We start from the raw sequence: 144,179 nt of genomic DNA on the forward strand, positions 1-144,179 counted from the left end.
GTCTGACCCTATTTTCACAGTAAGACTCAGGGGCACCTGGGTGGCTCGGTTGGGCATCTACCTTTGGCTCAGGTCATGATCTTGGGGTCCTGGGATCAAGCCCCGAGTCGGGCGTCTTGCTCTGCAGGAGTCTGCTCTCCCTCTGCCCCTCCCCCCACCCCCGTTCGTGTGCGCTCTCTCTTTCATATAAAATTTTTTTAAAAAATAAATAATAAACAACAAAACTCAGATTCTGTTAGGACCACACAGGGGAGTTCTCTGGAAATTATATGGCATGTGACACTGCAACAGACATTAAAAGAGATGGGCAAAAATGAATAATGCTCCTCTTTTCCTTAAATACTCTGGAAAATATCACTGGTTTCCATTAACAAATATGGGTTTGTGGGTTTATTATTTCTATTTTTAAATGAGTTAATAAATAATTCTGCATGTGTTCAGTGTTAATTTATAATACAATAAATATCGATTGCTCTTCTGTAATAGGGATTTTGTAACAAAAGCTCTTCAGGGTTCTCCATCATTTTTAAGGGTGTCGAAGAGTCCCGAGGCCAGACTGCTAATACAAGTAAAGCGCTCACCTAATGTAATCAGTCTGCGTGGTGCTTCCTACTGTCCCTTTACAGAAGGGGAAACTGAGGCACAGAGAGGCCTCCAAGCCAGACAGAGGTTCAGAGCAGAGGCACACTCTAGCCCGGGTTGGTGTGTTTGGCCAGATGCTGAGCTTATTCTCATCCAATCCTCTGTGCTCTCTAGTGACTGGTTGGCCATGGCTCTGCACACGGTAGGCTCCGGACAGGCGTGCTGAATGAATGAATCTAGGACCAAGCCTTGCGGCTTACACAGTACCACCAAGCACGTCTTGTTTTGAACCCACCACATGCCAGCCATGTACTGGGGCTAAGACAGGTTTCCCCAGAGCAGGAACAAGCCTGTCCTGATCTCTGAGTCTTCGATGGCCCACACCGGTGGGCCTCCAGTAGCTATTTGCTGTGCAAATCGGCCAGCCCAGGTGAATGTTGGGGGGGTCTATTCTCCATGGAAGCAAAAGACTTTCTTGTTAAAGGAAACCGGTGTCCATACTAACAATGAACCAAAACCTTGTCTTTTGTTTGAATACCAGAGGAAAACTCCAGAAGCTTAACAGAAGAGGGCCTTCTAAACTTGGATGCTAATTCAGAAAAGCCTTCCTGTCTGTCCCTCGTTTTATCTCGACATTAGTGAACTCCTGAGATATCACTGGAAGTCAGACACAATCTGCCTTTTGTCTCTCTGACTTTCAGAGTAGAAAGTGGCTGAATGCATCCAGAGGTATTTCTTATTCAAGACATCTGAAATCTGTTCAGGCCAGGGTCATTGCAAGGGCTTTGTAGGAAAGAAACTAACACATGCTTCAGCAGAGGGCTGGCAAGGTGTGGCCCTTACAGATTGGGGCTCTACACCCCCACAGTGCTCACCCCCAATACTCTAATTGCATCATTTTATGGGGTGGCGTGGTTCTGCTCAAATGCATACCCACATGGGTTGCAGTGCCCCATCCACGTGAATCCCCCTCTCTGATACACCAGGTAGTCATATGAAATTCATATGTATGTAATTGAAAGCTACATTTCCTCCTGCAGCGCAGGAAACCACCAAGCAGTGACCACAGTGGTGATTAATAATATAGCCTCCCCCACCCCACCCCCCAGCTCCTAGATTTAGAGTAGAAGTCAATTAGATTTCCACCTTTAAGTTCCCTGCTGCTCCAAAGCATATTATTTTATTCAATCTGTCAGTAATTTCCAACAATCTGGTTATAAAATCAAAGTACAATCTGTAGGGCTTTTTTTCCCTCCATCCATCCTCCTATAGGTTCTTTCTCCCCCAGATGAAATGGTGATGAAACCTGCACAATGAGGCTCTGATCCTTGGTCGTGCGTGGCCCTCGCATGTTCCCGAGGCTGCGGGCTTCTCCTGGCAGAGGGCTCTTACTTCTCCAGCCCTGTTCATGTTTTGTGGCAGACATGTCCCCCGGGAGGGGACTGAAGCTTTACTTTCTTGGCCACTTGTGGACACTGAGTTGTCCCAGCGTGAGGAGCCTACCGTGGTTCTAATCCCCTCTGCTGGGCGGCACTTAATTTGGGTCAGCGGCACAGGCCAAGGCAGGTACCGGGACAGCTGGGACAAGCAGCCCATCTTTGTGACCTAGGGGCTCCACGCCACCTTTAAGCCCCCGGTGGTTTAAGAAGTTAGATGTTCTTCATTCTCAACAGTTTCCTTAATTTAAGACCAATATGCACCGTCAGTTCCCAGGCTCCCAGCCCTGACGTGGGGCCTTCCGACACTGAAGGCCACGCATTCTGAAGTGCTTTTCCCTGATGCGCTCGTTGGCGGATGTGGACCACCTTTGTGAGTGCCGAGTAAAAGAGGGCTCATCTACACTGACCCAGGAATTGGTTTTTTAATTGGATGATCTCTATGGGGGAGAGCTCAGCTACTAATTGAAAAGGTTAAGCTTTTCAAACTTTATGTTAAATAAGGACTCAGCCTGCTGAAAGCAATAAATCAGCCCCTGTGGGGGGGTGGGGGGCGCGCTGGAGAGAACCCTGAGCAAGACCACAATCCTCACAGCCCGTTCTTCCTCAAGCCCAAAATAGGCTTGTTTTTCAAATGCTTCTTCACCATTCTCTGTGAATGAAGAGAGAACGAGGGACAGAGACTCCAAACAGGAGTCCCTTCTGGAATTTTATCAGATTGTAATTGATTCTGATTCTGTTCCGACATGAAGCCAGAAGAGAAACTTCCTACTCCATGAGTCCCACAAGACACAACACTGGATGGCAGACATCTGGAATCTTCTGGATGTTAAAGTGACCTTCTTCTTTCATCTTTTCAACCAGATGAACACAAAAATTGCAAGGCAATTCAAGCCACCTACTCCTTAATTACAAGGTTTACGGACTGCAGTTCTCAAATCCCGTGGTTGACTGATCCTTTAAGTACTTCGTTTTATAGCTTAGAGGATCCCATGTAGATGGTCTGTTGTGGAAATTACAGTGGCCAGCTTCAACAGGATGACGGAAACCTAAACAGGTCTGTACGGAATTTTGCACAGCTCTGCACAGTGCCCCCTTGGGCCACACTGAAAGAAGCTAATTTAATCTTAGGTACCTCCTATTCTCAAAAACAATACCAACTTTCTCGGCAGGACTGCCATTCACATTTTAAACCAATTTCCAGCTTTCCAGTCCTAGAAGAACTTTCCTAGATCCCCAAGCATGGTGTGAAATTTTAGGTCATACTGTTCAGGATAAAAGCACACTGCTTAACTCTGCCCATGGAATCCTCCAGATTCAGCCTTGTCTCACAGTTTCATTCCTGCTTCCCTGTGGCCCACGTGCCACACCTGTCATCTCCTCCTCCAGCTGAGAGCTCCTTCACTGGGAGCACCGCTACCCTCATCCCAGATCAGCTTTCTGGGTTCAGCCCAAAGGCTCCCTGATTCTGTTGATCCCCCCAGATTATTCTCTTTTCTCACCTGGCATCGTCCCTTGTTAGCATTTGTTAAGTTGTAAGTAAATAATATAGAATATTTTGTTTAATGACATCTTCTCTACCAGGCTGTGCTGGGCAGATGGCAGATGCTCAGTACATATTTGTTGGATAGGAAGGAAGGGAGGAAGGAAGAAAGGGAGGAAGGGAGGAAAGGAGGAAGAAAGGAAGGAAGGAAAGAAAGGAGGGGAGGGGGTGAGGGGGGGAGGAAGGAAGGGAGGAGAGCGGGAAGGGAAGGGAATGAGGGAGGATGGGCCAGCAGGGAAGCTTACTGGAGCAGACACCACGGTGTGCCACCCCAATCCCCCTAATGAAGGGCTGCTGCCCCAGCTGCTGGAGCGCTGTCTGCAGGCAGCCTTTAGCTGCTGGTCCCTCCAAGGCCTGCCTGGGCCACAGACAGCCACCTCCCCCAGGGTCACAGCCCTTCTCCAATGCACCCCATGGATTGGCCTTGACTTCTTTGTATTAGAGCTCAGCCCCTCCCTCTGCCTTTTCTGCTCTCTATGCTACTTTACACAGGTTTCGGTCATCCCAAGGGCCCTCTCAAACCAACCTCTAACACTAAACTCTGTTTCAGAGTCTGCTTCCAGGGAAAGCCAGTCTGAAACTCTCATAAACCTCTCTTTGCAAATGGATGCTCTTCAAAGCCTAGGAAGAGCCAGCCCCTCAAACTCAGGTTCCAGTGAGGAAAATCCGGGTGATATTTCCCAGCTGCTCCTCTAAGTTGAACCGTAACAGTTCTGGCAAAATCCTTAGAAGAAACAGCCTTTCTGGAACCACCACTGGATCAGCAATGAGGCATCTAGAAGTTTCTTTCACCTGATTGAAAGTAATTTTAAAAGTAGAAAAAGTCACAGAAAGTGTAGCCTGGTGCCTGGCAACATACCAAATACCCAATAAATGTTTGTTGAAACAATGAAAGCTTCTTTATTTCCTTGTTCTCTGTTTCTCCCCTAAGAATTTAAAACCAGAAAAAGATAATAAGACTAACACATTCAGCCCCATGCAGTTATTTTCTTCAAATCACTTGTTTTTAGCACAAAAGGGATAACTACTTGTGATGTATTTTTCCATTATTTTCTTTGTGCAGGAGGTTTTTAAATTAATTTATTCTCTCTCTGCATCAGGTTGTCTTATAATTGAAGATGTGAAGTGTTTGTCTTCCACAGGCTTTCTGGTGATGTCTTTCTGCTGTTAGCATCTTCTTTGTCTACGCTTGTGATCCCTGCCAAACTGCCCACGGAACAGCAACTCAAGTGCATAAATTATAAGACCACATAGGCGCTGCTCACATCTCTGAGTCTAAATGTCTTAGGACAGAAGTTTTCTTTTTGCAAAACAAACACAATCAAACCTTGATTAACCAGAACATTTGGGGAATGGGATAGTCAGGATAATTTAATTTTCTGGGTAATTTCCAGTTAACCAGAAATTCATCAGTATTTTAAAACCCTGATGCAGAGAATCTTTATAAAATGTATTGTTCTTCTTTGTACTTTTAGTAAGGACGGTAGAACATAATGGAACATTTCAGAGGCAGAAGGTGATCGCGTCATGGCAAGAATGCTGGATTTCAGGACTGAAGCCCAGGTGTGGTCACAGCTAACTCTGACTCAAACTAGGACAAAATCCTCTGGTTCTCAGTTTTCCCTAAAAAGACGAAAGCACAAGCCAACAAACCGGCTCAGCTTAGCCAAATCCGAAAGCTTCCTGGTGCCTACATCAGTATCCATTCCCTTTCCTTCTTTTTGGCTCTGGAGGTCCAAGAAGACTGTATGAGAGTTTGGGTTGCATTCACCCTCACAGTAAAATCCGAGCTTTTGATCTAGAAATATTTCCTGAATGTCTACTCAATACTCAAACACCTGTGCACATGGCTTTACCTTCCCACGTCCTGGTTCTTTCTCCTCAAGGTGGAATGAAGAGTAGAAAAAGCAAATGAGATTCAGGGTAAACCGAACCGTAACCAACAGATGGCCTACTGTGTGCAGACTCTGTAAGCACGTCCTCGTGCACCGTGATGCTGTGGCAAGTGTGCTGGCCTGGGACATGGAGCCTGGACTCTACTTCAGGTCCAGTGTCATCACCAGTATGAGGAGCGAGCTGTCCTTGGGTCTCTCGTGGACTGTAACCTCACGTCCTGAACCCTGGGCTCTCGACCTCAGGACTAGCTTGGTGGACTGGACTTTTTTTTTTTTTTTTTTTTAAAGATTTTATTTATTTATGTGACAGAGAGACAGCCAGCGAGAGAGGGAACACAGCAGGGGGAGTGGGAGAGGAAGAAGCAGGCTCACAGTGGAAGAGCCTGATGTGGGACTCGATCCCGGATCGCCAGGATCACGCCCTGAGCCGAAGGCAGACGCTTTAACGACTGCGCCACCCAGGCGCCCCGGACTGGACGTTTTTGTATGGGGCCAGCCTGTGCACACCACAGGACAGAGGCCAGCAGCACCCCTTGCCCCAAGCCAAGAAATCAGAACTGTCTTTAGAAACTGTCCAATGTTCCCCTTTCATCCAATCGCCCTCTTTGGAGAACCACTGTCTTTAAGGGTGATCGCTTAACCTCAGCTGAGAAAAAGAATCCAGGACTGAGATCATCAAGGCATCAAATATTTGATGGCTTCTGTCAAAGGAATGAGTCTAAAACAGTGCCCACCTGCTACTGATCCAAGAGGCATTCACCCCTAAGTGTTGGGTACTTATAAATCAGCATGAAGTCACCATCCTTGGGTCAGGATATACCACTGACACTTACTGAAGCGACCAAGAAAGTAAGGAAATGTACAAACACAAGACTCATGAGATCACTCTGCAACATTCTCTGCTTCGTGTGAGAAGGACTGAGGGGGCTGGCACGAAGTGGGATAGATCCTAATACAGAAATGATTTCTCCTGCTTTACTGAGGACAGTAAGAGAAAAATGTTTATTTGCATTAAACGTTTTGAATTAGGGTGAGACAGATCCTCTCTAATATCCCCGTTAGTACCATCTGATATCACATGGTTTACATACTCATCTGTCTGCTTGGTTAATGAACGGACGCTCCCTCATCCCAAGTAAAAGCTCCATAGACCCTGCCTTCAATCCCATAGCCGCCGATGCCTACTACATGCTTAAGCACTCAGTAAACATCGGTTGAACAAACAGGATGGAGAAGATAATGGGAAAGTGTTGATACATTCTGAAATTGGTGGACAGAAACTTCACTATATGCTTTTGTTCATCTCTGATAATAAGGAACGGGGCTGGGCCAAATCACTCATCTTAGAGTCTTTCTTTCCTCTCCTTGACTAGCAGTGAGCCACTTCATCCGCTTACTTAACAAATGTGCATTAATATCTGCTGGGAGCCAGGCACTGTTTCAGCTGCTGAGAACACCCAGCTCCAAGGAGATCCCTCCTGGGCAACATATGTGGCCATCTCATTTCCTAGCTCACTGGCCCCGCTCCACTCAGTTCTCGAACAAAAAGAAGACTTTTTGTGTAGGTCCTCAATGTATGGCCTCTACGTGTGTGCAGAAATCCTTAGAGCAAATGTGTCTGACTTGAACACTAGCATATAGAAAAAACAAGCCTAGATATCCAGCCTTTCATTTATAATGGAGTCAAGGCCTCATTTCTGCCAAATTATATCCCATTTCACACTACGTACACACAGAAGACAACCAGATCTCTACTGTGGCCAGAGACAGGCCTGGGTTACTCTGCTCCAGATGCTAAACATATAAAACCACCAACTTCTTATAGGAATCCATTCACTCATGCATTTACACAGAAAAACAATTCACTTACTTCTGGGCAGAAGTCACCAAATGCTCAATCATAAAGGGTGTTGAATCTGCCTTTGGAGGGAGACTGAAAGCAGATGTCTGTCACAGCTGGAGACCAAGGTCCTAGGCGCCACAGAGCAAGTCCTTCTGCATTCACAGCCCCGAAGACCAACAGGCTGTCACCAAGCAGGAGACTGGAAAGCTGCTCTCCATGGTTCTTGGTGCAGCCAAATCCATTCGCTTCAAATCCGAAAGTATGGAAGCAGGTCCTGCAGCAGAATTGATGGTAGTCCTTGCAGTTGGGCACAAATCCCTAACTGTGCCTTCCTGTATATCATCTGGTACTCACCAACCAACCAACCGATCAACCAACCAAACACCAAAACAATAAAAAAAATATGTTTTTATCACAAGATATTATGTAACTATTCCTTTGCAACTGAAAGATGGGATAATCCTTTGATTTAGAATGTTAATTACTCATCTATAAAGTTTGACTGATGAAACTTAACTGATAAACCTACAATTCTACTTCTGGTCACCAGTTCTTTTGGCTTGGAGAAAAAATGGGGAGAGAGCTGTGCTTACCAGGAACTAGAATAATTAAAGACACTAACAATGCATGTACCTTTCAGATTCACTCAATGCTTCTGCAAGTGTGAGGGATATACCACTGGTAGTGTAAATTTGATATTTAACTGGTACATGGGTGAGTCATTTTTAATAGCTAAGTTTACTGCGGATCAGAAAATAAGCAAAACTATCAAATTCAGGCTGAGATTTCGCCGATATTATTATTTAGGTCAATAGTCACTTCTTGAAGACAAGGAATAATAAAGAAGACGTAGTATATATACACAGTGGAATATTACTCGGTCATAAAAAAAGAATGAAATCTTGCCATCTGTGACAACATGGATGAACCCAGAGGATATAATGCTAAGTGAAATAAGTCAAACACAGAAAGACAAACACCATATGATTTCACTTACATACAAAATCGAAAAAACAAAAACAAACAGATACTCTAAAATACAGAGAACAAACTGGGTGGTCGCCATAGGGTAAGTGGGTAGGGGGATGGGAGAAATAAGGGGATTGGGAGGTACAAACTTCCAGTTATAAAAGAGTAAGTCACAGAGATAAAAAGCACAGCATAGGGAATACAGTCAATAACATTATAATAATGTTGTATAGTGACAGATGGTGACTACACTTAACATTGAGAATTGCTTAAAACTGTTGAATCACTATATTGTACACCTAAAACTAATATAACATTTCATGTCAACTATATTTCAACAAAAAAATTTCCTTAAGTAAAAGCATGTGGAAAACAAGATGAGTTAAACAGAAGTATTAAGTAAATAATATACCCACATGTGGACACATGGCAAAAAGCATTAAGATGATTCTCAAATGACTGAAGTTTGGAAATAATGGGTTATTACTAGTAGAGTTTGACTAGTTAGCAAAAAAAAAAACAAAAAAACAAAAAACTCAGATCCATCAATAAGTATATCTGTGCCTTCCGTATTTCCATTCGTACTTTTTCTCCCAATGCATTGTGTCTCCATTGACTTCAAGTGCCTTCCAGAGGTATCGGTGTAGAAGACTAGATTGTATTGGTATGTAAAAGAATTCTACTTATTCTTGTGAAGAATACATGAACTATCTTCATAAGGAGGCATTGTTTTGAATTAAGAATGTTTTTTCTGTTCATGAATAATATTAAATATCCAAGAAACATCAATTCTGAGGGGAAAAGTTTTGGATTATTGCACTGTGGATAGTGCCCTCATGTGGCTTCAAAACTTAGCTACATTTAAGAATTTAAAAACACGTTTTTAAGTTAAGAAGTCTAAAATATGGCAGACAATGACAAATGAGACACGTGGGAAATGGAAACCGCACAAGAAAATGTGGTAATTTGCCATTACCCAATCCTTTTGTTGAGTGGAATGGGATACCAATATGGCGGACTGGATGTCTGGTTAACTACGTGGGAATAATCAGATATTATTCATACAGGATACTACCTGTGATAGTTTCAATTAAAATGTTAACAAATCACACAAGACATTTTTCTTTTCAATTTTATTTTTATCAAAACAAAATAATTTAACCATATAAAGAAGGAGATAAATTTCAACAAACAACCGAGAGGCCAATAGCTTTCCTGATTATGAACAATCAAGAGAGCAGTAAGTTCTGAACAGTTGACTGCATATAGGAGATGTTGAGTCATCCTCTAGGGCTCCAAGTGACAGAGACAGACTACTTTTCCTGGCTCCTTTTCTTCCAATGGTGAAGCTATATGCTCAAATGTTCCTAGACTTCTTCACATCAAATTATACATGTGCCCGCATAAGAACAAAGCATGGGTGAAGAAAACTGTACAGGTGCAAATCTAGCGCACAAACTTTTCTGGGTCCTGACACCTCTATTTACTGAGTTCTGAAAGATAAAGACATAAAACTGTGCTTAAATATCAAGAAATGTAGTGTTTCAAAAGCCAAAGAGAACTCTGGAAATCACAACGGAAGTGAGGAAAAACACACGAGTTCTGTTTGCTGCAGTTGTAGAAATCTGATCACCATGGAGTCGGGCAGACCATTTTCTCCTCACCATATTAAATTATGTCTGGGGAGTTGAGCAGCAGCACATTCCAATAATGATGACAGTTTCCATAACTATAAAAATCTGCTGCACCAGGCAAATTTTGTGCAAAATGCAAATTTCTATGCTAGGGAAAAAATGAATAATGTGATCATTCTAAGTAATGAATGTAAATGCAAGGAAATACTTTTTGGCATAAGGCTGCAACTCGTTCATCTTTCATGCCAAGAACTGTGGTCGCAATGCATTCTTGCAAGGCTACCCTTCCCATCTGAGCCTTAGAAGAGGAATTTTAGGAAGAGAAAGTGTAACTTGCCCTCAGTTACCCATCATGCTGCTGGCAGGGTTTGATTAGAATCCAGAGGCACCTTCACCCATCTTTTTTTAATCTCTCGGCAAATGAACCATAGGCTCTCTCGGGTTGTGAATCAAAGGGATAGTGGCTTCATCCAGAATCTCCAAGGTTATACATAACAGAAGGGATGAGTTGTCCTTCATCATGCCTTACAACAAAGAGGATCCAGGTTGTCTGTTAAACACCATGTGACTTCAAAAGTCATTTAACAGTACAGATTGCCAAGGGGGAAGGTGAAACCTCTTTCCTCCACGCATCTTTAACAAGAGATGTCTGGCCAGGTGTAGGTACAGCTTGAGAGATAAACCAGGTGGTGAGCCTTGAGCATTACGGGCCAGGGCACTTGCATACCTTGCCCTGACAGAACAGCAAAGAATTCAAAGTGCACTTGACTTTAGTCTATGCCAGTGTCCTTGGAGCGGAAGAGGCTGAGCACCATTGGTTAAGACCCTCACCTGAAGGTACAATAAAATTTACAGCCCTAGGGAGAGGGAGGAGTCCCTGATCTATAAACTGTAGTTTGCCTTGTTCTGAAATGAATTTGTTTTTCCTTAACCATGACACAGTGCACACCTGAAGAGTAAAAACTGTAGCAATTTTCAATTGATAATACTGAAATTTTATTTTCAATAACCCAAATTGGGTTCTAGATTGTTGATAAATGTAGCCCTAGGACTGCATTTCTCTTTAAGAAGCCCCACCGGAAAATTAAGATTTATAAAATCAGAGAGTATTTGTTGCTTTATAAAAGGATTCTTCATAAAAAAAATTATACCTTAGGATGATTTCCAATAGCCAACTCCCCTAGAGTCACTCAACATATTTTTTTGTTTTTTTTTTAAATCCATTGGAATATAGCTTTTTACAAATTCATGCTGATATAAAGTAAGGTACCCTTGTAAACACTGCCATCCATTGCTAAATGACCAACTGACAGGATGGCTTGGCAACCTGCTCGCCTTGGTGAGAGACACAGGAAGTCAAAGAGATGGAATCAATGTTCCACCATATTGGATCCAGGATGGGATGTGGCAGCCAGCAATGGTGGCTCTTAAAAGGACAGAGCTCCCACCACCATCTGGAGGTCAGTGCTATTTGGAGCTGTGACTTACAGATTTAGATCAGTGATCCTGCTGACAGCTTAGCAGCCACCAGGGAAGAAGTATCTGGAAGATAGTTTTCTTCTCCTAACCAGTGTGTCCCCAAAGTAGTCAATCCAGCCCACAGCCAATGTCTTCCCCTCACAAGGCAGTGTTCTGGTTTCACTTTCAATTTTTGAATTATGAGCCAAGTGTATAAACTGGATGACTGTACCCCAAATCTGCAACTCCGAGGAAAAAAATCATATGGAGCGTCTCTGGCTCACGTTCTTCATGGCAATACTTGGCTGAAGGTGTTGATGCTTCAGTTCTTCATGGTCCCCCCTGAAATGTCTTGTGTGGGAGGTCCCTCCCCATGGGACCACCTCGGAGCCCCCAAACCTCCACAAGTAAAGGAGAGGGAGCTCACCTGACAAGGATTAGAGCCTGGAGACGCATCCAGCTCATCTGGTCCAACTCTGATTCTCATCTGGAGAAACTGAGGTGTGGAGGATAGGTGTCTTACCCAAGATTTCCCAGCTCAGTAAAGACACAGTCAGGCCTTCAATCTCTCTCCAAGACTCAGCCACTTTCCTAGACCTCCTCTCTCATTACAAGGGCATGGGTCATTCAAAGGTAGATAACCATCACATCACTTTTGTTTGGTTTAAAAGGTACACAATGAAAAAGAAAGTACACAAAGTGAATACCTAGCATCCTTTTACCTCCCTTCTTATGTTTTACTTGGCTGGGCTTGAAATCACTTGAATATTTATGAGCGCATCTCATATATGCTAAGTCACCAGGGGAAGCTGGTCTTGCATTGAAGTTTCCTATGAATAACTCCAAAATTGGAAAACTCACATGATGATACTTGAAACTTGCCCACCTTTAGTCCCAGGCAAGGACGCGTTAGTGTGTTCACGGGTGTGAGATGCTGTGCATTGCTGCTGCTTCTGAAGGTACAAGATGTCATATGAGCATCATCACAACAAAAGCTAAGCCAAAAGAGCTTGGCTATAAATTTCAAATTGTACAAAATCATACCAAAAGCAAGTATAAAATTTTATTGAAATGCAGCAGTGTAAATCTCTAAGTCTTTCCTCTCCCATTTAAGGAGAAGGAGAAGGACCCAGTAAATCTGAGGCTTCGCTCACTGAGCTGGCTGACGTCGATCAGCTATTTTCTTCTGCACAGGGGCGCACTGGCTTGGAATACGGGGGAATTTTATCTGTACTGTTCTGACTTGCACAATACAGAGGCTGATTTAATTTGACAGCAAAGTAACACCAAGCCCCCAAAATAAAATTACTGAGATGTAAAACAGCGTCAAAACTCCAATTAGTTTTGTATCCTTGAAGCTTCTGGAGGAAATCTAAAAGGCTCCCGTCACGATGAGCAGGCATCAATTTAAGCTGTAGAGATTACTAAAATGTAACCCTCTAATTGAAATTGCTCAGAGCACAATATGACAGAAAGAATCAGAGAAAAATAAGCGAATTTTTCCCCCTCGAAAAATGACTCATTACAGAGACTGTTCTATTAACTTTTAACACAGCGTTCCTTTGCAAGAGCTAAAAAAACTGAGGGTTTCAGAGGTCTCAACAGAAAAGGCACTGGGCCCAAGAGCAGTACATGCTTGTGTCACTGGATCATACGTAAGCATTGACCACTGGTGTAACATTTAAAGATAATCAGCATTTTACTAGATCATAGGCATTTTGAAGTGTATTTACAACTTCCACTAAGGACTCAAGTTTTTCTAACCAAACTGTAGTTTTTAATGAATCTGGATTTTGTTTCCAGAATGAACTGATGTATCTTGATGCCCCATTCATACCCCATTTCCTCTACAAGCTACCCCAATTACCCAAGCGTGCTTACCACCTTTGAAGCAAACCCTCAGCTTACTGATGGAGGAAGTTGGTCGACTTGACTCTATGGGTTCCCTTGCACATAAGTATGCCGGTGGTGGCTGTCCTGGTTAATGTCATCTTATGGGATGAGGCCATGGGGGCTGATGCAGAGGACGTGGCTGGGAGGCGAGTGCAGTCATTGTGCGCCAAGCATTCTTAGACTGGGCTCTGTTGCTACCTTTGCCCTGCCTGGCACCTGGTATACTGCAAGGGCTTCTGGGGATTAGGGGCTGGAGTTGGCTGGGGATGCCTTGGAAAGATCCCCAGATGGCTTTCCTCGGATGTAGGTGCTTGGTAAAAGAGAGTTCTGCTGTTCAACCAGCCTAACAGCACTTGGTCTCTGACCACAGGCATTGGAAGCTTCACATCTCTATCACTAAGCGGTCTTCATCGTCACTGCTGGTGTCACTGACCTCCACTCGAGTCTGCTTTCTCAGTCCTTCCAGACCCCTCCTCTTGACAGTTTCTGAAGGGGCTTCAGGGGACTCTCTGGGCTGCCCGGGGTTAGAAGGAACCACACGATCCTTCAGAGCAGTTAATCCAGAGCCTTGACATTTCCTACTGTCATTTCCTGAAGGAGGGTAGGGGACTACCATCTCCCCACCCCCGTAGTGTCCCCCAGTAGGAAAAAATGTCTTGTGTTCCCCTTCCTCTTGGTATGAACCAGCTGAGCCTGGTCCTGATGCTGGAATTTCAAGATGAGTTTTTCCAGTTGACCCCCACAGAACCAAACCTGAAATTCTTTGCCCGGATGAAGGTCTCCCTGGCAGGACTGGTGGTGACCTGCCCTCTGCTCTAGCTTTTCTGTCTGGGGAGCTTTGTGTCAGAGCCTCCCCTGCAGGTCTGTGGTCTTGTGGCTCCGCACTGTGAATTCCCAGGGTTGTGTGACCTGCTCTCTCCCGCGGAGCACAAATGGCAGCCACAGAAGGGGCAACATCCCGGCGGGGAGAAGTGTCTTTGGACTCAAAGGCAGAAGGCTCCTGAGCATCTGAGAAAATGTATGGTGTCGGATGTACTGAGCCTTGCTCCTGGGAGGGCAGTGGCTGGGTTTCCAGCAATCCTGGGCCTAGACGTCTGCCTCGAGACAGAAGGCTGTCATCAGCCACAGCCACAGCCACGCAGGAGTCGGAGTGCTCAGACAGGCCTGACCCGGCAGCAGTGTTCTGAGGGCAGCGGTCACCATGCCCACCAGCAGCTGGAGAAACCGCCTACAAGAAAGTGCCAAGGAAAACAAATGGGGGATAAAAGGTTAATTGGTACAAAAACAAAAAAACAAAAAACAACTTGTGGTCAGAAACATGGTCCTCAATGAAACTAGGTCTTGAGTTCTTAACAATTCTTTACCAAGAGTGAACTTCAACAGGATGCCCTCAACCAGCTTCCATTAATAACTAACTGGTGCATTAACTCGAGGAAAACTCCTTGTCGACACAAAATAGGTTGCTGATTACCCCCCCCCTTTATTCCTTTCTTCTACCGATCTTCCTAGTTCTTATGTTCCATAGATGAGAGAAACCATATGATAATCAGAAGGGGGAATGAAGCATGAGAGACTATGGACTCTGAGAAACAAACTGAGGGCTTCAGAGGGGAGGGGGGTGGGGGATTGGGATAGGCTGGTGATGGGTAGTAAGGAGGGCACGTATTGCATGCTGCACTGGGTGTTATGCGCAACTAATGAATCATCGAACTTTACATCAAAATAAAATAAAATAAAATAAATAGGTTGCTGAGATTGCTACATGTTTTTATCTGGCTTTGTGAAAAACCAGATTACTCAATGACCCCCCCCCCCCCAGTTCTGAGCCTCCAATGGTAAGTTACCACCGCTCGTGAGGAAGACACGCTACTTTCTAGTGCCTCGAACTTCAGTTTCTCCAGAGGAGCAGCTTTTGAAGCGTGGTCTGGATCAGCATTTTTGTGCTGTTCGACCCACGCCCCCCCCCCAGTGACGTCATGTCACCGTGGTCCCTGCAGCACGGCCGCATCTCTGTCCTACTCAGGTACGAAGTAAAAGCGTATTGAGGACTTTCAGTGACCATCCCATTCTTTCAGTGCACGATGTCTGGAGGTGTCTGTGCACCTACTGGACTTTGTGTGCTGGGTGGTGGTGTGAGTTCTGCCACCCGGGACGCCAACAACAAGCAAAGGAGAGCCATGAATCTAGACATCCCATGGACAGAGACGGCTCAGAACTGTGGTCTCACCTTCATGGTTACTTGGTCTATTCCACTGCCGGCCCTTGAACTTGTGCTGGGAGAGAAGCTTCCCGAGGTTTGTCTGGAGCCATCCTCCTCCCCCTTCTCTCTGTGCCCACAACCAACAGGAGATTCTGAAGAGGCACGAGATGGCTCCTCTTGCAGATTCAGACCTAAAACGGGGAGGCACACTTACACACACCCAAAGTGATAGTATCAGCAAATGGGGGTTCCCTAGGACTTTGTCTTCCTCCACAGCTCGGGATTCATTAACCCGCATCTCCCACAATGTGCAGGGGAATGCCACTTACCTTGAGCCACTTCACACAGTCCAATAAAATGTCTCCAATTCCACTAAGAAATAGTAAAACCATTTCCCAAGGCAGAAAAATCCCTAAATTACATATTTTTTTTCATGGATGCTTTTCATCAGAGCCATCTTCCTGGCCACCTTTAGACCAGGTTAGTTCATTTCAGGTTGGCATGGATTCTCTGGCCATGCAACCAGGGTGGAGGATGGAAATTTCCGTCCCTATGGAAATGAGGTTTTGTCTCCATTAGAGCACCGGGCAGCAGGAAGCCGGGTTGGTTTTGGTGGTGGTTATTCTTGTGATCTGGGCTGGGAGGGGGCGACAAAGACGGGACCTTGACAGCATCCACCGAACAGCAGTGCCCCCTCAAGGAGGCAGCGGCCTCCCCTCCCACCTCACCGCACTCACTCTCCTTTTATCATAGTGCCTGGGATTCAGGTCAGAAGCACCACCGAATTGTAGAGAGGATGGATTACATCATGAGATGAGATCAGAAAAAGTTCTAGAACGGCTGTGCCACCAGAGAAAAGCATTAGACCCCCTTCAAATTTGCTTTCATGTTGATTAAAGTTACATACGCACAGATTTCAAAAAGTCGAAGCTTTCTACTTATTAAGAAAAAGAGCAACGCTTGCCCACCCACTCGTCTTTTCCCGCTTTGGATTCTTTTGATATTTATCTCCTTCCCTTTTAATAACATGCTTATAGCATCACTTCTTGATTTTTTTTTTTCAGGTGGAGGAGAGCGTGTGACTTCTCATGAGGGGAGAGGAGCGTTCACCTCTTTCTCCAGCACCCCTGGACCAAAAACCTTCACCCCCCACCACCACGCGCCATGTATGCATGCTTCCCACCCTGTCTCCTCTCAACGGTTATGCAGCTATGATGTCATAACTTTGTTTAGAATATTCAGTGTCTATGTGTTCAGGACCACGTCTCTTACTCCTGACCACGTAATGTGCCGTGACTACATGGTCTTTCTGGCCAACACGGTTTTCCCTGGAGTTAACAACCTCCTCGTTTTTAAATTTGGCTTGGTTGTCCACAGACCTAGTACTAAAACCATCCTCCCACCTCCTTCTCAGTTGTCTGAGGTTTTCTTTCTTTTCCTTAGAAAGATCTCTCTTCAAATTCTCTGACCTGCCCTCAGTGGCGTGCTGCTCCCTGGGCCCACGGTGTGGCTGTGCCCCCAGGTCCCCTTCACCCCACTGTGGCTATTCTCACCTCCTTGTTTCCTGGAGACCCCCACTTGTTTCCTTGCTTTCCTAATGCAAAGCTTCCTGCGGCTTCATGAGACAGGGTGCGTGAAATATAATTGTTTGGACTTCAGTCCGCCACTTGTTGGGGTATAACATTCTGAATTAGAATTCATTCGCTTTCAGAACCAAAGACACGGCTCTGTTGAGTTCTAGTTGTTAAGAAGTCTGGAGCCAACATGATTTATGATTCATGATGCTTTGGGCAAAACCTTTTTGTGTTTTGTCTCTCTGGAAACTCCTAGACTCTTCTTTGTTCAGTGTCTCCATGGTCCTGGGTCTATTTTCATTCATTGTCTGGGCATTCAATGTGCCCTTTCAATCTAATCTGAATCATGTCCTTCAGTTTTGGGAAAACATGGTGCTGTTTTCTTTGATATTTATTCTCCTGCTTTATCTTTTTTCTCTTTCCAGAACTCTCTAGGTAAGTTATTGGGTTTCCTTGTCTAATCCTCTTTTTCTTGTCCTTTCTCTCCTATCTCCTACTTGTCTTTTTATTTTACTTTTAGGATTTTCTGTACCAACTCATAATTTCCTATTTCTGCTACCATGTTTTTAATTTCTAAGAGCCTACGACTATTTCCTTCTTTAGAGCACCCTGTTGTTCCTTCATGGCTCCAATATCTTCCATTGCATCTCTGGCAATATTAATAATGATTTGTGGCCACTGTTTTTCTTGCTGAAGTTTGCCTCTCCCTACATGGTCTTTCTTCCAAGTTCCTTTTGTTCTCACTTGTATTCATCTTTCCCTTTCATATTAAAAGACTGTCCTGAGGTATCCAGCAATCTTAAATATCTGCCCACGTTTGGCAAACAGAAACTACGCAATGGACTGGGAGCTCTTTCATGTGCACTTTGTCAACTGGGGGCACCCTGCAGGGTTATCTGCTTGCCGTGTTTAAGTGGGAAGCCCTGAAATAACTCTCTGGGTCTTCGGCAAGGACTGGGAGGCTTCTGTGCGAGGAGTCCTCCAATCTTCTGCCTGGAAAGCACAGACCTACTTCTTATATCTCGAGGGGTAGGTTACTAGATTAGCAAGTGCATTAATCCTGAGCAAATCAACTCTGAAAATCTATAGGAAAGTGCAACGGTTTGGGAAAGGAAGTAGTCATTTTTCCTTTAATACAATTTTCACTTGAGCACCCGCGTATCGACACAGAACCAGGCTTTTGGTATTCCATTCATTTGCTCAACAAACATGACTTGGGCCAGTTCAGTGAAGCAGGCGCCATGCTGCTCTCCCCCCAAAGCACTGGAGAAGACAACGGAGGTGCCCCAGCCCTCGAGAGCCTCTGCTTCAGTGGGGAAGAGAAACGAAGACCAGTCAACTGATAAGATCATTTCCAGTTGTGCCAGGGGTCATGAAGGAAATGAGCACAGGGTGGGGCTGTCTCAGACAGTAAATAGCAATAGGCGGCTATGACAGAGACTGACGGTAAACAGGGAGGGGAGCACGTTCCTGTCACTGTAAACAGGGGCTCTTACAGAGAGTCATGTTCAATGTGGGGCACATGTCAGGGAGTGGTAGGTGGGTGACTGCTGCCCATGATTGAGGAAGGCCTCTCTAAAAAAGCAATGTCTGAAATGAAACTTTCAGGGCAAGAAAGAACCAGCCAGGAAGGCCATTCCGGGTAAAGGGAGAACAGATGCAGAGACCCTGAGGTGGGAAGGAGCCTGGGGGTTGAGGAACCAGTGGGAGGTCATCATGGAGGAAGAGTGGTGGGCAGGGGTGCAGAAGTCACAATGAAGGTGGGGATGCCCGCAGGGGCTCCAATCTTGTAGGGTGCAGGTAGCTGTGGAAAGGGGCTTAGATTTTATTCCACATTCACTGTGAAGAAACCACTGTTTCCAGCAGGGGGTCCCCATCTTCTCAAGATGCATACACGGCTGCTGTCGGGACCAGGGCAATCCAGCAGCCAGATGGGATGGTTAGCAAAGGCCGTGGACATCGAAACAGAGAAAATGGATGGATTCAAGCTATATTTTCATTCCTCCCCCCATGAAAAATCACCAAAAGATCATAATGATGATAAACGTTTCTATAGCCCCCCGGCTTACCAAGCGCTGCACCTCACTCTAAGTGGATTAAGCTGGGTCCCCACAGTGACAAAACAACCAGGCAATTCATTCAATTCAATGAAGAAGGAAAACCAATTAGTATAGAGAAAATAATCAGATTGGCCAAATGTCTTCTCAGCAGGTTGTTTGGGTTTTGAAGCTTAACGGAAAGGCCATGTGCGCATTTGACCAATACTTTCTGACTCATCTGAGAGCGTGAAGGGAGAAAATCCATTGATTTAATTTGCTTTTGACCTACAGTCTACAGAGAAAAGTGAGTTATCTTTAATAATTGTGAAAAATGCCCAAATAATGTCACTGAAGTGTGTTAAACTAATTTGGATTATTGAAGAAGGATGCTAACTCGCTTTTAAATGAATGGCCCTTTTTGAAAAGTAAGTGGCACCCTGGCCGAATGTTAAAGCACAGAATGTGATCCTGTTTAGGGCACAGCATCACTGTGACTCACTTCCTACATCTTCAGAAATGATGGACTCTGCCATCTTCACACAATCTTCAGAAACTCGACCGCTCTCGCACGATTACGTGAATCTTCTTAAGAAAGCACCCCTCGTCTGAGCTCCACATGCTGTTCTGTTCTCCCCCTGATGAAAGGCTGCGCTTTTAATCATTTCCCTCAGAAATAATTGCCAAGCCATGTTGAGAGGAAGAGACTGCTTAAAACGTTGTAGCAAATTTAAATTTAGCCATCTCGAAAAGGCTACCAGAAACTGTAAAATAATTAAAGAGAAAATGAGTGAAGCAGGCTGATGAAACTCACAGAACTGTCGACCTCTTCAGAGACAAGCCTCCTCCCACCATCTCAATTATGGAAACGCTAATAGACATATTACTCAAACGTCATTATTAGAAAATGTAAGTAAATGAATACATTTCCTTTGGTTGCCCCAATACACCAAAAACTCCACTCACCTGGAGACCAGAGACTCTGAACTATATATAAGGAAGGGGTAAAAATGAGTCTAGCATGTTGGCCTTCTAAGCAAGCTCCAACCATAAACAAGAGCACAGGAGTGATCTCCTAGACGATGAACTGCTCTGCGACTACCTTGTTTAAGAGCGTCCCTGCCACTGAAGGATGCATGATATGTTAGCGAGAAAAATTTGCAGTTACTTAAGAAAGGCTGTGAAGAACTCGAAAAGTAGTCACTATATTGGCAGATGTTTGCTCATCTGTTCAAATGTTTGCTGAACCCATTTTTCTGAGTCCCTATTTGTTGAGCCCATTTATGAGCCCATATTTTTAAGCCTAACTATCCACTGAGCCCGTATTTACCGAGTACTGAGTACAGCTAATACTCTGTGCCAAGAGCCATGCTGAACGCAGGCAATGCATTCAGTGGCAAACGAGGCAGACATCCTCATGGAAATTACTATCTAATGGGGGAGAGATGCCGCCCGCAAATAATGACACAGAAAATTCACCAAGCAAACGTGGTAAACACTATGAAGGGAAAAGTGGAAGGAGCCATGAGATGGTGAAAACGGGGCCCTGACCCACCTAGACCTGTGGAGGATAGCAGAAGCATACACACTGCAAGCATGTGTGGACACTGCACCTGTGCAGGCTGGTTCTCTCCACCAAGTCTCAACCATTCACTCATGTTATCATTCAGCCAAAATTTGTAAGGCTCTGTTTCATGCCAGACATTGTACTAAAAGATTTTTGCAAGTAAATTCACCCACTTCCTCTATCCTACTACAAGCTTTGTTGGTAAGGGCTCTGTGGAAGGGTGATGGGAGACAGGACTTCTTCCTCTCAGGCAGAGCCTGGGTGACATCGATCCTAATCAGAAAGTGATCACGAGCCGGCAGGCGGCAGCCAAAGACCTGAGTTCCGCGGACGAGGGGGATGGGAGGGAGGACCACAAGGAAACCTCCATCAGAGTCTCAGCGTCTCTGTGCCACCCCAATGCAGTCTGGTGAGAGTTTGCCTCACAAACAAATCTTTTACTTCAGAAACCACTTTTCCTTGTGGTTTTCATCTCTTGTCTTTATCTTTTTTTTTTTTTGAAGGGGGGAGAGGCACAGGGAGAGGGAAAGAGAGAACCTTAAGCAGACTCCATGCTCCGCGCAAAGCCCAACGCAGGGCTCGATACAACAACCCTGAGATCACGACCTGAGCTGAAATCAAAAGTCGGACGCTTAACCGACTGAGCCATCCAGGCGCACCTCTTGTCTATATATTTGATGAAAGGCAATCAGTCAGGATGAGAATCCTCCCCACATGGAAATTCTTCACTTAAACTATGTTTAGTGCAAAGTGTGGTTTAAAATCTCGCTTTCACAGGGCGCCTGGGTGGCTCAGTGAGTTAAGCAACTGCCTTTGGTTCAGGTCATGATCCTGGAGTCCTGGGATCGAGTTCCACATCTGGCTCCCTGCTGAGTGGGGAGTCTGCTTCTCCCTCTGCCTCTCTCTCTCTGTCTCTCATGAATAAATAAAACCTTAAAAAAAATCTTGCTTTCAGTTAAAAAGTTTTATCGTGTCCAGACAGGAGTGTGACTTTAAGACACACGGCAAAAATAAGATTATGAAATCACAAAAGGAAACAAGAAGATTATAAAAGTAATGCCATTTGGAACATTATAAATGCCAAGGCTGCCCCTAGCCGATCTACGTCATGTATCGTTATTCCAGAATTTTCCTGTTGCTAAATGAGAATTGTCTACGCAAGTCTCTTCCCTAGGACATAACTGATACACCCGCAACATCCTCTCATCTTTTCTCAAGATTTACACCCTAAAATGAAGGAGGAATTATTCTGTTTCAGCAATTTCGGAGCACTAAGACTTAACTAATAGCTTTCGGGAAAGAATTAATACTTCTCTATTAATTCTAATGAGAAAAGATGTAGAGAAGTCATTAGCTCCTGTCAGAGAAGGAGAGCGAAGGCACGGGGGGAGACAGGCCCTGGAGAGACCCCTCTCCAAACCCTCCTGTGTCTTCCTGACACTCGGATCGCATTCCAAGGGGCACCCGGGTGAGAACGGGGAGGGGAGAGGTTAGCTACAGAGGCGCAACCATGAACTCACAAGAGGAAACCACTGCCAAGTGTCCAGTGAACAAAGGCAGCAGCTACGTTTATTCGAGGGACTTATTCAGCCTCTTCATACAGGAGTTAGAAATCGTACCTTTTATGTGTGTGTAATTAGGGAAAGCTTTTACTTCAGAAACCACCTGTAATCACGGCATCTCTACATTTCTGTTCCTGAGATGAAAGGATTGTGTTTTGATCACTTTCTCCTCTCAGATATTTTCTCCAAACTCGGTGCATGGGCTGGTTTGAAACATTTCAGGGACTTTAAAGTTTGGTTGTGTACAGAATTCAACAATGTGCCTTCATAAAGTGAAAGACAGGCCTATGTAATAAAGACACATAATGAAGATGCCTCAGGACCACCCTTTGAAAAGTTCACCTCCAAACTGGCCGAGGAAAATGGGTTTTGTGATCTGTCTGAACCAGTGGTTCTTAACCGGGGGTGATGTGCCGAGACTTTTTGTGGTCATCCTGACTCGAGTGGGGCATGCCCCTGGCGTCTCATACAAGGAGAAGGAGGCCAGGGAGCCAGTGCCCAGGACGGCCCCACAAGGAGGGACCCGGCGCACAGGTCAGCAGTCACAGTGCAGACGCCCCGCTTTAAACCAAAACTCACAAACTCAAACGCTGTAGGGGTCAGGCAAATCACATAAACGAGGGAGGTTGCCTGGGGCTGAGGCCTGTGGTGAGTGGAGGGTACGTCCAGGCTCAAGGGCACAGCTGACCCTCAGCTCCGCCAACTGAGACTGGGAAGGACCAGTGTGCCACACCTGCCCATTTTCCAAGAGAAACCAAAAAACTGGATTCCATGTGTTTGTAAATACTGATAATGAACTAATTTTCAAGCACAACACTAACCAATGTGCTAACCAATGTGCCCATGGCCCAAATTTGGCCAAGGAGGGGAAGCTCAAGTGCACCAACAATGACGGGAAGGCTCTAGGCCTCACCCAGCGTCACTCTTAACGGGAGCAAAGTTTCTTTTAAAAAAATGCTGTTGAAAACTATGGAAGAACAAACGTGGTTTTTGGAAAGTACTTCGGTAGTATCTTATATAGTGAAATATATAGTTATAAAATACAAAACTGAGCCAGGATGTTTCCTGCAGCAATAGTTGTGGTAGAAAAACAAGAGTGATCAACAGGAACGTCCATGGATATGGCCAGGGTTGAATTAAAAAAATATGGTACAGCTATACAGTGGGACTTTATACCATTATTAAAATGAGCAATCAATCTATCTATAATATAGGCCTAGAATTTTATACAAGATAGATGAAGAAGAAAGCAGTTGCAGATTTCTACATATGGGATGACTCTATTTGTGAAAAAAACAAGAAGAGACTGAAATGTCTGTTCTTATTTGTATGTACACAGAAGAAGGTGTGCAAGGAACATGAGCGGAACTCCGGCAGCCTCAGGGGGCCAGGAGGCTGGGGATCGTCACGCTCTCCTCAGGTATTGCTTTGTTGCAACAAGCATGGTACTGCTTTATTCATCTGAAAGAAAAATGAGAGACAAATGATGGCCCTAAAATTCACACTGAACATCACAAGGGAAAGCCCCTGGGTGTGCCCGGCATGTTCGGGCAAAGCTAAGGATCAGGTCAGTTCAGTCAGAACACAACACAACTGCTGATAGAGGGATCGAAAGCCTCACACTCTGGTGTGTGTAACGAAAGTTCTGCTTCTCAGGGACAGAATAGGGAAGACTCACCAAAGAAGAGAAAGATACATTTTTCCATCTCTAACCAAATCTGGAGCATTTCTGCACTATCCTAATTTTTTTTTGAAATTTCGCCTCTTCTGAGTAATCATTTTTCAATCTCTTTTTTTTCAGAAACCACTTTTCTCTATGGTTCGAATTTCACTTCTCTTTCTCTGATGAAAGGCAATCAGTTTGAGAACACTTCACTTACCATTTTCTCCAAAAAAAACATATTTAGTGGGAAAGTATGCTTAAAATCTTTTGGTAGGTTGAAACTTTAATCACACTCAGACAATAAGAGAATGCTCTAAAATGAAGAGAGGACAAATTGTGGGGAAGAAGGAAAACTAAATGGAGAACAAAAAATTGCTAATATTATTTGAATTATTTAGTGCCAAAATTGAGTCAAGAGAATCCACTTTATGGACCATTACTTTCAAAGTTTCTTAACTCTAAATGAAACCGTAGAGAAAAAAGTTCAGGCTTTGGAATATAATTGATGTGTTTAAGCAATTGTCTCATCATTTCTTAAGATTTACACCCTGGAGAAGGAGGTGTTATCCTGTTTCAGCAATTCTGTAAGCAATATTACTTAACTAATGGCTTTAGGAAAAGAATATCTCCCCATTAATTCTGACAGGAAAAATAATGGTACAGAGCCATTAGCTCTCGTCAGAGAGGCGGGGAGGGAGTTCGTGGATTTGGAACCCTGGAGTTCAGGCTGCCATTTTGTTTCTCTTAGGAAAACACTTTGAGGTGATTTGTGACAGAGGGAGCAGAGCACGACCAACACCAAGGGAGCCCTACCTCTCCCATTCCACTCATGGCAGACTAACAAAAGTTTAAAGGCTAAAAAGGGAAAAAAAATTGAACCTGCTTAATTTCAGAGAATTACATCACCATGCTCACATAATATTTAGCTATTCTACCTCTTCAACACGATTAGGTAAACCTTTTATCTCAGAAAGTAGCTGTCAGAGAAGTTCTCTTTACCTTTTCTGTTTTTTCAATGAAAGACAGCTGCTTTGATAATGTTAGCCTCAGAGGCATCTTCCCTAAACTATGCTCGTGGGGGGAAAAAAATCTAGTTAAAATATTTCAGCCACTTAAAAGCTTAGTTATGTGCAGAATTCAAAGGAAGAGATTCCAGTGAGAAAGAAAGTAAATGAGACAAAGAGAAAGAATAGAGTAGCTCCCTCACCCCGGAATTAAATACAGGTTTATTGTCAATGATCGAAGAAGCTCAATTCTACCTAGTTGATGCAGCATACCCGTAGCTGAAGAGAAGAAAATTAGGACATAATTACACAATGATCGGTATTGTGGTAAATGCCACAAAGGAGATGAGTTATGAATCATACCACAAGGACATCTAGACTGGCTTGAGCCTCAGGAGCGACCAGCCTACAGACCCACTAAAATATCACCTCACGAAACCATCCAAGGAGCCAATGTGATAAAGAAGGCTCTTTATCTGGTTCATCAGAGAGAACATGGCTGAAGGACCCATCAGAGGGACAGGAAAATACATTGCCTGAAAACCTCACGACATGTCTGAGTATTTCCCTCTCCTAATGCAATTTTCTGAAAGTTTGTCTCTTCCAAGTAACCATATATTTTATTTCAGAAACTACTTTTCTTAGTGGTACTCATTTCTTTTTTGTTTCTTTGATGAAAGGTAATCAATGTAAGATTTTCCTCTCAGAGAATTTTTCTTTCCCCAAAAGATATTTAGTGGAAAGTCATGTTTAAAATCAATCCTTAAGTTAGAAGTTTATGCCCAAACCATAATCATGTACCTAAAATTTACAGAGCAAATGCAGACAAGGAGGTGAAGGGGGAAAAAATACAATTATTGGAAATACCATTTGAAATCTATAATGCCAAGACTGAAATCAAGAGTATCTACTCTTTGAATTATTATTTTCAATGCTACTCATTACTAAATGAGTCTATACAAGACAGTCCATTTCTCGAAATATAATTGAGGTATTTGAGAGAGCTCATTTTTCTCAAGATTTGCATCCTTAAAAAGAAGAAATTGATCCATTTCAATGATAATAGCTGGGAAGAAAGATCTTCCCTTTTCTACTTCATTAATCCTGATAAGGGGGGGAAATGGACTAATTTCAAACTAGAAACAAAGACAAGAAAGAAAATATTGGAGTTGGCCTCATCAATTTTAGTTTTCTAATCACCTTAGGAAAGAAAACATTCTCAGCCCAGTCTCTGTGAAAAGATAAATGGTCAGGGAGAATCTAGTTCTTCTCTCAATCCTAAATTGTAGACAAATAAAACCTAATCTGACAAGAAAATCAGGGAAAGAGGAGGAGGGAAGACTCTTCTGTTTCCATGGCATATTTAGATTCGCTACCTTGTGTGGCACGGAGGTCATTTCTGACTTCGGAACACCTGCCAGTATGGTGCTCTTTGCTTTCTTGAGGAAAGGCAAGTGTTTGGAAAGCTGGAAACCCTTTTCCACTCAGATACTTTTTCTAAACAACATTAGTGGGAGAGTCTGTTTAAAATATTCCAGTAATGTAAAGTCCTGCACATGGACAGAATTCAATAGCATTTCTTACATACTATTTGAGAGCAAGGGGACCGGGATAAAGGGAAAGAAGAGAAGTGACCCCCAAATACTCTTTAAAAACTTTCATACCAAAGTTTACTCAAGAATGTGTGGTTTTCTTAATAATGGCAGAACCCGGACTGGGTGGACTATGCCAGTCACTGAAATACTTGCAACTTGGCTTCATCTTTTCTCAAGATCCCCATCTCCAAAGAAATGGACCCCTGTAACTGCAACCCTGCAGCGACGTGGCTCAAGCAGTGCCTTTTGAGCAACAGCCTCTGCGTGGTTTCTCTGGATCCTGATATAAAAATACAGGGGGATGGTCACAAGTTCTCTGAGACCCCGTGGGGAATGAAATGGCAAGAGTCGCCTGTGCCCTGCCTGGGGAGACTGCAGACACTTGCACTCACAGGTTCCTGTGCCTTGGAAGCTGAGACATGGGCAACAAAGAGGGAAGGAGGAACAATAGGAAGACATGGGCCAAATTCTCACAGAATTCTATGAAGTCACTCTTTTGTCCTCATACTGGCTTTAAAAATCCTCCCTTTTATGATGTGGAACTTGAGGTACAGAAAAAAAAAAAAATTTTTTTTTTCTTTTTACTTCAGAAACTCTCCCAGACTGAGAGTAGCACCTTTAGCCTTCTCTGAACTTAATCAGTCTGGAAATTCAAAAGCTCATGTACATGTGCAACCAAAAGCCTACCTGGAAATAGGGGTAAGACCACCAATGCAACAGGAAGGAAAGACAGAGAATAAAAAGAGAGAATACTGCCCCAGAAATCATTTTTAATCCCAATAATCAAGAAATCGAATTTCTAGATTTTTTAAATAGCCATTGACATAGTGGAACCATCTAGAAAGTCCAAACTTTGAGGCATTTTAAAAACCTTTACACCTGGGGCGCCTGGGTGGCACAGCGGTTAGGCGTCTGCCTTCGGCTCAGGGCGTGATCCCGGCGTTCTGGGATCGAGCCCCACATCAGGCTCCTCCGCTATGAGCCTGCTTCTTCCTCTCCCACTCCCCCTGCTTGTGTTCCCTCTCTCGCTGGCTGTCTCTATCTCTGTCGAATAAATAAATAAAATCTTAAAAAAATAAAAAATAAAAATAAAATAAAAATAAATAAAAATAAAAACCTTTACACCTTTCTTGAAGACTTCTACTCCACCACCCCCCAAAAAGGCATCTGTTTTGTAGTTCTAAAGCAATACAGGAAAGGAGATCCGTGGTCCGAGAGAAAATGGGAGGTACCCTTCAACTTTTGTCTGGAAAAGATGGTAAACAACATCGTGAACCCAGAAATTCCACCCGGAGAAGGGGTAGAGAGTGGAGTGGGAGACGAATCTTGGGGCAGATACACAGTTCTGCACAAATGACCTATAGGAGCTGAGGGGGGTGTGGCAAGAATGGAATTTAAAACACTCAAACCGACTAGAGGGAGAGGGGACAATCTGTGGGAGCTCCTGCCTTCGGCTCCCATAATGCTCCCTGGTAGTGGCCCTGGGCAGGAGCGAGGTGGGGGCATTGGCACCCCTCACCACATAAGCTGTCTACTTGCTCATTTTCTTGAAAGAAAGACAGCTAGGTTGGTAAGATTAGCTCTCCAAAATCTTCTCCCCATAGAAGGCACAGGGTCTGTTTAGAATGTGTGCAGAATGAGATGAAAATTCAATTAAGTTCAGAAAATGAGGGTCCAATAAAAGGAGACTCAAGGTGGGGGGGGGGGCGTTGTCACTGAAAAATCATTCAAGAAATCCTCTTGACTTGTCTTTAAAAATATGTTATTACTAAATTCAAATCAGAGAAAGAATACACAGCTTAAATTATCATGGGGTAAACTAACATAATGGTTTTGAAATAAAGTAGTTACACTGTTTCTGTGAATGCTGACAGGAAAATAATGAGAAAATTGCATGAACATCCATCAAAGAATACGGGCTGGAAGCACCAAGAGCGGGTTCTGGTAGACTTGCTCACTCAGGCCCCTCATGAAAACTGAAAAAAGTCAGTGAGGGAAAAGCAGAAGAAAAATGGCAAGTGGGCTCCAGCCCCAAAGGACGCCGGTACACAGAGACAGAGAGCCCACGGCAGCCTGCCAGGGAGAGAGAAACATGTGATTATGATGTCCCACACGCATTCTATCACTTCAAGGAGTTCCCAACTTCCCTATGCAAGAGCAACCTTCGAAACTTCTATCTTGAGAAATTATTAGTCTATTTCACCTCAAATATTTCTCTCTCACAGAGGAAAACAAGGCTATCCATTTTGTTTGCAGAATACCCTCCAATCCTGTATTCACTGTGAGCGGCTGCCAAGTACACTTCATTATTATGAAAGTTCTCTCAGGGAGAGAAATCCATATCCAGCCTCTATTAAACACAAGGGGGAGAGGACAAGAGGAGGTGAAATAGCATGAGGTAGATAATAAAATTTAAAATAGGTTCTAGTGTAGAAATGTTACCCTGTACACAAGATCATAGCTCGCCATGGATTACGGCTTCCCAGTACATCTTCTGAGCCAGAATAGTGCAGCTTTGATGCTTTCTCCCTCACAAATTTCAAAGAGAAGAGAAAATTAACCCCTTTCTTTCCATGGTTTAGCTTTGCAAAGAAAGGTGGTGAAGGAAGCGAAGTAATGGGGGAAGGCCCAGGAGGACCCCTCCACTTATCTGCCCTCTGGTTGGGGTGTGCAGCTGGGAGGCTTCGGGCCCTGAGAAGAAGGAGGAAGCCCCATATATTTGAGCCGAGGACCCAGAGGGAAGACCAACAGAGACACTCAGAGAAGCGAAGAGACCGAGTGGGATCAACATGGACTGATTACAGGGCACTCCAGAGGGTCCGAATGCCCAGGACTGGAACCAGCCTCTCACCCCTCTGACAAGGTAATCAATTAAGAGTTCCACCACCCCAAAATCAACCCAGCTACAAGAAGGGCTCCAGGCAGATGGGGCAGGAAGGAGCAGCACCCCCCAAACTGATGATGATTCAAAGTGAAATCAGATTTGAAAGAAAGTTGAGGGTAAATTTTGAAACACATGGAGTCCCCCAGGGAGACCTAAGCCAGAAAGAGTGCTCTGAGGGTCTTAGGGAAGGGTTGCCAGATAAAATGGGGATGCCCAGTTAAATCTGAATCTCAGGTCAGCAATGGATCATTTTAGCATGTCTTATGCCATGTTTGGGACATACTTATGCTGAAAAAATATACTCATTGTACGAAATTCAGCTTTAACTGAGTGCCCTGTATTTCCATTTGCCAACTCTGGCCACCCCACCACAGGATGCAGGGAAAGGGAAATGGGGGCGCCGAAGGCAGATGTTTACCCAACTGAGCACCTTGGCCCCAACTGCTCCTGATGGAGAAACTGCTTATGGGTCCAAAACACTCAGGAGCCCAGCCCACAGGCAAAGGCCAAAGCAGGGTCTGGCATGGAAAGAGAGCCAGCATTGCACAGCCCTTCCCCATTTTTTTTTTTAAGATTTTATTTATTTATTTGACAGAGATAGAGACAGCCAGCGACAGAGGGAACACAAGCAGGGGGAGTGGGAGAGGAAGAAGCAGGCTCATAGCAGAGGAGCCTGATGTGGGGCTCGATCCCACAACGCCGGGATCACGCCCTGAGCCGAAGGCAGACGCTTAACCACTGTGCCACCCAGGCGCCCCTCTTCCCCCATTTTTAAGAATTTTTTAACACCACCACGAGAAAACAAACTTCAGTCTATTTTGGAAAATTATTAGTCACTCTGATCTCATTATTTCTCCCATTCCTGTGTATCCAAGGACTGCAAGCCACTCATTTTCCTCCCTAGACGGTCCTCTAACCCACACCCACTAGAAAAGCCATAGGTAGAGTTGGTTATCGGGTTTTCTGGGTGAGAGACCATGGCTGGCCTCTAACAAATGCGAGAGGGAAGGACAAGCACAGCAGAAATGGCATGATGCAGATAACAGCACTGGGAAGGGGCATGCTGCAGAGAGGCATTCTAGAGTTCCCAGCCAGGTGGCCACACTCCAGTACTGGCAGGTGCGGGGATACTTTCTAGAGTCTTGTACTCATTAACTTCTCCGGCAAGACCTTTTAACTCAGGGGTAGGGGAGAGAAAGAGTAAACTCCTTTTTCTTCTCTTTTTTAAGCCGGAAGAGAAAAAAAAAAGTACAAACTTTGGCTCTTATTGGTAAACTCACCAATGGCATCTACTTCAGAAAAGGAACAAGAGTTGGCTTTTTCCTGCCAGGAACATCTCTTTTCCCCTGAGGGCAAAGGGCTCACAGGCAAATAAGCCCCATCCAGAGGTGGGGACTCCGCCCTCAAGGAGGGCTCCCTGAAGGGACAAACCGAGCACCCCAGAGAGATGCTTGGGTATTCATTTCCCCTCCTGCACCTGTGGGAGGAGGGAGAAGGAAGCAAAAGGACACAATGGAATGTCTGATCCAAGCATTCGTTTTTGGGTCCATCACATGGGAACACACAGCAGAGAAGGGTACACGCAGCAGAGAAAGGCACCAGCCGCTTCATGACAACATCTTGATGCTGCACGGGTCTGGGCAGGGCCAGAAGGAGGAATGAGTTTACGCGGACTTCAAGTGAACCTGGAAGGCCACACGCACAGACAGAAAGTAAGGGACTGATGGATGGCCAGGCTGAAAAATCAGTATCCCTTGGGGCACCTGGGTGGCACAGCGGTTAGGCGTCTGCCTTCGGCTCAGGGTGTGATCCTGGAGTTATGGGATCGAGCCCCACATCAGGCTCCTCTGCTATGAGCCTGCTTCTTCCTCTCCCGCTCCCCCTGCTTGTGTTCCCTCTCTCGCTGGCTGTCTCTATCTCTGTCAAATAAATAAATAAAATCTTTAAAAAAAAAAAATCAGTATCCCATAGCCTTCCTGTCAGTTCAAGACATTTTTAACCTCACTATGCAAAAACAGCCTTCAAAAATTCTATTTTAAAAAATTATTAGTCTATTTACCTCAGAAATATTTCTGCCCCATATATGAGGACCCAAGGCTATCCATTTTTCTCACTGAACATCGCCCGACTTGCCTGCCTTGTGCTCCCTGGAAGGGAGCAGGACACGCGCGCTCTAGGATCATGCAGGTCACTGAGGCTGAGATGGCTCTGCCCACCTGCTAATAAATTCCCGGAGCGGAAGGGGGAGTCCGTGACATAGCACAGGGTAAATAATAAAATTTAAAGTAGGTTTCAGTGTGGAAACGTACCCTACGGTTATTTATTTTTCGGTTACTAGCTCTCCTCTGATCATAGGTTTTGTGTATGTGTTTGCAGTGAGGATTCTAATGCAGCTCCGATCCAATATTTTCGAGGAAAATAAAAGTAACTTACTTTTCCAATAATGTTTGGGTTCAGGTCAAAGACCATATGAACTTGGTCTCACAGAGCAGCTCTGGGTTATCTTTGTTTCAGAAATTCTAATTACGCCATGCATCACAGGGGACAGAATCTGGTAAATGGGGAGACTCTTGAGGGCAGAGGGCGGAGTCCGCAACCAAAGGAAACCCATGGAAAAATGGGGGAATAGGAGAGAGAAGCCAAGTTCCTGCAGGTAAAAAGTCGAAGGGTGGGCAGAGGGGCCAGGTGACCTTGCAGTGGCGAGTCTGACAGACCTCAGCCAGATGGTCAAGGTCAACATCAACTGCAGTGAGTCATGCCAAGAGCATGCACTTTGATATCATGGTTCGAGAAGGGCACTTCATCCCTAGAGTCTTGCTCCCCAAACCATCACCCCAATCTAATCACGGGGAAAACATCAGACAAACCCCAGTAGAGGGACATCCTACAATATACTTGGCCAGTCCTCCTTCCAAACTGCCAAGGTCATCAAATACAGGATGGTCTGGGAACCTGTTACAGTGAAGGGGAGTCTAAGGAGACATGATGATAAATGCCATGTGGTACCCGGGTGGATCCTGGGCTGGAAAAAAAAAAAATGTGAAAAAAAAATAGGGAAATCTGAATAAACTATACAATTTAGTTAATAATTCTTTACCCACAGTTAATGTATCACTAATTGTGACAAATATGCCCTACTAATGTAAGGTGTTAAAAACAGGGGAAACTGGGTGTGGACTGTATGGGAACTCTCTGAATGATCTTTACAACTTTTCTGTAGATCTGAAACTATTCTAAAATAAAAGGTTTATTGGGGAAAAAAGAAAAGGCCAGTGTGCCAGGTGCTGTCTCTGGGGGCAGAGCTTTGTGGTAGAAGGGGGGGTCTTCCCCTGCCATTGCTCTAGATGTCTCACAACCTAGACAAAATCTGAGAATCTTCTGGAAGCCCACACTTTCTCCCTTACTCTCCAGGGTTTGTACAACTTGATGAGAGGGCCTCTTTCCTCCCAAATGGGCCTTGAAGCAAACATACCCTTGCCCCCATTCTCCTGTCCAGCCAGTTTTCTCAGCAGAATTCGGGGTACTGTGCTGTCCAGACACATGGCCTCATCTGCAGGCCTCATGCAAATGAAAAGGCAGGCTCTTGTTCAAAAGGATTGAGCCTTTCCAGCCTCCTGGCAGAGCCCAGGCCCCAGCGTGGGGCCCTCTGAGCGGCTGCATGGCTCACACCGTGAGGACTGTGGTGGAAGGTATTCACAGCTTGACATGAAGCTGTCCTCAGTACCAGCACTGATGACCCACAGAACAGCGCCTGGAGGACAGACGACAGGAAGAATGGAGGCTTATAAAGCCTGCCGTGGAAGGAAGCGAGGCGTGCCAGCTGCAGGAGCCGATACCTCTGTGCCCTGTAACTCCCGGGAGACCCCTAGACCCCCAGCTGACCTCAGGAAGAAACGGGAGAGCCCACAGTGGGAAAAGCTGCTCACGACCAGAGCTGGCAGTGAGGGTGGGACGGTGATCTGGGTTGTTTTCTCTCTTATTCTTTCCCAGAAGGTGGGAGTGGAGTGGGAGGTGGGAGTGGAGTGGGGGGTGGGAGGGGGTTCACACGCGTGCGTGCGCGCGCGCGCACACGCACACACACACACACACACACACACACACTCTCCCTGAGAGAGGGATTAACTCCTCAACAGCCGGCACACAGGGACTGCTGTTGTCAGACTGCATCCTCAGAAACACTGGAAAGGGGCTTCAGAAAATCCCACAAGGTGTCTTCCAATTCCTGTCACGTCATTAGGATAAAGCAGAGGAGTAGCTTAGGTCTGATAAATAAAACTTTCATCCGACCCCAGGTCTCAAAGGGGCACATGGTACTTCAACGGTTATTGAACCGGAGGGATCCAGGTGGGGGTGAGACAGGGGTGGCTACTCTTCTTCCTCTGAAAGGACTGTTTTCGAGGCCTTCGCTTTGGTGGAGTTTAAATTCTTGGCTGTTTCTTGATCAGATCTGAGGGGGTTTTGTTTAGTTTGGTTTTGGTTGCGTGGCTCTCCCATTGTCCACTGTGCAGGAAGATGCCACCTGAGCTCCCCTGTGTCCTCGCTACGCACGTGTTCCCCACCGCAGCAGAGGGGCTCGCTGCGACAGCCACCACCCGTGCCCAGGGGGAGGAGAGGGTGACATCCAGTGAGCCCAGCACCTCAGAGCTGTGAAGAAAGCTGTTGCCTCCCACCTCCACTCCGTGCCTCAGTGTCCTCACTTATGCAATGGGACGATTCTAGCCCTTCCTGCAAGGGTGGTGGAGAGAATTCAACAAGCCGATAGCACACTCACCACACTGAGGCCTGGGATGTCATGCCTCAAATGTGGGGCTGCTACGGCCCTTAGCGCTGCCAATACCATCACCACTGTAACGTCTGTGTGTCGCCTGACTCACGGCTTTGCGGTTGGCACCCATCTCCCTCCAGTACGGTCAGCTCCATGAGTGACAGGACCTGGTCTGTCCTGATCGTAGGCTTTTCCAGCACCTGAAACACTGTGAGTGGCACATAATAGGTGCTCAATAAACAATCTGTTACATGAAATCGCTGAGTGAAAACTAGTCTGACTTCAAACGCAAACCCTACCCTGCTTTTCCACTTCATTCCTCAAGATCATGAACAAAAATCTGCATGGAGACTTTCCCCTCTGATGTGACTACAGATCCTGGGGGAGGCTTATCGAGGGTTAACTAAGTGTCCGGCATCCTGGGGAGAGGGGGCGGTCCTACAGTGGAGGCAGACTCCAGGGAGGACTCACAGTTGGACAGGCTTTCCAGAAAATCTCGTCTGATTAATTCACAGCAGTTCTTCCCTCCCACCCCCACGAGTGAGATCAATAATGATTTGACTCTGCTCTACTATTCTCACTGATTATAATCATATTTAAAAACCCTGATCATTTTCTTAAACTCCATTTAGTGTCAATTTGCATTCATCAAGGATTTTTCTTTAAAGGGGTAGTGCTCTTTAATGGCTAAATCTGGATTTCAAAAGTGACAGCCCCTATGTCTGAAGGGAGTTTGAAGAAGAGTAAAGGTGTCCACGTTTTTCAGCCATGTTTCCGCAAGGAGCCTCACCATGCAGGGAAGCACGGCTTCCCCGGTGACAAGCCAGCTCCAGAGCGTCTCTCTCCTCCCAGTTACACGTGATATTAATTTTCTTTTAGAGGGTATACAAATGTACCCGTGCGCGCTCCCTGGGTGATCGGTGGGGGGCACCGGGAAGGAGCAGTGGAATGTGTACAGATAATGGGACGCTCTCCTGCGGTTATGACAGGCTCACGCCTGGTTCTGTGTAAGTAACAGCAAGGTGTTTCCACCACTGTGAGCTGCTCTGAAGCTCACCGTATAATGTGAGATCTCTTCAGTGGGCGATGGTGGGAAACAGCAAGGACTGAATGGAGGTGACAAGGATGAAACCAGCCACCATCAGGTGCAGTGCCTAGAATCTTGGGGACAAAGGAAGAAAACATGTTTCACAATCGGGGGGCAGAAAGGGGGAGCACGCAAAAGGGGTTCGAAACAGAAGCATCCAAAAGCGTACGCTCAGGGAAGAAAGGCACGTCCCCAAGCTTGTAAACATGCACATGGCTGTTGAGTAACAAGACTTGAGGGATCGCTCGCCTTCTGCAGATAAACAGACAAAAACATGCTCTTCTCTAATGAGCATTTCAAAGTTCTATCTGGAATTTTTTTTTAACTCGACTTGCTATTGTGATAGAGAATACGAACAAGATTTTACTGCTGCCTAGGGAGGCACGTGGTCAGGGCACAGAGGGAAATCTACGCATGTAAATAGAATGTGGAAAATGGCATTACTGCATGAATGTTATCTGAAATTTCTCTTTACAAGGAAAAGATTGTTGAACTTCCTGCCTGCCAGTATCTCTAGCTCATGTGGCAGAGCATTTCAGTTGCCTCCTTATCCCTGATCCTTTTTCTTAGTAACAACAACCCACTTTCTAGGTGAGGTGCACTACCACTCTGCTTAAAAACTACATTTCTCAATTTTTCTTGCAAACAAGTATGACCAGGTAATTAAGTTCTGGCCAAAGAGATGTGAGAGGATGTGATCCATGGAATTTGCAAGGCATGCCCTTAAGGGGGGGGAGGGTAGATACCTTCTTCTTTCTTTTTTCTCTTTTCTGTGGGCTGGAATGCAGGCCTAATGGCAGGAGCTGGAGCAGCCACCCTATACCACAACAGAAGGAAAACCTATGGAGAGGAGAGGAGAGGAGAGGAGAGGAGAGGAGAGGAGAGGAGAGGAGAGGAGAGGAGAGGAGAGGAGAGCAACAAGACAGAAGGAACCTGGGTCTCCACCACACCTTGGAGCTACCATACTACACCAGACTCCCTACACTGATGGTTGTCTGTGAGAGAAATAAACTATGTATCTTTTAAAATCATTGTTATTTTCAGTATTCATGAGAGAAGCCAAAGCTTTATTGTGCTAATACCATGGCAATGAAAAACACTATAGTGCAAAAGTCTAAATTCTGATTGTCCACATACAGCCTTGGTGAATCTGCCATGTCTGCTGACTGCACAAAGTACTGAGCCTTCATCATTTTGCCATATCTGCAAATTATCTGGACCAGGGGTCAGCAAACTACAGCCTGCAGGCCAATTCGGCCCTCTACTTATTTTTATAAATAAAGTTTGATCAGAACACAGCCATGTCCAGGGGCGCCTGGGTGGCACAGCGGTTAAGCGTCTGCCTTCGGCTCAGGGCGTGATCCCCGCATTATGGGATCGAGCCCCACATCAGGCTCCTCCGCTATGAGCCTGCTTCTTCCTCTCCCACTCCCCCTGCTTGTGTTCCCTCTCTCACTGGCTGTCTCTATCTCTGTCGAATAAATAAATAAAATCTTTAAAAAAAAAAAAAAAGAACACAGCCATGTCCATGTATTTACTTAATGTCTATGGCTGTTTCTGCCCTATCACGTCAGAGTCATATAGTTGCAACAGGGCCTGCATGGCTAGGAAAATTTTTAAAAATTACAAAAAAAAATGTATCTGGCCTTTTATAGAGAAAAGTTTGCAGACTCCCAATCTACACTATTAATTACATAAAAATGCTTGGTTAACTCCCTTTTTCACTTAAATTAGATTACTTGTTTAAAATAAACTGTATTACCACCTCAGATGGGATGCTGGTTATCACTTCTGGGGCAGGCACTGCGAACTGTCTATCCACTATTATTCTCCATTCTCTCTTATCCACGGAACCCCAAAGTTGTTTAGTGCACGTCTAAGATACTCTTTTCCTGGACTCCCTGGAGCCAGGGGTGGCCTTGTGACCCAGCCACCCGTAGACAATGAGACGCAGGTAAGGACTGCTGGCAGCCCTCAGGAAAGTTTCGGAGGCATTCCCCTTCGGGCTTTAGGCCCTTTCCCTGCCTGCAGTGCAATCTTGAGGTCTGCAAGCACTGCAGAGGTCATGCTACCCACAGAATAAAGGCACAGGGTGGCAGAGAAACAGAAGGACCCCGAGTCACTGGTGGGCTCCCCAGCCAGCTGTCCTAGCTCAGACCTCCTGTCCTTAGCCTACTGGTTCTATGGAAAGATGAACCATTTTTTTTTCAGAGCTCCTGACAAATGTGTTCTAAATTGCTACATGTGCTCTAAATAGAAGGTATGGTTGGCTGATGATAAAACACACACAAAAACAGCCTAATTCTTCACCATTTCCTGTATCCACACTCTCTGCAACATAACTTTTAAGGTCTTTCATGGGAGGTGGGGTCAATTTCCTCACCCTTCAATCTAGGCTGGTCTTGTGATTCTCCTTGGCCAGTAGAATGCAACAGAAGTAATGTGCCAGCTCCAAACCTAGGTCCCAGAGGTTGGCGTGAATCTGCTTTCTCTCGCTCTCACTCTCACTCTCTCTGGAATCAATGCAGGTCAGGAGACACATTCTTTCCTTCACCCTCATTCCCCATGCTGACACTCAACCAACTTCCATGCATGTGAGTGAAGCCCTCTAATCTCCTAGCCATTCCCCCAAATGACCCCACAGATGTGTGAACAAACCTGGCAAGGTGGGCCCAGCCAGGATCGAGTCAGCAGAATGCCCAGCTAACCCAAAGACACACAGACAATAATTAATACTTACTGCTATGAGCCACTGAGTTTGGGGTGTTTTGTTACACAGCAATAGCTAACTTAAACCACAGGTAAACATATATTTCATTTTAAGTTAGCTACTGCTATACAGTAGATATATGTATGATTACCTCTGATATAAGATATATAGAGAGAAATACCCTACGATCCAGCAATTGCACTATTAAGTATCTACCCAAAGGATACAAAAATACAGATTCGAAGGGGCACAAGCACCCCGATGTTTATAGCAGTATTATCTACTACAGCCAAATTACAGAGAGAGCCCAAATGTCCATCAACTGATGAGTAGATAAAGAAGTTGTGGTATATATATATACATACACACACACACACACACACACATATATATAGTGTACTATTAGCCATCAAAAAGAATGAAACATTGCCATTTGCAACGAGGTGGATGGAGCTAGAGTGTATTATGCTGAGCAAAATCAGTCAGCCGGAGCAAGACAAATACATACGAATTCAATCATATGTGGAATTTAAGAAACAAAACAGACAAACATACGGGAAGGGGGAAAACAAACCGTAAGAGACTCTTAATGTTAGAGAACGAATGGAGAGTTGCTGGAGGGAGGTGGCTGGGAGGCGGGCTGGGTGGGTGATGGACATAAGGAGGACACCTGTCGGGCTGAGCACTGGGTGTTGTATGTAAGTGGTGAATCACTGAATTCTACTCCAGAAACCAATACTGTACTGTATGTTAACTAAGTAAAATTTAAATTTAAAGTTTTTTTAAAAGATGAGTAACTGGGGCGCCTGGGTGGCTCAGCCATTAAGCATCTGCCTGCGGCTCATGTCATGATCCCAAGGTCCTGGGATTGAGCCCCGCAACGGGGCTCCCTGGTCGGCGGGAAGCCTGCTTCTCCCTCTCCCACTCCCCTTGCTTGTGTTCCCTCTCTCACTGTCTCTCTCTCTCAAATAAATAAAATCTTAAAAAAAAAAAGATGCATAACTAAGTAAAAAAAAAGATGTTATGTATATATTTATGATTGCTATGCATATTTTTTGATAACTAAAATTCTTTCAGAATATTTGTCTAGAAATCACAGAGATAAACACACTACGCTTCTGGGCTTCCAGTGATAGCTGGTGAGGTCTGGAATGAGCAGCACAGTAGTTCAGGACCTGGGACGGGGGTCAGACTGCCTACATTCTTGCTGCTTGTTTGTCGTATGACCACCAACCAGTCAGTTACCCTTTCGGTGCCTATTTTGTCATCTGTGAAATGAAGACAATTACAGCACCTGTGTTTCTGTCCAGAAGCTTCCAGGAGACGACAGAACGGCTCAGAATAATGACTAGTCCCTGGTAAGTGCCCCAATGATACAAGCAACGATTATTCCTAGGATAATTATTAGATAACATAAGACTTTATGAGCAAATCACAATGTGACCAAGCAGAACCAGAGTCTGGCAATACAGATGTTCACACTAGAGAAGGCTACAAAGCGAGTGACTCTCCACAACAGCACATGGGAAGCAAGAATTGGCGCGAACGTCCCTGTCCGACTGACTCATCACTCAGATGTTGGGTCTTTTTCTGTATGTTTGTACTAAAATATTGTACTTTCAGAATGTCATATCTGAGTCAAGCAAGACCCGCTGGTCCCACCTCAGCCCCTTGCTCAATGCGCAGAGGGCACGTTATGCTGAGGACTGCACGGGCCTGACTGGTGGAGGGTGCCCCCAGTTCATCCTTCAGAAAAGACGGAGTTGCCTTACAATCAAATCTTCCCACTGTATGAGGAACTCACCCAGTTACTTCACGCTGAATTACAAAATACTGTTTAGGAAGGTGCTGGCCTGATACCATGCCGGCCCATGGCAGTCTGGGTCACCGACAGCAGCATGGATAAAACTGGTACTGAAAAAGGCCACAGGAGGGCGGAACTTTAACACGAATCTAGTCGTGGGCACCTGGGACACGGTTATAAGCACCGGATATTGTTGTAAATAAGTCTCTTGAGGATTGCCTTACAAAGCAAAACAGGCCCCACTGATTTGGTGTAAAGTGCAAACAGGCATGGGCCAGGAGAAACGAAAGGGGTGGTGGGTAGACGGCTGTGCTGGCATCGCACTCCATTCCAGAAGCACCAAGTCTCGAGCGGCCCAGGTGAGAGTGCAGGTCTTATGCTCTAGAAACTCTTGCCTGACTCAGGCAGGTGGCTCTCATGGTGACAAAGCCCACACAAAGACGCACGCTCTAAGTCCGGCAAGAGTGGCTCGTGCAATGGGAGAAGACACAAGATGGCTAAGCTAACAGTCACAGCACGGGTGATTTAAACTGTGCATGGTGAGGAGAAACTGCCTACTTCATGTCTATCTCTACTTACTATATTTCCAGGCTGGCTCCCAAACTCGGGCCTGTCACTAGGGCGTGAGTGGTGGGGAGCTGCATCATGCCATTTGCGGGTCGACTGCTATCCTGGGTTCTCGTGTAAGTGATTTCTGGAGAGGGAGCTCCCGGGAGAAACCCGACAGGAGCTAGAGAAGCAGGAAGAAGTTAGCAGTGAGACTTCTGGAGAAATCTAGCCTCTGCCTGAGCGCACAGGGAGCTCTGTAGTGTGAACTGCATTTGCGGTGTGTCTCGGGGGGGGGCCAAGGGCCAGGCGGGGCAACCCCCATCAGGCCGTGCCATGTGTTTGTTGACAGCAAGGAGGTCCCATCAGCCAAGGGCAATCCTCTGCAGAAAGGCATAGATAAGAGCAGGAAGCAGCATGTGGTGATGGGTGGGTACCTGGCCTGAAGGGGGACCTGGGTAGGCCACCAACAGCACCTGCCACCGATGCCACCACTATTAACTTGCAGCACCCCGCATGGAGAAGGAAGCTGACCTCTTGGTTCTGACCTCCCACACCGAAGAAGCAAGAGGAGCTGTGACAAACATCTGAGTTTGTTCTGAGTTCCGCAGCCAGTTCATCCACCTTAATTCTCCTTCCGGAACATCCCTTCCCAACAGAAGTCAGCTGGCTTATGAACACCTTTCCCAACTCCAGCTGTGGGCATGTTCTACCCATCTGACCAAACAGAAGGTTCAGGGCCAGGCGTGGGCCCTAAACCTCATTAAATCAGAGTCAATGCCAGGGCTTCAGTCTGAGTACTCTTTTTCTACCACTAGTGCTAAGTGGGTAGGATGCAAGCTAGGGCCCCTGGGGGCCAGCAAATGGGATGAAATGGGATGAAAGCAACCCAGAGGAAAGCCAACTCCTATAGGAAGGTGGAGAATCAGAGCCCGGGTGACATGGCTGGAGTCCCAGCCCAGGCTACTAAGGGCTCTGCATTACGTGAGCAAGCCAAGTCTTTTTGGTGCTTAAACCTTTCCTGAGGTGGGATTTCAGTCCTTTATTACCAAGAACCGTGACCCATACCCAAACACCCTCCTAACTCCTCCAGACGTACTCACCTTCCTTGAGCCCCGGAGGATGAGAGGGGCGGGTGCCGGGAATACCTGCTGACCCTGAATACCCTCGTAATATTAAAGGTGGGATTACAGATTTACTTATCGTTACCTAATGACAGATTTAAAATTCAAACCTTGATTGTCTGCTCCCAGCCCCTGGAAAACCATCTAATGTGTTTGCCTAGGAGCCGCAATCATGACTTTGATGAAAGAAGCCCGTCTTTTTTATAAAGAGACATTTCCAACAGACATTGATTAATCTAGTTTCCCATTCTTCTAAGCAAAATAATAGAGAAATCATCATTTTCTTCCTTATCTAACTACACAGATGACTGCTTCGTGACTCCTCAAATTTATTGAGTGGTAAAACTGGAAGCAAAGAAGAAATATGTCCTGTGTCCTCACGAGCTTCGAGAGCCTTGAGGTGTCAGGACCCAAGCAAGCAGGGCCACACCAGCTGAGGCACATCCAGGCAGAGGTGGGGTGGGCAAACACAACATCAGAAAGAGCCTCTGCCTCCTCAGGGAGATTCTGGAGCAAACCAGGCTAAGCAGGTTCTTAGCATGAATGCAGAATTACTTAGAACTCACTGAAAACGTTCCCCAGTTCTTGACTCAAACAAAACAAAACAAAAAAACCATGCATTGATCTAAAATGAAATGTTAAACGAATCCAAATTAGTTGAAATTAAAGATAACACAGACTTTAAACGGCAAAGTGGACTGAGATTAGTAAGTGGAAATACATGCCCCCTCCCCCCTGAGCCGTGCGCGGTGGTCTACAGAGTAGAAAGGGTGGGGGCCCTATAGACACGGGAAGCAGTTTTAAAAGGAAAATAATTGTTTTCATATTAAAACATACAAAACTGATTTCTTTTGAACCACTAATGTGTGGATTTTTAAAAATCAATAACATATTACATTTAATCCAGTTGAACGAAGATAAATGGGAATGCGCGTCCTTGGTTCTCAGTAGAGCTCACTAGAACACTTAATGGGATTGCCGTAGCATGCAATGTCTGTTGTTTTCTCTTTTCAACTTGGGAAAGCTTGAAAGTCGAACACTTTAGGAGATCGCGGGAATGCAGTGAAGTGTGCCTGACCTGCCCTCAGGAAACAATGCTGGACGCGCAGTAAGTGCTCACTAAACAGCCACGAGCGCATGCACACCCGAGTGAAGGGAGCTGCCCTGCCCTGGGCCAGGGACGAGAGCAGCCAGACTTCCCACGACCAGGGCCGCAGGAGTGGGTGCGCGAGAGGCGCCATCCTCGGGGCAGAAGGGACAAAGGAAACCCAGAAGGGACTGCAGGCAGAAGGGGCAGCCCCCGTGTTCTCCTCTTGGGGGACAGGGAAGTGTCGTCCCCTGGAACTTAGGAGAAGCCAGCCTGGGAACAGATGGCACTGACAGAAGCCAAGAGATGCCTTAAAGACCAAGGTGTCTGGGCTGGCAAAAAGCACGCACCTGTCAGGAGAGAGTAGTGTCTCCAGAGACAAGGACGAGGTCATACCATCGGAGTTCCACATGGCTCCTGAAGATTTCCTCATGCTCCTGTACTCACAGTGGGTGCCCTCCATATTCCCCCAGGCACAGCAGAATGGGCCCACTTCTCCAAAATCCATTCACCCCAATAGAAGCGTGACCACACTGGGTTCAGCATTTGGCTCAAGGGCCCTGGATGCCCGGGGTGGTAGATGGCAGCCAGCACCCTCCACCCTCCGCCCCCCATTCCTCCTAGCAGCCTGTAAGGTAAAGGTCTCAAACTACCTGAGTACATGTGGGATCCACCAGTGTGCACATGTGTGTTTAAATGTGAATTCATTAACCATCATGTAAAACTTGGGAGATTTTCTTTAATGGAAAATTCTGTGTCTCTGGCTTCTCTATGAAGATAGATTAATAACAATGAGCTGGCATGCTCACCATACAGCTCCATTTTAAATTATATCTGATTAAATTATAAATTATAATTATTAAATTTTAAATTATATATATGATATAAATGGTAACTGAACAGCAAACAGTTACTGCTATTATGAGCTTCATGTTACGGATGGGTAAACTGAGACATGAAGGAGCTAAGACCCTCCCCGGAGAGTAGGCAATGTGGGAGGAGGAGGGACAGTGGCCACCAGATGTGAGCCAGGCAACTCCCCCCCCGCAGGGTGCCCTCCTGATTGCTGTGGCACTGTGGCCCTGCTGGGCAGGCTGCTGCAGCCTTTCTCCTCTCCTGCAGCTCTGCTTTAGAAGGTTTGCTTTTAACATTTTTGCATGTGCTTTTTAAAAACATGGCCAAATCTGAAAGAGAGCCAGTGCGTTTCCTACTTGGGGAGGACAGAAACGTCTCCTACTTAGCACAGAGCTTCAGAGGTCCTGCTCAGTATACAAAGACAGGGAGCCTGAGCTCCCAGCAGGATCCTGGATTCTGCATCACATGCCTCACAATGGTCCTTGAGTCCCGAAAAGGTGCTTGAGTGCCCGGTGCGGTCCTTCCTATCTCTTACCCCATCTTCTCATGCTCCCCCTTTCTTCCCCTCTACGACCCTCCTGTTCTCAGCTGGGGCTCAGCTGGGGCTCAGCTCCTCTCTTGTGACAATCATTTTGTTCTCGCACATATGGGCAGCATGTAAGTGCAAGCAACACAGTCACGTAGAAGAGCCGGGGTCTTCCTGCTCTGATAACGGCAGGTCCTTCTCCAGCAGGGGTCCAGCCTGTTTCCAGAAGCACCAGGGCTCCCTGTCTCTAAACCCTCCTCTCCCTGTTTCTGACTGCAGCCTTGCACACTAGTTCAGCCAGCTCCTAAGAGCATGAGGCCAATTTGTGACAAGGGGCCCCCTGGTATCCAGAGCAGCCCCCCATGTGCCCAGGCCCCCTGGTGAAGCGAGGTCCGGTCCACATCCAGACCCGCACCTGGGTGTGATCAGGCACCAGGGAAAAGCAGAGCTGCAAACGGCTGCTGGGCCTGCCTGCTCATCGCAGACTAGCGCTAGGGGGCTCCCTTGAAGTTTGGAAGACGGTTTCACATCAAATAAAAAGTCGTGCTTCGCTTCTTCCGGGTAATAAATTCGCAGAGCTTGTTTTTTAACCCCCACCAGAGGTTAAAATAGTTTCATAAAAAGTTTTGGTAAATTCATGGGTAACTTTGGAGGTTATATGAGGTTGTTGTCAAAAAAAAAAAAAAAAAACGGAAAGAAAAAGAAAAAACAGCCTTTCTCTCTACTCGTGGAAGCACCCGAATCACGGAGCCCGAGAGGGCAGATAGGAGGGGGGCTTTGGGCTTTCTTGTTCCTTCTAGAAGGGTCCACGCAGAGAAATGGTGCCCCCGCCCTCTAATGCCAATGGCGGGCGGTGGCTAGGGGACCGGGGCAGGGGGGGGGGAGCAGAGGCAGATTAGCTGAGCTCATCCTGCACCAGGGCTCAGCCCGCCGCGAGCCCCTGCAGCCCAGACTGCCCATCCAAGGCTGCCCATGCCGCCTTCCTGATTTTTTCACTGCTCTCACCCGCAGTCCAGGGCAAGGGCTGGTCGGGGCTTTTGCACCCGTTTCTTCCTGGCAGGTAGTCAGGAGTAAAAGCAAAAGTTCCAGTCCCTGAGTAGGGGTTAAAAAGAATAAGAACTTTATCGGATTCACAAGAAATCAAAGGAGACAAGAGGAGGCAGAAGGAAAACAGTGCAGTTAAGGGAGGGGGCGTCGCACATTAACTATGATTCAGAGACTCAAATGCTCTGAGTTCATTTTTCAATCTGCCTTTAGCTAGGGGGAAAAAAATAAGGAAATTATAGAAAATTGAGAAACAAACATCTCCGAGAGTGCTTTGCACCCGGGGGTGCTTAATGAACACTTAATAATTTCAAATGCAAGTACTTAGAAAAATGGCTTTTGTCCATTCCCGGCACGCCAGGTGCCTCGTAGCAGAAAAGGGAGAGCTGACAATGACTGAAAATGATCACTAATGTCTATGTGGAGGGGTACAACAATTACTTTTTCACATCTCTGGAAGTTAAGGAAATAAACAAGCCAAAATTTTTAGAGCTTTAGCAAAGGAAAAATCTTGGAGCTGAACTTGCATTTCTTGTCCTCGATGTTTGAACTCGGGCAGGACTCCTAATTGGGATGGAGGACAGCCACGACGCCCCCCTCCCGACCCCACGGGGCCATACTGAAAATGAGATGAGGAAAAACACTTGGAGGAAACTCTCCAAATGCTCAGGCAGAAAGCAATGCTTGTTGCTGGAGCAGATTTCCTGTGCTCCCTGCCAGCATCCAATGTTGGGGTGAAGGATATACTTCTTCAGAGGAAGGCGGCACCCCTGAGCCGAGCTGGGGGTTGCCAGGGAGATGGGCTGGGGCTGGGGCACAGAGGGTCTCGCCTGGGGCAGGGCGGTGGAGGGGAGCACCTATGCAACCATGTGGCTTAAAGTGCCCCCAAATATCTCCCCAATACCAATGAAATTCGCCATTCATTGACTCATGTGACTTGTATATGTCTTCTCCAGACCTGGGGTGAAAGCTTGGCATACAGCCTCCCCCTGTCGGTCATGATAGCCACCTCAATATAAACACACATTTGTCTTTCAAATACCCAAATACCACAGCTACGGAGTCCTTTATGGTTGACAAAGCACCCTTCTACTCACCATTGCACATAGCTTGAGCCTCTCAACAGCCCCATGGGCAGATTCCCAGACCAGCTTCGTGGGGTTTTCAAGGGTCAGGCTAAATGAATCAGTACAAGTGAACGCCTCCGAGACCCACACCCCCATTTTATAGATGAGGATGTGAAGCAAAGGGAAGGGGTGACCTTGCCCAAGAAGGTAGTAAGAGGAAAAGTCAGGACTCGAACAAATTCTTGTGAACCCAAACCAAAATGTCTTCCCCTGTACCAGTCTCGGCCTAAAAGAGGCTAAGAAGAAGGTATTGGGATTATTGGCTTTCTAAGGTCTTTTGTATAAGGCAGCTGGGTAAGAAGAGATGTCTGGCATAAAAGGGTACCTGTAAATATAAATATAATAAAAACAGAACTGTGTTCTCAAATTCTAGCTAGGTTCGAAACCTAACCTCTCTCTGTTTAAAAGGGAGATTAGTAAAGAGTTGGTTAGGCAGGCATTAAGTAGTAGCATCAAAACAAGACTTCCTCCATTATGTAATCAAGAGACTTAGAGGGGAATTAAGAAGAGAATTACCTTCTCATTCTGATTGATGTATTTTAATGCTACTCTACATATCACTTAGGATTATTGCTCCTCTAGGCTCACCACTGGTGCCACCATTCTGCCTCAACTTGCCACTAACACCTTGGCTAGAATTAATCCTAAAGGATCGCCCGTCTCCAAAACCCACCCTCCTGAAGAGCAGGTACGATGTGGAAGTGGGAAGGGAAAGACCCAACAAGGTGACCCCTGAATCCCTGATAATTTTGAACACCATGCCAGGGACCATCACTTTTCATTCTGCCTCATCCTCTGATTCCATTTGGCTACTGGCTTCAGTATTTCACATAGAAAATTCTAGACTAAGATGCAGACTCCTTTTGTGGGATCTGCTAAGAAGGGGCTCTTCCAACTCAAGGTTAAGAATGGTTTTCAGAAGGTCCTTCAAAAACAGAACAGTTTCCATTTCAGGTTTGGAATTGAAGGTAGTCTCTCTCTGTCTCAAACTCTCAATATAAACACACATTTGTCTTTCAAATACCCATATTCCAAGTTCTCCTTAAATGACTGTATCATCTTGCCCTCCCACCTCCCCGACTGAACCAGCCACGAGTGCATGAGCCACGTCTGCCTTCCCAACTTCCGTTGGCGCAGAAATCAGAATTCAGAACGTGTCGCTCCGTTTCTACAGGAATCTATTAGTGACTGCCAAGGGAAACACTTAGCATTTTAGATAAATAAGTAAATAGTAGTTAAGTGCTGTGCGCCTCCATTTCCAGCAGTTTAGTGTATATGGCAAAATTTCTTTATGATCCAAGGAGGAAAAGAGGGAGGATAGAGAGCGCCAGCCTTTGGGTCGGCCGCGTGCTGCCATCACTCCCCTCTGCGGTGGGGGCCCGGATGGAGGGGTCTCCGGGATGGGTGTCGGAAGCGTGTCGGCCCCTCCTCATTATCTTCCTATTTATGCTAGCTTACTCTCCCTTCTCGCTCCAGCCGGCCTTGTCAGAGTCCCTCATTTGGAAGCTTAATCATATCAGCGAGCTTACCGCATTGCATTTGTAATGACTTGTTTACCAGTCTGTGCCGGCTCCCTCTGCCAGACTGGGCTCTCCCTAAGGACAAGGGCCGCGTCATGTTCTTATCTGCCTCTCTTCCTGCTCCCACACACTGCCTGGCACAGAGCAGGCCCCAGTAATTGCATGTGAACCTCAGGCCGTGTGACTCTAGTCGGTGCCACAAAGGTGTCTCTGTCCACCAAACAGTCCCTAAGCTCCTTGAGAAGAGGGCACACGTCATCTTCCCCCTCGCCCCTCTCAAGGGGCATAAGGGGACTGATCCATCAGAAACTGAACTGCATTAAACCATGAGTAAGAGATAATTTGGGTAATTTGGACATGCGTACAGTTACCTGCCTTGCCCCCCTCTCTTTGGGAAGACCAGCTCTCCTTGACCCTTAACTGCTGTGCCCTGCCCGTCCCTCCATACAAGGTCAGGTACAGGATCCAGACCTGGCCACATAAATCCCCAGTGATTAGCTCAGGAAGAGACACATGACCCCAACCAGGCCACCAAAGTTCAGTCTGGGGACTTGGGTGAGGGTCGGGCAGAGTGTGGACAGGCAGGGAAGGTCCCAGGGGAGCTGCAGCTGATGACCAAAAGGAAAGAGGGGCCAAGTGATGGAAAGAAACGATGTCCTCATGGCATCACCCATACCTCTGGACCCAGCCAAGCCTGCAGCAGCCACTGCCTTACATGAGATAATGAAGGGTTCTGTTCAGGCCAGTTTCAGTGGAGTCCCTTTTTCCTACACCCAGAGTCCTTCCTACCCCTGCGTGCAGAGCGTAGAGCGCCACCTCCAGTGGCAGCACTTCAGCTAAGACAACCAGGGTGTCTGTCTGGGGATAATAAAAGCTTGCAAAGAGAAACACTGCTATCGTACTGGCAGACGCAATTCTGTGAGCCTTCTCATTTTATCCTGGGAGTCTGGACTGTGGCCCCAAATCCCACACTAAACCAGAAAGGACTGAGAAATCCATCTCTCTGCCTTCTGTTTATAATGCAGAGCAAAGACGCCGCTCGGCCTCTCACTAAAGCCCTCACATATTACTGTTTGCTCTCTTGAGCTCCCGGGCGGCCTGAGCTTTCTGGGAGGTAGCTGAGTAACACTCAGGGCTCAGCAGCCTGCAAATCAATTAATCTCTTCTGCAAATTGCTAACCGGGTCTAATGAATTGGCTAGGCACAGAGGAAGTCCTGCGTGGCTTTGTGTCCTTTGCAGTGACAGAGCTCTCTCAGAGCAGACTGAGACGTCGTGCCTTGACTGAGGAACAAATCTATTAATATTGGGAAAGAACATCAAATTGAACCCAGTGGACTTAAAGTTTGGTCAAGAGAAACTCACTTCTCTGTGATTTAAAAAAAACAAAAAACAAAAACAAAAACAGTCTTGTCATCCCTCCATGTTCTTCCCCACTGGATAAGACCAGCCTTCCACACGGTCCATCTGGGCAGTGGCCCCCCAGTGAGTTTCCGCGTGGGGTGGGAAGGCCACGCTCACCACAGGCACCACAGGTAGCACCTTGTACCCATTAAAGGGAACTTTTTTAAAGTTGGAGAAGATCAAGGGAAAGAAGACGTACTCTAAAATGCTACAGCTGGGCATGTAAACGGGGAAGCAATCTGGGGAGATCTATCCAAATTGTGCAACGCCACACCCAGAGACCCAGCAATCCCTCTTCCCCGGTCTCCCTAGAGAAACCCCTGCTCAGGCCAAGGAATCTGAGCAGCAGGTCCCAGGAGCGGGATGCAACAGTGAAAGGCTGGTGATGCCGCACCCCCCCCTCCCCCCACCGCCATTAGCACGGCCTGTAACTCAGAGCACTCCCACCTGGAGAGGCTCTGTCCCTATCTGCAAGATCCCTATCTGCAACAGATAGGTCTCTGTGTATTTATTAACAGTGTGGAAAACTATGAAATGTGGTTGAGTAAAACAAGCAGCAAGTTGCACAATGAGACGTACATGTGGCCGTTGCATTAAACACACACGCATGCACCTGCACAGATAACCAGCTGGCAGATGCACTCCAAACAGCAGTTTTATCTGAGGGGTACTGGGAATGGGGGCGGGGGAGGCGGTCAAAGCGAACATTAGCCTTACCTACCGCACCCCGATGCGTTAAAGGAAGCATCATTCATGCTTACACACATAATTAAACATTAATAATTCACTATTTTATACCTCTAGGCGGAGCATCAATTTTCCCGAGATCTTTTTAAACACAAATGTGCCCAGCCTGTCTCCAGGGCCTTCCAATCAGTCTCCTGGGGTCCACCCCATCTGCCAGCATCCTTGCTCCACTCTGCGCCTGGAGTGATCTTTTTAACGCCTCCAGCAAACAGTCTCCCTGCTGCCCTCCTCCTTGCACCCAAATCCTTCAGCGGGTCCCCATCTTCCTCAGAAGCAAGATCAACCCCCACCCCAATGTCTGCAAAGCCCCAAAGGGCACCCACCCTCTCCCACATCCTCTCATGGCACCTGGGCTCCCAGGACTTTCTCACCACCACCTTCCTAGTGATAGGCTCTGGGGCGCCGTCTGGGAATCTCAGAAATGCAGAGTTTGAAGCTGCCTGGGAGGCCCCTGGCAGCCCCTGGCCCCCGCCCCCAAGGAGGCTGAGAAGGTACGGGCTTCAAGGAGGGTCTGTGAAGAAGGTCATCCCATGGCCTCTGCAGCGGATGCTGGTGAATGCAGAGTTTAAATCTATACAGGTCAAGGCTTTATAAAAGTTAAGGAAACACCAGATTAGGACAACACAAGCCGCCAATGGAGGTCCTTCCTTTTGTCAAGGAAGGGGTGTGACAGCCAGCAAAGTCCCAGGGAGAGGAGACTCACAGCTCAGAGTTACATAAAACTGCATCACACAGTGAGAGAACAGTGCTCTTGGAGTCCCTCTAATCAAGGAAAGAAGAACGTCTCAACTGGGTGCTAACGCCCCTCTAATGCCCCTCAAGACTTCACACACTCTTTCCAGCAGAGGGGGCCTTCCTAGGGCTCCTGGCCCTCTGCCCACAGCAGACCGGAGCTAGAATTTATTTACCACAGAACATTAGAGTGTTTTTATCCTGTGGTACTCTCTTAATGGCATGTGATGTTGGCTTTCCATTTTCAGGGGGGAGAAACAGTTTCTCTTTAAAATAAATGTATTTGCGTTTTTGGTGAGTGAGTGTAAGGATAACACGAGCAAACATTCACACAGGTGACATGCAGACGCAACATTTCTAGAGGTGGCACGTGAATTATGTGAATGTAGGGAACACTGCTGACCACCAGCTTTATCACGCGGGCGGCCCCCAGCAAGTCGCTGACGCCCCTCTGGGTCTTCCTTTCTCCAGTTGCAAAGGACATGAAGAGTCCCTTATCACTAGTCTGCTGGGAGAGTTTCTAAAATCTCACTGTGAAATGTAGCCCCGAACTTCACCGTGTTTACAGTTGTAAGCCATGCCAGCTGCAGGAAATTGCAAAACCATAAACACAGTATAGTTCTTATGGTTCAATAAAACATTCCCCTCAATCAATATGACTTCGGATGTGTCATCCGGGCACAGGGCCACGCTCGGCTCCTCTTCAGTTCCCAATTTTAGTCTGTGTACCGGCAGAAGTGGCACGACTACCAATATGCCTGGCAAAACCCGAATAATTAACCTCAACCACATCAATGTTCCCCATTCAGTTCTGCAAAATATATTTCTAAGGAAATATATAAGAGCACTCTTTATACCACAGAATGTTTTAATGTATCCCAGCATCAGAGTAAATAGAACAGGTCTTAGTTAATGGAGCAGGTCCTTTTAACACAAAGGATTTCAATAATAAAAAAATAAAAACTGATATGTCATCAGCTACAGAGAAAGGGATGTGCATATAAACACGAAAACAGGGCAAACCTAATTATGAGATTCTTTTTTGCAGCCCAGGGTCAATAACTGTGATATTAGGCAACCGGTAATAGGGCTGCATGCTCACGGGTTTTAAGCTCCCAGAGACTAGAAAGTCCCACTTGAAATGCAAACAGAATTCAATGATGTTGTGTTCATCTCCACTGCGCCCTCCATTCTGAAAAGAAATATATTCATTTCAGAGCAGCGACCTCATTAGGAAAAACGCATCGGGAACTGGGTAACCACAACAAAAGAGAATCAGTAGCTGCTTTCGCTCAGGGGGTGTCATCCACTTTATATGGATGTGTAGGTTTTTCAATTGCTTTTTCTAATGGAAAAATAACCTTCGAGTGCGAGCACGTGCACGCATGTGTGTGCACACACACGCACGTGCACCACACACACCTGTAAAACTTCTCCTCTTAAGTGAGACCCCAACTTGGGAAGTAAACAGTAAAGAAACCAATGTGCCACCCGGAAGACACGACTCCAAAATCTTACTCCCCACTACAACAAACCACTCCATCCAGATGGCGTAACAGTTTCAGAGGCTTAATGCTCAAACCAAATGGCATATACTGCATGGCAAAGCAAGGACACCATGGTTCCTCATTCCCCTCCCCAGAGGGAGGGTTTGTTCTTGATCTTCGAACAGCCAGGACACACAGCCTGCCTCTTTTCTTTCTGTCCTTTACCTCAGGGGTCCTCAAACATCTTGTGCATGAGAACTTCTGCTCAGAGCTACAGACACCAAGCACACTCTCGTACCTGAGTTACAGGATTTTCAAAGATCATGTTGCCCACAGGTTGTTTTAACTAAAGTGCTGGCTTTGGCAAATCTCCCACTTAAGATTTGGTCCCAGCGTTGTGTGAGAGGATCCCAGGTTACAAGACATCCAAGGGAGCATCCTCAGGTTCAAAGTCACTGTCTGTACCTCTCCTGAGCGTCTATCTGTACAACAGAGGTGGCATTATACTGACAGGTGACCCTCCAGGTTGAAGATGGCGGTGCCACAAAACTGCGTCCAGCAAAGCTAGGGGGAGAAGGGAGTTTCTTTTTAGATGAAAAAGTTTCTTTTATGCCACTTAGCTCACTGCCATCCAAACCAGACACCCACTGGACTCTTCTGTTGTAGATGCCTCTCCAAACACAATCGGACATGAGACCCACCGGCTGCCTGCCCCTTCCTTCATTCTCCAAGAAGCCTTTGGGTTGGTTCTGATCACCCTTTCAACTGGGCTGAGTTTCAAGGTGACTTCCTTCTGTTTGCTCAGTTGTTCACGGACACAGTGCTAGGCACGGGTGCAAAGGCAGAGATGACCCACCAGCTTGGTAAACAGGGCCCTTATTAACGGAGATCACTGCCACTGGGGAAAGGCCACCTAAAACAAATCCATTCACCACGGGGACCAAAATTTCACCATAAATAGTGGGGAATTAAGGACTCTGAAAACTTATCTTGAAACCGAAAGCTGCAAAAGTAAACTGATAAACCAACAAAGATAAAATAAAAATAAGCCTTCCTGGCAAACTGTGAGCTAATTGTTGAAATCAAAAGAGGTTTATCCAGTGCTGATGGGGGCAAATTACATTTTTACACAAAATTGTAGAGCTATTCTGTGAGCTATTCTTCAGTTTACATTTACTCTCATAGGAAGATCAAGAGGGACTCCTCCTCGCCAATATTATAGGGCCTCCTCAATTTTCCCAAGGGGCTTTTCCTAACTCTCCAATATGCACCTCACTCTCTTGGAATTAGCCTCCTCAGATTTCTCTCATCTATTTGTCACCGAGTCAGACTGACCTAGTCAGTCATTCTGTCAATGAGCTTCAATCGATGCAGTGCTCGCTTCCATCAACTTCATGAAATTCCACGGACTGACTATCATTTGTGCTTTCACTTGGCAATCAATTTACATTATATTGTGAAAGTTAATCTGAAGGGCAGCCATGAAAGCTAATGCTGAGAGAGAGAGAGACAGGGAGAACATGGTGTTTAAAAGGGGTCTAAGTTTATAAGCAGTCAGTCTACTGGAGAATGTTCTCATCCTGTGGCAATCCTTGCCTCCCCGGGCAACCTTGGACTGGGGTGTCCCATAAGAAAGTTTGGATTAAAAGGTCTTCCCTCAAGTAGATGTGTGCTCTTCTTGGGATATTCAATGACTTGATATCTTTTATGAATCCCTTCGATGAGGAATCTTGAGCTTCTGAGATTAAAGCCACCTAACGCCATACCTCCACCGCGATCCTGCACATGGCAACGAGGAAGGAAGTTCTCCGAAACAGCAACACTCCTGCCGATGGTCACCGCTGCTACTGGGAATTCACTGCTACTTGATATTTAAAAAGAGACTTCTAGATTCCCCTACCCTCTTGCTGGAAACTTGGATGGGCTGGACCACTGGATTCAGGTTTAAAAACAGACTAAGTTCTCAGGAGAGTCTCAAAGACTCCAATCACTCTGAAATCTTATAAATTAGGTCTTTATCCTTCCTAACTCTTCTGGCCTTCTGCTTGCAGATGACTTCACTGCCAAGCCATCTGTTAATTGCAATGATTAGTACCAAGCTATCAGAATAGTTTAAAGAAGAGGGAAATTAAGCATCCTTTTAAAAAATATTTTTCAGAAACATCCTCTTCCTCTCATCTTTATAAATTGTTGACAGGAAGATTCACCAAAACTGAAGAGGACAAAGACTCGGTTATGATACCTTCTTTCCGCCCCCAGACACATGTATTCATGCCTATTTATTTGGAGAGGGTCACTGATTCTAGCTGACTTATAAGGATCAGGGCCAAAGGTTTTCCCTATCTTTTAATGGGGACGCTCCCCCCAAAGACCACTCTCAATTTCCTTGTTGCATTTCGTCAAGTTCCCCCAAAGTTACAGCCCCTCGGGTCACTCAATATAGATAACTCCATCATCGTCCTGCTGTGGAAAACAGGTCCTCCCCTCCACACACACCTCCAGCAAAAAAGATACAGCTGCATACATTCACAAGCACACTCGTGCCCAGGTACGCACGCACACGCACACACACACGTACACACACATACACACACACACACACACACGGACGTGGCGAGGTCAGCTCCTTCACTCAGAAGCCAGCCCTGATCTCTCCATGCAGGACCTGCCAGGTCAAATGATACAAGAAAGCTGTTTGTAAAAATGGTGGGTGACCGAGGCCCATCCTTGGGTTCCTTTGAAGTAATGGCACTTTGTCTTCAAACACCCGACACTCAGAGTGCCTGTCACTCCACTGTGAAATATTGGTATGGGCAAGTGGTGGCAATAAAATCCCCGAGCCCCTTTGATTTCCAGGAGGTATTTATTTTAATGCACTCTACCACCCTCCGATGCGGTGTCCATCATGACCTGTCCACCCTGGGCTGGCTGGTTTACCCAACCAGCCGGCCCTATTCCCACTCTGACACTTCAATAAGGGAGAGGGGATGATTAATACTCCCTGGGCCAATGCTTAGTCCACATCCCGCAGGCTCACACCTGCTCTTAATGGACATCCTCCATGTTCTTCCTAATTGCGGGGGAGGGAGCCCTTTGAAAATGGGCACCAGTGACCCAGGCCTCTGGCTCAATCTGCTTCTCAAATAATAAACACGAAAGCAGAGACATTTGTCACCACTTGGGCTGTTGCCGGGGCATTATAATACCCCTGTGTGGGGCCACATCCCAGGGGGCGTTTGAACTATGGACTGCCTCTCCTTTCTTAGCTCCACATTCAGATTGTGTTTCTGATTCTTTTTGTTTGTTTATTTGGGTCTGTTTTTATCCACCACTCACTGTGCCCCAGTTTGCTCTGAGGCTTTGGTATGAAAAGCTGCTGCTGAGATAAGAAGTAGACAGAAGTAGGATTTCACCCAACATGGAGGGGGTCTCCAGATCCCCTCCATAAGTCCACACAGGGGAGAGCAGGACCACCCCCCCCCAGGCCGAGAGAAGCTTTCAAAGGGAAGAAGGGGGTGCAAAGGACAGTGACAGGTGAGAGGCTTCCCACCTGGTGTCTCTGCTCACACAGGAGCCCCTGTGCACATCAGGAAGAGGCACCCACTTCCACCCGCCGGCTGTGGCAGGGAAGGAGGGAGGAGCTGGGGCTCCCGTGCTTTGGGATAACAGCACCATAGTCAGAGGGCAAGGCTGAACAAACCGGGTGGGAACTGGACCACGGGCCCTGTGAGCACAATCCACACAGCCGTACCTGGAGGGCCTGCCCACGCCCTACCCCTCCTGCCTCCGGGTTTCTCCCTAAAAAGAAGTTAATGGGTCCCCTAGCCCAACACACGCATCCTGGTGTTGATGTTACTCGTAGCTACTGGACGACTCTTCCCCCAAGTGTGGAATATGTCCTGCTGGTGGTGGGCTGGTTGACTCCGGCTTAATGATTATGTATTGGTTTGGTTTCAAACAGAACTGTCCCACCCAAACTGTGCACACAGTAAGAGCACAGACAATGTGCCTCGCTGAACACTGAATGTCCATGTGTGCCCCTGCTTTTCTCACTTAGAAACATGTTTTTAGGTCACCTCTGTTGGTTCACAGAGAGGGGAAAAATTGAAGAAGTGGTACAGTGATTGAACTGTGACCCCCAAAATGATACGTCCAAGGTCTAGCTTGCACAACCTGTGGCTGTGGCCTTTCTTGGACAAAGAATCTTTGCAGAGGTCATTAAATTAAGACTCTGAAATCAGCCTGAATTTAGGATCAGCCCTAAATCCAATGACAAGTATACTTATAAGGGAAAAGAGGGGGAGATTTGATTCACAGAAATACACAGAGAAGTTCATGTGCAGAAGGAGGCAGAAGCTGGAGAGAGGCAGCCACAAGCCAGGGGATGCTCAGAGCCACGAAAAGCTGAAAGAGGCAGGAAGGCTCCTTCCCTAAAGCTTTCGGAGAGAGTGTGAGGAAACTGGCCCCCATAACCGTGAGAAAACTAACTTTGGTTGTTTTAAACCGAGTTTGTGGCAATCTCTTCCGCAGCCATAGCAAACTAGCACAGGTGGTAGCCAAGTGGGGCGCCAGCTTCAGTGGCTGCCCCTGGTCCCCACTGGCCCCAGAGCACACTGGCCCATCTGGGCTCCAACTGCCTCTCCAGAGTCTGCATTCTTGCCCCTGAGCTCCTACTCACCAGTCCCCAGTCCAGCAAGCCTCTGTTTTAATCTCCCTACATCTGCATTTCCAGACGAAGCCCTATGTCTCTCGAGAAAACTCCACCTTTGGGTCCCTCCCCCAACACTGACCTTGTCTTCTGCCAACCACAGAAACCCCACACTCAGTTGGCACTCAGCCCCTGCCCGTTTTTATGCAGGTATGCTTATCACGCTCAGCAGACAGAAACACTCAACATCCATCATCCACTGGAGAGGCTCGCGGTGCCTGCCGCGTACAGCGGCTTGCCTGACACGCACATTGAGCCCCTGGGCAGGTAAAACCTTTACCAACAGCCTCGCTGTGCAGACACAGATCCCGAGGGGGCAGCTAACTGACCTGCTGTGTCATCTGTAATCCCCCATGTGATTGCGCAAAGGGTGAAGAGCTAGTCCACCGGTCTGTCTTCACCTTGTACCACAGAGGGATTATTTCTCTCCTCTTGAGCGCACAGCACAATGCTCAGGAATATAAACGTGGCAGCTGGGAGCTTCCAGCAGCAGCCTGATTCAGCCCCTTTAAGGCAGTGGGAAGAGAGCTGGTGGGAAGGTTCTGCCATTTGGGACAACTGGCAGCATTCCAGTTGGTTCTGTTTGGGGAGTGGGTATCCCCAAGCAACCCCTTGGGCAGTTCCCTTGGCTGTATCTATTTGAGAAGGAGGAAAGTCATGGAGTTGAGGATGTGGGCCTCAGAAGTGAAGAAAGGATCAGCTGGGCTCCCTGGGGCCTTTGGGCTACCACCCCCCACCTCACCCCAGCCTCCCCCACACCATCTGAAACCTCAGAGGTCCTAGCAAAGGCAATGCTTTTCCTGGCCAACCCACAGAGCAAATACTTACCTTGATTTAAATTATCACAGAGAAACAAAAGACAAATCCTTGTCCCTGCCTACAGGAGAGGGTTTGGGGGGGGGAGGGGGCACTGCAGCTACACAAAGGTGGAGGTGGAGGCGCCCCAGCCAACTGTCCCCGGGGAACCCAAACCTCAGCTATCAGACACAGCCCAGGGTCAGCCCTTGAGCCAAAGAGAAAATAATCAGCCACAAAAGGACAGTAATTCAGTCACCACTGGCCAGATGGGACCCTGTAGCCTTTTCACAGATGCTCTTCATTTTTCCCAGTCAACACCTTGCAAAGGAGGCTCAGGCTGGGCCCATCGCTGCCAGGGAGGGGGAGAGACAGAGGGAGAGAATGGAGGTCTGGAGAAGTGCAGCAATTTGCCCTGGTTGCCCAGTGATTACAGCTGAAAATAGTCCTTTTTCCAGGAAGCACTCTGCACTAGTTCATCCATGATTTATTTCGGAGCATGACGAAGCATGCGCCTCTGACGCCGTCCATGTAAGCAACGCTCCCTGCAGCTCCCACGCACACTAACTGCCCATCTTTCTATTCCGACACTGACCCTCGGGTCCCCCAATGACCCACTGCAGCCTTGCCATGGCCCTGTGGAAAGAATCAAATGAACCTCCTTTATAAAGACGGGGGAGAGCGGAGGCACCAAGAGTTCTGACTCCTGTTCCCGAGGTCCTGGAGGAAATCTGTGCCCGGCACAGGGCGCAGCACATGGCCCAGCACACGTGGCCAGGACTGAAGGATGTGTCCTGACTTCTCCATATTCTCGCCCAGTATTCTCCCCACTAGTTTGGGGTCACGCTGACAGTCTCACAGACATCACACCTTTGTCATAATCCCGTCAGGCTCCCGACGGCAAGGACAGCTGGCTCCCGCCCATTCGCATCCCCAGCCTCTATGAGGGGCCCGGCGCCTTTGTGTGCCCAGCTTGGATTCACCTCCGAGGAGAACATTACCTGCCATTTCTGAAGGAGGCTGCCTGCGGGTCCCGCGTGGGCCCAGCCCCTCAAGTGGGGGGAGGTGGCGGTCTTTTCTCAGCACCCTGAGTGGCCTGCGAGGTCCGCTCCCTCTCAGCTGAACGCGGCTCTGTAAGAAGCTCCCTTTGTACCTGCGGGACAGAGAAGCAGGTGTGCAGCAGCCCGCCCTGACGATAGACGCCCGGAGGCCCACGCACACGTTTACAAAGGCGACAAAGGCAACGCTCAGACAATAACCCCGAGCCCCTGAGGGGTCAGCCTAGAAACTCCTTATCCTTCCTGTCCTCCTTTTCCCCTCTAGGACATGGAGACAGGAGTGGGACCTGACCGTGGGGCTGCTGGAGGGACCACATGAGATGGCGTGCACCGAGGGCTTCCTGTGCTACTTCGCGCACAGCACGGGCTTACTGAAAGCTAGTGGCTGTCATTAAATCCTGAATCACACAGTTCTGACTTAATAAACACGCAGCTCCGTACAACAGCGATGACGGGAACGTTCCACAATCGCACTGACCACGTGCGGCTCCTGAGCATTTGACACGTAGTTAGTGTTTCTGAGGAGTTGGGGTTTACTTTATTTCATTTTAATGAATTTAAATAGCCATGTGTGGCCAGTGGCTACATACTGGACACTGTAGGCTTAGAGGGTCTACTCTGAAAAAATGGGCACCGTAGACTTTCCATCTAGAGAAGCCGTTTCGGAACATCTGGTCTAATCTCCAAAACAGTATTCACATCCCAGTGGGAGGGCCTGGCAAAGTTGAGAAAGAAAATACTGGAGCTTATATTTATATTTTTCTTCTAGACTTTCTTGTATCTGTTGCTGTATGCCCTTTATAATATACATAACACATCAGTAGAGGAGAACGTGTGTGTAATCTGAGTAAACAATTATGCATTTATTAGGATATGCAACCAAACGTGCAACCAAAAACAGACCAGCCAGCTGCCCCAGTGCCACCATGTTGCAGGCAAAAGCACCATGACGCAGAGCAGCTGCTCTGAGCCCTAAGACGTGCAAGACCGTGTAGCCAAGTGCAGCCAGGCCCCGGATCCAGTGCTCCGTACCATTTTGCGACAGGCCGCCATCAGCGGTCAGCTCTTCGAAGAGACCTTTGTGCTGCTTCTCTCTGCCCAGTGAAGCCACGAGAACGCCCTTTCTTTTACAAGCCTCAGTTTACAAGAATTCTACTCCCAGACACTCTCTTCAGCCTGGGGGGAAGGTGAGGCGACCTGCTTGGCCATTTTCCTTTCTCATTTGTCTGAGCTACCGCCAGCCTCCAGCTGCAGTCCCCTGGAATCGCCAGGGCTGCTCACAGAATTTTAAATAAGATCTGCAGATCGCTGTATTCTCTTAGGCACTGATTTTTATGGCATCCAAACAATGAGAAAGTGACTTTTTGTTCATCCTTCCTGGAGTCCATGTTTGGGAGAGGCTCCGCTCACATGGCCCTGCTGCCTCCCTGGCCTTGGGCAGGAGCTGTCATTCCCCGGGGGTGCCTGCCTTCTTCTTTGAAGCAGTCGTCCCTGCTTGTCAAGTCCACAGGTTCCTGAAAGAGCTATCTGAGCGGGGTAGGGAGCTAATCACAAGCCCCTGAACCAGTCAGGGCTCCTGCTGGGCCTGGGCGGAGATTGATTTCAAAGTGTAGAGACAAAGGGAGGAAGGAGGGTGGGGAGGGTTTAGGGAGAATTCTTTTCTATGTGCTGCCGGGTCACCTTTACCCCAAGTCAGTGGGTGACTGCCACAAGCTTGCAGGTGTTCAGAATGGCACAGTTTGAACTGCTGGGAGGTTTTGCTTTTGGAAAACGGCCTAGTGACGGACTCTGCTCAATGAAAACCACTAGGAGACTGTGGGAAAGTCCCGGCCCCTGAATTCAGGTCTCAGAAGGTGGAATCTGGGCCCTTGTGCCCTTGGGGGAGCCCAAGTAGATCTTGGCTTTGCCTTCAAACAACATTTTGTTCGGTCATGGGCAGGGTCTGTTGCTCCCTCTCCTGGGTCCTCTCACAACATTCCGCAAGCAGCCCCTCCCGGAGCATCAACTTCGGGCAGGAACATGCAGGGTGCAGCAGAGGAGGCAAGCTTGTCCGCATCACCTCCTGCAGGTCAGCAGACGCCAGGAAGACCCGTCTCAAGCACTTTACCCGGCTGCATGTTGTGTTCCAGATGCTGGGATGTTGACTGCTAATGCCTCGTATCTACCCCCTTCTCAAAAGGGCTGCCCTTGGCTGACAGGAGCCATCTTGCCTGAAGAGGCCTGGGGGAGCTTGCACATCTCCGAGGAAGGACCCTTAGCTGCTGACTGACTGTTGCAGGGGGTGACAGCTTAGGCCCTTTCTCTCTGAGCAGGATAATCTCTGGAACATCGCACATTCCAGACCTTTCCACAGGATCAGACAGGACTGGATACTCAATGCCAAATCTTGCTTAGTCCTTCCCGTGCCCTGGTCTGCTTCCCTCACTCCTGAGAGGCCTCCCTCTGCAAATCACCTGTCCAGGAATGCCCATCTCAGGCTCTGCTTCTGGGGAGCCCAACCCCAGACACATGATTCTAGTGTTTCCCTTCTCCTCTGACTCCCATTGGCCTATCTCCCCAAGACACGCTCACTCAAATATGTCTGACAAACACCCTCAGATACACAAGGACCCTTATAAATAGGTCCTGTCGCTTTTGTGCATGACATCGTCCCACAAGAGCCATTCTTTTTCTCACTGTGGCTGTACTGGAGGTTATCTTTACAATCAATCTAGGTGCCCGTACTTATGTCTAATTTGCTGTGAGCTGACTTGTAGAGTGGTTCACAGGGTTCTTAATAAACTGCCATTTAAAGCCCAGATTTTAAATTGAACTCCTACCCTCGGTGTACCCCCTGTGCTCTCCGCCTCTCTCCAGAGGTCTTCCTTTAAGAGCCTGCGTTATTGACACTCACGTAAGATCAGCACAATGCTTTTGCTGATGGGACTCATGGAAAACTGATCAGAAAAAAGCCTTCTTACCCCACATCAGCTCCAGCGGAGACACCAGTGATTAGCTGGCCAAGGTCAAGAACTCAGGAGACACTGGTTTTAACTAGAGTTCAGTGAGAAGTTCTCCAGAGCAGGCAGGGTGAAGTTCTTGTCATGTATCTTGAGGCTGGCAGAAAGCCAGCTGCCACCTGCCTACTCCAGCCGTGCCCCCCACCCCACATACATTCACTGCTCCTTTTATCAGCCAAGTCTCAGGGAAGGGAGGTGGGTCCAAGGACAGGGTCGGGCCCTGTCACACATGCTGTCTCGGGGGAAACACGTGCCGTCATACTGTTCCTCCCGTTTGGCCCTACAGGGAATAAGAAAGCAAAAGGAAGCAGAGTGGAGGCGTGCAGACCTTCAGGATCCCACTAAGCAGGATGCAGGACTGCGCTCAACGTCTCTGGTGCCTTGGTGAGTGTGACACATGTCTCAGCCAGGTGTGCTGGCAGCCACCATCTTTCTTACGTGGTCTCCACCTCACCTCCGAGACTGTGCCGTCACCCCTGAGAGTGCCACCTCACTGAACAGGTAAACCGCGTCACGACTGAAGTGAGCAGACATGGACCTCAGACAGACAAACATCTGCCTCAGAAGGAAAGCTTTTATTCTCAGGGCCTGGTTTTCTCTCCTTCCCTGACTTTCAATGATTAATATATTTTAGGGTTTACCGTGCACACTTCTCCCATGTGACCCCCAATCTCTTCCTCGCTCATTCTGATCCACTTGGGACTTCACAACTCATTGTTCCATTTGTCAGAAGCTTCCTAAAACAAGCGTTTCATGCTTCATACGGCACTGTATACAGTTACAAATTAATCAATAAAATCCAATTCCATGGTCCGGTGCTTGCTCTGGGCACAGCAGAGGCGTAGTCTGCGGGCACTCTGAATCTCTACGCCTCTAGTTAATGTCAGGGCAATTAGGCATCCAAGTATGAATTTTCTACATTTTTCCATTTCCACTCTGAAAAGGGATCCTGCATTTTCTAATCCCTCTCCTTTAGCTCATGTACTTTCATTAATGAAAATAGCCATTTTCATTACAGTGTGGTATTTGAAGTTGGCAACAAGCGACGAGACAAATGAAATCAAGTGGAGGGCCCAGAAATAAACTCCAGGTATAAATGGGAAGTTAAAATACAGCAAGTTAGTGAGGAAAAAAAGTAAATTAATCTAGGGGTCTGCAAGCTTTTTGTATAAAGGTCCCGATAATAAATATTCTAGACTTTGTAGGCCACACATCATCTCTACCACATATTCTTTATATATATAACCTTTTAAAAATGTAAAAATCCTGTCTAGCTCACAAGGGCATATAAAAACAGGTCAAAAGTCAAATCTACCCCATGGTCCCTAGTTTTCCATATGGACAAAAGTAAAAATAAACCCTTCCTTACATTAATATACACAGAACATAAGAGAATATATTTTTGTGTTTGTGACACTGGGAGACTGAGAGTAAGGAAAGATCTCTTAGACAAGACCAAAAAGTAATAATCATAAAGGAAAAGGCAGCTCCACTTGACTACATCAAAATTATACACCTTCTTGATGATAAAAAGAAGTCCATTTCCAACAGTACAGCTGACCAGTTACTCTGGTTGACTACCACGGTACTCACCCCTATACTGAAAACAACTAAAAATGCAGATTAAAATATAAAAATGTTCAACACTTCTACATAAATGTATTGATGTTCTGATTAGAAAGTAAGATGTATTTAAAATTCAAAAACCAAGTGAAAACCGAAACCTGAAAAGGTAAGAGGATTTTCATTTTGAGAGCATTTGCCAAACCAAGTGAACTTGGCCTTCCATGTTTATGGTCTGGTGGGGTGCAGGGAGCAGGACTCAAACCCAGAATCTACCACAGGTGCAAATCAAGTGGAAGACCCAACCTCTGCTCCTGCAAAAGCTGAGACCTCAGAGGGACCCTCAACATATAGGTGAATTAGAAATAATACACCCTACCCCCACCACCTTCCCAGGAGACACTGAAAAGCTCCAATCTTATCACTAAGTGAAGGGGGCAAAAGTCTCTTCTGTTAATTTTCTAACAATAAGACAGTCTTCTCATGGGTTTGTAACCTGAATTCACACTACACATGACACGAAAAAGCCTAAAACTAAGAATTTTATTTGAAGTAGTGCCCAGTGCATGCCCTCAGGCACCTAGCAGAACCAAAACAAATCATTACTGGAGAAACCCACCTCCAACCCAAGTCTCAAAGTTCCAAAAATCTCAGCTCACCATCAAAAATCCAAAAACAAACAAGGAAATAAGTTACTACAACGGAGAGCTACTAATACATAAAACAGAGTCAGATGTGCCATGACTTCCTATGTTGGCATTATCAGATGTAAAATATTAAGTGTGTTTTTAGAAAAGGTTGAGAATAAGAGTAAAGATTACAGAAATTTTAAAAAACAATCCTAAAATTCATATGGAACCACAAGAGGCTCCCAGTAACCAAAGCAATCTTGAGCAAGAACAACAGAGCAGGCAACACCACACTTATTGATTTTAAAATATATTACAAAACTGCAGTAATAAAAATATTATGGCACTGGCATAAAAACAGACATACCAACTAATGGGACAGAGTAGAAAGCAATAGAAAGACCAGAAATAAACCCACACATTTATTATAAACTGAGTTTCAACAAGAGGGGCAAGAATACACAATGAGTAAATGACACTGGGAAAACTGGATATCCACATGCAAAACAGTGAAATTGGACACTTATATTATACCATACATAAAAAATCAAATCAAAATGGTTTAAAGACTTAAACATAAGATCTGAAACTGTAAAACTCTTAAAACACAGGGGAAAAGCTTCTCGATATTGGCCTTGGCAGTGATTTCTTGGATATGACACCAAAAGCACAAAAGCAAAAACAAACAGCTGGGACCGCATCAAACTAAAAAGCTTCTGCACGATAAAGGAAACCATCAACAAAATAAAAAGGCAACCTACAGAATGAGAGAAAATACCTGCAAATCATTTATCTGATAAGAGGTTAATACCCAAAATATCTAAGGAACTCAGGCAACTCAATAGCAAAAAAACAAAACAAAACAAAAAAAACTCTAAAAAAATCAGTAAAAGACCTGAGTAGACATTTCTCCATAGAAGACATAGAAATGGCCAACAGACACATGAAAAGGTGCTCAACATCACTGATCATCAGGGAAATGCACATCAAAATCACAATGAAAGATCACCTCACACCTGTTAGGATGGCTATTATCAAAAAAATAAAAATAAAAGATAGTAAGTATTGACAAGAAGGTGGAGAAAAAGGAATCCTTGTATTGTGTTGGTGGGAATGTACACTGGTATGTCCACTATGGAAAACAGTATGGAGGTTACTCAAAAAATTAAAAATAGGACTACCCTATGATCCAGGAATCACACACAAAACAAACTGAAATTAGGATCTCAAAAGGATAATTGCACACCCATGTTCAATGCAACATTGTTTACAATAGCCAAAAACTGGAATCAACCCAAATGTCCATAGATGGATGAATGGATAAAGTTGTGGTATATACACAACAGAATATTACTCAGCCTTAAAAAAGAAGGAAATCTTGTCATTTGCTGCAACGTAGATGAACTTAGAAGTAGAATAAGCCAGATACAGAAGAACAAAGACTACGTGATGCCGATGATAGCAGAAATCTAACACTGTCAAACATAAAAACAGAAAGGAGAATGGTGGTTACCAGGGACCAGAGGAGGGGGAATTAGGAGGTGTTGATCAAAGGGTACAAATTTTCACTTATGCAAAATGAATGAATTCCAGAGAACTCCTGGACACCACAGTGCATACAGTTAACAATGCCGTAATGTATACTTAAAAATTTAAGAGGGTAGAACTTTGGTCAATGTTCTGATTAAAAAAAAAAAAAGAAGAAGGAGAAGGAGAAAAGAACCTTCTAGAAGTTACAGATAAGTTTAGGACATCATATGTGAGGATGGTTTCATGGGTGTATCCTTATCTTCAAACTCCTCAAGATGTATACATTAAGTATGCACAGGCTTTTACGAATGTCGATCATAACTGAATAAAGAAAAGAAGACTAAGCAAGAGACCATAAAAATGATCAAGCAGATTTGAAAAATAATTAAGTGGAACTTTTTGGAAATAAAGCATAATATATATTAACAATCAAATTTAACACTCAATAAATCAGTAATGGGGGGTAATTAAGAGGCCACTGCCATAGTCCTGGGGCTTTTTCTCCTGACCAAGATGGTTTCACAGTAACTGTATTTATTCTCCCAAAGAAAAAACTAGGTAAATGTATAAAACACTGGTTTTCAGGACAAGAGACATCAAGTAATGAAAGCAGTGATCCCTTGAGAGTAGATAAACAGATCAGATAAACCCCATAACTGCTCAGCTTCCTGGTGAAGGAATTTACCAGGTCCAGCACCATCTGTTGAAAAGACTATACTTTTCTTTGAACCTTTGATGAAAACCAATTGGCCAAATACAAGTGGCCTATTTCTGTACTGTCTATTCTGTTCCATCGATCTATTTGTCTACTTTGATGCAAATACCATTCTGGATATTTTAGCTTTATAGTAAGTCTTAAAGTCAGGCTGTGTGTGGTGCTCAAAACAGACCAACAGATGAGCAAAGGGTATCAACACAATTATATGTCCACACGCAAAAATAAGAACTTTATCTTTATGTCACTCAATGTAGAAAAATTAGGTGAAAATGGATCACAGGCTGGAATGTTAAACCTAAGAGTATAAAACTTCAGAAGAAAACCTAGGAGAAACCTTTGTGGCCATGAGTTAGGCAAAGATTTTGTGGTTATGACACCAAACACAATCCAAAGAAAAGAATGATAATCGGACTTCAACAAAAGTACAAATATATGCTGTTTAAAAGACCCTGTTAAGAGAGTTAGAAAACAAGGCACAGACTGGAAGAAAATATTTACAAATCCCATATCCGATAGAGGACTTAAAACAAGCACGTATAAGGAATTTTCAAAACTCCATAATAAGAAAACAACTCATTTTTATAATGGCCAAAAGATTCGAACAGATACTTCACCAAAGAAGATATATGAAAGGCAAACAAGCACATGAAGAGATGCTTCATATCGTTAGTTATGAGGGAAATGCAAATTCCAGCTGCGGGACACCACTACACACTTATCAGAATGCCTAAGGAGAAGGAACGGCCATGCTAAGTGCCCCAAGGTTGTGGAGAAGCTGGGACTCCCACGCAGCGCTAGAGAGGGTGTGAAATAATACAGCCGCTCTGGGAAATAGTCTGACATCCGCTACACGATCCAGACATCGCATTCTTATTTACTCAAGAGAATTTAAAGTATATCTCCATACATTTCAGAGTCTGTTCCTTTGTCTCTTTTCTTCTGTTTGTTCATTTCGGGTGGGGGATGGGCAAAATAGGTGAAGGGGGAGAAGAGCACACTTATCGTGATGAGCACTGAGAAATGTACAGAGCGGTTGAATCACCGTATGGTACGCCTGAAACTAATACAACACTGTATGTTAATTGTACTTGAACAACAACAAAAATAACTCAGAATTTTAGAAAATAAAGTCTATATCCATGCAAAGACTTATGTACTGATATTTATCAGTTTTTATTTGTAACAGCCCCAAACTGAAACAAACCATTAACGTCTACCAACAAGTAAATATATCAACAAATTATGACATATCAACCCAATGGCTTAGTATTTAGCAATGAAAAGGAATGAATTATTGGGGCGCGTGGGTGGCTCAGTCAGTTGAGCAACTGACTCTTGATTTTGGCTCAGGTCATGATCTCAGGGTGGTGAGATGGAGCCTGGTGTTGGGTTCCGCGCTCACTGGGAAGTCTGCTTCTCTCTCTCCCCCTCTGCCACTCCCCCCACGTGCATGCTCTCTAAAATAAATAAATATTTTTTAAGAAGGGGGGAATGAATTATTGATATATGCAACAACATAGATGAACCTCAAAATAATTATAAGTGGGAAAAAAAGTGAAAAAAAAAGCCAGGCCTCCCTGCCCCAATAAAGAACATATAGTGTGTGATTCCATTTCTATGAAATTCTAGAAAAAGGGAACTACTGTACAGTTCCCTTTACAGAAAGCACATCAGTGGGGACCTGGCGATGGCAGGAGGGAGGACACATGGAAATCTGAGGGATTTTTTATGTATTACCGTGATGCTGCTATGGGTTTCACAGGTGTGTACATTATGTCCAAGCTTACTAAACTGTCTACTTTAAATATGCATAACATTACAGTTCAATATACCTTAATAGAACTTTAAAAGAATAACTCAGGGGGTTGAGAATATTAGTAAAATTTTAAAGACAGATCTGAACAAAGTATCTAGATTTTAGCACAGAAAGACAAAGTTATTGAAAATAGAGGTTAAGACGCATAAAAGAGAGATCTAAGATACAGTATTTCAGTGTTCCAGAAAGAGAAGAACGAGAATGGGATAGAGACAATGTCTGAAGAATGATGGCTGAGAATTTTCTACATAGACCTCAATCCACAAATCATAAAAACCCAGTGGATTCCTAATGGAATAAATAATGGTAACTACATCTGTATACATCACAGTAAAACTATGGAACACCAAGGATTAAAAGAAGATCTTAAAAGCAGCCAGAGATAAGGGACCTTCCGAAGACAGATGAGTACACTAATAGCTAACTTTTCCGCCACAAAATAGAAGCCAAATGACAGTGCAGGAGTAGCTTTGATGTATGGAGAGAAAGTAACCGTCAGCCTGAGGCTGTATACCCAGCAAGAACATTTTTCAACAACAAGGAAGAAATCGATGTATTTTCAGACTAATGAGAACAGAGATTTTTCTTCTTTTTGAGAAGTTCAAAAACACATGCTTCAGACAGAAGAAAACAATCCCAGAAGTAAGATCTGATATGCAAAAAAGAATGAAGAGACAAGACATTTGCAATTATGTGGGTAAAATATACAGAAATGGGTTTCAAAAGACAAAAGAACAGACTTGGGAAAATATCTGCAGGGTGTGTAATGGCAAAGCACATACACAAACCTAGAACATATACCGAAACTTACAAATTCTGGATGGGCACAGCATACAATCTGCTCATTACAAGCCTTAGTAGAAATACGGGAGCAGGGCAAACTTTCACTCACAGCTGGAGGACGTGTAAAGTGATACATCCACTCTGAAGGTGATTCAGAAATAACATGTGAAGTTGAAAATGTGATTACCTTATAACCCAGCAATTCCATTTTCAGGTGTATTTCTGAGAAAACCTCTTGCCTTGTGCCTAAGGAGGCAGGTATGTATGTGCATTCATTCACTGAAAATTAGGAAAAAACAAAAAACAAAAACAAAAAAAACTGGGAGATAATTCAATGCTCATAATTAGGGAAATGGACAACAGAACGTGTTATACTCATGGGAAGGAGCAGTCTACAGCACTTACGATCTACAGCACTTACGATCAATGCATGTGACCAACATGGCTAGATCTTCAAAGACACGATACTGAGTTTAAAAATCAAACTGAAGAATGATTAATTCAGTATGATATTTATACACATATTTTAAAGACTGAAAACAATTGTATATATTATTAGCATGTACACTGACTTGCAAAGTATGAAAACACAGATGGAATCAGTGCCAAATATGTAAAACTACATAACGTATATGTATATGTGTATATATATACATAAAATATATGATAATATGCACTTTATATATAAAATATAAAGTAATATTTTATTTCATTTTTTTAAAGGCTCAGAAACAAGTATGACAAAATGTTAATATTTGCAAATGCTGGATCATTACCCAGGAGTCTGTTACATATTTTCTGAACTGTTCTGCATTTTTAAATGTGATCAAAACAAGAGTAAAAGAGAACAGATATTCTGCTACCCAGGTTTCACCACATGTGCTGGGAGCTAAGGCCTACGGAGAGTCTCTGCTACATTATTTCATTTTCTGGTGAACGTGAAGACAACTGAAGCTAAATGGGAACATGAATAAGAAAACAGGCCTCTTTCTCAAGGAGAGAACTCACAGGTGGATAAAGGACAGAAAGACGCATGCACACACACATACACACGTGAGCGCATAGACTGATACATAAACTGATGCATACTTGCACACATACATCACACACACGTGGGTGGACACACGGATAGATAGGTAGACGGTGTGGAATAATGCCCCCCACCCTCAAAGATGTCCGTGTCCTAATCCCCAGAGCTGTGTCTGTGTGATATCTCCGACAAAGGGGACTTCGCGAACGTGACCGAGGGCATCATCCCCAAGAAGACGAGGTTTCCTGGATTATCCAGGTAAACCCAATCTAACCACAGGAGTCCGTAGAGATGAAAGACGAGGCAGAAGATTGGGTCTGAAAGTGAGACTGCACAAGAAGGAGCAGAGACGTGAAGCGCGAAAGGGACCCAGCCTGCCCTCGCTGGTTTGCGATACGAAAGAGGAGCCACTGGCCAGCAGCAAAATTCTGCCAACCACCCAAACGAGCAGGAAACTGATTGTCCACTGGAGTCTCCAGAAGGAGCACAGCCCTGCTGACACCTTGATTTTGTCAGGGAGACACATATTGAATTCTGAACTTCAGAACTATAATAAATTGGTGTTGTTCAAAACAAAATTTACATGAAACTGGTAATTTGTTACAGCAGCAACAGAAAACTAGGTAGACGGTACGTACAGGGGTGGGAGAGTAGAGATATGGATGGATGGATGGATGGATGGATGGATGGATGGATGATAAATGATAGACGCTTCAAAAGCTTTCCTGTTTGGTTATCTGCAAAGTAAATATATGTTCAACAAATTCCATGTTACTATTAACTTCTGTTATAAATTGGCCATAAGTTACAATGTGAGAAACGGATGGATTTCAATATACTAAAGAGAAGAAACAAGTTGTGTGAATGGCCTCCTGAACAGGGAACTCGAAGCCGAAGCCGCTTTAGACGAGGCCCTACGTTTCAGCATTTCCCCAACACTGCCCCTTAGACTGGGCACCAAACCCCTGTTTCTGAAGATGGACTAAATATGAAAGAAATGGAGAGAACATTCTCCAAGAAGCCCTACCATCCAACTATGCCATCCACCACCAGAAAATGAACTGAGTCAGAGAACTCGTGTGAGTCAAACAAATTGGTCATCTCCTTTATCAAATCTTTACAGGCCAAATGCTATCAAACCAGTGGCTTAGTAAGAAATCTGCCATTAAAGGGAACTCTTTTAAGCCCAGCATCGTATTCCCTTCTGAACACCTCCCCAGAGATGTGTGTCCTTTGTTAAAAGGACAAGTCTTAGCAACCACTATGAATGGTATGACAGAAGACACTGGGTCAGAAAAGTCAGATTGCAGCCGTAATTCCCTCAGCTGGGTGAGCCAGGGAAAACCATTTCTGGCAGACACCCTAGGGTGATCCTGCAAGTCACATCTTTGTGTAATCCTCTCCTCTTCAGTGTGGTGCAACCTGTGACTTGCTCCTAACAAAATATGGCAAAGGTAAAGGTATTTCTGCGATGCAATTAAAGTTTCTAACCAAGAGGTGGATTATCCTGGGTGGGCCTGACCTAATCAGGCTAGCCCATCAGAAGATGATCTCGAGGTCAGAGGCTTAAGGCAGCAGAGGCACACTCTCTCCCCACTGTTGGTGTTGAAGAAGCAAGCTACCATGAACTCTACGCCTCAAAAAAAACAAAACAAAACAAAACCATGAATTCTGCCGCATGCTGTGAAGGTAATAAAACCAGATGGTGGGAGGGAGCTGATGGGAGGGAGAACATTGAGGTACAGAGTCAGGGAGGTCCCACGGCAGTGCTGCTGTCTGTGCTGAAACAAGGGGGAGCCAGAGGTGAGCTGTGCACGAGGAGGCAGAGGGTCTGCACGTGCCAAGGCGGGACACTCCGGGAAGCTGGAATGAACTCAAAGGACAGTCACAAGCCAATAAAGGCACAAATGATGGCTCAATCACGGTCACCCGATAAACGCTCCATGGACATAAAAATCTCAATGGCCTCATCCTCATCCAGGATTCAGACCCCTCCTTATTCTATCCCTGTGCCAATGCCCCCTCACTTACCTCCCCACCCATGGGCTCTTGCTGAGAAGCTCGTTGACGGGGGAGGCAGTGTTTCGGCTCCCACAAAGCCAGATGTTAAGACCAAGATCTGCAAACTCGAATATAACACAACATGGAGAGGTCGGGAACTGAGGCCAGGTGCAGAGCACAGGCGCTGCCCACAGGGGCGGCCACTACCCAGCTCCAGCTAGCCGCGGCCATGCAAGTAGACAGGCCCAGCCTCTCCAGAGCTTCAGATATTTCAAGACAAGCTAGAAATTCAGATTTTTATGTGAAATCTCCTGGTATTTATTTGGTTACTAAGAGTCAAAACCTTTCAATACGGGAGATTATCACCCGGGCTAAGCTTGGCCCAGGAGGTGTTGCAGACACCTGTCCTGGCCTCCTGGAGCATCAGCCTGGCACCACCAGCCTGGTTTGGAGACATTTCCCCTCTGGCCTCCACGTGCAGCTCCTGGCACCTAATAAGTGCATGGGACGATCTGCTGTATTAGCTAAGATGTAATCTTGGGAAGGTGGGAGCAGTCAGTGAAGAACGCATGCCTGTCCCTCCCCCCACATCTCCTGGGACCATGACTGAGGCCCAGAAACAGGCTTGGCAGCTGTCACTCCATGCAATTTAGTGCTTCTTCCGCATCAGTCCAATGTGTGACATACTGACGGGGCACAAGGCCACCTGCCAACATCCCTGTGCTCCTTGAATCCATGAGCAGCTAGTCTTTGGTGTGGCTAGTGTTCATTCCATCTGAGAACAGCACCCAAATTCTTCCTGAGGGAGCCATCCCTCCCCCACTCTGCACGGCTCAGGGGTTTGCGGTAGGGCTGGGTGTCCCTGTCACATGGGCAGTGACCCTTCTTTAGCTCAGCTATGAACAGCAGGGCTTCTTTTGGGAAGAATGAAATGTGGTTTGGGGCAGCACGAAGAATAGCTCCTGCAAGAGTGCTCCTGGGGGCCGGCACCCTGAGCATCACCTGGGAGCCTGTTAGAAATGTAGAGTCTCGGGCCCCACCCCAGGCCTGAGGAATGTGTCTCAGCACCACAAGAAAACCCAGGCAACTCCAGGTGACTCTCATGCCTGTCGCGGGCTGGGGAGCACAGGGCAAGCTGCTAACTGCCATATGGGCTCTGGAGTAAGACTTGCTGATTCGGGGCCCCTGGGTGGCTCAGTCGGTTAAACATCTGCCTCTGGCTCAGGTCATGATCCCAGGGTCCTGGGATCCAGCCCCACATCGGGTTCCCTGCTCAGTGAGGAGCCTGCTTCTCCCTCTCCCTCTGCTGCTCCCCCCTGCTTGTGCTCTTTCATTCTCTCTCTCTCCGGAATAAAAAAAAAGAAAATCTTAAAAAAAAAAAAAAAAAAAGACTTGCTGATTCACATCTGGGTCCTTGGAGAGGCTGCCTGATCTATCTGTGTCTCAGATTCCTCAAGGGAAAAACGGGGGGGGGGGGGTGTCACTGTACAGTGCCTGGCACATAGGAAGCTCTCAGTGATGCCAGCTCTGGACACGTGGTCCGGCAGACAACTGAAACAGGGGCAGAGGTCTCATCTCAAAGCCTGTCTAGAGGGCACATCATCTCTCGCCATGGAGGTTCTGAGCAGCTGCAGGGAAGAATCAGGAATCTGCACTGCCTCTTGAAGAATATCTCAGCTTTGGGTCCAATATTGACAATGAGGGGAGAAGGCAGGTGCCTTCCAGGAAGGGGAGAATAGGGGGCCGAGATGTGGCCGGGGTGGGGGGGGCGATTTCCAGAAAGCATCAGGACTCTGGGTTCGGAGTGGGAATCCAAGGACAGGAGACAGGGAGGCAGTATGAAGTCACCCTAAGTGGGACAGTAGGCCACGGGAAAACCAGACCCAACAGCTTCTTGGACGGCACAGAGGGGCTGGGGCCTGGTGGAAGAGTGGCCTTTCCCCCTCATCCCCAATGGCTAGAGAGTTTAGAGCAAAGAGGCAAGACCGTCAAGAATGAAAGAACGGTATTAGTAAAATCTGTGCATCCCGTCTGTTGTCTGGAAATGCTGCACATGCACACGTCACAGAGAAAAGTCTGGAAGGGAGCGCCCTGCATGCCAGTAGCGCTCCCCGGGGCAGTGGCAGTACCAGGATGATTTATCACCTCCTCTCTGCTGGCCTGTATTTCCGAACTTTTCTGCAAAGGACATGTACTGCTTGCATAAATAAAAAAGCAATAAAAGCTATAAATAATTAACACGCTCTCTCCTCAGGACTTAAACGGGCGGATGTATTCTCAAGGCAGTTATTTCAAATATTCACTGGATTCCTGGCCTTGGAGAGGTGCCCCTGAAAAGCACACAGTCGGCAGCGGGGGGGAAGGGGGGTGCTGTGCAGATGGGCTGATGGGGAACAAACCCCTAGACCCTCACTCCTACACAGACACCTCTGGAACCCCTGTGAAGGTTTTCCTGGGGTTAGCAAATCGCCCCTTGCAGCTCCTGACACAATGGGCACGCGTGAGACAGACAGAGGTGGTCATACCCCTACCTTCTGGAACGGATGCTCAGCTTCTGTTTGCCACTCCCCCGAAACATCTTCGCCTTCCTCCATGGCAGTCCTTTCTTCCGTTCGGGCTCAGACACCCGCTCCTGGGACACCATCCCTGAGGCCACTGGGCAGGAGAGCTGAAAATACCAGGCATGTTAGCCTCATGTTGTTCTAAGCCTTGTGGTGTTAGGCCCAGGGAGCACTGTGGCCAGGTCCCCTCCCAGCCCCCAACTCTACCCCTCCAGGAACCCCCGCACCTGGTACCTAATTGCCTTTTGGAAGAAGGAGGGCCAAACTGGGTCTCAGACCACCCTCCTCCACCTCCTCATCTGGGAGGCAGCACATTCTTTATTAATCACCACTCTCACTCTCGGGATAAAGAACAGCCTGCAAGGCTCTGAAGTCCCGGCCCTGCCACTGCTGCCTATGGTTATATCAGAAGAGAGGCTCCAGGACCTTCTTCAGCTGCCCGGGGCCAAGACTTCCCAGAGCAGGACATAATACAGACGCATGGACTCGCTATCCAGATGGGACTGCAAACTTCGCACTAGGCACCAAGTGAGAGCTCCAGAGCACTCGGCCCCTCCCTTTTAGCCGCTCCCAGGGAACTTGGAAGATAGGTTTAATCTGATCACAGTAATTGTTTCCCGAGTTCCTGGCACAATAACTCTCTCTCTCTTGCTCTCTCTTTTTTAATCTTATTTTTAAGTCATCTCTACACCCAATGTAGAGGCTCGAACTCAGAACCCCAAGATCAAGTGTCCCATGCACTACCATCTGAGCCAGCCGGGCGCCTGAAAAATTCTCTCCTCCTAAGTAAGAGCTGGTGTTCCACCCGGAGTCTATCTTCAGTAACAATCTCCGGTTTATACTCTTCTGTCACCCACAGAGCTCTCCTGGGCAGTGTTTCATTTCACTTTTTGCTGCTGTTACCAGGAAGCTCAGAGTTAAATTTAATGTCTAGTGATAAAAAGTATCTCATCTAGGGTCTTGGTACAGTAATCCTTTCCTTTGAAATGTACTTTTTCATGATTTTGTTTTGTCTTGTGCTGCATTTCTGGCCTTTACCCTACCCTGCCGTGTCTTTGGCAGCCCCACTTCCCTTGGGAGCAGGCTGAGAAGCCGGTATCACGAACAGCAGCTGTGCCCGGGGTGGCTTCACCCCCCCCACCCCCCCACCCCCGTCTCCATCATCACGCGTCCCGCCTGCCAAGCACACGCCCCCAGCCCCGGGGCCCCGGGCAAAGAAGATGTTACCTTTGACGTCTGGACCTGCCCTCCTTCTCCCAGGCCCGTCTTCGTCCGTCCTCCCATCACCGCCCTGCTCACGGGCCGGGTGTCTGGACCCTTGTCCTGGGGGCTGCCACCAAGGAAGTGCAGTGCCAAGTACACAGAAGCAGCCTTTTCTTTCTGCTCTGTGGGCAAAGGCAGGCTTCGGCTCAAGCAACACCATGTGAGTCGGGGCTCGGCCCTCAATGATGGGAAAGGGCCGTGGGCCCTGAAGCTCCACAGGGTCTCCGACTGGGTACACGAGGCCAGCTCTGGCCAGCTGGGGGGCGTGGGGGCCATGAGAGAGGAGCAGCAGGAACTGAGCCCAGCCAGAGGCCCCGAGGGAGGGTCTTCCAGGGCATTCTCAGGAGGTCCCCCTAACTCCCTCCTGAGTGCACAGGGACTCGGGACACCCCCAGATGGCCTGGTCCCCACCACAGAGCTGCCCGTGCAGAGGTGTTGGGTGTCAGGGGGCCCAGTCTTCCAGGTGGCACACGCTGGGGTGGGCAGGAAGGAGGCTGTCTCCCTGGGGGCACCGGTGGATGAGCCAGGGGACGGCCCCACTGCTGGGGTGCCAGTGTCCAAGTCTCTCTTCTCCTCTCCCTGCACCCCTTTTCTCCTGCCCCACGGCCTAGAGCAGCCGGGGTCCTCCTCGAAGCTGTCTGTCCCACTGGGGGCCAAGCCTGAGGCCAGGCAGGGAGGCAGAAGGATCCCCGGCCCTGACCCAACAAAGGATGCCCGTTCCTCAGGCCACCTTCTCCTGCAGAGAGGGTCCTGGCCTTGTCCGGGCCCCGGGGGGATGGGAAGTGGTGGGCGGGTCTCTCCCTGAGGCAACCTGAGGAGGTACTTGGGAGGGAAGGCAGTGTCTGCCAGGGCAGCGAGGACACTGGGGGCCTCAGTGGCAAGGTGGGACTGATGCCCAAGGGATGCAGCTGTAGGACAGGGCAAGATCTCTTCCCTCAGCCCCACCTGCCTTGGGGCCACAGATGGAGCAGTAGAGGCGGCGCCAGAAAGCTCCAAGGGCTTGCCTGGATGCCCAGCCCTGCCCATCACCACACCATCAGCACTCTCATGCAGCCCCCCTGGCTTATCCCTAGGGTCACTGTCCTGGTTCTGAGATGTCGGGGACGTGGCCTGCACAGGGCCGCCTGGGACCTCTCTTTCTGTTTCCAGAGGCTCTGATTGTTCCTGGAAGCTCAGTTTCTCCACCTTCAGCTTCTTTCTCTCTGAGGGAAGCTTGTCCTCTGCGGGCTGGGGCTCTGCAGAGCCACCACTGGGCCGTCTCGCCACAGTTTGGGTCCACTGACAGGTCTCCTTCTTGTCCCCACCACCACGGGTGCTTCCTTCCAGCTTAGGGTCTGACAAAACCAGCTTGGGAGCCTTTAGTTCACCTCCCTTTAGGGGACCAGGTGATGGGGGCAGCTGACACCCCAGCTTCAGCCTCCCATTTGGAGAAAGCAGGAGGCTCTTGCCACCAGAACAGGGGGGTTCTCTGCAGCTGAGGGTGGGGGGTGAAGTGGCCCTGTTCACCCTGGGCTGGTCATTGCCTCCTGCTCTGGCCACCATCTCCCTCTGCCTGGGGGACTCCATCCCCAAGAAGCCCTCCGGGCCCAGTGGACTTCTGCAAGGCCCTGGCTTGGCCCCCACAGATGTGTCCCCATGGACAGGGGTCCTCCCGTCCTGGGACAGGACTGTGCCTTCATTCCCTGCTAACTCTTCCTGGAAAGGAAGGTCCAGCTCTGTCCCGCTACCCACGGTCACCTCCTTTGCCTTCTTCCCTCCATGGCAACTGCTTTTCATTTTCTGGTAGATTTTCTTGAATGTCTCATTCCCATACACCTGCCACTTGTCCTGGGAGAACATCTTCAGCTTCCTCTGGCTGCATTTCTTACTGGCTGCTCTGCCCTTGCTGGCTGCCCCCTCCCCAGCAGCAGCTCTGTTTCCATCCGGGTCCTCTGCGGGGGTCAGGCTGTCTCCAGTGGGGGGACATGGCAGGTCCTCCACTGCAGCCTGTCTGACCAGGGCCCGGGGGTGGCTGCTGGGGACATCTACCAGTCGGGCAGGGGCAGGCCTGGGGCTCAGAGGCTTCTGCCTCCTGGGGCAGGCATCCTGGGGGTCCGGGGGTTCCTGCCATGTCCTGGTGCCCTCGACAAAGGGCAGTGAGTTGCTCCTGGTGATGGGCACACATGCCACGGTGGTAGAGAGCTGGGTGGGGACGGAGTGAAAAAAGAGTGGCCTTGCCTTGTCTGGGGGGGTGAAGGTGGAACGGGCTGAGCTAAGGACAGCAGGCTTCCTCCGGCCGGGCTGCAGAGCCCGGATGTCAAAGTGGAAGGAGTCCTTGTAGGTATAGGGCATGGGCAGGTCGATGCTGCCTTGCTTGCACAGGACCGTCTTGCGGGGCCGCACATTGTCCAGCTGGGAATCGTCCACCACAGCCTGATTGTGGGAGATAAGCCAGGCGATGCGCTCCTCCAGATGCTTCTTCTCCAGCTGGAGGCCGGGCCCCCCGGGTCCCAGGGCCACCTCCCCCTCAGACTCGGCACTGTGCTCAGACAGGCTGTGCAGGGGGCTGCCGGGGGCTGGAGGCTGCTCCGCGCTGTCCGAGCGGGACAGGTAGCCCGAGTCAGTGCTCTCACACTTCCGCAGCCGGCCCTCCGAGGCCTTGGCATCCCAGGGCTTCTCCGAGGACGTGGCCACCTGCTGCTGCTGCAGGGAGCATGGCCGGCCAGCAGTCGGGGACATCTGCTCTGGCAGCTTCCACCTCGGCTGGGAGCCAGCCAGGGCAAGCCCAGGGGAGGCCGTGTGGGCAGAGTCCACGGGGGTCTCTCTGTCAGCACATGTGGACCCTGGACAGGGAACAGCTTCCAACTTCAGACCCAGGGTCTTGGCAACAGAAGACAGGTGCATGGCTGATGCTGGGCAGTGCCCAGGACCCTGGGTGCCTGGAGAAAAGGGTCTCTCTGATCGGGCCCCACCACCCACCCTCTGGTTGCTGCTGTCCCCCATGCCATCTGCTCTGGAGCTCTCTCCAGCCTTGTCCCCCTCCTCCAGGAGGCTGCCCCCACCTGCATCAGACTCCGAGGAGAGCCGAGAGTGGTTGAGGTGGGTCTGGGTGCGTCTGTGCTTATATAGGTTGCTCTGGGTCTTAAAGGCAATGCCACAGGTGGCACACGGGAAGGGCCTCTCACCCGTGTGGGATCGGATGTGCTTCTCCAGAACACTGGGCTTCAGGCAATCCCGGCCACAGTGTGGGCAAAGGTATTTGCCGGCATTCCGTACCTTGCCAGGGCTCCCCAGCATGGGCCCCAGGCCTGGCGACAGGACAGGCAGAGTGCCCACAATGTTCACGGTGAGTGCCGGGGCCGCTGGCTTCCCCACCTGGGTAGGGCCCGGTCCTTCAGGCCGCAGCACGGGACTAAGAATAAAGGGTACGCCGCCCCCATCCAGGCTGCATGTCACGAGGGGGGCACGTGGCTGGAGGCCCCCCGGAGGCACTGTGTGGTACAATGGGATGGGCAGGGCCTTCAGGAACACGGTAGGGGCCAGACCCTGCTCTGGTGGCAGAATGACAGGGCCCAGGGTCAGGTGAGGTGAGACCTGCCCACCTAGGGCTCCTGGGCGTCCAGGAGCAGGAGCTGGCTGATGCCTGGCAGGCAAGGCAGGGCGAGTGAGTTCTGGCACCTCCATCCTGCATCATCTGGGTGGTCCAGGATGCCTGGCGACCTGTGGGCAACAACCAAAATTCACCGCAGGTACCTCTCTTCTCTCATCATGCAGTAAGCCCTTCCCTGCCCCACCTGGCATTTCATCACCCCACTGGAGCCTGGTAACAATCCCCACATTAGAAGTAGTTACCCCACATTAAGAAAGGGAGCCAGAGGCTCAGAGACAAGTGACATGACACGCAGCTAATACATGGAAAAGCAGGATCTGGACCCAGGTCTGTCTGAATCCTGTCTCTTATTTCACACGCCTTACAGGAACTCTTGACCCTCGCCCTCTACACACGTAGGCTTATCACCGTCACCCCCAACACCCAGCACAGTGCCCTGTGCAGAGGGGACACTTAGAAAATGTGCTGACTTTTCTAAGTCCACAGTGATTCCATGCCAGGACTTGGTTTCCAGATCTGTAAAATGGGCAGAGAATCAGCACCTCCCTAGGACCCTCTTCACCCTGGAGTTCTTAGTCTATGCCGCTGGATGAGGGCAATAAGGAAGAAAATGGACTTGAAGGGAAGCCTAACAGATTTAGCAAATGAGAACAGAAGATGCCCTGCTAAATGAATTTCAGACAAACAACATATAATTCTTTAGTATAAGTATATCCCAATCTTGCACAGGTCATGCTTAACTAAAAATTATGTATTATTTACCTGAAATCCAAATGTAAGGGCAGCCTGTATTTTATCTGGTTACTCCACCAGGATAAGGAGCACTTCCTCAACTTCAGCATCAGGCTTGGGTCCCTGCTCAAAGGTGAGGCTTCCAAAACCCCTCCAGATCCAACTGGGACACAATCAGTTCCCTGTCAGCCAGAGAGAAGAGCTGGGCAAATATTAGGCAAGACTGCAAGAGAGACCCAGCCATGTTCTTCAAACCATGGCAGGGGGAGGGGGAAAGCCAAATACAATGGGAAGAGGAAGGACACGTCCGTGGTTATAGGAGTGGGGGTCTCCAGATGCTTCTTACTCAGACACCCATCCCCTAAGAGCTCCATAAGCACACTTCGATCATCCCCCAGCTCAGCTCCTTCAGAAAAACAATACATATTGCAGCTTTTTGCAGCTGGGTAATGGAGAAGTAGGCACATGCGGGTACTGGCTCATATTGGCTCATACCAGCTCATGCTGGCTCATGAGAGCTGATTTTCAGGAACTTTGCAAGCCAGGTGTTAAACATGGCCATAATTAAAAGTTACATTATATAAATAAGTTATATTAAAAACAAAGGTATACAACTGGATATTCACATGCAAAAGAATGAAGCTGAACTCCCTATCTCACTTCATATATGAAAATTAACTTAAAATTGATCAAAGACCTACATGTAAGAGTTAAAACTACAAAACTCTTAGAAGAAAATGTAGCAGTAAATCTTCATGACCTTGGATTTGGCAATGAATTCTTAGATATGACATCAAAAGCACAAGCAATTAAAAAAACCTTTCAAAATCACATTTTATATAATTTCATACCAAGTTTTAAAATATTTTTTTTACCAAAATTAAACTTCTGTGAATCAAAGACAACAAGATGTACTATATGTTGGCTAACAACATAATAAGTTTTTTTTTGTTTTTTTGTTTTGTTTTGTTTTTTTGGTGCAGATCCTGCTCAGATTTTTTTTTTAATGATTTTTTATTATATTATGTTAGTCACCATACAGTACATCCCCGGTTTTCGATGTAAGGCTCGATGATTCTTTAGTTGCGTATAACACCCAGTGCACCATGCAATACGTGCCCTCCTTACTACCCATCACCGGTCTATCCCATTCCCCCACCCCCCTCCCCTCTGAGGCCCTCAGTTTGTTTCTCAGAGTCCATAGTCTCTCATGTTTCATTCAGACAACTCACAGAACGGAAGAAAGTATTTGCAAATCATGTATCTGATATGTCCAGATTACATAAAGAATTCTCACAACTCAAAAAAGACAACCAATTCATCTACAAAATGAGCAAAGGACCTGAATACACATTTCTCCGAGGAAGATATACGAAGCCAAAAGCACAGGCAAAGATGCTCGATACCATCAGTCGTTAGAAAAATGTAAATCAAAAACACAGTGAGATAGGACTTCACGCCAGCGTGTCTTCAGCAGTAACCACCAGCTGAAGGACAAGCGCTGCTGAGGACGTAGGGAAATCAGAACACGTGAGCACTGCTTATGGGAATGCAAGATGGCAAACAGCATTTTGTAGGCTCCTCAGAAAGTTAGACATAGAACTACGATACAACCCAGCAACTCAACGTCTAGGTATACACCCCAAAGAACTGAAAATATAAAACCTTATACGTGAACGTTTGTAGCAGCACAATTCAACACAGCCAAAAGGTGGAAACAACCCACATGTCCGCTGGCGGATGAACGGATAAACAAGACGCAGTCCGTCCACGCAATGGGATATTCTTCGGCCACAGCGAGAGTGAAGGGCTGACACGCTACCACGGGGACGAACCTTGAACACGTGACGCTGTGCGAAAGCAGCCAGACCCAAGAGGTCATGTCCTGCGTGACTCCATTTACATGAAAATGCCCGACGAGGCAAGTCCATGGGCACAGAAAGCGGATTACAAGGTTGCCAGGGATGGAGAGGAAGAATAGGGGGTGGACGCCTGACTGGGCACAGGGCTTCCTTTTGCAGTGATGAGAATGTTCTGGCAGTGCTTCGACATTATGAACGTACTTGAATGCTGCCAAGATGTCCACTTTAAAATAATTAAAATGGTGAGTTTGATGCTACGTGAATTTTACCTCAATTAAAATGGTGCTAAATCCTTAAAGCTCCTCACTTACTATTTTATTACATCTCACCGTTACTGGTGAGCCAGGGGTTATTTATGTTGACTGTGTCGCCATGACGGAAATGTCATGTGATGGTGTGGCACTCCACATCCTGGTATCGCCCCGACTTCGGGTTCAGTGATGTCGTGTTCACAGCTTGGGACTGGCCATGGTGGGGGTATTCACACCACAGAAATCGGCAAATGCCACAAGCCAGTCTTTTTTTAATCCTGAAACCAACTCTTCCGTTCTGTTCCTCGAAGACCTATCTAACGTTATGGATCTCAAGCCACCATGCCACCTGCCTCAAAACATTCGACAGGTTATAATTTTTTAAGAGAAGATTTGAAGACGAAAATCTTTAGGGATCAGAAGAGGGTACTGCAATTCCTCAGAGCCGATGTCGAAGAAAGACAATGGCTTACCTCGAGGCTCTGCATCCTTTCTACTAGCTGAAGAATTTCGAGATGCTTCCCAGGGGAACCATCAGACTGAGTTCCTGTCCCTGTTTCCTTGGCTTGCTGGTGGATATCCCTGAGACCCAGATCCCTCAGCTCTGAGAACAGGTCACTCGGGCAGACCTACAGGGAGAGCTCCTGAAATAGTCTGTGAGAGCACGGAGCGAGGTGCCAAGCGTGGAGTAAGTAACCCACTTATTTGGGTTTCCAAAGATAGGCCTTGATATTTTGAACTATTAACTAGCGAATCCTCCCCCACCCTTTCTTCCCTCCTACCCCATCTCTTCCCCCATCAGTCAGCAGGCCCCATTCATTGCTTCTGAGAGGAGATGCTGTCTCACGCTGGGTTCCCCCAAAAAAGATGTCATCACAAGGATTCTATTTGGGAGGTGATCCCAGGAAACACTCGTAAGGGAGAAAAAAGACGAGGTGAAGGAAGCTACAAAGTGTGTGTCACGGGGCAGGTAGAGCTGGACCCCGAGGGGACTGATGAGAGATCACACAGAACACACATCTCAGGGACCCCACAGGCAAGGAAGCTGTCACGCATCGAGGGTCCTCCTGAAAGTGGTGACATGCGGGCTGTGCAGCTGGCCAAGTGTAGACACCGGACGGCTCTGGGGTCCCAGATGCTGTCAGGCCCACAGTGCTGCCCGAAGCTGATTCCTACATGTGGAGGGGGGATGGGCAGGCAGGGCTCTCACTGGAGTTGCTGTGGCAGAAACAGAGCAAAGTCTTCCGGATTCCAGAGCCAAAACCCTAAGGAGGAAATCCATTTCCCATTCTCAGTTATGATGGTCCCTGAGTTGGGAGGAGGTGGGAAGGAGAGGTGGGAAGAAAAGGAGGCCTTCCAAAGCTGGCTTCAGGGGGGAGTTGGGTAGAGGGGTGACCTGGACCCCACTCCCTGAGGCAATCAGGCGAGGGCCCAGGACAGAGCAAAAACAGCCCACTGTGCGTGCCCAGGCAAGCAGGATGGAAGAAGCCTACAGGGCTCCCACTCCCCAGAGTAAATACCGGAGCCCCAGAAAGGGCCTCGGAGGGACCAGGAAAACTCCAGTTGGGTCCCAGGGGTCCCGCTGGGGGAGCTGAGGACTGATGACCACGTGCCCCCTGAAATCAGCCCACCCTTCCGGGAAGGAGAAAAGCAGCCCAGACTGCCTCAGGGAGGCACGGGGCTTCAAACAAAATTCCAGAAAAAGAGTGCTACATTTCTGACCCACCTGCCACGATGATTATTGTGCTCTCTGCAGCCTGTTATGTGATCACAGCAAAGTCGACACCCTTCAGGAGCAGCTGAGCCCTCCCGGCAAGATAATGAGCCAACTAACACCTTCCTTCAGGGAGATGGCACTTTTCTCAGGGGAAACCTCGAAGGGCTGCCACTAATTTTTCTCACTCTGGATCACGGCAGTAGCAGGTCCTATTATCCCCACTGGACTAACGGGGAAGCTGAGGCACAAGGTGGTAAAGGCAGGCACGTCGGGGAAGTCTCTGGGAAGACCGCCTGGTTGGCAAGACTCATTGCTAGGTGATGGTCTCCTTGCCATCCTGAGGGTCCTCCTGGCAGAGAGCTTGAAGGACCCCTCGCCTCCTCCATTCTGCCACATGTGCAGCCCCCCACCTCCTCTGAGCCCCCAAGCTCGTAATACTCTTTGGAATGAGTGTGCAGCTTTACAGGGAGGTAAACAGAAAGGTGGCAAAAGTTGCAGGAAAGTGACTATTGCCAAAGCTCCCTTTTTTCAGAAACAACCCACAAAGGGGCCTGGGCAAAGAAAGGGCATGGAAGTGCCACAAATAGTTTCTAAAAATGCATGTTTGGGGCCCTGAAAGAGAAGGCTATGGAGAAATGTACCCAATGTGTTAAACACATTGAATTTTTCAGGAAGAACCTGGTGCTGAGTCCACTGTTTTAGCTCAGAGTTTCCCAAGCTACAGTCTGTCGCCTGCTGTGCGGTGTGGGGACCTCTTAGACCCTTACTTCCTCCCAGTCCCTGGGTAACTGGGGTTTGCTGGAATACAGTTACTTTATTTTTTTTTTAATTTCTCTCTCGCTCTTTTTTTTTTTAAGTTTATTTATTTGAATAATCTCTACACCCAACATGGGGCTTGAACTCAAGACCCTGAGATCAAGAGCTGCATGCTCTTCCAACTGAGCCTGCCAGGCACCCCTGGAATACGGTGACTTTTAAAAGGGAGCTGTGTGCACAACAATGTGAGTGTACTCAGTGCCACTAGACTGCACACTTAAAAACACCTGAAACAATAAATCGTATGTTATGTGTATCTTACAACTTTCAAAAGGTAGGGGGGAAAAAAGGCATAGGGGGGCTATATCATTACCCAATAAGCCAAAACCTTACACTCACACAAAAACCTGCCCACAGATGTTTATAGCAGCTTTCATCATAATGGCTAAACTTAGAAGCAACCAAAATGTCCTTCAGCAGGTGAATGGATAAGCTGTCGTCCATCCAGACGATGGAGTATCAGCCAGCACTAAAACAAAATCAGCTACCAAGCCGTGAGAAGACGTGGAGGGAACGTCAATGCATACAACGTGGAGGAGGCAAGGCTGAAAGGCTCTGTCCTGTATGATTCCAACTATATGACTTTCTGGAAAAGGCAAAACTATGGAGAGAGTTAAAAGAGTGGTTGCCAGGATTTGATGGGAGGGAGGGAGGGAGGAACAGGTGGAACGCAGAGGAGGTTTAGGGCTGTGAAACTCTTCTGTTTAATACTGTAATGGCAGATACGTATCATTATACATTTGTCCAAGCCCACAGAATGCAGAACACCAAGAGTGATCCCAAATGTCAACTCTGAACTTCAGTTAATAATGGCGAATTAATCCTGCCACGCCAACCGTAACAACATTCCACACTAAGGCAAGATGTAAACGCAGGCCAAAGCAGACAGGAGGCTGGGGTGAGTGCTATGCAGGAGCTCTCTGTATTTTCCCGTTTCTCCATAAACCAAAAACTGCTCTAAAAAAAATGAAGTCTGTTAATTTTTAAAATTAAAAAAAATCAGAACAATGTTTAAAAAGACGCGTGAAAAGATCTTTACCCCTATCAGCCAAGAAACACAAGGGGTATATGTGATGCCATGCTTTGCCTATCACAGTAAATAAAATAAATCAATAAATAAATTCTTGTAATAACTGGAGGGAAAAAAAGGATTATTTTTTTTTCTTAGGGCTATTACTAAAATATATAACAGTCTTTTTAAACATATACCTGTGGGGCCCTCAGATGATCTTGCACAACCAAGCAGCAGGGTCCCACGCTTTGGGGAATGTACCTCTAATCTAAGATCTTGACCTGGGACACCTTCAGTTAGATGCTGCAGATCTTCTTCCCTCTGCCCTGTGCCCCCAAAGGAGCAGCCACGGCTCCCTGGTCCTCTGGTGAGGACCAGCAGGTCAGTGCAAGGGAGGAGGACAGGTGGGCCAGGACTGGTTCCGGGGGAGCTCTGTCCCTCCTCTGAAGGCCGCACGTTCGCCAGGTGGCATCTCTGGTCAGGCATCCCTGGGGCCCGGGGTCCCTGGCTGAAGAAAGACCCATCTCCCAGGCTCAAATTGCAGTTCCGCCGCTTACCCGCTGACAGGCTGCAGCGAGTTCCTCTCACTTTAGGATTCTCATTTGTAGAATGGGGACAATCAAGGAGAAGAGAGAAACTCCCCACAGGCTCTAATCACAGCCTAAATGCAAAAGGGTTAACAATCCGCTGACAGTTACTGACATTTCTTTGTTCCTTTTCCGAGTTCATCAGTTTCGCTTTGGTCAGCCTGAGGCGTCTATGAGCCTCAAGAGAGGGGGACTTTCACAGGTCGGGAGCAGGCACGGCTGAGCCTTACCCCGTGCCCTGTGCCGCCCCAGGGCTTTACAGGGGCTGAGTCACCCAGTACACACAAGGCTCCCGCTCCGGAAGGCGCGTTGCAGGGGTTCCAGAGGAGGGGGATGCTGAGGGAGGGAGAGACTTGCCCCAGGGCAAGCTGCCTGGCTGCGTGCTCCCTCCTGAAGAAGGCAGACAGGCAGAGAAGCTAAGCGAGCTTCCGCTTCCCGCTCGCACAACAGATTTCTGGTAAGACAACAATCTTGACAGCAGATACTGTTGTTGAGGGCAAAAGGTTTTTCACAATTACCTTCTCTCTGTTTGACGTTTTGGGCTCCGATATGAGAGGACCTGCACCTGGAGGTGAGTGGGCCCCAAATCCAATGACCTGCAGACAGCCAACACGAAGACCATGCGACCAGGCAAAAACAGAGGGGCGCGGCCACAAGCCAAGGGCACCTGGCCACCTGGCAAGACGTGGGAAGGAGCCTCCCAAGAGCCTGCAGAGTGAGCCCAGCCCTGCCCACACATGGATTTCAGATTTCTAGACTCTGGACCGTAGGAGACCACACTGCCATTGTTTTAAACCTCCCAGTGTCCCAGGGGGACGTGGTTACAGCAGCCCCAGGACATTCATACAGGAAACAGAAGAAAAGGCTCCAATTTTCTTGGCCCTGAAAGATAGTGAGGGGGCATGGGCCCCAAAGAGTAAGGCGAGTAGGACAGAAGGTATAAGCCTGGGCAACACCAAGCTGTCCCCCATCTCTCTGTTGAAGCCAGAGCAAGGTAAGGCTGGGCAGAGGGAGGCCCCTGGGGCTGAGCCATCCTGAGCTGCCACTGGTCCTCTTGGAGGCTGGACAGGGTCTGGCTTGGGGCACATGGTGCCAGGAAGGGGGGCACCTGGTAGGAAGAGTAGCTCTGTGATGAAACCCTCTGAACGGGCTGAGTGGACCACCAGATGCCATGTTGGAAATACTGCGGGTGGAAGAGGGGCAAAAGGATATGAGATGAGGGGACCCAAGAGGACTGGACATTTACTTTCATTTGCTCTGCAGAGTGGTTAGAGAGAGGGCTTGGGAGGCAGGGTCCAAATCCTGCCCTGCACTTATTCGTGCTGTGACCCCAGATGACCTGCACAACCTCCTTGTGACTCAGTTTCCTCACTGTAAAATGGGGAACAGTAATACCTCCCCCATAGGGTGGTGTGAGAGTTACATGGATTTTAAGTGTGCCTGGCCTAAAGTACCAGCTCAAGAGAGTCAATAAATACATGTTAACCAGGAGTGGGGCTTTAGAGAAGAGCCAGTCAACTGCAGGCAAAGGAAAGGAGCTCTCTGCTCTATGTGTGTCCGAGCTGCAGAATGAGCTCTGTTTCTTCATGCCATGAAACTCTATGGGAATCATTACATTTAATGGCTGTATATTATTAACCAGTGGCCCAGATAACCCAGTGTCCCAAACATGGCCCAGCACACAGTGGGTATTCAATAAATTACCTGTTGCATGAATGAGGTGTGGCATTGGAGAAGACGATAAAAAAATGGCCTAACTTGGATGAGGAGCTGTGTCAGGCCCATGGCAGATTCAGTGACCCATCCAGTGACTGCCCACATTGTTCCCCCAAGAAAGAATTTCAACTGTAGTCAGGACCCAAGGAAAGCAGAGGACACCCCAGCTCCTGTGCCCCACACAGTCAGGCATGAGGGCAGGTGGGACTCGTGTCCACGAAACTCCAGCGTAAAGAGACTGCTCACTTGACATGGACCAAGCCATGCTGCTCTAGTGTCTCATCTCTCAGAAACCCCAAAGGTTTGTTCAGCGGAGCCACGACACGTGAAGAGGTGGAGCAAAAATGAAAATAATCATTTCAATCTCTTGGCAATGCCCCTAGAAGTCAACTCCATAAGGAAACAGTAGAGTAAAACTCACTTGGTTCTCACGCCATGAGCACCTCACCACTGAGCATAACCCCAGTGTTAGCGGTAATTTTCATGTACCGTGCACCAAATAGACAAGTCCCCTGCTGCATGTGGTGATCAAGCAAGGAAATAAGATAAGCTTTAACACCAAAGGAAAAACTAACTGAGTTTGAGGTACTGAGAAATACTGTTAGCAGGTTGCAAAAACCAGCCTCGATCCCTCACACCTCCCTTTTTCCATAGCCTTTGCAAGGGGACTTTGCTGCTCTTCCCATTAAGATCTGGAGACTTTTCCCCTACCCCTCGACTCTGGGTAACAGCATGGCATCAGTGATCATGATCTTGTTCCGAGCCTAGCACTCAAGAACTCTGTATGCTTCCACTCTGCCTCAGCCATGAGAACAAACCCCAGCTAGCCACCTGGAGGACGAGAGACAGCGGGGAGCCAAGACAAGCCCTCCTGGGGAGGCCGCCTTAGTCCAGCCAGTCCCCCACAGAGCTGGCTACTGCCCACAGACACCTGAGTAAGCCCAGCCAAGACAAGACCCACTCAACAGAGCCCAGCCTCATACTGACCCATAGCATCATAAGCTAAACAAATGGTTGTCATCTTAAGCCACTGCGTTTGGGGTTGTTAGGCAGCAAGAGCTAACTGAATAGTACGATAGCGACATGGTGCCTACCTGAGGAATTTTGAGGGTGATTTTTGACCAGTGGTGATTTTTGCCTTACTATATCCCTCGTAGACTTTGACTCCATGATAACCCACTTTTCCCGGGATGCATTGCTGGGATAGACAACTGCATCAGCATTGAAAGGGGTCAGAATTGATTAGTTCCTCTGGCAGTGGCACTGTCCTCTCTGTTTCCTTCAAATATCGAAAGGTCTTGACATAGAGTTTCTTCAGCTCCCCTTTTCCCACCATTGGTCACCCCTCCAGGCTGACTCAGCTTTGATGATGGCCTGTATGTCTGATCTTTGCCCTCTGTTTTCTTGTCCACTTCTCTGAAAGGCCTTGACAGCTCATAAATTAGCATTTTAACCTATAGCAAGATTATCTTCCACTGGTTCTTAAGGCAATCAGCTCAAGTACTCACATGCTTTTTGACATCCATTTGAGATCAACACTGTTTGTTGGAATGCAAAAGAAACAGCTAGGAGAGAGGCCACAGGACACACAGGAGAGCTCTCACTGGCCGAGTTGGCAGCATGGATTCCTGCTCTCCCTGGCTTAGAAATACTGTAAGCTCTGCCACCCTCGGTCTCATCAGCTGGCCGCTGTTCCAAAATGACCGGGACGTTCACATTAACAAAGCACTCAGTTTTAGTAGAACATTTCAAACAAAAAGTGGTAGAATGTATCAGCACTGCTCAGGGTTACAGTAAATAGAGGAGCCCCATTTTATTTCCACATATTGAAAATTCATTTTTTCGCCCGTTCAAATGTTTATGGGGCATCTAGTCCATGCCAGGTGCTATCTCACGTGCCGGTTTCCCTTACGATACACTAGGACACAGACAGGTGAGAGAGTTTTCTTAAATAAATTATATAATGCATCAGAAAATACGTGTTATGGAAAAAAATAAATCATGTAAGGAAGGGTAGGAGTGAGGTGGGGGAGGTGTGGGAGGAGGCAGGCAAGGAGGGAGGGTTGCCATTTTAAGTGGGATGGGTCAGGTGAGCCTCACCCAGAAGGTGATGCCTAAACAAACCCGGCAAGCTAGTGATGGACTGAGCCACAGGGGTATCTGGGGAGAGGGTTTCAGACAGCAGGAGCAGCAATGCCAAGGCCCTGAGGCGGGAATGTGCCTGGCAGGCTTGAGACATGATACACTAAATAAAACGGAAATACATTCACGGATACCAACCTGCCCGACTATATTTTGTGATTCTTTCAGGGAAAATCTATTTCCTTGGACCTTTGTTTCCTCAACTGCAAAGCGGGGAGGAAAAGGTCTAGGTATAAAATGACCCACAACTGTAGCTATAGGCACCCTTCTCAGTTAAATGACAAGACGCCTGTCCTTACTACCGTTGTCACTGTTACTCTCCACTATGGCAGATGGAGAAAGCACAGCTTAGAGCTCTCTTGTTGGCCAAGAGATGGGGATAACCCAAAGGGGAGAACCGTCCTCCAGGACCACCTCCCTTTATCCACAGAACACGAGTTCGAAGGTCACCTTTGCTAGCTGTCGTGCATCCCAACACCAGTTCTCCACACCACAGGCCTGGCCACGCTGGAGGCTTATCATGACCCTTGCAGCTCAGAACACATAAAATAAAATGGTACATAACACCACAATTCATGATCGCCCGGCAGGCTATAAACAGATTTGTGTGTTTACAGTATGAAATAACATAATTCAGAATATGGTATTGGAGATGATTATTGTTTTATATGATTATATTAATTAGGCAGGAAAACTGCAAACAGATGTGGTGCTGAATTCAAAGCAGAGTAGGACACAGGGTCCCATAGATTGATGGGATTCAGAAGATTACAAGAGTTAACCCCTACCTATTCAACGGCCCCTACCTATCCCAAGTTTGGGAATGCCGCATACGGGTAGGCATTCTTTGTTCGTTTGTATCCTGTGTGCACTAAATGCAATGCACAGACCCACATTACAGGGGCCTGTGGGCTCTACTCATTAAAGGCATGTCGATTAGGACCCACAAAGATGACGCTTTGGCTGAAAGGCGATGGTACTTCTCCAACTTCTCCATCTTCTGGCAGTGCCAGCCTGCACTGAACTTTGTTTTTGTCAATTAAGCTACAATTTACATACGGTACTGTTTCCCTTTTTGGCGTCTGGCTCCGTGAATTTTGATAAGCAGACACAGTTGTGTAGCCACCAAGACAACGGAGATACAGAAGAATACCTCCTCCTCCCAGTTACTCCACACCTCTTCTGATCTGCCTCTTCCCCTTCCCTAGCCTGGCAATCACAGATCTATTTCTGTCCCTATTGTTTTGCCTTTTCGGATGTGATATAAACGGAATTGTATAACTTTTCTAGTCAGACTTCTTTCGCTCACCCTAATGCCTCTGAGATGCATGCAGTCTGCTGTGCATTTCATGAGTTCATCCTTGTGATTGCTGGGTACTATTCCAGTGTGTGGGGGTGCCGGAGTTTGTTTAGTTACTTTCCCAGCCTGCTGGTTGGTGTCTGAGAAAGTCTGGGGGGGCAGTCAGGACATTCACCACTGCCTAACAGAAGGAGGCCACCCCTGCCCACGGTGGCAGTGGAAGCCATGTGGGGAGCAATAACAAGGCATCCTCTGTCTTCCAGGCACTGCTCTCTCCTGGGGAGATATCAGTGATGGCCCTGTGGGAAGCTAGACTACCACCCTCCCAAAGGACTAACGAGAGGCTCCTCCTTGGGGGTTGAGACAGTGAGCAACCTGGTCTTCTACCCACCTGCTTCTCCTGCTGAGCAGTATCAGAGAAAGCTTGCTAAAACAGAAGCTTTAACCGAGCCAGGCTCTCATAACATAGCACCAAAAAAGGCCACATTTCAATCAAAACTCATTTGTCATACCAAGAAGCAGGAAGAAACTGACCAAAACAAGAAAATCCATAGGTGTCAACACAAAGATGCAAGAAATGTTGGAATTATCTGACAAAGATTTTAGAGCAGCTATCATAAAAATGTTTCAATGGACACTTATGAATATGCTTGAAACAAATTTAAAAAATAGAAAGTTTCAGAAAAAAAAAGAAAGAAAAGAAAAGAACAACCAAAAGGAAATTTTAGAACTGAAAAAATACTATAAACAAAATTTCAAAAATTCAATGAATGGGCTCAAGAGCAGGATGGGAGGGACAGAGAAAAGAATCAATGTATTTGAAGATAAAAGAACAGAAATTCCCAGTCTGAACAACAGATAGAAAACAGGCTGAAAAAATGAACAGAGCTTCAGGAACCTGTGGGGCTAACATAAAGTGTAACATTCACGTCATCAGAGTCCTGGCAGGAGAAGCAAAAGGGGACTGAGCTCAAACAGTATTTAAATAATGGCTGAAAAATTCAATTTGGCAAAAGACATAAAACCTACAGATTCAGGAAGATAGTGAACCCCAAACAAGATAAAACCAAAGAAACCCTCACCAAAATACACCAGAGTCAAATTTCTGAACTCTAAAGAAAAAAAAAAAATCTTGAAAACAATGAGAAAGAAATGACACCTTACCTAGAGGGGAAAAACCATCTAGTTACAGCAGATTTCTCATCAGAAACTTGGGAGGCTACAAGAAAATGGTACATTTTGAAAGGGTTGAAATAAAAGAACTGTCAACCCAAATTCTATATCCAGAAAAAAAAAAAAAATCCCCCTTGAATGAAGGGGAAATCAGGACATTCTCAAATAAAAGAGAACCAAGAGAATTTGTCACCAGCAGACCTACCCTAAGGAACAGCTAAAGGAAGTTTTCTAAACAGAAAGGAATAATAAAAGAAGGAAACCTGGAACATCAAGAAGGAAAAAGAGTAACAGAGTAAAAATAAAGGTAAATACAGGTAATATTAGTATACCTATAAAAATACAGGTAAATTCTAAATTTCCTTTAGAACTTTTTCAATGATGTTTGATGGCTGAAACAAAAATAACACTGTCTGATATGGTTCTAAATTCATGTAGAATATTTAAGATAACCATAAATGGGGGAGTGTAGATGAAAATAAAGTTGGTACACTTCACTCCCAATGGTAAAATAGTGACACCAGTGGACTCCGATGAAATACGTGTCTACGACATCATACAGAGAACAACCACACACTCAATATGGGGCTAGCTGATGGAGTCTGCCTAAACCACAGGCCACGAATGTGGTCTCTCTGCAACTGTATAGCCTAAGACTGGAGATGATGTGTCTGTAGCCTTCTTGACAGAGAAATTAGGGCCCCGGCAGTCAGAGCACAGCCCATCTGTGGCTGGGCGGCGGTGGGGGGGGGACGGTCTACACAAAGTGGCTGCTCCCTCAGAAGACCTACTTCCTCCACACAGCCCATGAGCTCTGAAGAGCTCTGTCCCTACTGGCGTCCAAACTCCCAGTGCACACCCACATCTCCAGCTTCCTGCCTGCACTCCAGGGTATTTACCTACTGTTTACCCAGCAACTCCAGACAAGCTCCCGTCTGGTTAACCCAGTCAACCTCTCTGCTGTTCAATGGCAAAACCACAGCTTCTCCAATGAGGTCTGAACCCATTCCAAGTATGCCCTTTCTTGGGTAATCTCTCTACCCTAGGGTACCACACAGACTTGCCTTATATCTTATAGTTGGTCTTTTATTACAGTTCATCGTTTTTATGTAAAATTTCTGGAGTGTGAACTACTGTGGTTTCTTCCTAATTAGACACTGACTACTACAGAATTCTAGGAGTGGTCTCAGGACACAGATCCCTAAAGATGGAATCTAGAGACTGATTTGGTCATGCCCCTGGACTTGAGTGTGATGCTGAGTTCCTTGCCAATGAGAAATGTGCTGCTTGTAGCCCCTGACACGCAGTGCCATCACAATTAATCAAGCTATCATCTGTGGTTGCCTGTGATAAAGTGCCGACTGGAGCACGTGCCTCGGGAGTTCACGTGGCTCGGGCTCTTGCCACATGGCAGTAATGATGACTACAAGGGCTGCGGTGTGGGATGAATGTTTCTGAATGCCCTTCAGTGCTTACGGAGAGAAAATGACAAGCTCAGGTCTGTTAACTCCCACCTCAAGTCATGGTCTGAGAAGCAGACAGCCTCCAAGACAGCCCTAAAAGAATCTCTTCTTTCTCGTAGCTGCAGGGCTGACATTGCGGAAAATCAAACACAAAATGTAATGGTGCAAGTTGCTGAATTAAAATGGCAGCTGAATTCACAGTCTTGCCGCATTTCTTATGTGAAAATTAGGTCATTAGTGGGGGAAAAAATGAGATCCTTGAAACGTGGAATAAGGACATCTTATTGGACCTCAAGAAATTGACAATGTTGACGTCTGCGTCATCCTGAGTCTCTCTTAGCAGCAGCAACAGATTCCCCTCCAATGTCCAAGACCTGTCTCTATCAACTTAAAAGCCCTGTGATACCCTCCTCGAAAGGAGCTCCTCCTTCTTCTCCGAACCCACCCTAACGACCCCGTTGCCAGAAGACCCCTAACGAGAATCAAGTCTCAGCATGATCAGGTGGACAGGTATACATTGTGACCCAGGAGGAAATAACTTATCCACCAAAAGAGCTGGAGGCCTTTGCTAATACACAGTCACAGAAACATGGGTGCTATTTACGTGGGAACAGATTCTAAGGACACTGAGAAATACATTAGTGAGGAGCCACTTGCGTCTCTGAAAACCTTTGTGGTTGCTATTTTTTCAGGCCAAGTATGGCTGTAGGGGATGCCACCCTTGGGATAGGCTCCTTGATTTCAATGTGATGTCTCAACCCCAGTACAGCAGAGGCCAAGTAGCAGCACTTAGTCGTCAAAGGCAGGTAGGCCATGTCAACCACACAGCAGTAGGGAACGTGTCAGTAATCAGAATTCTTTGGGCCTCAGAGATCTTTAGCAGTGGATGCTTGATCATGGTGTCCCTAAAAGTGAAAAAGGTAGGGGTGCCCTGAGTGGCTCAGTTGGTTAAACATCTGCCTTTGGCTCAGGTCATGATCCCAGGATCCTGGGATCGAGCCCCGTGTCGGGCTCCCTGCTCAGCAGAGAGCCTGCTTCTCCCTCTCCTTCTGCCTGCCACTCTGCCTGCTTGTGCTCTCTATCTCTCTATCAAATAAATACATAAAATCTTAAAAAAAAAAAAAGAGTGAAAAAGGTAGTCAGCCTGCTAGGACACTGCTTGAAGCACTCTAAGTGTGGTAGCAAACAATCTGACTTGAGTCACCAAGTGGAGAATCGTGGCCTTTCATCCAGTTTTCAGACCTAAGTCAGTTCACAGGCCAGAGGCCCCTGAATGACAGGCATGCTAGATCCCCTGAAAGAGGACCCCCACTATTGCCACAAAGACACGCTGCCAATCTTCCTCTTAGCCTTCCCCAGAGAGACCTATGGCCACATACTAGAGTGACAGTAGTTGGAGGAGGAAATAAATACTCGAACTTTTCAGGGAATACTATATAATCCAAGGGTAAAGAACCCAGAGCAGCTGAGGTCCTGCCCTAAGGGCATGGGAACTCTGGAATGGACCATAACCTCACAGCCAACTGCAGAAATGAGGACTGGAATAGCTTTAGGTGTGATCTCTATTCACGCTGTACCGATGGGTCTGTTTACATACACTAATCATCCTCTACTTCTTTATCCTTCTTCATACATTTAGATTTTATGCATGAGTTATTATTGGAGGTTAACTTTATAACTTGGTCTCTAGGGACGAGAATATTCAGGAAGCCCTTGACTGAATTTGAGTAGTAATTAGTATAGCCCATGACGGATGTAACGACTGTTTGTTCTCATTTTGAAAGAGCTAAAACTTCTTCAATTGTAGGAAGGAAAGATGTATCTTGTTAGGCAGAAATATAGAGTTGTTTCATTGTGTTAAGGAAGTGCCAATATGTACATGGAAGCTGAGTGGCCACGGGGGCAGGCCATGTCAGTTATTAATTTATTGCCTGTCAGCGCCAAATGCACCCTTCGACATATGCTATATGATAAACAGTGCAATTCCTTTAAGATTTTAAAGAGGGCACAATGTTAAGGGACATTCCAGGAAGGAGAGGCTTCCTGCAATTTTCGGCAGGGGCCAAGGAGAGGGTCAGTGGTGTGGGTGCAAGGACATCTGCTGGAGCCTACCCCTGCCAAAGTCCCCAGATCCATTGCCCCTGAAATCTTGCAGCCTCAGCCTGACACTAAGCTGTCTGCAGCCCCACACATGGAAACCAAAGCTCCTGCTCAGCCTGCATGTACCCCGCCTATGGCCAGAGAGTCACATGGCTGTGTCGCTCCATCTGCATCCTGTGCACAGCCAACCTGGCTGGGGCGTCCACAGAGAACCACTCCACCTCCCACCCATGCAGCCCATTAGCTCCAAAGGGCTCTGTCCCCACTCGTGCCCAGATTCCCAGTGTACACTCGTGTCTCCTATTGTTCATAACCTGCTGACTGCCTACACTCTGCAAAGTGCCCTATTGTTCACCCAGCAACTCCAGAAAGCTCCAGTCTGGCTAAACCAGCCAGCTTCTCTGTTGTTCGAGAGCCAAGCCATAGCCTCTCCAATGAGGTAGGAACCTCTTCCAAGTTTGTCCTTCCTCTCAATTCTAAAGTACCCTATAAAGTTTCCTTACATCTTATAGTCATTCTCTGCAAAAGTATTACTTCTTGTTTTAACCTTCTCTTGTTTAACCTGTGTAATTTCCACTTCCTGCTGGGACCCAGAATGCCACACCAAGAGAGACCATCTCCCAGGCCATAACACAAACCTTAGTAAGAACTGAAATCATCCAGAGTGTGTTCTCTGCCCAGAATAAAATCAAACTGGACATCAATAACAGAAAGGTAACAGGAAAATCTCCAAACACTTGGAATGAATCAGCATATCATTAAGTAAACCACGTGTTTAAAGACAAAGTGTCAAGGGGAGCAACAACAAACACTGAATGACAGTGAAAATACAGCATCTCAGAATTCGTGGGGTGCAGCTGACACAGTGCTCAGAGGGAAATGTAGAGCACTAAAGGCTTGTATTAGACAAGAGAGCCACAAAGCAATAATCTAAGCTCCTACTTTAAGAACCTAGTGAAAGAAAAGCATCGTAAACCCAAAGCAAGCAGAAGGAAGGAGATAATAAGGAAAAGGAAAGCAATAAATAAAGTTGGTTGAGAAAAATAATAAAGTCAATGAAAGGAAAAGTCTGTTCTTCCAGAAGATCAATAAAATTGATCTTCAGAATTTCTACAAATACTGAGAAAGGAAAAATGAGAGAAGATATGCATTAACAGTATCAGGAAAGAAGCAGGGATATCACTACAGATCCTGTGGATATCAAATGGATAAAAAGGAAATTCTGTGAATAAACATGATACTCAGATAAATTTGATAACCTAGATAAAATGGACAAATTCCTCAAAAAGCACAAACTACCACAATTCACCAAATATGAAAGAGATCATTTGTATAGCACTCTATTAAGTAGACTGAATTTGTCATTTTAAAACTACCAAAAAAGAAGTCTCCAGGCCGATGGCTTCACTGAAGAATTCTACATAATGTTTAAAAAAGAATCAATGCCAATTCTATACAACCTCTTCCAGAAAACAGAAGAGGAGGGAAGACTTCCTAACTAATTTTATTTTTTTATATATAAACAGATTATTATTAAGCTACAACAAGAAGTAACTCTTGCCATTTGTGTGTGTGTGTGTGTGTGTGTGTGTGTGTGTGTGTGTGTCTGCGTTTTTTTTTTTGCAGGCAGGGCTCTTTATTTTTTTTATTATGTTATGTTAATCACCATATAGTACTTCATTAGTTTTTGATGCAGTGTTCCATGATTCATTGTTTGCGTATAACACCCAGTGCTCCATGCAGTACGTGCCCTCCTTAATACCCATCATCGGGCCAACCCATAGGGCCAGCCCATCTCCCCAACCCCCCTCCCATCTGAAATTCTCAGTCTGTTTCCCGGAGTCCATAGCCTCTCATGATTCGTCTCTCCCTCAGATGTCCCCCTCTTCATTTTTCCCTTCCTTCTCCTAATGGCTTCCATGCTATTCCTTATGTTCCACATATGAGTGAAACCATATGGTAACTGTCTTTCTCTTCTTGACTTATTTCACTTAGCATAATCCCCTCCAGTTCCATCCATGTCGATGCAAATGATACCATGTCGATGCAAATGATAACTATTCATCCTTTCTGATAGCTGAGTAATAGTCCATTGTATATATGGACCACATCTTCTTTATCCATTCGTCTGCTGAAGGGCATCTTGGCTCCTTCCACAGTTCGGCTATTGTGGACAATGCTGCTCTGAACATTGGGGTGCATGTGCCCCTTCTTTTCACTACATCTGTATCTTTGGGGTAAATACCCAGTAGTGCAATGGCTGGGTCATAGGGTAGCTCTATTTTTAACTTTTTGAGGAACCTCCACACTGTTCTCCAAAGTGGCTGCACCAGCTTGCATTCCCACCAACAATGTAGGAGGGATCCCCTTTCTCCACATCCTCTCCAACATTTGTTGTTTCCTGCCTTGTTAATTTTTGCCATTCTAACTGGCATAAGGTGGTATCTCAATGTGGTTTTGATTTGAATTTCCCTGATGGCTAATGATGTTGAACATTTTTTCAGGTGTCTGTTAGCCATTCGTATGTCTTCTTTGGAGAAGTGTCTGTTCGTGTCTTCTGCCCATTTTTTCACTTATTTGTTTTTTGGGTGTTAAGTTTGATAAGTTCTTTACAGATCTTAGATACCACTCTTTTATCTGTAGTGTCATTTGCAAATATCTTCTCCCATTCCGTGGGTTGCCTATTTGTTTTGTTGACTGTTTCCTTTGCTGTGCAGAAGCTTTTCATCTCGATGAAGTCCCAAAAGTTCATTTTCGCTTTTGCTTCCCTTGCCTTTGGAGATGCGTCTTGAAAGAAGTTGCTGTGGCCCATGTCGAAGAGGTTACTGCCTATGTTCTCCTCTAGGATTTTGATGGATTCCTGTCTCACACTGAGGTCTTTTCATCCACTTAGAGTTTATCTTTGTGTATGGTGTAAGAGAATAGTTGAGTTTCATTCTTCTGTATATAGGTGTCCAATTTTCCCAGCACCATTTATTGAAGAGACTGTCTTTTTTCCATTGGATAGTTTTTCCTGCTTTGTCAAAAATTAGTTGACATAGAGTTGAGGGGCGGTCCATATCTGGGCTCTCTATTCTGTTCCACTGATCTATGTGTTTGTTTCTGTGCCAGGACCATGCTGTTTTGGTGATCACAGCTTTGTAATATAGCTTGAAAGCAGGCAACGTGATGCCCCCAGCTTTTTCTTTTTCAACATTTCCTTGGCAATTCGGGGTCTTTTCTGGTTCCACACAAATTTTTGGATTGTTTGTTCCAGCTCTTTGAAAAATGCCATTGGTATTTTGATGGGGATGGCGTTGAAAGTATAGATTGCTCTGGGCAGCATAGACATTTTAACAATGTTTATTCTTCCAACAAGCTAATCTAGTTTTACGAATCTACCCGTTACCCTGAAACCAAAACCAAAGACAGCACAAAAGAGAAAACTACGGAGCAATATCCCTCATGGATATAGAGGCAGAATCCTTCACAAAAATATTAGCAAATAGACTCTACAACATAAAAAGAACTATATACCATGGCCAAGGTTTCCAAGGGTATATCGATGGGATCCACCACGTTAACAAAGGAGGAAAATCACATGATCACACCAGTTGATGTAGAAAAAGCTTTCGACAAAAGTCAAAACCTAAATGTGATAAAATCTCTCAGAACATAGAAACAGAGGGAAAGTTTCTCAACTTGACGAGGAACATCTACAAAACATCTACAGCTGATATTACACTTAATGGCAAAAAACTGAAATACTTCCTCCTTAAGACTGGGAACAAGACAAAGATGCCTCTCTTACCATTCCTATTCAACACAGTACTGGAAGTCCCAGCCAGTGTGATAAAGCAAGAAAGGAATGAGAGACATATGGATAGGAAAGGAAGAAATAGAACTGTCCCTTTTTGCAGATGACATGATTGTCTATGTAGACAATTCCAAGAAATCTACCAAAAAATTCCTAGAACTAATAAATTCATCAAAGTCACATGATAAAAGTTCAGCATACAAAAGTCAATTTTACTTTTATAACTAGCAAGGAACAACCGGAAACCAAAGCTTAAAATACAATGTCATTTACAATCACTCAAAAAACTGAAATAGTTAGGTATAAGTCTAATGAAACCTGTACAGGACCTATCTGCTGAAAAGTGCAAAGCACTAATGGAAAAACGCAAAGAAGGTCTAAATAAAGAAGGAGATATTGTGTCCACAGAGTGGAAAACTGACCTTAGCAAAGAAGTCCATTCTCTCCAGACTGACACACAGGCTCAAGTCAGTTCCTACCAAAATTCCAGTAAGACTTTTTATGGGCATAGACAAGACTATTCTAAAATTTATATAGAAAGGTAAAAGAACTAGAATAACGCAATTTTGAAAAAGGATAATAAAATGGAAAGAATAAAATCAGTCTACCTGATTTGAAAATGTATTACACAGCTACAGTAATCAAGACTATTGTATTCTCAGAGGAACAGACATGCGGATCAACAGAACAGAATTTTCTTAAAAAACAGAATTAAACCCACATGAATATACCCACCTGATTGTGAACAAAGGTTCAAAGACAATTCAGTAAAGGGAGTATGTAACTTTTTCAGCAACTGACATGCATAGGTACAAAAAATAAAGGTCAGCCTCAACCTCACATCTTATGTAGACAAAAATTAACTCAAAATGTGAAACAGGCTTGAATGTAAAATGTAAAACCAGAAAGCTCTAGAAAAAAACACTGGAGAAAATCTTCAGGATCTAGGGCACAGGAAAGACTTTTCAGGGGTAACTGGGTGGCTCAGTTGATTAAGCGTCTGCCTTTGGCTCGGGTCATGATCCCAGGGCCATGGGATCCAGCCCCGCATAGGGCTCCCTGCTCAGCAGGGAGTCTGCTTCTCCCTCTCCCTCTGCCCCTCCTCCTGCTTGTGCTCTCTCTCTCTCTCTCTCTAAAAAAAAAAAAAAGAGTTTTCAGACCTGAGCTGAAGATGAAAAATCTTTGCTCTGTGAAAGCCCCTACCTATAAGACAGTAAAAACAATACCTACAGACTCACAAGCTTGTGAAATGTTCAACATTACTATCTATCAGAGAAATACAAATTAAAACCACAGTGAAATATCACTGCACACCTGTCAGAATGGCAAGAGCAAAAAACAGTGACACCACCAAACACGGGTGAGGATGTAGAGCCACTAGACACATTGGCATGTGAGTGTGGAATAGTACAGCCATTCCGGAAAAAGCGTGGGGCAGCTTCAAAAAAAAAAATTAAAAATACAACTACCACTCAACCCAGGGATTATAGTCCTGGGCATTTATCCCAGAGAAAGGAAAAGTTCTGTCCACAAAAAATCCTGTACACAAATATCTACGGCAGCTTTATTTATAAGAGCAAAACACTGCAATCAGCACAGACGTCCTTCAACAGACGAATGTTTAAACCAACTGTGGTATATCCCCATCACAGACTACTACTCAGCAATAACAAGGGGTGAACTATTAATATACAGAACGGCTGGGATGACTCTCCAGAGAATTATGCTGAGCATGGAAAGTTAATCCCCAAAGGCTACACGCTGTGTGAGTCTATTCATGTCACATTCTTGAAGTGACAAATTCTAGAACTGGAGGATAGATTAGTGGTTCCCAGGAGTTAAGAGGAGGCGGGCAGAAGAAAAGTGAGCATGACCATGAGGGAGGGATACCTGTGATGATGGAAATGGTCTGCAACCTGGCCAGACCAACATCAATATCCTCGTTGTGATCTACAAGACATTACCACTGGGGGAAGCTGGATAAAAGCTACATGGGTCTTTCTGCATTATTCTTACAACCACACGTGAATCTACAATTCTCTCAAAACAAAAGGCTAGTTTATTAAAATAATAAATACTAAGTAAGAAAATAAATAAATAACTGAAATAGGAACCACCTTTCCGGTGTGTGAGTCAATGTACTTGATGCAGCCCCTGTAGTTTCCCTAAACTAAAAAAACATGTCCCTAGCCCGGAGTGCCACAAGGCTCCCCTTGGGGAAACAGACTCAATGTGTATCATTTCCCTTGAAGTGGTCTTCTTTGTACCAACCCCTCTTCCTGATGTACTCTTATATTCGAAGGACATTGGACATCACTACCGTATATGGAAAAGCTCCGCCATGGCTCTGAATACCAAGTGGTCATCATGAAACCACAGCTAAAGCAATGAAGGTCTGCAAAGACTGCTTACTTGGTTGCAAGCCAAAGCAGAGAAAAGGCTACCTCCTGACGCCCCAAACGGGCCTTGCAGAAACTCCCCACCGGTGTGGTCATTCCAGGGCCTCTCGGCCACCACCGCAGTGCCACACCCAGAAGGGCCACGTGGCTGCTGGAATCCCCAGACTCCAGAGACAACACCTGTCTTTGAGTCTGCTGCAACCAACAAACCCTGTGACTTCGAATAAGCCACCCAACTTCTCCAAGACGAGCATTCCTAAGAGGTAGGGTTCATGTCCACTTTTTAAAGAACTGGAAACACAGCAGATGTGATTGGTGTGTGCACAGCAGGTACTCCACGTTTTAGAATTTCCCTCTTAATCAAACAGAATTCCCCACCTCCCTTCTGCAAGCTTGGTTCTCTGTGTACGTGTTTACAATCTCCACCAGGAGAAAAGTCTCTGCCCGGTACCCATTTGCCTCTTGTGGCCTCATTTCCCATAGGCCACCATGCAGCAATCATTTAGGTTCTTCTGGATGACACTGATCACATGATCTCCTCCCCTGTGACCGCACACCTCCCCCGACTTCTCAGCCAAGGTGCAACTAAGGAAGCCCATCTTCATCCCCTGACTTCTCGGGATCTTCCCACAGCCCCCAGGATGGCTGCAGGATCTCCACACTCGCTCTAACAGACATCAGCCTTGGGGTCCGAAATGCCTGCTCTTATCTGGGGTGGTAGAATTAGGCACATTATTTTAAACCTGCCCTGACGTTGATTCTGCTTTTCCCAGCCAGCCGACGCTATCATTTTTCTAGCTCGCATCCTGTCCCTCACTGCATTTTGGTAGATAACATCTCTGGTTTCATTCTTACAGAAAGATTTGCTACGGGAACAGAGAAGCACATTACCTCTCAGAGCACGGCTCCATGGCTTATCTGACAGACCCTGCAGCTCTCAGCTATTTTGGACACTGGGAAGCCAAATATGTGTGTAAATACGTGGTCCAGGGTCCATGGTCCCTTGTAAATCTCACTGACAAATGCTACCCTTGGGTGATCAGTACAAGTGCTATAAATAGGATCTGTATCAAATACCTTTTTAGAATCTACTGTACACTTAGTTTTGCAAACTCTTGGGCCAACATAACTAATATTTCTAAACAATTCACACCTTCATTTTAATTAGGTCTACCATTGGAAAAAACTGCTTACAAAGCCACAAATTTCCTATAGGTTGTTTTTATATTTAGTCAAACACGGATTGTAGACCTGGTTTCCGACAGCCATTATGAATTGCAATAAATATTTTGACAAAAGCAGCAGTGCTGTTAAGCACACAAGAGAATTACTGAACTGGGTCAGACCCAGTTTTATGTGGTATTTCTTTTTAACTGCATGCTTGAAGATAAATATACCATTAAGAACACACGGTAAAAAAAAATTTTTTTTTTGGTTTTTTTAAGCTGTCATCTTCAATATGCTTATCTCATGGGACATGTTACATACCTTTATGATGATTTTCAGCCAGTGATGCTCCGAGTCAAACACAAATGACCCGGCCAGAAACTGAGAAGATATCCATAGTTCCAGAAAAGACGTGGGGCTGGCCCCTCCGAGGACAGAGGGGATCAAACACCCTCCTCCCACTACACGTAGGGAGTTTGCGACTCTTTGCTGAGAACGTGTCTGAGGCATCTTCCATCATCCCCACTCTGCAGGCAGCATCTCAAAGCACAGAGAGATGCTCCCTGCATCTCAGAAAATAAAGCAAAAGAGGATGGCTCCCCCATTGCTTGGCCTTTGAGTCAACTCTGTGTTTAACTGAGAAAAGCAGCATTTTGAGCAGCATGGAGGAGACTCGAGCAGAGACGAAACCCGGGCTGGCTCAGAAATAGGAAGTACCTTATTTTCTATACGTTACTTAATGTCACAGTAGCAGCCCTTAGAAAACAGGAAGAGATAGACACAGACAGGGGAAAAAACAGAGCCACAGCTCACATCTAGTAATTGTGACTATTGCTCTAATAACCCATAAACAGAGCCTGCCCCCTGCACTACGGAGGGGGGGTGGTTTTCTGGGCAGGCTAGTAGCAAGCAAAGCCAGCATGGTCCCCTTCCCAGCTGTGGGCTTGGAAAGAGCATCTGCACAGCCTCCACATGCACATCCGGAGCTTCCCGAGGGCCCAGAACAAGCATTTCCACTGCGGGTGATGATGGTGGGAGACCTCACAAGGATCTCTGTGGTGCTGCCTCCACTTACAACTTCGATATTTTGTTCAACCTGGAACTCTGTGCATTCATTTTTATTTGTAACACACTGCATTGAACTATTCTCCCAATGACTGCATTTTGGGTGCCCCTTAAGTTGTGCACCCATGGTGAGTCCCCCTCTCTCCCCACAACTTTGGAAGGAGCAAACATGACAGCGATGGAGGGGGAAAAACACAGTTGCTCTAAGTGGTGGAGGCTGAGAGCAAAATGGGGTACACTACTGGAAAAAAGTGCCTTCCAAGGAGAGACAGGGCTGCCCGGATGCAACTCTGGCCACGTGGACCGGGGCGTATTAACTCCTTTAGGCTGGTGTCCCGTTGCTCTGAATGTGCCAGTTTTTCACTGGGAGAGGGAGGCTTCCTTGCCCCACTCTACCATCAATAAAGTCCAGCTGGTCAAATATCTAAGACTCATGTTCAACTGGGTAGGGTTTGGGGGCAAATTTCATCTGGGTGAGTGATCTAGGCTTTGGAAGAACCAAATGATACAGATTCACGTGGCCTCCACTCCCCATCCACCCAACATCAATGAGCAGGCACCTCACCGGCTGTGCCAGAGGCCACAGCGAGCATGCAGTTGAAAATGGGAAAGTGACTGACGCAGAGCCAACTTTGATGCAAGCAGTCCACTCAAGCGAGACGGAACTCAGCGGGCATGTGTGGCACAGCCACACCTCCGTGTCCCGTCCCCCCCCCCCCGAGACCACCGGACATCTCCAGAACCCAGCAGCCAGGAGTAAATACCTGCCTGGCTCTGACACCATCCATTCTGATTTGTTGGTGCTTGCACCTCTTCTGTTGTTAAATATTGTAAGAAAGATTCCTGGCCACAACAGACATACAAACAAAACTTTGCCAGAGCCCAGAGGAAGAGGGTTTCAGGAGCCTTCCTGGAGGAAATGACAGATGAGCTGGGCACTGCCAGATGTGTAAGAGTTTGATGGTCAGAAGTGGCATCAGGAGGCAAGCTGGGAAGGCCGGAAAGCTCACAGAGGCCAAAGACTTCTGCATGCTCCACTGACCAACAGGGAGAGGGCCACGGGCAGCCATGGACGAGGAGAGCATGGGGGATACTGGAAACACAAGCTGGCATGAGCCAACAAGACACCCAAGCTCTCATGGTGAAGACAAGGGCCTTGCCTGACTTCAGAGAGGGCCCCGGCAGCTTAAATGCTGTGGAAAAGGAGGGACCAAAGCAGAAAGGGGTGAGGCTCCCTGGGACACTGCCACCCCCATTCTCTGCGGGGTCTGGCCCAGATGTGTCCCCAGGCTTGCTTAAGGAGGCCCTCAAGGACAAATCTGTCTCTATATCCTAAAAGGACTTTAATTTGCCTTTTTTCTCCAAAGTAACAGTCTGAACACACTTCATTAAGATAAACTAACAAAGAAGATTCCTGTACAAGAGCTAAAACATTGATTAAAAAACAGTAACAACAAAAAAAACCCTTTGGAGTTGACTGAAAACAAATGTCGACAATGACCTGATCAACAAAAGGGGGTGCATCCATACAAGGGACCATCATTAGGCAACAGAAAAAAAAAATGAAGTCCTGACACGTGCTATCATGCAGACGACCTTTGGAAACGTTATGCTAAGTGAGAGAAGCCAGACACACAAGGCCCCATGTTGTGGGCTTCCATCTCTAGGCAACGTCCAGAACAGGCAACCTCAGAGACAGAAAGTGGATCTGGGGTCGCCACAGGCTGGAAGAGTGGGGGGAAGGACTGCTAATGGGTACCAGGTTGATTTTGGGGGTGCTGAAAATGCTCTGAAACTAGATCATAGTGGTGACTGCACAACTGTGTGAATATATTAAAAACCACTCAACTGTACACTTTCAGAGCATGATTTCATGGTGTGTGACTCGTGCCTCAATGTAACAATAATCACTCCCCAGCCAAGCTTCAGAGAGCCACGACATAACTCTCTAGAGCGGGTACAGAGAGCCGGTGAGCTCGGCATTGGCAATAGTCACCAAAAAAAGAAAAGAAACATAATTTCCAAAGAATGGTGAACTTGCTTTCTCCAGCCTTTTTTTCCCCAAGGAAACAAACAGAAAAGATCTATCCCTCACTTGCCAGGAGCAAGTTTCACTTGGCAATGCCACAGTCTTCCGTGACTGCTCTTGAGACAAAGCTAGCATGTGCAGCTACAGGCAGCAGCAGCAGCAGAACCAGAGGGAGACACCGGACACCCCGGGGGTCCCGGTGAGATCAGGCGGAAGAATCACATGCACATATTCCTGCTGAGAAACCGCAGCCGGGAGCAGAATGATCCGCTGCCTCTGGGGTTCACTCTCAGGACCTTCCCCAGGCCCCGAGTGTGCCGTCCCATGGCAGAAAGAGGAAGGGAGAGGCACTGGCTGCAGTCGGCCCCCTGCCATCCCAGACTGCCTGGGGACTGGCCCGGCCTCCCCGGCAAGCAGGGCACAAAGAAGTCATACCATTGCCTCCTGAGTCAAGCCAATAGAGGCTGCCAAACTGGTCCCCAGCTGCTGCCCCTCTCCCCACGCCCTGCCACCTGCCGTTCTCGGCCCCCCTCCGGCGGCCCTCTTCAAAGCACTGGATGGACCTAGAACAGTGCCCACCTAGCACAGCGTCACAGTCCCAAAAGTATGCACCAAATAAATGTCTGTTAGTTTCAACATGGTATGCGAAGAACCAAGGCCACACAAGGCTGAGCAAGACAGAAGCCATCCCTTCCTCTCTGCAAACTCTCCCAAGATGGACACGCACAGCCCATCTCCTGCTCTGCACGTGCAGCCCTCCTCGGGCCGCGTGCCCCATGTGCCACCAGCGCTTCCTCTCTGCCAGGGCTTCGTGCACGTCCTGCCGTATAGCCAGCGCGGTGCTGGGCACAGAGGCAGCCCTCAAGCAGCACCTGCTGAGTGACGAGCCCTACCAAATCCCTCGCTCCCTGGGCCAAACCCAGACCTTGCACCGAGAGCCTTACAAATATACACACCAGGCAGGACCCGCCTGACACGGAAAGCCCAAGGCTGGCCTCTCCAGTGGGCAGGGGGCAGTGGGACAGGCAGCTCTGGGGCTCTACGACGAGTCCCCCTGGGGACATGCACACTTGGATTTGCATTCAAGCCCGGTGGTCTCGGGGTTCAACTCCCTTCTGCGTCCTCCGCACACTATCCTGTCAGAAGAGGTTTGTAATCACAATCCATGTGGGCTGGGAAATGAGGTGTACCTGTCGAGCCCCTTCGGAAAGGAGCACTCCACAGATGTGTGACCTCGTGCTGACGGCTGCTGTTCTCATTTCTGTGCAGATAGAAAACGGCCCCCCCGAAGGGTAATTGCGCGAGTGCCCCATGCAATTATCTGTCTGCACGTCCTCGGGGCCACTTAAACAATGTTTTTATTTAAAACATGATGCATCCAGCCAGTTTTTGATTATCCATGGTAATGGGGGTCAAGGATCAGCTGAATAATTGAAATGGAAACTTGATTCCCACCGAGAGTTTCCCTCTCCCCCACCTCCTTCCTTCCTTCCGCAGAGGAGAGAGGCGCTGTGGGACCGTGGAAGGGGCGCTGGGCTGGCGGCCGCATCCCAGCCCTGGCCAGGACTCTGTGACTGACTTTCTGGGGGACGTGGAACAACGCCCTTCCCTTCGGGGGCTGTGATGGGAAGGGGCCGGACCGCAGAGCGCCTCAGCACCGAGCTGTACGGCACCTTTATGCATAGTCATAACAGATTTCTTCAAACTGACTTGCTTTCATCACTTACTATGTCCCAAGCAGTATCATTACTATAATAATAATAATAATAATAATAATAATGGACGTGGGCCTCATACATTTTTGTGATGTCCATTAAAATAACTTCCTAATAAGCATTATGCTTTTTTAAAAGGGTCTTTCGAAAGGTAACAAGCAGAACTTCACTGACGTCCTTGTGACTCACAAGACAGTTTCCCCCGAACCGTCCTGCTCCCATCTCCCTGAGCAGCGAGGCTATTTGGGAACAAGTGCCCCCCTTCCCTGATCCTTTCCGGAACAGCTCCCATCACGCTGATGGAGATGGCTCCATCAAGCCAGCTCCCGCCTCGCACCGCCTGTGATTGCGGCGTCGGGGGAAAGGTACAAAGCCTCCCAGGGCCCATTACACCCGATGTTCTCCTGCAGTAATTGCCAGCTGCCGTTCATGTCCCCAAACCATCGCCCCTGGCTGCCTGAGTGACAGATGAAAAGCGAGGGGAAGGCAGGGCGTTTTGTTTCCCTACAAATTGTATCCCTATTTAGGAAGACGCGATGCGGCTCCGGAGCACTTCGCTATCAGACTTTTAATCACAGAGTGTAAAAATGAAATCATTTCCAGCACCTGAAGTGATTTTGCTGGCGTCACCCACTGTTTCTGTAGATTAATTTTTTAGAGCAGAAAGAAAAAGCCTTACATTTCAGCTGTAATAAGAAAAACTGGCTCCCCCCACCCCCCGCACTTCCAAAAGTTTCTTATGTAAGGACTTTTGTTTATTTTTTTTTTAAGGGAAGAGTTCACTGGTCCAGATGGGGAACAAAACGGCAGGGTTAAGACCCCACCACACCCCACCACTTGGGAGACTGGCTAATCAGTGTCTTTTGGATGTATTTACAAAAACAATATGTTTAAACATTTCAATAAACAGATTAAAACACAGATTTGTATATTAGCCTCTGCCAGCTGCCTTTCCAAGCCAAGAATCCTTTTGTCCTTATGAAACCAAATGATGATTGTTCCTCGAATCCAAGGCCTGGCCTGAGAGACCCTGGACCTTCCTGGAGACTTGGTTTTCTCTTCCTCTTGGTGGCCTCTGATCTCACGTTCTGGCTTTATTTCCCACTGTCCTATCCTTTGGGTGTGTTCTTACTGTAAGTTCCCCCAAAGCCTTTTTGGAAGGAAGTAGAGCTCGAGTAGTAAGCCACCCAATTTCCCTGCAAAGCCCGAGTCCAGAGTCCCATCCACATCCAGAGGGAAGAGCGGGCGTGACCTCGAGGTCATGCTTCCAGCAGCACAGAGGCCTCCAGCCCCCAGCAGGACTTGCATTTAAGTGCTGGGGATTTTAGGGGCTTTGGTTGAGCACCAGGGAAAACACAGGCCTCGTCCACACCTTCCTCAGACTGCCATCACTCCCTACCCACAGGACAGCTTTTTCAGCACCTCTCTCAAGACCAGGCTCTGAGGATGAAGTCTACCAATGTGGGAGAATTCGCCCCTTCACTCAGGGTCCCCAACCCATCTCTTAGCATTCCCAGTGGATGAGGGTTCCTGGAATTAAGAGATAAAGCTACCTCACCGATCCTGGAAACCAGCAACGTCAAGTGCGGGTGCGCATGTCCCTTCCCCTCCTGGCACCCACGGTTACTCGGTCACGGCACCTTCTCCACAGAGCTAGGCGTCAGAAGCCTCTTTATCTGACCTCTAGAAGATCATCCCCATTGAGATTCTGTACTTGAGCTGAAACCAATCGGCCACCTCCTCATTGTAAAGATCACAGAAGGGGGACCAGAACCCACCTCCCACCAGAGCCCACGCCATTCCCCCAACACCAAACTCTGGCTGCCACTATTTTTGTCACGGTGTTAACTGCACACACGTGTAGATGCAGACACACGTCCAGGTACGTGTGCCCATGGCTTTGTCCAATCTGTTCCTTCACTTCCCACTGTCTTGAGAGACTTTTTTCTTCACTAAACAGCTCTTTACTCTTTCATGTGATGCATAATCAAGATAATTGGGGTGGGAAAAAGACAAAGTCCAAACAGGCAGATACTAACCCCAAAAAACCAATGAAAAAAAGAAGCCATTACCCCTCCCAGGTGTCTGGGAATTTGCATCCAACAGGTACATATTCACCACCTATGCTTGAGTACCAGCCAGGTTCTAAACGCTGTTCTACATCAGAGGATCAGGGGAAAATGAGACAGACGAAGTCCTTGCCTTCGTGGGGCTGACATTTCAATGAGAAACATCATCATAACTACGAAAACACATCAATGAGTGGAGTGATCTCAGACAGAAATGAGCGGGATGAAGGCAGAAAACTGGAGTGGTTTGATGAGGGGTGAGGGAAAGGGAAGGAGGAGCATGCCTGGGAAGAGAAGAAATAGAAGAAAGATTCATCCATGAGGAAACATGAGGGCACCAAGTTCCAGACAGAGGGAGCTCTACGTGCAAAGGCCCTGAGGCAAGCACTCCCTTGGCAGGTTAAGACCAGCAGAAGGCTAAGGGCATGCAGGGTAATAGCAAAGAGGAGAGAGCTGGAAGACAGGCCAGAGGGCAGGCAGATGACAGATGATGCAGAGCTTTTTAGGCCACAGGAAAAATTTTATTCTAAGAAGCATCAGACAAGGTGTGGAGGTGGGGAGAGCAATTAAGAGAAAGAGCAGGGTCAGAACAAAGGAAGGAATTTCCATAGCGTCTACATGAGAGAAAGTGAATGGAAAAAGAAAGAAGAAATTTTACAAGTGCTGCTGTGGATCATGCTTCCACCTCCCAGGGCTGAAAAAATCCAAGCAAAGAAGCGCACACTATCAAGTCACTTCCTGTTTTCTGCCCCGGACCTGGTGCGCATAGAGCCGCTCGGAGACTAGACCGCACAGTGCCCATTCTAAAGGGTCAGATGTGCATCCGTGGGGTGGACCAATAGGTGTGGCTACACGGGTGCGCATCGGTGGAGAAGTCCACACACTGGACGCATGTCTCCCTGTCCCTGCGTGGGAAGAATGGATCCAGGCTGTTTAAATGTTCCTTCTTCTATGAGGCACAAACCAACTGGCTCAGGCCGTGGGGACCGCCTCCCCTTCCAGGCTCCCGTGGCAGAGGGCACATCCTTCCTCACACGCTCAGCGCTGCGTGCCGTAACAATGAGTTTACGCATCACTTTCTCTCACTAGACGAAGTACTCCTTAACAATAGGGACAAAACGTCACTTTCTTAGCCTAGCCCCAAGTAGGTGCTTGGTAAGCAACTGCTGAGCAAGGCCTCCCAGCTGTGCAGGGAGAGCCAGTGCTGCCCGCGGCTTCTGCAACGAGTTCGCAGCAGCACCAAGCAGCAGGGCAGGACGTCCCTCCCGGAGGCTCTGCTGGCCCAGGCATCTTCCCACAGAGTCCTCATCCCTCTACAGGGACACCCCACCTCTGACCTGCCCTTCACTGGGTGTGCTGGGGGGCCCTCGGGACCATCGACCATGTCCGTCCAGCCTCCCAATCAGGGCTTGGCAGCTGGGAGACCCACGCTGTCTGGGCAGCGTCCAGCACAACTAAGCTCTTCACCTTGTGGGCCTCTTTCAGTGAAGCAATCTGCGCCTCCTGCCAAACCTTCTGCTCCCCGGGAAGCGCAGCCTGTGCAGATGTGCCTGGCCCAGTGAGGAGAGCCAAACAGAAATCAGCCCTGACCTCCTCCAAAGTCAGCCAGTGGCTCTGGGGCACGCTTAATACCCTGTGGACTCCTTCTCCTTGGGTCCACTTGCACAGAATTTGGCTCAGAGGGGAAGAACTCAGAGCGTGAGGGCTAGCAGCCAACGCACGTGTTCTTCCAAGGAAGGTGGTGGGGAGACCGAGGGAGGGGTGAACTCAGGAACAGGGTCTGCATGACACGCTGCTCCAGGTGCTAAGCTGTGAGGCACTCAGCAGGTTAAGGATAACAATGGTGGCCAAGCAGGACTTTGGTCAGACCGTCTGGCCACAGTCAATGACAGCCATTCCCTACCTTCACCCTGGTCCCTCACAGATCCACTCCCCACTCCACAGCCAAAGGGACAATTCTCAAACACACAATTCCATGACCTCACACCGGTGATGACCCCTTGGTGCCCATCACTCTTGGAACTCAGCCATCTGCTCCGCCTGCACGATCCATGGGCGCCGGCCTCCACCACCTCCCTAGTTCCTCTCCAAACCTCTCATCTTGCTTCCGTATCCCAGCCACACTGGCCAGGCAGCAACTCACGCTCCAGCCCATGTCACTGCGCCCACTAGCCCTTCAGCTCTCAGTCAGTTCCCAGCTCCTCAGGGGGAGCCTGCTGGGATGCCCACTCCCAGACCAAGCCAGACCCCACACTCACCACAGTTCTAACGACGCGTTACATGTGTCATGACTTGCTAAATGACAAAAAGCCCATAGGCTGGGGACCCTTCTGCTCTGTCCCCAGCTCCAAGGCTGTGGCCCTGCATGAGTGAGTAAATGGACGCATCATCTACCCAAAGTGGACAGCTCAGACCACCCCCCACCCCCCGCTCCTGCTTACGCTGCTCCCTCAGCCTGGAGCTCCCACAGCTTACTGTTCATCAGAATAGATCCAAACGCTGCCTCCCCAACAATGGCCTCGGGGTCCCCCCAGCTGGAAGCAGTCCCCTCAGCAGCACATCCTCTGTGGCACTTTGGGGTACGTCTTCACCCATCTCCCACTGTAATGAATGTAGCTTGGTTTCCTGAGTTCTAGGACCTTCAAAGGTGAGAGCCACACATTTCGTATTGCCGTGCCCCTTGTGGCACCTGGGGTGGCACCAGCAATGACTCATAACAGCAGAAACTTATTGGGCAATAGGCCACCACGCCTCTGAACTGTGGTGTGAGGTAGGCGGCCATCATGCCCACCGTTTCACAGATGAGGAAAAGGAGGCTCGCACAGGTGAGGCAACCTGACCCAAACACTCAGCCAGGCATCAGCAAAGACACCCTTTAGACCCAGGCTGCCGGCCCCACCAGCTTGCGGAGTCATGAAACCAAGCTCCCTCGCTCAGCTAACAAGCGGGAGGGGCAGGACGCAACCCACTCCCCATCAGTGCCCCCTGTGCTCAGAGCCGTCTTGGAGAGCATCTCCCAGCATGAGGGGCTCAGCTGGCAGTGACATCTGAGGCCAGCCCTACTGACACCGACAGCACCAATCCCAAAGCATCTCAGTTCTACTGGTGCAAACCTCCATGAAGAACTTTCCAAGACAGGGCTCCCTCTTCAGAGAGTCCATGCCCAGGATCAAGGCGTGGATGCCGTCTTGTATTCAGTGGGCAGTGATGCACCCGGCCAGGCGGCAGAGGGAGGGAGCAGGTGGCACCTGGGGGTGAGCTCGGCTGGGTGTCTCACCAGTCATGAGCAAGTTACTTTACCTTCCACAGCCTCTGTGTATCCACCTGTGCGTCGAGCAGGGACAATCAGCACACGGGCCCCTTCAGGAGGACGAGGTGCAAGGTGCTCACCAGAGGACAGGCAGACCTCCACCCTCAGCAAACGTCAACAGTGGCATCACTGTCAGGACTGTTCTCATCAGTCGTCTCTGGGACCGGCCATCTCAGCAGGAGGATGCCCAGGGACAGGGGCTGACTCCTGCCTCAGTAGAGGTCATCCCGGGAGACAGGAGCCACGCGGCTTGCCGGGCGTGCACAGCTCAAGGCAGCAAGTCACGCACGTCAACATGCTCCTCCAGCCTCACGCGTCCACCTCCACGCCAGCCCCCTCGCATCCCCCACCGCGCCGAGAGAGCACGTGTGTGCAATCACTCACGCACACGCACGCCTCCTGTCCCAGCCCCCGCGCACCCTGGGAACGTGGACCTCGCCGGGGGTCAGCAGGTAGGTGAGCCTATGAGGGGGCCAAGTATATTTGCATATAATTTGCATGTGTTGACACAGCCTTCCCATCTCTGCACAGAGCACTTCTAAGCTAACCTGTTATTACTGCTCCTCCTAAGCCCGGTTTTGCTCAGCACTCATGCTGCTTACCACCCACTGCCAGAAAGTACTATGCAGTGAGACGGGCCAAGAGCTGACTCTGAGCACCCGGCAAGTCACGCCAGCTGCCCTGGGCCTCAGTTTCTCCCCTGAACAACAAATAACAGCCTACGCCTCCACCAGGCAGACCAAGGAGATCTTCCTGCACAGAAAATGTTGGGGTGTGCCTGCAGCCGAGCACCCTCCAGAGAGCAGCAGGCTGCTCGACTGCTCTCGAGGGCCAGAAAGCAAGTCTGGGTGGAGAAGCTGGCCCAACACTCTGCCCAGATGCAGTTTCTGAGCCTTGAAGGGTGGGTTCCCTGTGCTATGGTTACTAGTTGTAGCAATTACATAAAAATGCAGGATACCTAGTTAAATCTGAATAAAATGTTAGTATAAGCATGTCCTGTGCAACATCTGGGACACATATCAAAAACGTATCTGTTGCACACCTGGAATTTTCATTTTAACCGGGAGTCCTGTATTTTATCTGACAATCCTACCTGGGACTTGAGGCTCACTGCCTTCCATTGTTACCAATCGTCTGTTTTCTCACCGCTTTTACCTATACCCAGAGAACACGGACTTTGTTTCCTTAACGTCCAGTTTCCGATGTCAGACGGGGAGAGCAGAGGTTACATGGGAGGTGAACTGAGAACTGCTGAGGGGAGGGGGGGAAGGGAGGGGAGGGACAAGTGTTTCCTAATTTAGTTAAAAATCTAAAATCTGTTCCTCTTTAGTCTCTGTGAGGAGCCCGGTGGTTATCACTGCAAACGTGAGGCCACGTTTCCTGTGGCGAAGGGTACGTGTGTTTGCATCAACAGGGCCCGTTTCTAGGGCTCTTCTCAGGATGTGAGGCCCATGGCAGGTCACAGAGGAAGAGGAAGGGCCTGTGGGCAGAGACTGCTTGGGAGGGAGGCTCTCATCCTAGGGGCTCCCTAGAGAGCCCCCCGCCCATGGGATAAAAGCCTCCTCCCCCTAGCCCTTTGCCCAGCTTCCCCATCACACACCAGTGGACTGGGACCCTTTGCAGAGCACAGAGGTGATCATGTGTCCAATTCCTAATTTCTGCTTGGGGGTTGGCCTTTGTAGGAAGGGACAGGGCTCAGGGAGTCCCACCTTTCACTGGGAGTTGCCATCAAATGCAGAAGGCTCGGGCATGAAATGTGCATGGACAGTGTCTCCTCTGTACTCAGAGCATCTGTCTGACCCTCCAATGGGCTCAGTTCAAGCTTCTCCAGCTGGGGCACTTATTCTTCTAGAATGGGCAGAGCGCCACAGAAGTACCACCTAGTGACACTACAAGTGAGCATGTGCCCCCCCGGTGGGTGACAATTTTCTTTCAAGATTTTTTTTAGAGGAAAGTGTTATTTTATAGTAAGATCAATGGATATACTATAGAGTGCCATGCAAATTTTTCATATTTTTAGATAAAACAATAAAAATAAAACGTAAAACTTTCAGCTTCCTCCTTCTTAAAGCATTGATGGAGAGCACGCCAGCCTCACAGGCACAGGGCCATTGCAAGGACTGAATAAAGAAATGTAGGTAAAGCCTTTCCCTGGCACAGCATCAGGCAAGAGTAGGCCCGTCTCTAATTGAGACTCTGATTACCGCAGCGATTAAGATCTCTTCATCTGATCGTGTATATGAGACCTCCCCGTGCATAAAGGAGTCATGAAGCAAAGAACTCTATAGGCTTTGCGCACCAGAGGAAGATTTTGTTTGATTTTCTGATGGCAGCCTGTGGTCAGGTCTCAAACAGGGCAAAAGTGTAGAAGCCACCTGTCTCTTCCGACATGCTAAGACGGGCACTCATCTTGTACATCTATGGCCATAAGACATGGCTGGCCTAAGAGGGGCCAGAGATCCTTATTACCAATAGAGAGACCATCCACTGGCTCCCCCTTCGTGACCTTGTGCCATGGCTGAACACAGGGTTTCCCAGCCCAGAACGACCCAAGTGTGCCTGCTGAAGGTGCCAGGCCAAAGCCTGGGTGAAGGACGTGGTCAGCAGCATTCAAGGAGCATGGTGTGGTCAGGAGGGAAGACACACATAACTGAGACTGGTGGGCTCAGGCCCCTTGAATCAGCTGTCTGGGTGGATGGAATGGGTGGGGCCTCACAGCCTAACACCCAAAGTCAGTGCCCTCCTTACTCATACCCTCTGACCCTTCTCGAGAAGTTCAGAAACTCAGTGGTGGCATTGCTTTTTCAGGACTGAAAACTGATATGGCCAGTGCTCATCTACATTCTGTTTCTCTACTCAACAGAGAGGCCAGCCATGTGCCCTGGGAACTCTCCCTGCCTACTCTGAAGAGATTGTCCGCGCTCCTGTCTTGGATGGGCCAGCCAGAAGTGATCTGTAAACTAAAGAAAGACTAAACATAAGCCTTGACAAATGGCACTGAACAATTAGCAGTGACTCAGTCTTGACTCTAGGACAGCAAGAGAACATTCTGCATAACGTACGAGAGAGGAGGCATGTCTCTTCTCATTAGGGGCCATGATGTATTCACACTTTCTTATTGACCTAATAATTGTCGCAAATGTACAGAAACAGTTGTCCCAACAGCTCGACTACCTTTTGGCCTTCCGCTTCTTCTTGCCTCTTGCTCAAGCTGGCTGCTGTCCTGTTATCACCCCAGAAAGCACGGTGCCGCGCTCATGGTAACTCCTACATTTAAACCACTCTTCAGATTTACAGCCTCAGCTCTGAAACACGAACAGGCTTTTTCAGGGTAATTAGCCTCACACACTATTTCAGCCAACATGCGATCAACCTAGCCCCATAATTAGTTCCTGCTAAAATATTACACTTTGTCTAAACTACATTGGAAGATGTTTCTCAGTTATGAAATCTACTTTGTCAAAATCAGCCTCGTTTGGAGATCAGGGGGGCCTCACTCTTCTTCTTTGTGGCGGTAGAGTTGCCCCCAAAGCCATTTCTGTTTATCCAAACCATGATCCAACATCTTTTTTTTTTTCCAATTTCAGCTTGTACAGCCTTTCCTTTTTGAAAAACAAAGCATAGCAATCACAATTCTCCCTTGGCCAGTGGCCAGACATCCAAGGGCTGGAGCCAGGAGATTAACGGATACACCCAGAGAGGGCAAGGTCAGAGAGCAGAACATTCTGGACACGTGTGTGTCAGAGAGAGGCTCGTAGGACCAGAGAGCGCCCCTACATGAGGGTCGGCCCCTCCCAGTTTGAATGACATGCTAAGGCCCTTCCAAACCAGTGGATGAAACATGCCTGTGACAGTAATTAATGCCAGGCAAAATGTAACAGCAGATCTTGGAAACTAAAAATAGACCTATTCCAACTGATTCATCCCCTGACTGCACAGAATTCGGAGGTTTTGTATCTGTTTCTCTTCCGCATGTAGGTTAGATTATGGCCTCTTTTCTCTCCCTCCATCTTTGTTGTTCTTCTTTTATGTCTCTCCTTCTTGTTGAGAGGTTTAAACCTTCCAGAAGAGATGTCCCCACTTGGCTACCCTCCGACCCACAAACATGCTTAATAAGCAAGGAAATCATCTCTTTTCCTGGCTCACATGGTTGGGAGCTATGTAATTTGTACTTAATATTTTCCATGCGGATGTTTCTGCCTGTTGCATCACACACAGAACTCCATAGCTTCGTTTCCGATTACGGTCCCTTCTATTTTAAACTTTGTTGATTTCTACTGGGAAGGAAGCCTATTTCATACAGATTAGCTGGACAGCTGGGTCTGATTGCTTCTGATGACTGGGCTTGGGGCCACCGGGGAAACAGGTTTCCCAAAGCCCCTTGGATGGAGCCCCATTCCACACGGCCCCAAAAGAATGGGTCAGTGCTCACTTCAGGGAGGAAGGGTCAGCAGCCTCGGGTGGAAATCAACAGGTCAAGCCAAAGGCAGGATCAGACCTTACTCCATATCTCAGGCTTAGGAGGCTGTGCTGGAAGGTGGAGGAGGGGGGATCAGAAGCCCCCTGGTTCAAAAGCTCTCACAGGGACCTGAGTGGGGGCTTGTGTCAGAGATAACTACGTGTGCTTGGAAGGAAGCATCCATCATGCTTGCCTGATATAATCACTCGGGAGGCAACAGACAAGGCTCAATGATTAAGGTCCCTTCATCTGGCCTTGCATCCCAGACCTCCAGGTGCATAAAGAAATCACAAAGACCTCTCTCACCTTCATGTGCTCAGTCCATAGGCAGGTGGGGGCTGCCGCGCTCTCCCGAAAACCGGTGGCTCCGATGAGGCAGGAGTATTCTCCCTGCTCGTCCCATCTCTGCCTTTGCTTCTCTTTATGCCTTCTCTAGAGAAAACCGAGTGCTGGAAATTAAAAAAAAAAAATTGTGTGTGTTGAGGGTGGTGGGTGTCGGGGGTGCCGGGGCGGTGGGGGGTGGCAGAGGGACGCCGGGGGTAGGTGTGCAGCCTGCCCTGGTGTGGGTTCGGGTTTAATGGCCGACGCTGGTGATAATGGTTCGCCTGCTGAAGCTCTGTGCCACTGCAGCTCTGTGTGTGGGCGGCGGCAGCTACACGGCTGGGTTTCAAACCATTACACTGAACATTTGCAAACAGATAAAAAAACAAAACCATCCGGTACAAATGGAAACTTCTGTTTTCCCTTCTCTTCCTGCACTCTCTCCCCCCTCACCTCTCCTCTCGAGCGTCGAGCGTCGGAGGAGGGCGAGGGTGGGCGCACGGCCCTATGGGCTCCCCCGGCCCCGTCTCTCGCAGCCACACACCCACTCCCGGGCCCGCCGACATGCACAGGTGCGTCGGACCTTCGAGACCCCACAGCTCCGCGGACGCCCGGATACTCGAGAAAGACTCTCTTCTCCAGGGTCCCGCTCGGAATCCAGCCACCGGGAGCCATCAAACCCAAGGGGGCTTGGGGCTTCCATATTTGGCCACCTCTCGACCCTCCTAGTCTCTAAGCTACCTGAGAACTGGCCGACGCAGGGAAATGAGATGCACTCTCACAGCTGGGTGACCCTCCCCTCAAGGACTATCCTGCGAATGGTGACACGAGATGGTCCGTGAAAACAAAGAGGGTCCCACGGTCAAGTTACTTGGCTAACCGCTGTATCCGGTATTGCTCTCAGAGAGTCACAGAGCACGTTAGCAGGTAAAGGCTCTGAGAAGTCCTGCGATTAAGAACCCTGTTTCACTGGTTTAATCCAGCATTTCCAAAGTGTGCAAGACCTCAGTCCACAGAGCACGGTGGCACCGACCAGCATCGCCATCCATCACACCACGCAGACGCGCGCACGCCACACGCACACGCCGCACACGCACGCACACCGCGCACGCGCCCTCGTGCCCGCCCCCTCCCGCCAAGGAACCTTCGCGGGAGTCAGCTGCTACTGCGGCTGGCAGAGGAAGCTGGCGGAGGGAGAAGCTGGGGCGGCGGAGGCCGTGAGGACGTAGCAGCTGGGCACTCTCACGGATGCCCCACGTGGTGAGCAGTGAGCCTGAGGCCGCGGTTCCGGTTCCGGCGGGACAGGTAACACGAGGGGTGCCGACCGCCGGCGGGGGCTGCGGGCGCCCAGCCTGATGGGTCCCCCCGCCTGATGGGTCCCCCCCGGCTCCTCCCTTCCAGGGGGGCAGCCCACGGCCGCACCCACGCGAGATCAGGGGGCGCTGTGGGGCACACGCCCCAGAGCGGCCTGAGAGCCAGCCCCCTGCCCGCTGACCTCTGCAGGGCGGTGCAGAAAGCAGACAGGCCGTCCGCTCCTCGAGAGCATGACGGTTAAGGAGGCAGAAGAGCAGAGCATGAAACGCGTCAACTCCAGGAGATGAATTTGCCCAACGGAAGCTTTCATGTTGGAAATGGCCGCTGGGACAGGCAAGGGCGTGGAGGAGCGGACAGGAGAGGAAAGGGTGGTGCGCTTTGCTGGATGGGGGCTGCTGTGGCCCTTCAGTGCCGGGAGATGCCGGGAGATGCTGCTGCGGCCCTTCAGTGCCGGGAGATGCCGGGAGATGCTGCTGCGGCCCCCCATCGATGGGCACTGGACAAGGCCTTGGAGCCCCAGCCTCCTCATCTAAAAACTGTTTCTAACCAAGGACGATTTTGACCCCCAGGGGACATTTGGCAATGTCTGGGGACATTTTTGGTTGTCACAACGAGAGGCTGGTGCTCGTGGCATCTAATAGGTAGATGGGATGCTGCTAAACGTCCCAAAAGAGACTGATCCCACCCCAATGCCAACAGTGCAGCAGAAGCTGAGAACCCAGTCCAGGTGGACCCTCCAGCCTGCCTCGATGGGGCTCAAATGAGACACCGCATGGGATTCCGACTAAACCAGAAGGCAATTACAGTATGTTTGATAAGAAGGAGACTTCCATATCATTTAGATGGCATTTAATTTCTTATTGAGCAATAAGATGGAAACAGATGGAAAGTAGAGTAAAAGCTCTCTGTTTCAGACCAAGATGAGAGAAAGCCTGCCTGCCTTATAAACACTCAAATTACATGATTTAAAAAAAAAAAATAAGAAATGCCTCCTCTTGCTTAAGTACATCAGAGAACTTGAACTCTGTGTGAACAAAGTGAAATGAGTGTAGAAAGGCTTTAAAAAGCTTGCAAGCACTTCGAAGGATAATCATTGGTAATTAGAGAATTTTATAGAATCCATTAAAGAGGCTTTAAACAAAGCTGAAATTATTTGTTGACCTTTCCTCTGAAGGAGGGTAACAGTTGTGCTGACAACACTAATGTGTCCAGCCTGGTTGGAGGTTTTCTTTTAAAGAAATCTTCAGCCAAGCTTACAGTACGGTCCTCAGTACATGGCAGATTATTAGAGATCAACAAAAAGAGAAAGTGAAATTAAAGTTCATACTTCTGTTCCAGCTGACTTCCTAGCCTCAAAAAGAAAAGCTGACCGTGCCTCACTCTGCGCCCCCGTTCAGTGGGACCCTGAGGCAGGACTCAAGAGTCCAGCCCTGGAAATGATTTTCTCTTGGGCAGTAGTGAAGTCCTAGGTGGGTGTGAACTCAGGAGAGGCAGGTAGGGCCAGGCCTGCTGTGATGGGAGCGAAGGGAGACAGGGTGTGTGCAGGGCAATCAGTGCGGAGACCAGCGCTCTTGCAGAGAGGCTTTCGAGGAAGGAATGACAAGCCAAGTTTCTGACGTGGACAGTGCACTGGGCCCACACAAGCCAGTTACATCACCTTCCTCCAGGAGCCAAAACAGAGAGCAAGGCCAGGCTGTTAGTTTTGACTTTGCTGTGCCTTCCTCATTCACCTATCCCCTCACTAGCCAGGACAAGCAATAGTCACACATCTGAGAACTTCCTGTGCCAACACTTTGCTTGGCCCTAGAAACAAAATGGTAAAGGAAAAGCAAAGGACAGTCTCTGCCTTCACAGGGCTCATAGTCAGATGAAGTAAAAAGACAAAAATCAAAGAATTATGAAAAAACACACCCAATTCATTCACTTAGTCATTGGCTGAGAATTTGAACCTCTACTTTATACTAGGCACTATTCAAGGAGAAAAAAAAAATGTGTAAGCAAATTATTATCAACAATGAAAACAACAATTTTATGAAACTCTACCTGAAGAGTAATGCTTGTCAGAAGCTCTAAAGCCCAGGCCACCTCTCTTTGTTAAAAAGGGCTGGGAGGAACCAGGTGTCTAGGCTGGGTTAGTCGGAAAGAGAGTAGCTTCCCATTTGGTGATGCATCATTATACAACTCCAGGTTCTGCGCCATCCAAAGTCATCTTGCACTCCACAATTTCTGTGAACCCTAAGCTTTGGAAACACTCCTTTAAACATGGAGGCATTGTTGAAGAAGAAGAGGACCCAGACCATCCCAACTATGGACTTGAGGTCTTACCAATGGAAGAGTACTGTTCAGAACATAGGACAGCTCTGGAATGCCTGGTTGTCTCGTTCTCCACCCTTCCCTGGGTGCTGCCAGGCCAGAGGAGGCACACCAGTGCTTCCCACCATGAGAACAGCTTTCTTTTTTTTTTTTTTAAGATTTTATTTATTTATTTGACACAGAGAGGGACAGCCAGCGAGAGAGGGAACACAAGCAGGGGGAGTGGGAGAGGAAGAAGCAGGCTCCCAGGGGAGGAGTCCGATGTGGGGCTCGATCCCAGAATGCCCTGAGCCGAAGGCAGACGCTTAACGACTGAGCCACCCAGGCACCCCAGAACAGGTTTCTCTACACAACAGTGTCTACTGCTTTTTGTATGCCTTGCTCCATCGTGTCTCTGCTTTTTCATAGCTTCTCTCCTATTCCACTGCCAATTCCTGACTCTTTCCTCCTGACACTCAAATGTGCCAAGAGAGGAACTGGTTCATTTAGTCTATACAGGGCCTCAGAGTTGGTCAGAGCTTGCCCTCCCTTTGGGTTTACCCAGAAAACACAAGCCATCTTAGAGGTGACTGCTGTGGAGTCAGCCAGCTACCACTTAGCCAGCCTTATACAAGGGACTGAGTTTCTCCAAGGGGCAAAGCCAGCATTCTATGGAGAGCCTCCCTCCCTCCCAATACAGTGGTGTTAGGAGATGAGAGTCTGGACCAATTTGGTGGTCCATGAGGTCATTTCACTTGACTTACAGATGAATACTGTAAATTGTCATATTTTTATTCTGATGCAACTTAGTACAGCTATAGCTAAAAGATCAATCTCGTGTGCTTCCCTTTTCAATAAATTTTAATAGCCAATTTTAAAAATACCAATTTTATTGAAAGACTTATATGTAAATCTAAATGAACTAAAATAGTTAAATGATTTTGAAAAAGAAGAATAAAATCAGAGGAATCACACTATCTAATTTTAAGACTTATTATATAGCTACAGTCATCAAGACAGTGTGGTATTGATGGAGATAAACACATAGATCAATAGAACAGAATAAAGAACCCAGAAATAGACCCACACAAATATGCCTGACTGATTCTGGCAAAGGTGCAAAAGCAATTTAATGAAGGATAATCTTTTCAACAAATGATACTGGAGCAATTGGACGTCTTAGGCAAAAGGAAAAGAAAAAAGAAAAATCTATGCTAAATCTCCCACCTTGCACAAAAAGTAACTTGAAATGGATAGTAGATTTAAATGTCAAATGTAAAACCATAAAACTTTTAGAAGAAAATATGGGAGAAAAGCCTTGGGACCTAAAGCTAAGGTAAAAAGTTCTTAGATATGACACCAAAAGTACAATTCAAAAAAGAAAAGAATTAGGGGCGCCTGGGTGGCACAGCAGTTAAGCGCCTGCCTTCGGCTCAGGGCGTGATCCCGGCGTTCTGGGATCGAGCCCCACATCAGGCTCCTCCGCTAGGAGCCTGCTTCTTCCTCTTCCACTCCCCCTGCTTGTGTTCCCTCTCTCGCTGGCTGTCTCTATCTCTGTCAAATAAATAAATAAAATCTTTAAAAAAAAAAAAAAGAAAGAAAAAAAAAAAGAAAAGAATTAATGTTATATTTTATTAAAATTAAATCTTCTGCTCTGCAAAAGACTTTCTAAAGAGGATGAAAAAGAAGTTTTTTTGAACAGATGGTATTGGAACAACTGGACATCTACATGCAAAAAAAAAAAAATTGGGGCACCTGGGTGGCTCAGTTGGTTAAGCGTCTGATCCTGGGGTCCCGGGATCGAGGCCCATGTTGGGCTCCCCAAAACTAACTCAAAATGAATCTCTGACCAAAATGCAAAACTATAAAACTCCAGGAAGATAACTTAGGAGAACACCTAGGTGACCTTGGCAATAAACTTGTAATTACAACAACAAAGGCACCATCCATGACAGAAATAACCAATCAGCTAGACTTCATTAAAATTAAAAACTTTTTTTTTTAATTAAAAACTTTTGCTCTGTGAAAGACAATGTGAAGGGAATGCGGAAACAAGCTACAGATGGGGAGAAAATATTTGTGAAAGATGTCTTATAAAGACTTATCCAAAACATACAAAGAGTTCTTAAAACTCAACAGTAAGAAAACAACCCAGGTGCCTGGGTGGCTCAATCAGTTAGGTGTCTGACTCTTGATCTCAGCTCAGGTCTTGATTTCAGGGTCATAAGTTCAAGCCCTGGGTTGGGCTCCATGCTAGGTGTGGAGCTTACTTTTTAAAAAAAGAAGAAGAAGAAAGAGAGAAAGAGAGAAAGAGAGAAAGAGAAAGAAAGAAAGAAAGAAAGAAAGAAAGAAAGAAAGAAAGAAAGAAAGAAAGAAAGAAAGAAAGAGAGAAAGAAAGAAAGAAAGAGAGAGAAAGAAAGAAGAAGGGAGGAAGGGAGGAAGGAAAAGAAGAGAAAAAACAACCCAGTTAAAAAATGAGCTAAAGACCTTAATACACACCTCACCAAAGAAGATCCACAGGTGGCAAGTAGGCATATTAAAAGATGCTCCATATCGTATGTCAATAGGTAATTGCAAATTAGAACAAGATGCTACTATATAAGCATTAGAATGGCTGAAACCTGGAACACTGACAACACCAAATGTTGAGGAGGATGTGGAGCAACAGGAATTCTCATACCTTACTGATGGAAATGCAAAATGGTACAGCCACTCTGCAAGACAGTTTGGCATTTTCCCATGAAATTAAACATACTCTTACCGATAATCTAGTAATCCCACTCCTTGGTATTTACCCAAAGGAGTTGAAAACTTATGCCCACAAAAAAACCTGCACACAGATATTTATAGCAGCTTTATTCATAATTGCTAAAACTTGGAAGCAACCAAAATGTCCTGTCAGTAAGGGAATGATTAAATAAACCATGGTAAATCCAGACAATGGTTATATCCAGACAATGGAATATTATTCAGTGCTAACAAGAAATGAACTTCAAGCCATGAAAAGCCTACCCACTGTATGATTCCAACTATATGACATTCTGGAAATGGCAAAACTATAGAGACAGTAAAAAACCGTAGAGATTGCCATGGGTGAGAGGGGAGGGATGAATAGATGGAGCACAGAAGATTTTAGGGCAGTGAAAATACTCTTTATGATACTATATTGATGGATGCATTTTATTATACATTTGTCCAAGTCAATAGAATGCAAAGACCAAGAGTGACCTTACTGTAAACTATATACTTTAAGTGATGATGACATACCAAAGTGGGTTCATCAGAACCTTAAGCTGCTCTTAAAAATTGTCTTTATTTTTAAAACCTGGAAAAAATATTTGCAAATCATATATTGGATAAAAGACTAGTGTCTAGATGTAGTAAAGAATTCTCAAATGTAAGTGTAAAGAACTCTCAAAACTGAATGGTAAAAAAAATCCAATTAAAAAAATGGGCATTAGACATGAGCAGACACTCCACCAAGAGGACAAGCAGATAGTCAGAAAGCACACGAGAAGATGCTCAACACCATCCAGGAATGCAGACTAAAACCATCACAGCGTACCTATCACAACAGCTGAAATAAAAAATACCAACAATACCAAATACTGGCAAAGATAGCAGTAAACTAGATCACCCACATCTGATCACCCACGTTAGAAATTGGACAGTCACTCTGAAAAACATCCTGGAAGTTTCTTATGAAGTACAACATACATTTATTAGACAACTTGGTGATTGCACATTTGGGTGTTTTTCCCTGAGAAATGAAAACTTATTTATACATACCTGTCTATGCATGTTTATAGGTGCTTTATTTGCAATAGCCAACAACTGGGAACTACCGAAATGTCCTTTAATAAACTCATGCATCTAAACCATGGAATACTATTAAGAGAAAAAAAAAAAAGCCTACTGATACACACAACAACTTGGATGAATCTCGAGGGCATTGTGTTGAGGGGGAAAAAAGTCAATCATATTCACTGTATGATTATGTAATACTCTCAAAATGACAAAATCATAGAGATGGAGAACATATCAGTGGTTGCTGAGGGCTTAGGGGCAGACAGTGAAGAGAGAGCGTGAAAGGGCATCACAGGCATCTATATCTTGATAGCGTCCACAAAGGATAAAATTGCACAGACCTACACACACACACACACGAGTGCACGTGAACACTGGTGAAGTCTGAATGAGGTCTACAGCATAATTAGTTGCATTGTGCAATGTCACTTTCCTACTTCTGATATCATACCAGAGTTATTAAGATGTTGCCATTGAAGCGATGAAAGGTCAACAGCACCTCTCTCCTCTATTTTTGAGTCTGTAATTATTGAAAAAAAATGTTTCAAAAGAGAAAAATATTAATTACATAATAGTATAGGTAATTCATAAATTCAGCAGGAAAATTGGGGTAGCAACAGACACACCCAAGGTTCGGGGACGGACGTTCCTGTGGTGCCAGCAGGCCTGGGCCCACCCACAGGCAGACATCCAGTGGCGGTCAGAAGCAAGACTCCAGCTCTTCTCCACTCAGGCTGGGCAAATTTAAAATCACAGTGGCCTCTGAGTCCAAATGAGCCAACTTTCTAAATGGCCAGAGGCTGCCTTTAAACTCAACTGAAATTGAGTTGAATGACACAGCAGATGTCTTTGTGATAAGAGCAGCTTCAGACAGAAATACCACATTTCATCAACTCTTAAGACACACAATTGCAAGAAGCACCATTATTTTTTGTTCCGCTATGAAAGAAAAATAAGCTGCCAATTAAACCATGACACAATGCTTTCTTATCGCTTAGAATTTTTAATTTTACTTATTGAAAGAGTTCTTTGAGACTTAATTAGACAGATTTTTATCACATATAACTATTGTGCATACATAAAAATGAAAATACAAGGGAAATAAATTGGTTGTTATTCCTCAAACTTCTTTATACTGAGTCCAACTCTTCTGAATCACTTTTCAGCTCAGACTCATCAATGTCTGGGTTTTTCCACACTCTCATCCTCCGTGCATTCATCCATAGCACTCGTGATGCAGCATTTCTTTAAAGAACCCATGAAAGGATTAAAAGTCATGAGCATGGGGCTTTCAGCAGATTCTAAAGTCATTCCCACTTCAGCAGTGTCACTAAACAGGAATGATTTGCTCAAATCCTTCACTCCATCCCTACAACTATGACATTCATAGAGGTTACAAGAGGGCTCACTGCCCAATCCAGGGTCTTCTGTTATACTGAGACTGCTCAGTTCTGTATCAGGCACATGTGTTTCCTGCAGAAGGGACCGTCAGGCTCAGGTGCTGGGCTTTTTCAGGTTCGTGCAAGGCACAGACAATTCGACTGTGTCATGGCCTTCATGACACACTGTGCACCATAAGATCCATTCTAATTTCAGAAATACTGTTCATATGAAAACTGTTCATCTTAGAAATAATGAAATGCAGTAAGGGGAGAAATAAAATAATGTCAGAAGGCCTTAACTGCTATGAAGAAAATGGAGCAGGAAAATATGATCCAGAACGGCTGTGAGGGAGGTGGACAAAGAGAACCTTCCTGAGGACGGGACATTCGAAAAGAGTTTGGAAAAAAAAAAAAGCCATCAACCAAAGGAAAATCAGGAGGAAGTATCCCTGACTGTATCTGCACGAGAAGTCAGATTAGGCTGCAGAACAAAACAGCCCCCAGGTCTCAATTATATAAAACAATAAAGGTTTGCTTCTAATTTATACTTCATGTGTGTACACGGGTAGACTGAAGTTATCTTTCTCATTTTAAGGCCCAAGGTTGATGGAGAAGCCACTGTCTGGAAATCTCCAGTTGCCATGGCAAAGAGAAAGGAAGGGGGTAAATTCCACACAGGTTGTGAAATCCTGCTACCCACAAACGACACATGTCCATCTGCCCACGTTACTTTAGTGAAAAATTACTAGGGCTGCCTAACTTCTAGGGGACAGGGAATGGAGTACAATCTACTGTGTGCTTATGAGAAGAATCAAACAGATTTAGGGAACAGCAGTAATGATGACCACACAGGCAGAGAGAAGAGCAAGCACGAATGTAGTGAGGTGCAAAGAAGCATGGTGATAGGGATGTGGGGAGAGAGAGGAAGAAGGTCAGTGTGACTGGAGAAGGGTGGAAGGGGGGACAAGTGGCAGAAGAAGAAAGCACCCTGAAGAGTGGAGAGACCTGTCCTAGAGCCCAACCATGCTCTAGAAATCACAACTTCATCCTATGACCTCAAATGCTTGTAGACAGAATTAAGGAACTAATTGTATAATGAGGTGGTTCAATTACACCTAATTTCCACAAATGCTTTTGTTGAGCTAACACTGTAATGCCAGAATGTGGTTTTCAGTCATTTAATTAGTCTTCCAAAATGTTCCAAAATCGGTGTTAATCACAGTTTTAAAATAATACATGTTATGTGTCCTTAAATACTTTACTGTGTCTAAGCATTAATCCTTCAATTAAATACATGGAATAATTGGGGCGTCTGGGTGGCTCAGTCGTTAAGCATCTGCCTTCGGCTCAGGGCATGATCCCGGGGTCCTAGGATCAAGCCCCACATCGGACTCCTCCGCTGGGAGCCTGCTTCTTCCTCTCACACTCCCCCTGCTTGTGTTCTCTCTCTCGCTGGCTCTGTCTCTCTCTGTCAAATAAATAAATAAAATCTTTTTAAAAATAAATAAAATAAATACATGGAATAATTGTACATATTTAACACCTGGCACTTGGAATTTTGAAAATAATGCATTTTTGAAAGCAGGTAGTCGGTAAAGTTCAACGGGCCTTAGCAGTTTTATTTGGGGTGCCTAGGGATGGAGGGGCCTGGCTCTCAGAACTGGAGGTGTGTACAGAGATGAGGCAAGCATTAAAACAAAGGGCTTGGGGCTTTGTGCAGTGTCAGAGCCTATCCTAGAATAACACAGCTGCACCCAGGGAAACCTACGGGCACTGCCAGGCCCCTTTACTCAGCATTGGGTGACTGCAGATGCTCCGTGAGCACGGTTCCTATCTACCTGGAGACTGCCAGAATGTGGCCATGAGGGTGATGCTGCTGAAAAACCAAAGGTTGCAAACCACAGGTGGACTGGATCCTCACAACCCATTCAACATAAGAATACCTACCCAGCCTCTGCTTAACTACTAGGAGCTAAAGGAAATGTCAAGGGGATGGGGAGCTGATGGGGACAGCATCTTCAATATCTCCAGTCTGAGCCACCAAGAGAACCTGAAAAGGCTGAGTTTGAGGTTGAACACTCCTTACAGCCCAGAGAGATCAAGTAACATCTCTGCACTCTCCATCCCAACTTCACCAGTGAACAAAAATAGAGGGAATTATCACATCTAATAGAAAAATGTAGTGGAAAACACAAGATATTTTTATTTTGTATACTATGCTTCATTGATTCACTCCAGTTTATTGGGAGCATATGAAAGGCATATTAGCATGTATGACATGTCAACAATCTGGATATTGCTGTCTTGTGATGAAGGTTTGCACTTTTATAATAGAGATCCAAAAATGACAGTGGCATGAGCAAGATGGATGTTTATTTTTCTATGTAACAGTCCCGACACAGGCAGTCCCGGAATGAATGGCAGATACACAGAGTCAAAGACCCAGGCTGCTTCTAACTGGTTGCTCTGCCTCCCTGGCAAATGCCCTGCCCACACAATCCAAGATGGCGTACCACCTCCTTTCACGATGGACCAAGGGTTGGGAGGTGGGCACACCCCTCCCCTGTAAGGGCTTGACATGGAAAGTGTATAAATCATTTCCCTTTGCAGCTCTTTGGCCAGAAATCAGTCATAAGGCCATTTCTAGCTGCAAGAGAAGATGCTAAGTTTCATTTTGATCTGGGTGACCAGGTATTCACCTGTGAGACAGAAGGGAAAAGTGACATAAGGGGACAGCTTGTAAGTCCTGGCATGTTGCCCTCCAGGAGTTTGGAGTCTGCTGCAGGGAGAAAATCATATGGCCAAATTCCAACATTTCATCCCAGAATGGGCCAAACACCTATTAGGATAGAAACTCACAGGAGGGGGTAGTTTGGGGACCAAACTCAAGAGGGAGCTACAGTATCTACCGCGAAGGATAGTTACAGGCTTAACATCAACTTGGGAATGCAGAGACGAGTAGGGTAGCAGAAGGTGGCATGGGATCCAGGGTTACAGAACAGAGCTTAAGTCCTGCCCACCGCTTGGTTTTTCAGTGACAATGAAGGCAGAATTCTAAAGATCTCTCCTAAGATCCCCAGGCCCCGTTATTCAATCAAACATGAATCTAGGTACAGTTGCAGACGACCTTGGCCGATGGCATTAAGATTACTAAGTCTGCTGAGAATTTTAAGTATTCTGGGGGCAACTGCGTGGCTCAGTTGGTTAAGTGTCCAACTCTTGATTTTGACTCAGGTCATGATCTCAGGGTCCTGGGATCCAGCCCGGTGTGGGGCTCCCCACTCACCCGGGAGTCTGCTTGTCTCTCTTCCCCTCTCCCCCTCCTCCTGCTCACACTTGTGCACTCTCGTTCTCTCTCAAATAAATAAATCTTTTAAAAATATTTTTAATAAGATAATAAAAGTATTCCGGATTACCCAGGTGAGGCCAATGTAATCACACAAGCCCTTCAAAGCAGAAGAGGAAGCAGAGGTGCAGGGGAAGAAGACAGGAGATAAAGCACCAGGGAGGGAAAAGAGGTTTGAAACATGAGAGGGACTCAATCACCAATGCTGGCATGAAGGGGGCCTCAAGCCAGAGGGTGTGGGGGGGGGCTCCAGAAGCTGAAAATGTCCCCCAACCCCCAGTGAATAAGAACAGGACCTCAGTCCTACACCCACGTGGAACTGAATTCTGCCAGCCCCTGGATTTCAGCATCCTGAGACTTGGAGCAGAGGACCAGCTGAGCCCAGCAGACTGAAAGGCAATAAGTGGATGCAGCTGTAAGCTGATAAACATGGTGATTTGCTACAGCAGCAAATGAAAATAAGGCAAATGACCCTGGGCAAGTCCCTTCTCTGCAGCTTGTTTTCCTCATGAGCCAATGAGAGGAATAGCAGTCCCTCCTGAGGGCTTGTAGGAGGCTGAAAGCCCACAGCTAAGACAGTTCGTGTGCAGGAGATGGTTGACAAATTCTCCTCCTGCAGCATGGGATGGTTGTTATTTCCACCTCGGAGATCCCGAGGCCATCGAGACACAGACGGCAGCAGGCACTTCACACGCACGGTCTGACCCAAGGCTTGCCACCTCCCCGTAAGGCAGTTACTTTTATTGGCCGCATTTGCAGAAGAGGAAACTGAAGCACAAAGTACCAAGGTGATACAGCTAATAAGAAAGCTGATCTTCCACCCAAGCCACGGGGCTCTAGAGCTCTTGAGAGGAGGGAGCCAGCTGTTCCCATCCCAGCCCCATTGTACAGATGAGCAAAGAGAAGCTGGGAGCCAGGCTTTAGGGAGCCAAGCTCCACAAGAACAGCAGGTCTTGGGCTGACACACAAATGACCATCTGCCTTCCAGGCATGGCCCACAATGGAGCTAGCGGTTTTCTCTCTTCCTTCCTGGATTGCAGGGAAGCCTAGGGTCTTGCTGTTCAGCTTCCAAGAGCAGGCTGCCTGAAAAGAAAGGTCACAACTTCTATCCATTTAAAGGCCAAAAGAGAGAAAAGTAGACAAAAAGCCCAATAGAGTTCCTCCATTATTCAGCAATCACTGGGCTCCTTCTGTATGCCAGGCACTGTTCTTGGTGCTGGGTTACATCACTGAGCAAGCTGGGCACAGTCCCTGTAAGGAGGTTAGGGCAAGAAACGAGTAAATAACCAAATAAGCAAATCTGATCATTGTGGGTAGAGGAGCCCTTCAGGCCTGGGTCTGTTGGCTCCTGGTGTCACTACCCTCTGTCCGCTGTTCAGTAAGAGGCTGGGCATCACTGTCCATGTTGGAGGTCCCCAGGAACCCTGAGAAGCTGGCATAGAGCTACCCCAGAGACATGTCCAAGGCATCTCCAGGAACCAAGGAGGAGAGTCTGGATTGCAACCTGTCCCCATATCAGGACCTTGATCTTTGCTGCTGATTGTCAGTGAGCCACACATCATGGCAGTGGCAGTCTAAACTCTGGAACCCAAGAACAAGCACAGTGGACATCAAGCAGAGCCTAAAGAGGGAGGGAAGGCATGAGGTCTCCACCCAGGGCTGGCCCTGGGCACTAGTCTGCCTCCCCTCTCTGAGCTCCATTTTCCAAGCTCTAGATGAATGAACAACGGGAGATGAGCCCTCAAATCTTCTCCAGCTCCCGGCCTCCGACATGTACTCACCCCTCACTCGCTCACCCAGCCTTGGTCTGCCCCTGCTGTGCACCCAGCCCTGCGTTCATAACTATAAATTGATGCTTTCGGTTCCCTCTTCCTGCTTGGCAGCTGGCAAACCAAGCCACACATGGGGCCACCTGGACCGCCCATGGGCAGGGCTGTCTGGTTCTGCGTGGAGGTGCCTGTGTGCGGATCTGCCTTAGCATACGTTGCTTTAAATCGTCCTAAAAATTGACTTTGGGCAAGAGCTTGACAGGTGAGGTATGTTTTCCTACTGGAAAAACAAGCAGAGCAACAACCCGAGGCGACCCCACGGAAGTCATATGGGAGCAGAGGTTGAATAGGCCCTAACAGATCGGGTGAGGAGCTTCCAGCTGCGGTCAGCCGCATAAGGGGCCCCATCAGGCCCTGGGAACATCAGCAGAGCAGAGCCTCCACCTGGCAGGGTTTTCGCCTGGCTCGCCGGGGCCCACAAGGCTGGAGAAATAGCCTGTCACCCCTAACTGGCTTACCTTCTTCCAGTCAAAGAATGCTTGAGATGGAGTGGAGGGTTTGCAGAGGGTTTGAGTGAATTCGCCAGGCTAGCAGTCCAGCGGTTTACAGATAAGTATGAAAGAAACCAAGAGCCCAAAGTTGGCAAAGATATTTCCGGAAAATATGCAAATGTCCAAGGAGCAGATGAAAAGATGCTTCAGCTCAAGAAAAGCATCAAGAGAAAAGCTTGAGAAAATGAGCTCGCAACGAGGTCAAGTATTGCCAACACGGGTTGCCAAGGGGAAAAGAGGCGATCTCCTACCCCGCTGACGGGCATGTTCAATGGTCAACTTTTTGTGGGGCACAGCTGGGCACAGCTGGCACAGTGATTCATCATCTAGGAATATCTGCCTGACAACATATTCAGACAAATTCACAACATGTGTGTACAAGGTGGTTCGTTGAAGCTGGAAAATGCCCCCAACGGGGAAAAAAACAAAACAAAACTTAAATCCCCAACAAAAGAGCTTGACCAACTAAATTAAGGGAATTCACACAATGAAATGCAGTGCAGTCATTCTAAATGCTGGTACAACTTCACATTTTTTGACTTAGAAAGATGTCTCTACCACATTATTGGGTGGAAAAACAGCAAGTTACAGAACAGCACACTATGATCTACCCATTTATGCGAAATTGCTCATACGATGAGGCATTTGTGTGCGTAACACAGCAAGACGCCGCCGAGGACCGACCACAGTGTTACCCCTCCGTGGAAGGAACTGGAGGGATCTTAATTTTCATCTTTATGCTTTCCTGTGTGGCTTGAATTCTTCACAATGATCATGTATCATTTTTATAATCAGAAAAAAGCACAATAAAAACGGTTTCCATTTTAAAAAGAGAGCAAATTCAATGAGGCGCGAAGAATGCAGGCATTCTGAAGGCCCTTGCCATGCCTGGGTGGGAAATCTGCCTCATACCCCAGAGAGCAAGGAGTCTGCAAGGCCATCCCGGCCCACAGGGGTACATGTGGCCTCAGACCTCCTGCTGCCACACTCGGCCCTCTCAGCCCCGCCCGGCCCCGCTGGCAAATTCCCACCCCCACCACGGAGCCCGCTCCCATCTCTGCCCCAGGGCCCTGTGAGGACTCCAACGCCCAGAAGGGCACGTGCCCAGGGCTAGGAAGTGGATGGCCAGCAGGAGAGGGCCACCACTAGGGACACTGTCTGGGATGCAGGGCAGAGCAGGCAGCAGGAAGCCCAGGGAGGGGGGCCGGGGTGGAGCCAGGTAAACTGGCCGGCCGCGTATCAGTGAGCAATGGACCCCACCTCCTCTTCTGCGCAGTGAGAGACAACGGTGCTTGCCTCCTGCTGAGCTGATGGGGGGGGGCGCTGAGCACGGCTCCGGATGGCCTGGACTTTACAGAGGGGACAAGCAGTATGAATCCTCCTTATTGGAAGTGTGGTTCCTGCCCTCCGAAGAAACCAAGACTCTGGCTAGAGATGAACTTCAAGTCTCCGGTGACCTTGGGCTTCAATGCTTAGAGTGCTGAGCGTGCAAGGGAAGCCTCCGCCCATGACCCCAGCCCGGGAAACGCCCCGAGACGCTGGCAGGTTAGCACTGAGAATATAGCACTTCGTGACCCTCTCTCCTGCACAAAAGAGCATTTTCAAAGGAGGCCCACTCAGAAGCAGCTCACACGTGCTGAGCACCTAACCGCACCACACGCTGTCGCACTCGCTTCTTAGGGCCCCACCACGACCTGACGAGGGTGTCACCAGTCCTCGGGGCGGACGAGGACGCCGTGCCACACAGAGCTGAGGGGCAGCCTGCGTCACACAGGGAGTAAATGTGAGACACGGGACACTGGGTCCCAAGTCTCAAAAGTAGAGATTTGGAAAACGAGCCCCGAATTCCCAGACCTCCTTCTAGGAGCCACCTGTAACCCCGAAAACACCAATCATGGATGTTTCCGCACCCATAGTGAATTTGGGGGCATTTATCATTTCTGGGTGAATCGTACTACCGGTGACTTCTAACACCGCTGACAAGCGCCCCCGTGAAAGCACCTTGCATTTCAAAGGTGCTCTTGTACCTTGGGTGGGGCTCAAGTACATAAACATCCCCAGGGCGCGTGTATAAAGCCCCTCTCATACCTTAGCAGAGGAAAGGAGCCAAAGGCCCCAAACCTATTTCCCGGCACTCACCCGCTGACGGGTGGGACGGAAGGCGGTGTGTCAGGTGACTGCCCGGAGCGCCGGGACCAGAACAGTTCAGCAGTTCAGGGCATCCTGGAGTCTGAGGGGGCCTTTCACACTTCAAAACCCACACATCGCCCAACAGCTATAATGCTTCACATCCTGTTGGAAAAATACGAGGAGGGAAGGCGCTCCCGACGCCGCCTGGCATTCTAACGTCCCTCCTCTTCCATCACGGCCAATGCTGGGAGACGCAGGGAGGCGGGCGGTTCCATGTCCTGATGCTGTTGGCATCCCATGAATTCGCATGTGATGAAACTATGGAGGACCGCACACACACGTGCACACACACACGTGTGTGCACGCACACCAGGCAGCCCCTCGCTGCAGTCTGCAGTGTGTGGACGGCATTGTGCGAAGGTCAGCTTCCTGGTTTGGAGACACAAGGTGCCGTAGTCCGGGGACTCTGGGGGAAGGGTCCACAGGAACTCCCTGTACTAACTTCATAACTTCTTGTGAGTCTAAAATGATTTCAAAATACAAAGTTTTCGAGAATACGTCCAGAATCTGACCCACTTCTCCCTACTTCCCAGTCTGAGCTGTGTCATTGCTTAGCTGGTCACCCTGCTTCTATCTTTGCCGTCCTCCACTGGGGCCACCAACCTCTCAAGCGGCATGAAGGCCAGGTGCATCAGCGGCCACAGGCCTTACGTGGTCTCCTCGCCCTCACTTCGGCTCATCTGCTCCCCACCAGCCACAGGGCCCCCTTGGCTTCCCGACATCAGGACATGCTCATGCCTGGCTGTCCTGTGGCCACTGCCTTCTCCTTCTTCGGGTCTCAGAGGCCACCTCTTCAGAGAGGCCTCTTTTGACCCCTCATCTATAGGACCCCTTCCAGGCCTGACAGGGGAGGGACACAGAACTTCCTAGAGGGGTGGAAGTGTCCTCTGGTGGGGGTGTTGGTGATATGGGTGCATACACTGGCCGAAGCTCACCAAAGTGTTTGATCTGTGCAGGTCGGATCTGTACACTGTGATCTGTACCTTATGGAATTACACCTGATTGAAAAAATGTGAGCACAGTGTTGAAGACCCTGCCTATTGCGACTGTTCTCTCACCCTGTTTATTTTCTTCATGCACTATCTGTCATCGTCTTTTCATGGGTGTGTTTACTTGTGTATTGTCTGTTTCCTGACACACACACGCACACGTTCTGTGCACACACACGGTCAGCAGCCCTCCACGTGGATGAAGCAGAGGCCTCCCGGACAGCGGGAGCCCCGGCTGGCCTGTTCACACGGCGTGCCCAGCAGCCAGCTCGGGTCCTGGCTGGATGCAGTGAGTAAACGTCTGCCAGGCTTACCTCGCTGCGGGCTCATGGCATGGCGAGCTCACCAGGAAGGATCTCAGATCTTTTTCCTTCGGAGCCTCCCCAAAACTCTCTTCTTGTGTCTTGGCCACATCAGTCCAAATTCAGGAAGGTTCAGCTGACTGACTAACTCACTGGATGAATGCTCACTGAGCATTGTGGGGCACGGCAGTGACCAAAAAAGGCAAAGCCCGGCGCTCACGTGTCTTCCATTCCAGAGGGTGACGGACACTCAACACCTTGACGTCTCACAAGCCAGGAGATGAAACCGCCCAGCAGGAAAATAAAGTAGGGAGCATCTGGGTAGAGAGCCCATAAAAGAACAAACAACCCAGGCACGTGCCTGACAGAAGCAAGTTCCAAAAACAGAGGAAAACAAGCCTTGACGCTCTCAGCCGAGGCTTGTTTGGGACAACTCAGGCCGAGCAAGGCGTCCCCGTTCCATGGGGACAGGAAGATGTTGGGCCTCAGGGCTGTAATGGGGACCTGGGGCTGTAGTCTGAGTAAGAGAAAAGCATAGGAAGTTTCGACCAGACAGTGCTGCAATCGGACTGAAGTTCTGAGAGGATCCTGCAGACGGCTCGGGAAAGGGAAGACCGTGGGGACACAAGGGCAGGGAGGGGAGGCGAAGTGGGGGGTCACCACCCAGAGGAGACGAGAGGACACCTGGGACCTGGTAGGCAGCCGTGAAGGTGTTAAGACCCCAACTGTCCTTCAAAGGGAGCATCCACAGGATGGGGTCCGTGTAAGGCATGAGCTAAAGCGCAGCATTAAAGTTCCAGGAGTTCTGCCCGAAACAACAGGAAGAGCTGGCATTTACTCGAGAGTAACGGAAATTGAGCCCACCTGGGGAGCAGCATCCTCAGGCGGGGCGTCAAGAAGTTAGGGATAGCCAGCAGTGACGGGGGACAGTGGGGCTGGTGGCCACGGGCTGGGGTACAAGCCGCACCGTGAACTTGGGACCCCCGGGCATGTGGCGGGCGTGTGTCATACACATTCAGTACCTCACCCAGGAGAGAGTCAAGACTCCAACACCGGAGACCAGAAGACGAGAAAAATCCAGCAAAGAAGACTGAGACAGGGCAACCAGTGTGGTTGGTAGACCACCAAGAAAGAGCTGGCCATAGAAGACAAAGAAAGAAAAGGTTTCCAGAAAAAAAGAGAGGCCTAGTCTGTGTCCTGCTGCTGGCTGAGGGCAGACCACGGAGTTGGGCCGCCTGAGGCCCCTAGTGAGCATGAAAGGAGCCATGTCTTCAGGGTGTGGGATGAAGGCCAAGCTTCAGTGGGTCTAAAGGAAGATGGCAGACGGGCAAAGGAGAACAGTCCACTCTTTGAAGACATTGCAAGTATAGGGGAGCAGAGAAACGGGGGTGGCAATGAAGGGAGATACAGGGTTGAGATTAGCCCTTTTTTTCAAGATGACAGAAGTAGCATCGGGTTATAGACGGCTTGTGGAAAAGGAGGATCGACGTCACTGGACAGGGGACACAGGCAGCAGCCAAGTGTGCACGGGCCCGTGGGGAAGGTGGCTGGACAGGGGAACACAGACCGCTTCAGAAATTGCATTTCCTAAAGAAATTCATTACTTTCCAGCATAGGTAATGATTAGAAGTAACTTCTAACAAAGTGTGTTATGCCAGCCAGGGACGTGTGCATAAGGGACACTCAATAAATATTTGTTGATGGATTGATTTTCAAGCACAGTTCCCGCCGAACTAAACACACAAGGTTCATTTATAATTGGAAGCATCTCGTTACATCTACCTAGTGAGCCGAAGTCCTTAAAAACAGTTTGCTTTCCATCTTGCTCCCACTCCAGCCAGCCCTCAGCCTGGCCCCAATTTAAATTATCACTTCAAAATTGGTGAGGCCTGAATTAATGAGATTTTACTGCACTCACGGCTTTAGATTAAAATCAACGCTGTACCCAAATGCAAGTCGATGAAAAAGAGTCAGGGAAAGCAGAAACTAATAAACAGCTCACATTTTTCCGGCAGACGCCGGCTGAGGCTCTCCATCTTCCTGACCGTCTCCCCCTCTCCTTGGCATACCTGGGACGGGCACATCAGACCCTGCAGACCAACACCCTTACGTCGTCTCGGGGGCTAATGCAAAGGCCTCCTCTGTCAGGCTTGTCGAACAAAAAGCAGACCCCTCAGGGCGGGGCTTCTCAGATTTCGGGGTGGTAAGCATGAATCGCCTGTGGTCGCTCTCGCACAACCAGGACATTTAGGGTGCACTGACCTGCCAGGGACAGCCGTCAGCACTGCACAACGGCTGGCACGATAAGTCAGGGTTTGGTTATCTCGAGTTACAAGAGGCCCTACAGCTGGGCAGGGCCAGGGACGGCGCATCCGGGGGCCCCACAGCTCCTAGCAGGGACCCGAGTTCTTTCCCTCCCTCTGATCTTGCGTCCCTGGAGCACAAGCTTTGTCCTCGGGCTGTCACCGTCACAATGTGGCCACTGCCGTCCCAGGCATGACGGCCAGTCCCAACAACGGACGTTCAGCCAAAGTAAAGAGTTATCTCTGCCTGCATCTGTTTTTGAGAGGAGCCTTTTCCAGAAGCCGCCAGCAGACATCATCTAGTGGCTCCTCGGGCCGGCCTGAGACGCTCGCTCGCCCCAAAGCCAGCACCGGTCAAAGTGGGATTGCCACGGCTGCCTGACTGGTCAGAGTTGAACCCCTGCATGAGGATGGGAACACATCCCCAACTTGGAGGAGGGTGGGCGCCCCCACCGCACGGAGCTTCTGCCGGCAAGGGTGAGGAGCGGCAAAGAGCAACGCCAGCTTTGGGAACGGCCATGACGCACCAGCCGGAGCCTCACAAAACGGCCGGCCCTTCCTCTGAGCGGAAGCTGACGTTCGGAGGGACTTGCCCTGACCTGAGCCGTCTTCTGACTATCAGCTCAGTGTCGCCTTGTGTGAGCTCCTCGTTGCTCAGATGGGAAGCCCAGTGGAGGAAGAGGGTGTCGCCCGACGTGCTGTCCCCGAGGAGGCCTCTGACCACGTGGCAGCCATCGCTCAGCCACATCTCATCCCAGCTGTGGGTTTAGAGTCAGTAAAAGCCAGCGCGAGCACCCGTCGTGGCTGTGGAGCCTGAGCCATCACAGGACTTGGATTGCTAAGCCTGAGACAGACGGCGAGTCGGGCACGCAAAAACAAACCCCCCATGGCATTGGGGGATGTTGCCAAGGGACAAAAGAGGCGACACTTTTATTCAAAATCAGAGTCAGTGCCCAGCTGTGCTTCCAGCCCGCCTATACGAACTGGAGGCCAGACGAGGCCACCAGCACAGCAGCCGTTTTTCTCTGCAGTGGCGCCTGACCAGTGACCCTGGAGGCTGACGATACAGACGGCCAACTGAGACAGCCCCGTGCCCGCCTCCCCCTCAGAGCCTTAGGAAAAGGAGCCGCCTCAGGAGGAAAGTTTCCTTTTCCTGAGCTGTCGGATGATCGCCGGCCGTGGCCGCCAACAGATTATTTGGCAGCAGACCCCCCACTCCCCGCACCTGAAGCAGCACCGCTGACCCTCGTGGGGAGCGGACGCGCGCCCTCCCAGCAGAAGGGGGGGTGCGTTGCCAGCCCTGTGTGCCCTGGCGAAGCGCGTGAGAAGGCCGACGTCCGTATCCTTTCAGCTGGCACCCACTTCAAAGATGCCTCGCAGAGCCTCTTCGTCTGGCTTATGTTCCGTGAGGGAGAAGCCTGATCAGAACCCAGGAGCGCTCTGGTGCACACACGCCCGGACCAGAGACACCGGCTGCAGAGCAAGACCGCTGCGCTGCTTGCTGACCCCACGACTCCCCTCCCATGTGTTGACCTTGTCATGGAGTCCCTGTCCCAGCCTTGCTTTCATGCTGGGTTGTCAAATACAAGGGCTGCTGGTTTGATCTGCAAAGCCACCGTCCCCACAGACAACGGCCACTGGCTGGTGGCAATGTCCTTGGACCTCCGTGGGCCCCTCCTCTCCATCACCGCTCCAGACCATGCACAGAGCCCTTGCCCTCCCTTAACAAAAGTTCTTACTTAGCTGGGGTTGCTTAGGTGGGACAGGATGTTCGGGCCTGAACTGTGCCTCTGAATAAGCAAGTGGTATACGCCCATCACTTATTTGCCATACGTAAGATTTCTACGCGTGGCTGGTGATTTTCTCTCATTAACAGATGCCCCAAACTTCCTTCCTCTTGTTCTGTGTTAAACCCCACATCTGGGCCATCTGTGTGGCTGTGCGTTCTGTGGGGCGGCTATGTACGGGGCTGGGGGGGGGGGGGGAGATGCACCAGGGGAGCCGGGCTTCAGCCCTCTGGCACACAGGAGCTTCCTGGGGACCTCCGGTGACATCCTCCTTGACAAAGTGAGACAATGAAGCTGCGTCGGCCTCCTGCCTGCCTGTGAGGAGGACATGAAAGCTGCTTTGAAGATCCCAGCTGTGACACCCAACTGCAGGAGACAGAGATGACAGCAGGCGTCATAACAGGCTCCAGCAAGCCTCCCAGCGAAGACCCAGGGCCTGTCGGGCCTCCCCGGCATTACTCCTATGACTCTGAAGAGTAGAGACAGAGTAACACAATTATAGTAAAAATAAGACCAAGCCGTTTATTGCAAACTCATTGCAGGCTGGACGCTGGGCTTCTCATGCATGAGCTCACTGCTTGTCTGGCCCGTTTGAAGCTGATATCATAATGAGCCCCTCTCACAGAAGGGCCTAGGAGGTGGGCTGGTGTACGTGCCATCACACAGCTAGTAAACGGTATCACAAAGACTTGGACTGGGGGTTGACTGACTCCTGGGCTGGAGCGGTCACCCACTGCACCAGGACCAAAACCCTAGCATCTTGGGTGGCCCAGAGCAGGCCCACCCTCTCTGAGCCTCAGTTTCCCTCTCTGCAGAAGGAGAGAATGAGCAGGGGAGCAGATGTCCTAAGACCCCTTCCAGCTCAGGCAAACTCTGATTCCTGGAATGAAACCCGGTTGAGAGCAAATTGCTGACTCTTTCAGGGGCACTTAGTGGCGGGGCTACATGCTGCTCCTCGGCGGTGCCGTTTCCTCCCACTGCAGGGATGGGCCACGAAAGAGAAGAGCTACCTGTTGCTCACTTTTTAGCCCCCGACTCAGGCAGCACTGGCTTCTAATAGACTCACAACTACATGGAGGCAAGTTGTTGTTTGGGGGGAAAGCTTGGTCAGGCTCATCTCCCCTTTCCTCCTGCTTCTTCCTGTTTTTTCCCATTTTTTTCCCCTACTCTTTGCCTTAGCAAACTCAGATTTTCAAACCTGTTGTCAAGGCAACACTAGGTTTCTCTCTTTGCACTCTGATGTCTCAATGGGGGTATCCATAGCAACAAGAAAATCTTGCGTTTTCAAAGTCAGTGACCTCCCAGAGCTTCGTGGGACTTGTGGAGATAAATCATGGGTAGACCACTTTTTATCACAGCAACCAGTTCAGTATACCTAGCAAGCCTGACCAATGACGTCTGTAGCAGTTAGCTTTTGCTGTGTAACAAATAACCCTACAACGTGGTGGCTTGAAACAATAGGCACTTGTCATTGCTCTAAAGGTCAACTGGAGGTTGTCCCTGTCTCGGCTGGGCTCACTCTCATGTCTGCAGGAAGCTGCAAGTGGGTGGGTGCACAGCCGACTTGTCTTGGCTGAGCTTTCGAACTTATCTGGGGGTCCTCTGGCCATAGACTGGCTCAGGACGGCCTCAGATAGGATAATCAGTCTCCCTACTTAGGGGTCCCCATCCTTCAGTGAGCCTAGGCTTTTTCACATGGAGGCAGCAGGCTTTTGAGGCAGAGGGAGATAGGTAGGGAGAAGACCAGGTAGGGAGGACAGTTGAGGCTTAGGCTTGGAGCTGGCATGAGATCGCTTCCATCACCTTCCATTGGCCAAAGCAAGACTTAGTCCAAGCCAGACTCAAGGGGTAAAGCAACAGACTTTACCTTTTGATGGGCGGGACTGAAAAGCCACATCACAAAGCATGTGGGTAGGTGGAGGGGAGGGGGGGACCATTTTTGCAAACAATCTACCACACGTCCCTCCACATTTCCTGTGGAGAGATTCAGACACCACCACTTGGCATCAATAGCCAAGAAGCAGCCTTGGCACGGAGGGAATGGATCCCCTGGAATTCCCAAGTCCACTGGCCCCTCTAGAAGCAGCCCCAGACTCCCCTTCCTCACGGACATCTTCCCAGTAGCATTGATTCCATCTGTGCCTGAACGTGATCAGTTCGCTTGAACCACATAGGCAAAGAATACAGTACGGTCCCGCAGAAAAGAGAGATCCCGCCCCCAAACAAAGGGACATGAGTGCTGGACAGCCAAAATCAACAGGTGACTAATGGCAGACCTCAGCCAGCCACCCCCAGCCAAGAGGCAGGAATCCGTGCTGGGTCAACAGCCAGCAATTTAGCAAGAGCAATGGAGTGGTTGCTCATTGGGTGAACCCTTTTCCCCTGTGAACCTCTGGCAGCCTTCAGAGCTCTATCAAAACTATTTTTAAAAAACAAACTCTAGAAATCTCAGCTTGTCTAATCTTATACCAGGAAAGCAAAAGCAGCTTTCCACCTTGCAACAGGATTCTGCATCTGTCCTGCGGCTGGTGAAGGAGCCCAAGCTCCTGAGCGGTCCAGAATGAAGGCTCAGAGCACGTGTGGGGTTCACCAACAGCCCAAGAGGGGTGGTGAAAATCCCCTTCTAATGAGTGCTCACCAAGTGCCCAGGGCTGCCCTGACTTACCAAACGTTAGCTTCCTGTTCGTCAAGATTGTCTTGGTGGTAAGTGACCAAAGGTCCCCCGGACAGGCTTCCTTCCAAAGGAATTCATCAACCGGGGAGTAAGGTCAGGCTCAAGCAGGTGAGCTCAGATATAGTCAGGCCGGGGTTCAAGTGACATCAGCAGCCACATCCCCTGTCTGTCTGTCCCTCTGATCAAGGACAAGATCCTTCCATACACCACTTGATTCAGGAGACATCTCGGCCCCAGTGTAGGAACCCCAACACCTTTCACTGCCCCGGGAACCAAGCAGGTACTTACAAAGGGAACCTGTGACCAAAAGATGGTGAAAAAGAAATCTCTCGTGTATCAGAACTTCTTGGGCAATGCGATATTTTCCACTGTGAACTTGAAGACTCTCCTGTCTGCCCACGGCTCCCACAGGGGAGGGGCGAGGAAGGGCCACCCCGGAGGCAAGACTGCTCCTCCCAGGCACTGCTCAGAGGCCGGGAGAGAGTTAACCTGCTTCTCAGAGCCAGAATCCGCCTGCTCAGTCACCCATCACCTATCTCCAGCTCCCTGCTCTCTATGAGTCACTGGAATGAGTTTTTCTCTACCATTTGGACTTCAAAAAAAGCAAAAGCATAGTGTCGCATTTCAGAATAAGCCACGCGCTCCAGCTCGAATCCCCTGGTGATTCACCCACTTTAAAATTCCCGCCTTCCTCCCACTCCATGAAATGTCAGGAGCACCGTGTCACCACATAATCAATTCCCTAATCCCCGGTTTGAAAACCTCTTCTTTAAAAGGTGGTTGCTTTAAACAAAAGCAAAAAAAAAAAAAAGAAGAAGAAGAAGAAGAAGAAAAAAGAATATCAGAGTGCAGAGTCGTGACAGTCCGCAGAGAGAAAAAGTCAAAGACACAGGATTGATGGGGCTTTCTGGACACTTTCTTTTTATTATTTTTTGAGGGAACTTGCGCAATGCATCCAGGGGCGGTGACATTTAATTTACATTATCTCACTCGTGGGTGGAAAGCAGTGGCTGGAAATTGTCACCCAAAATAACCCCTGCCCAGCTTCGATTCTTATCCCAGACGTAATAAGAGAAATCGTAGTCTGATCTTGTTATTAAAGCGGCCGTTTATGAAATGTACTTCAGCTCGGCAAGTTCAACGGCTACAAAGTCAACCAAAAAGCTAGGTGTCAAAATTGATTTATCTCCTGTGTTTCTAATGCTTTCGGATCCTTTTCTAATTCACAAATGTGCTGATTCTCAATGACAATGTTCCATTTTTGTCTAAATTTAATATGAGGAAATTGGGCTGATAAAAGAAAGTCTGAGGCTCGGGGGCTTCCTGGG

At 47.7% G+C, this 144,179-nt stretch overlaps 1 protein-coding gene across 1 annotated transcript; it reads right to left on the reverse strand.

Annotated features, from left to right (window-relative positions):
* Nucleotides 1-9,441: 9,441 nt before the first annotated feature.
* Nucleotides 9,442-79,045, reverse strand: ZNF831 (zinc finger protein 831). Its single transcript, XM_045814641.2, has 5 exons — nt 75,320-79,045; nt 74,063-74,199; nt 58,406-58,557; nt 15,481-15,644; nt 9,442-14,481 (listed from the first exon to the last, which is right to left on the reverse strand). The coding sequence occupies exons 1-5, from the start codon at nt 79,016-79,018 to the stop codon at nt 13,636-13,638; spliced, it is 4,998 nt and encodes a 1,665-aa protein (XP_045670597.2). The 5' UTR covers nt 79,019-79,045; the 3' UTR covers nt 9,442-13,635.
* Between the last annotated feature and the right edge of the window lie 65,134 nt (nt 79,046-144,179).

This window comes from Ursus americanus, chromosome 22, assembly GCF_024610735.1.
Source record: "Ursus americanus isolate L20-20 chromosome 22, mUrsAme1.1.p, whole genome shotgun sequence".
NCBI classification, from domain to species: domain Eukaryota; kingdom Metazoa; phylum Chordata; class Mammalia; order Carnivora; family Ursidae; genus Ursus; species Ursus americanus.

Coding starts and splice junctions, on each gene's coding strand:
- ZNF831 (XM_045814641.2), bottom strand. CDS start 79,018: ATGGAGGTGCCAGAACTCACTCGCCCTGCCTTGCCTGCCAGGCATCAG. Junction 74,200..75,319: donor GGCAGGTCCAGACGTCAAAG/GTAACATCTTCT, acceptor TGGTATTTTCAG/CTCTCCTGCCCAGTGGCCTC. Junction 14,482..15,480: donor TAGACCAAGTAACCATGAAG/GTGAGACCACAG, acceptor ACTTTCTTGTAG/GCGGTTTCTCCAGCTGCTGG.